The following is a 144,179-nucleotide window of genomic DNA, read 5'->3' as shown; positions in this document are numbered from 1 at the left end:
GGAGTACGGTCGCCACAGTGGCATTACCTTCCTCCTAGGGAGTGTGATGGCATGCTTGGGAGCAACGAAGGATCTCTCTAGCAGTTAAACCAACACACAACACATTTCCCACTCCACGCCAGCAGGGAGACCTCTGAACATGACTGCTGAGGAGCTGCTCTCTGTGGTCGGGAGGAGGTAAGCTAGGCCATTCTGTGCAGGGAAGGGGAAGTGTGTGGACGTGAGAAGGGGAGCTGCAGGATGAGCAGAGTTAAGGCTCACTCCTAGCTGGAGCGCATGGTCCGGATTCCGGTCTCCGAGTTTGTAGGGACACTGACGTTCCTGCAGCAGAATCCGGAGGAAGTAGCAGCTGTAAATGCTCTGTACTCAACTGAGGCTCGGAGGCCCCAGCATCGGCGTGTGTGAGCCAGAAGGAAAAGGCTACGGCTGCCAGCCATACGAGAAAGTTCCAAAAGAGAGTCAACAGGGGGAACTTCATTGAACTCAGCACTGCGAGTACCTCAGATAAGCGCTAGAACGAAGGCCACACTACCTATCTGTAGAGAGAGAGAGAAATCCAAATTGGCTTCCAGGCTGACCAACTCCTTCTCCATCTGTACTCTGGGTCCTGGACAGCACCTACCAAGTACAGGTAAAGGAACTGCACGACTGTCTGTCATCTTTCTCCTGCGCCTGGCGCATGGCTCAGCTACATCCTGCACTGCACACCATCTCCCAACTCTTTCATCTGCCCTGCGACTACGGCCCTACCTGTGCAGGGCTTTTACATCTTAGCTGCACCACAACATCTGTCCCACAGAAGCGACACTGCAGCGCTGGTCAATCTAATCAGAAACCAGAGGTGGCGTCACGTATCATTCACCTATAAACATAATTCACCTCTTTGCATGGACGCCCAGGGCCATGGAACGGGTCACCACCACCGTGACACATCCCTGTGAGACACCGGCCCGGTACCGATTAACCCCACTGCCCTGGCTGGCCAACCACACTCCATGTCAGATTCATCTTGGACTGGGGAATTCACGATTTGACTTGATAACCCAGGCATGGTATGATAGAAAAAGCTACATGGACTAATGTGAAGTGTGGCCTGCTGCCTCATTCAGTTTGGGTGGGGGTGCAGGACACAAGGAAAGGGGTTCTTCCTGACCAGGAGCCAGCACTTGACCACTCAGTGCTTGCATTTTTTGAAACTTCAGAAGAGGCGGGCATATTTGATGGCGTCTGTTTTGGCAATGTAAGCCAAAACCAGTTACTCATGCTCCGCCTTTAAAAGCGGTTAACCTACCGGAGCCAGACCATGACGCAGGCTCAACACCTCCTGCCTTAGCTGCTATTGTGCTTTTGCCACTACCAACAGATGCATCATCACCAGCTGGACCCCCCGCGCCCACGTCCGCAGCCTCTTCCACCAAACTTCAAAATTTTGCACAAAATAGACACAAAATAACATCAGATATATGGCATTGTATCAGAAATGTACAGCTCTATTCAGTCAAAGGATAATTGTCAATCTCCATATATATTCCATCAGTCACACAGACGCTCACAGGCTCAGTATGGATTAGACAAGAATATAAAAAGTAGACAAAGTGTACAGTATCATCAGATAGCAGGTATATATAGCATAGTTGAAACATTATCAATGTACGTCTATATATCAGGAGTAGTGTTGAGCCACCACGTTAGTGTTTTGGTTCGTCACACAGGAGGCAAGTTCGTCGAATGTTCGTCGAACCCCATTGAAAACAATGGCAGGCAATCACATACAAACACATAGAAAACAATTACAAAACACCTTAAAAGGTGTCCCAAAGCAGAGAAAATGCTCAGAAGACAAAAATTAAATATGGAAAAGGGCAACTACGTTTAGAAAAGAGGTGGAGGAGTAAAAGGAGGAGGTGGTGGAGACACAGATATAGGCTTGTCATTCCCTGATGAAGTCAAGAAAGGGTGGAATAAAAATGTAAAATACCAACCAAAAAAAAAATTTCTGAAATCGAACACGATCATATACCGTCAGACTTCCCACCAATAAATTATGCCAACTGGCGGTCGGGCGGCGTTATTACCACGAACCTCCAAACAGCATCCATGAAGGCAAAGTGTTTGCTTTCCGGGGGCAGTATGATTGCAAAGCTGAACCTTAAAGGAATGTACAAAAGGGCACCACCAGGAGTGGAGCCTGCGGCTTAATTGGACTCCACCCGGGAAACCACAACCATGCCACCTCAAGAAAAGATGCACATATTGAAAGCTTTGTCGATTATGTGTGTGGTGTGGTATGTCCGTTTGTAGTTGTGCTAGCAATTTGTCAGCTTTATTCCGTTAACGAACGAGACTCTGGCATGCCCCCGCGGTACGCGTCAAGCTTACTAGAGGGATACAAGAGGCTCTGGAACTATCATGGTCTATCATGGCATTACATGTCCGGGGCTGCATGCGCGCTATACTGAAAGGACCAGCTTTTGTCGCTTACAGGTGCAGATAACCAGCAGAAAACCGTTAGTGATGGGGATCTGTGATTCCAATTATTCCCCGCGAACGATGATTTCCCAGTAAGTGCAGGTCAACCGCAATTCCTGAATTAGGCCTAACCAGCATTCCTGAAAAAATGCAAAAAATTACGTGTCCAAACCACAGTTGCTGTAGCTTGCTTAACAGCTCGGCAGCCATTCTCAGGCCCAGTATGGATTCGACAAGATTCTAGAAAGTTGATAAAGGGTACAGTTTCACCGGGTAACACGTATATATGTAGCATAATTTACACATTAAAAACCTATGTCTATATATCAGGAGGCAGGCTCAGACAGTCTCAGGCCCAGTATGGATTAGACGTGATTGGACAAAGGTGAGAAAGGGTACCTTATCACTGGATAACAGGTATGTATAGCATAGTTTACACAATAAAAACGTAGGTCTATATATCAGGAGGCAGGCTCAGACGGTCTCAGGCCCAGTATGGATTAGACGTGATTGGACAAAGGTGAGAAAGGGTACATTATCACTGGATAGCAGGTATATATAGCATAGTTTAAATATTTAAAATCTCCATGTTCTCAGTATGGATTAGACAACAATCTAAAAAGTAGAAAAAAGGAATTGTATTTGAAGCGTACACCAGTGTACACTTTTGGTGGTATTTTTAAATCTTCATATATATTTCTGTCTCAGTAAGACAGTCCAGACTCTCCGCAATAGGAAATGAGATGCATACAATTACTGACATAAATTCTAGTGATTGCAGAAATCTAGGAATTCCTATTCACGGAATAAACTTCCATCACAATTCTCAGAGGCGATGCAGACCCTCAATTAATTAGTGTGTGGAGACAGAGAAAACCTTTCTTTGTGAAGAAAGTGTTGCTGTATCGCAGGACCGTTGATCCCATCGCCATTACTCATATCCATATAATTTTGATCACAGGGAGAGATGTAAACATGGTGCTCACTGCCTATCATGCTCTGTCACGTAACTTTGAAGTGCAAAAGACAGAAGCCACAGGCCGTAGGCGATTCATTTGGATTGGCATGAGAGGGCACATTTAAAAATGTGCGCTGGAATGTCACACGTCTGTGGGTAGGAAAACTGTGAAAGCTGATGAGAAACCACCACTGCATCTCATTGTGAGTCGACGTCCATAAGAAATGGAAGCCATTGATCATCTGAAGCTAGATCCCGGCCAGCGCGACAGGGCATAGCTACGTCTTAACCATCATCTTCTATCAGTTCACGAAATTTGTAGTGGCAGTCCCAGTGAAGGATTTAACACCCCAGAATACACAGCGGAGGAACAGGGAGAGGTAAACATTGCAAATGCTGGGGCCCTGCCCAAGGGGGGCCCACTCGTGGGCGTCGGTACTGGCACTGGGCCCCTCATAGTATGGCGGTGTGTCTGACGGCGGGTGTGCACCTCCACCGTCAGAGACACTTGATTGCACTATGAGGAACCCTGTGCCTGTGCCTGCGCCCAAGAGTCGGCCCACCCACCTGTCCAGGGCAACGGCACTCGCACGGTTGCGTGCGCTAGGTGGTGACCCCGGCCATGGGGGGAGAAGGCAGCCCAGTTAGGAAGGTTTACAAAATGGCATATGTTGATGTGGGACATTCAACTGCTGCTAAAGGCGAAATTGGTCAAGCCCCAGGAAGAGGCGGACCAAAGAAAGCCATTTTTCTGTCAACCTATGTTTCATCAGGGTAAGGTGTGACAAAATCCTTGGAAACCCATGTATGGTTCATTTTAATGAAGGTTAGATCATCCACATTTTGGGTCGACAGACGGGTCCTTTTTTCTGTCAGGATTGATCCAGCAGCACTGAAGACTCTTTCCGACAGCACACTTGCAGCTAGGCATGCGAGCTCCTGTAAGGCATATTGTGCCAATTCAGGCCAGGTGTCCAGTTTAGCTGCACAATAGTCAAATGGGAATGACCTGTGAGGGAGAACATCGATATGGGAGGAAAAGTAGTTTGTAACCATAGTTGACAAGTGCTGTCTCCTGTCACTTTCAATTGATGCAGTATTACCAGTCGTGTGAGCGGGACTTGAAAAATCAGTCCACAACATGGTCATGAAACCCCTGTCTCCAATGCCACTTCTGATGTGCGCACCACCAACACCTCTTCCAAGTTGCCCCCGGCCCCTACGGTACGTGGGACAACCATCACTGCTGTGTGCTGGGAATGCCTCAAATAACCGGTTTACCAGAGTTGCTTGTTTGTTAGCCAATATTAGGTCAAGGTTCTCCTGTGGCATGATGTTTTGGAATTTGCCGTTATAGCGTGGATCCAGGATGCTGGCCAACCAGTAGTCATCATCGTTCATCATTTTGGCAATGCGGGGGTCCCTTTTTAGGATCTGCAAGGCATAATCTGACATGTGGGCCAATGTTCCCGGTGTCAATGATGCACTGCGAGTGCTGGGTGGAGGAGCACTTTCAGGCAAATCCACATCCCTCCAGTCACGCACAAACCCAGTACCAGACCTTGCCACACCAACATTTTCTCTTGCCCCACAAGAAGCATCCTCCTCCCCTAAATAATCATCCCCATCAACATCTTCCTCCTCCTCCTCTTCTTCCTCCACCTCGTCAACGACAGTTCCCTGAACAGACAATGGCTGACTGTCATCAAGGCTTCCCTCCTCCTCTTCCTCATCATCCTCGGCTGCAGACGCCTGCCCCTTGATGTGCGTCAAAGTTTGCATGAGCAGAAGCATAAGTGGGATGCTCATACTTATGATGGCGTCGTCTGCGCTTACCAGCCATGTGCATTCCTCAAAACATTGAAGGACTTTACAGAGGTCTTTCAGCTTCGACCACTGCACACTTGTCAACTCCATGTCTGCCCTCAAAGTGCCTGCCCGTGTATCCTCCCACAAATGCATTATGGCCTGCCTCTGTTCGCACAGCCGCTCAACCATGTGCAGGGTGGAGTTCCACCTTATTGCAACATCGATAATTAGGCGGTGCTTGGGAAGGTGGAGCAATCGCTGCAGCTTCTCCATACGACTGGAGTGTACCGGCGACCGGCGGATGTGCGAGCACAGTCTTCGAACCTTATGGAGCAGGCCTGATAACTCCGGATAATTAGTGAGGAAGCACTGCACCACCAGGCTCAAGGTGTGAGCCAGGCAAGGTATGTGTGTGAGTTTTGAAAGGGGTATGGCTGCCACAAAATTCCGGCCGTTATCACTAACTACCTTGCCTGCCTCAAGATATAGACTGCCCAGCCATGACTCAGTTTGTCACTGAAAGTAGTCGGCCAGTACCTCCGCCGTGTGTCTGTCGCCCAAACACATCATCTGCAACACAGCCTGCTGACGCTTTCCACTAGCTGATCGATAGTGGGACACATCGTGTGCACCACTGTCAGCTGCGGATGCAGTGCTTGTGCGACTGCGCTCTGTGGACGAGCTTTCGCTTCTGGAGGAGGAGGGTCGAACACCTACAGCCAACTGTTTCCTATACCGTGGGCTAGGCAGCCCTGTGCCATCACAGCTGTCCCCTGTGGACCCTGCATCCACCTCATTAACCCAGTGTGCAGTGATGGACACGTAACGACCCTGGCCATGCCTACTGGACCATGCATCAGTTGTGAGGTGCACCTTTCCACTCACTGATTGCTTGAGTGCATGGACAGTGCGGTCTTTCACATGAAGGTGGAGGGCTGGGATGGCTTTGCGAGAAAAGAAGTGGCGACTGGGTAGGTCATAGCGTGGCACTGCGTAGGCCATGAGTTCGCGGAAAGCTGCGGTTTCAACCAACCGATAGGGCATAATCTCTAACGAGATTAGTTTGGCAATGTGGGCATTCAAACCCAGTGTACGCGGATGAGAAAATGAGTACTTTCTCGTCCTACTCATAGTCTCAGGTAGGGTGAGCTGGACTTGAGAGCTGCATATGGTGGAACAAGCGGTGGACATGGCGGACTGAGAGAGGGTTGATGATGGTGATGGAGTTGGTGTTCTTTCTGATGGCCTAGATTCAGTCTTTTGTTGCAATAACAGTGTGATTCCCTGACTGATTTGCCCTTGCGACGACAACTCAACATTTGCTGCTGGTGGTGTGCTAACCGGTGGACTTACAGTGGGGGAAACAATGTAGCATTGCTGACTACCTTCTTTGGGAGCAGTAGCACATGTGGTACGTGAGTTTTGGTAGTCCGTCCATGCTTGCAAGTGCATGGTGGTTAAATGTCTTAGCATGCAACTGGTATTCAAATTTCTCAGATTTTTCCCTCGGCTAAAGGTCATTGCGCACTTCTTACAGATAACCTTTGCCTGATCATTAGGATTTTGTTCAAAAAAGGGCCACACTGCACTCTTCCTACTATGGAAGACATTTTGAGGCCTTGCACGCTGTGCTATTTTGACCGTCTGGCCAAGCTGTCCTGCAACTCTTTTGGCTTTTGTAACCCGTTTTTGGACTGCTCCGGGCTTGCCAGATAAAAGCTGTTGCGATGTCGATACCTGCTGCGGATGCTTCTCCTCCTCTTCTGAGCTATTGGCAGCGGTACCCTCTACCCCCAATGGATGCCAATCTGGGTCAACAACTGGGTCATCCATCACCTCCTCTTCAATGTCATGTGCACCTTCCTCTGTGTCACCGTGTATGGTGGTATAGTATGCGGGAAGGGGCACCTGAGTTTCATCTGGGTCAGATTCTGGCTCAGTACACTGCGAGGACAATGTAGTGCTCTGAGTGAATGTACCAGCAGAATCATCTATCAGTGGCTGTGCATCAGTACACTCCATGTCAGATTCATCTTTGCCTGGGTAATTCAGGATTTGACTTGATAACCCAGGCATGGTATGTGAAAACAGCTCCATGGAGTAATCTGTAGTGTGGCCTGCCGCATCCTTCAATTTTGGTTGGGGTGAAGGACACAAGGAAAGGTGTAGTTCATGAACATGAGCCTCCAATGATGACTCTTATTTTTTAAAACTTCAGAAGAGGAGGCGATAGAGCTGGAGGCTGAGTCAGCAATGTAAGCCTAAACTTGTTCTTGAAGCACCGGCTTTAAAAGCGGTTTACCTACTTGCGGAAAAGGGAGCCTTCGAGGCCTTGTGGAGCCAGACGATGATGCAGGCTCAACACCTCCTGCATTAGGTGCTATTTTGCTTTTCCACTATCAGCAGAGCTGCCAACCCCCGCCCACTTCCACGGACTCTTCCACCACACTTCCTCATTTTTGGGGAAAATGTACCCAAAAAACCACCAACTATATGGTACTGTAAAGCAAGGTACAAGGTGTATATAGTAGTGGGGAGATTTGGAATCTCTGTAGACTTCAGGACATAGTTGGATTCTGTCAGGCCCTGTTTATTTTACACCGCAATGTGACAGGCAGATTCTGGATGGTGTAATAAAGGTGGATAGAGGACTGTGGAGAATTGGAATCTCTGTAGACTTCAGGACACAGTTGGATTCTGTCAGGCCCTGTTTATTTTACACCGCAATGTGACCGGCAGAAATTGCCTAGTGTATGACAAACTACAAGGTGTATATAGAATTGGGCAGAATTGGAATCTCCCTAGAGTGTAGGTCTGTAAGAACAGACAAACTCCTTGGCTTTTCGTTACAGAGTCACACACTTAGATAGCTTCAATTTGGCCATGATAACAGCCGTTACACGGTACTGAGAGAGGAGCGTGCATGTACACCGCTGTACGGTGTATGTAAAATTGTCAAGCTCCGTGTTTTTGTATACGGACTGACACACGCTGTCTCTCTCTAGTTTTGAATGTAATCAAACAGCAAATATACTAAACTGTTTGAAAAACGGACAAAACTATAAGGTGTAGGTATGTAAGAATGGACAAACTCCTCGACTTTTCCTTACAGAGTCAAACACGTAGATAGCTTCAATTTGGCCGTGATAACAGCCGTTACACGGTACTGAGAGAGGAGCGTGCACGTACACCGCTGTACGGTGTATGTAAAATTGTCAAGCTCCGTGTTTTTGTATACGGACTGACACACGCTCTCTCTCTCTAGTTTTGAATGTAATCAAACAGCAAATATACTAAACTGTTTGAAAAACGGACAAAACTATAAGGTATAGGTCTGTAAGAACGGACAAACTCCTCGAATTTTCCTTACAGAGTCACACATGTAGATAGCTTCAATTTGGCCGTGATAACAGCCGTTACACGGTACTGAGAGAGGAGTGTGCACGTACACCGCTGTACGGTGTATGTAAAATTGTCAAGCTCCGTGTTTTTGTATACGGACTGACACACGCTGTCTCTCACTAGTTTTTGATGTAATCAAACAGCAAATATACTAAACTGTTTGAAAAACGGACAAAACTATAAGGTGTAGGTCTGTAAGAAGGGGCAAACTCCTCGACTTTTCCAATACAGAGTCACACACGTAGATAGCTTCAATTTGGCCATGATAACAGCCGTTACACGGTACTGTGTGAGGAGCGTACACCGCTGTACGGTGTGTGAAAAAATGAACGCTCACTAACTCACCAGGACAAAACAATACAATTTGGATTGCTTTTAAAAAAGCAGTTTGAACACCAGTGTGCACACAGCAATGCAGCTAGCCTTAAAAGGCAGGCTAATCACCACCAGCGCTGCTGCACAAAAGCAAAAATCTTCACCTTTCACTGCACAGTAACTACAGTGAAAAGCACTAGCAGCAGAAACAGTTTTTTTTTCTTTTTGCCTTCCTAACGCTCTCCCTACAGAATCAGCAGCTGCAGCAGCTCTCCCTATTCTGAGATCAGCATGAGTAACATGGCGGTCGGCGTCCCCGCCCTTTTATACCCCCTGTGACACCACACAAAGCATGCCAATCACTTGCATGCCCTTCTCCAAGATGGTGGTGACCGCTGCCTATGTCATCACGTTGCCCACAGTGTGCGTTCTTCCTGATTGGCTGAAAAAAGGCGCTAAAGCATCTTTTGAAATGCGACTTTGGCGCTAAAGTCGCCGACCTCGTGGCCGACCTCACGCTAAGGTCGAGTTTCGTTTCATGAAACCCGACTTTGGAGAAAGTCGGCGACTCTTGAATTTTTTCGACCCGTTTCACTCAACTCTAGAATTGCACTTTTTTTGTAGTTTCACAACACTTGGAAATTTTTTTTCCATTTTTCAGTACATTATATGGTAAAATCAATTTATTATTGAAAAGTACAACTCATCCCGCAGAAAATAAGCCATCACCTGGCCATATTGACAGAAAAATAAAAAAATAAAAAAAATATGGCTCTGGGAAGAAAGTGAGTGAAAACAGAAACCCAAAAACTGAAAATTCTCGGGGGTGAAGGGGTTAAAAATTTGGCCACGTCATGTTGCACTGAACTCCTATAGCTGGTTTGATCAGCCATTCTGTGCTGACAGTCTCTTTCAATGGACTCTGTTAACACAAAATGACTGTTCAAACAGGAGCTTGGTGCACAAAGGTGGGGACAATTGTTTAACTACACCTTCCAACCTGCTTGTTTCCCATCTATCTCCCCTCTTGTGTAGCTCCATGACGCAGAGCTGTCAATCAAAGAAGTGGGTGGCAAGTTGGAGATAGAGGGAAACCAAGCAGGTGTGAAGGTGCACTAAAATGTTTAGCCACACCACGGTGCACCAAGCGCTAGTTTGAACACTCATTTTGTTCCATTCCCTTTAAACAGCAGCCACCTGTGCAAATTCTGGTCACTGTCTTTACAGACAGATGCCAGCTTTATGACACAGTCGGCATCTGCTGAGTATGATGCTGGCACAACTCCTGAGCCTACTACACACATGGGACCTGAGCATGGACATACTGTCGGGAAGAGGTTATAGAGAAATGCCTCTGCTCCTCCCTGATTGTCTCCAATGTTGATGGGTAATTCACTGACCAGGGTTTGTGTGTTTAGATTATTGTTTTTTAGTGGACATTGTTTTGTTCTAGGTGGTTCAGTGGATTCATTCATAGTCCTTCTAGATAAAGCAGCTGGTGCTGGTCCTTGTTATCCTGACATGGTCATTTATAATATGAATTTATTCTGGTTTGCAGAAAACTTAGGACTTTTCTTTGCAGAAATATACACACTATACACAAGAAGAAACAGGACAAAAAGTTTTCTTACTATACATCCTCCCACATATGCTGTACCCCATACTATAACACCCTATCTTATGCATTTTATTTCTCGTCATCTTCCTTTTACAAAAGTCCTCATAATGTTAGCGTGATCAGACCCACATTCAGGCCAGGAGTTGCAGCTTCCTTAATCATTCTATGGGAGAGGCAGCAAAACGTCAAAGACCTGCTGGCTGCAAAATATTAGAGATAAGATTTTTTTTTTCTTTATGAACAGTTCAATGCACTCAAATTCCACATCAACAGTGGAAAATAGTCCCAGGAACTTCCTGAAGCACATAGAGAAGTTTGCCTGTTGTTTACTGCACATGCTGAACTTGTCAGATGGCTTAGCGGTACAGTCAGGGCCAGCTCCGGGCAAAAGAGTCTCAGTGGGCCCTTTAAACAAATACCATGACTTATGATGCACAGATACGGCAGAGAGATGTAGATATAGTACAATGCCAAAGATTTCACTTTTTATTACATTACATGAGTGATATCTTTTGTAAATTCTACATTACCATACATATAGTATAATGCAAACCATAGTGTAATGCATAGCCCACAGTCCTCCATATAGTATAATGCACAGCCCACAGTCCTCCATATAGTATAATGCACAGGCCACAGTCCTCCACATAGTATAATGCACAGCCCACAGTCCTCCATATAGAATAATGCACAGCCAACAGTCCTCCATATAGTATAATGCACAGCCCACAATCCTCCACATAGTATAATGCACAGCCCACAGTCCTCCATATAATATAATGATCCCCTACAGTCCTCGATATTCTTCCATATAGTATAATGCACCTCCATATTTAATGCACAGCCCACAGACCTCCATATTAGTGTACTACATACACAGCCTATATACTTCATATAATAATGCATGGCCCATATTCCTCCATATTGTATAATGCGCCTCCAAATATAATATACAGCCCATAGCTCTCCATGTAGTATAATGCACAGCATAGTACTTCACATAGTATAATTCACAGCATAGTTCTCTATATAGTATAATGCACAGCCCACAGGCATTCATGTATTATAATGCACAGCTCTTAGTCAACCATGTAGTATAAAGCACAGGCCATAGTCCTCCATGAAGTATAATTCACATCCCACAGTTATCCACGTAGTAGGTATGGCCACGTGTACTCAATGATTTAAAAAATAAATGCTTCCCATCCGATTCCCTGCTGCACAGGGTCATCTTCTGAAACCAGAAACTGATTTCAGCATGAAAGTGACGGGAGAGCACATCACTGCCATGCACCCCCAGTCATGTGCATGCCAACGTCAGCTGCTGCACAATCTGTCTCGATGCTGCAATACACTTTCACCTGAATGTGCGTCCAAGGACACACATCCAGCTGAAGTATTTGCTGACGTCAGCGGGCCCCTCAGCCACTGAGCCTGGATGGTCACAGTGGTGACCGCGGTAGTAATGCCCTGCCGACGATGAGTGGGCCCCTCCATTTGTCCAGGGTCCCAGCACTTGGCTGAATGCTGATGCTGGCTCTGGGTAGAGTCAACAGACTGCGGCTTATGATCCCTGCAGGCTGAGGTCATCATCAATTTTGATCCACAGAAGAAAATAACATATTCCATATATTTTTTATCTATAATTCCAGTTTTTTTTATTGTCATTCATTTTGCACATAACAAAGAAAATAAATAGCATGTTAAAACAATCATGAACAAAATCCATCAAATACATGGAACTCTGATGTATAAGTAAGCCCTGATCAATGCAAATCAAAATTGATATCCCATGGAGATGATTTAGCGAATCCTGCTTTGAGCAGGGGGTTGGACCAGATGGCCCAGGAGGTCCCTTCCAACTCTACGATTCTATGATTCTATGAGGTCTGAATTTGGAATGATGCTCAAAATCAAAGTGGAAAATCAAATTACAGGTTGATCCAACTTCAGTGGAAATGTTTCAAGACAAGAAATCATGCTCAGTAGTGTGTGTGGCCTACACATGCCTGTATGACCTCCCTACAATGCCTGGGCATGCTCCTGATGAGGCGGCGGATGTTCTTCTGAGGTATCTCCTCCCAGACCTGTATTAAAGCATCAGTCAACTCCTGAACAGTCGGTGATGCAATGTGGCCGTTGGTGCATGGAAAGAGACATGATGTTCCAGATGTGCTCAATTGGATTCAGGTCTGAGGAACGAACAGGCCAGTCCATAGCATCAATCCTATCATCATGCAGAAACTGCTGGCACACTTCAGCCACGAGGCCTGGCATTGTCATGCATCAAAAGGCACCCGGGGCCCACTGCACCTGCATATGGTCTCACCATGGGTCTGAGGATCTCATCCCAGTACCTAATGGCAATCAGAGTACCTCTTGTTAGCACATGGAGGGTTGTGTAGCCCTCCAAATAAATGCCTCCCCACACCATTACTGATCTACTGCCGAACTGGTCATGCTGGAGGATGTCGCAGGCAGCAGAACATTCTCCACGGTGACTCCAGACTGTCACATCTGTCCCATGTGCTCAGTGTCAACCCGCTCTCATCCGTGAAAATCACAGGACGCCAGTCTCGAATTTGCCAGTCTTGATGTTCTCTCGCAAATGCCAATCGCCCTGCACAGTGTTGGGTTGTAAATATAACACCCACTTGTGGACGTCGGGCCCTCATACCACCCTCAGGAAGTCTGTTTCTGGCAATTTGAGCAGACACATGGCTGTTAGTTGCCTGCTGGAGGTCACTTTGAAGGACTCTGGTCCTCCTGTCATTACTTACACAAAGGAGGTTGCAGTCCTGCTGCTGGGTTTTTGTTCTCCTATGGCCCACCCCCATGTCTCCTGGTGTACTGGCCTGTCTCCTGGTATTTACTCTAAGCTCTAGACACTGTGCTGACAGACACAACTATTCTTCTTGCCACAGCGCGCAATGATGTGCCCTCCTCGATGAGCTTCTGTGAGTTCCAGACACTGCCTCATGCTACTGTACCTCTAGGAGTTAGAGCAATGACAAAATGCAAAAGTTATTCAAAACAGCAAAATAGGATGAAAACAGAGACATCGTCCGTGGCCACCACCAGCAGAACCACTCTTTTATAGGGGTTCTTTTGCTAATTGCCTATAATCTCTACCTGTTTGTTCCATTTGCCCAATAGAATTAGAAATTGATCAGTGTTACTTCATAACTGGACAGGTTGATTTCACAGAAGTGTGATTGATATACACACACAGTCCTGCTTGTAGTTATTCATTTTTTATCATAGATTGTACAATATTTTGAGAAATAAATGGAAATGTAAAGTTATATTCTCAGGATTTTGAAATTAGTGGTTCAAAGTAGTACAACAATAAAACATTGTTTTTCAACTTACATGTTGCAATTTCAAAGAAGAAGCAGAATAAACAGCACGTGCAGCAATAAAGGTACCTTTAATTAGTACTTGGTTGCACACCCTTTGCGATTGATGACAGCCTCCAAATGTTTTTTGCAGCCATCAATAAGCTTCTTGCTCTTCTCAGCTGGTATTTTCTCCCACTCTTCCTTTGCAGTTTGCTCAAGCTCTTAAATGTTTGCAGGGTTCTTTTTCCTAATGGCAGATTTCAGCTCACCCCATAGATATTGAATGGTATTGAGGTCAGGACTCATTGCTGACCATTTTAAAAGTCATTTTTTTTCTTTTTCAACCATTCCTGTGTACTTTTGTAAGAGAGATTTGGGTCATTGTCTTGCTGGAGGACCCTTGATCTTTGACTCAAGCCAAATTTTCTTACACTGCATAGGACATTTTGCTTTAAAATCTAATAATTTTTAATTCTCTGATTTCATGATTTCTGTGGTATGGTCAATGCTCCCACTACCAAATGCAGCAAAGCAACCCCACAGCATTATGGAACCTCCACCATGCTTAACTGTTGATCAGGTGCTCTTTTCCTTACAAGCTTCATTGTGCCACCTGTAAACAAACTGTTGCTTTGCATTGCCAAAAAGCTCTATTTTAGCTTCATCTGTCCACAGAACATTCTCTCACAAGGATTGTGGATTGTCAAGGCACTCTTTAGCAAAGATCAGTCGCTCCTTTTTATGTCTTTTCTTCTCTTGCCATCTCCAATAAAGTTCTACTTGGCTTAGTGTGCGGTGTATGGCACTTGTTGAAACCATGACCACAGACTGTTCCATGTTGGCTTTCAGGTCTTTGGATATTTGATGTGTTTTTTCCACCATTTGCTCCAACCTTATAATACATCGCATGACAATTTTCCTCTTTCCCCCACGTCCAGGGAGGTTTTTGACAGTTCCATGCTTGGCAAACTTCTTAATAACGTTGCGCACTGTTGAAACTGGGATTCCAAGGTCTTTTGAGATGGCCTTAAACCCTTTGAAAGTCTCGTGTTTGCTAAAATAGCAGTTCTGATGTCCTCAGACAGCTACTTTGTCGTCACCATTTTCACATGGGCACCGACAATTAATCACAGGTGTTTCTCATTTGTGATTTACCAAAGGCGAGTCAAAATGTGTTTTTATACTGATTTAATGTAAAGGATGCCAATACCAGTGTCACAGCAAGTTTTAGGTTTTTCTATTTTTTATTCCCATTGTTTTTTGTTTAAAATTATTGTTTCTCAATTGCTTTCATGTATTTAACACAAGTGCTCTATACAAAAAAAAAACAGTTTCACTTCATTCATCTTTTTTTCAGGAGGTATTCCACTTTATGTATTTAAACTTCATGGGTGCTAATAACGATGAGCAGGCAGATAAAGTCAATACGCCCATACCATAGCAAAGGAATGGCTCAGAGACCAAGGTAATAGGACCCTTAATGCATATCCTCCCTTCCCTTGTGATGGCTTAGGTAGCAAACTCTGATGACCACTTCCACTAGAATTGTTATGAGTTCCAGTCAAGAAACCTTTCGAAAAGTAAAACAGAAGAACTGACTTGAGTTTGCCAAAGAACACAGCCAATGGAAAGAGATTGGTCTAAGGTGTTGTGGTTGAATGAATCCAAGTTCAATCTGTTTGGTAGAGATTTCAAGCATATACCACCCAATTGGAAAACATAATGGTGTAAGGTACCAAACACCAACAGTGAAACATGGTGGTGGCAATGTAATGGTTTGGAGCTGCTTTTCTGAATCTGCCATTGGAACTCTAGAGTTAAATATGAATGCTACCATGTACAAGAATATACTGCAGAATTTAATGCTGCCACATGGTAAAACCTAAGAATGCAGGGGTTGGAAATTTCAGCAAGACAATGATTATATGATAACCAAAATCTTTATCAATACATAATTAGAGCACCAGATCCATCAGTAGTACATGATTATGGCACTAGAAACATTGTCAGTAAAGAAACATTACCTGAACCACAATCAGTACATGAACACATCACCAGAACCTCCATCAGTACATGAACACATCACCAGAACCTCCATCAGTACATGAATATGTCATCAGAACCACCATAAGTATTTGAACACATGACCCTATTAAGAGTATTTAAATAGAATAGCCAAGCTTAGAACAACAATCAATTATATCAAGTCAGCTCCATAAACAATTGTATTGCATGAACCTATAACCCTACAACTATGTCCTTAAGAATGGTAAGGAGATACTGGGAGTTATTAACAGCCATCGACTGTGGACCATATAGGAACCACAGTACTGATGAGAATTAGTCAGTATCACAAACATTTACATCCAGGTACCTTATAGATTACATCTTACAGTCGTCTCTTTCTTTTCATCTCCATCTTGTCTAGATGCCATGATGGCTTTTCACATCCAAAACTGTTCCCTGCAGACCACTTTTTCTGGTCTTTTGCAGCACATCCCAACACAGTGCCCTTAAAAATAAGAGTTATTAAAATGCCCTCTGCAAAAAAATATGTCCATATTATGGCCCTAAATAAGTCTCCCATGGTATATGGCTTCCACACTGTCTACCATTATCAGTTATAAATGCCACCCCATCTGCCCTTATGAATATGGCCTATGCTATGGCTGTCCTCTCTCCACTCTGTCCCCCCACCATGCTCACCTCTCCCCATATTGTGCCTCTATTTCATACTGTCCCCTCTCCATATCCATTCTGTGCCCCTTTTCACACTATGCCCTCATACTGCCTTCTTCAAAATGTAAACACTCCTCACACTGTCCCCATACACAGTATGATGGTCACCACAGCCACCCATATGGAATGATATCCATAACAACTCCCCAATATTTAGAATGGTCACCACCACAGCCCCCATATATAGTATGACGTCCATTACAGATCCCCAAAAATACTATGATGTCCAAAACAGCCCTCATGCATACTATGTTGATCACCGTAACAACCTCTCTTTCGATGGCAAATCCCCTCATTTAAAGCCCTTCAGTTTATGCCCCTCTCATTTTATTCTACCCATCAGCACAGCTCACTCATTTTATTTACCCCATCTTCATAGCCCCTCATTTTATGCCCCACTGCAAAGTAAAAAAATAAGAAAAAGGCTGGGGTGCAGGCAGAGAGAGGGGGGTGTCAGTGACTGACATAGCTCACACCTGTGCCTGTGCCCCGGCAGTCACTGTACTGAATGCCTGTGGCCGCAGAAGGATATCAGGCGACCGCACATAATCAGCATTTTTTTTTAAAGTGTCCTCCTCGGGTAGGCAGGAGGCAGCACCCTAGGCCAGTACAGAGAATGTTTTGAGTGTGGTAAATCCACACGGTTCAGTGAACACATGCAGATTTACCTGCATTCAATAGAACGCTTAGTTTTGGACGTAACGAAAATACGTTGCGTCCAAAACGCTGCTACATCTGGAACGTGGGCACATAGCCCCATGAAACGAGAAGGTGGTTCCCCATTCATCATACATGCGCAGTGGGGAGCATAGGATGCCGAGAACAGTGCGGCAACACTCATGATTTTTCCTGATTTTAATTATTGGGCGAGTCGTTCTTCCAAATTACAAATAAACACCTAATTTGAGGCACAAAGCGCTTCATTTATATTTGAATACTTATTGTAATTGATTTTGCTTACATATATACTTACACTGTAACTCTTTTTGAAATAATGCATTGTATATGTATACACTGTGCTTTATGATTTTTTTTAGTGATAATGAACTTAACAAGATGTAATTGCACAAATCAATGTTGTAACTATATGTACCTCATCATTTGCACTTTTACTCTGCTTGAGAAAGGTTCTTTGAACCGAAATGTTGCCAATGGGCTCAATAAAGTCCTTTTTTTTTTTAATTTAATTTTGTTTTGCATGGAGTGATGCCTTCTATATGACTTATATTATGGGACAAATTGGAAAATTGCTTGGAAGTCTGGCACGCATTTGTGAGTAGCTATTAAATGGTGCTGTTCCATAATTGTGTGTGTGTGTGATTTCCTATTCTTTTGCATGTTTGTCACACTTACAGTAAATGTTTCAGATCACCAAACAAATGTAACAAATTTAAATATTAGACAAAGATAATACAAGTAAACGTAAAATGCAGTTTTTAAATGAAGTTCTCTATTATTAAGGGAAAAGAAATCCAAACCTACAAGGCCCTGTGTTAAAAAGGTGATTGCCCCCTAAACCTAATAACTGGTTGGGCCACACTTAGCAGCAACAACTGCAATAAAATGTTAGCGATAACTGGCAGTGAATCTTTTACAAAGCTCTGGATTAATTATGGCCCTTCATCTTTGTGGAATTGTTGTAATTCAGCCTCATTGGAGGGTTCCCGAGCATGAATCGCCTTCTTAAAATCATGCCGCAGCACCTCAATCGGATTAACGTCAGGACTTCAAAGTCTTAATTTTGTTTTGCTTTTTAAGCCATTCAGAAGTGGACTTGCTGGTGTGCTTGGATCATTGTCCTGCTGCATAACCCAAATGCACACCAGCTCGAGGTCATGAACAGATGGATGGACATTCCCCTTCAGGATTTTTTGGTAGACAGCAGAATTCATAGTTTCATTTACTATAGCAAGTCATCCAGGTAAGCAGCAAAACAGCCCCAGACCATCACTCTACCACCACAATAGTTTACTCTTGGTATAATGTTACTTTTCTGAAATGCTGTTTTACTTCTATGCCAGATGTAATGGAACATATACATTCCAAAAAGTTCAACTTTTGTCTCGTCAGTCCACACAGTATTCTCCCAAAAGTCTTGGGCATCATCAAGATGTTTTCTGCTAAAACCGAGACAATCCTTTATGTTCTTATTGCTCAGCAGTGGTTTTCGTCTTGGAGCTCCGCAATGAAGGCCATTTTTGCCCAGTCTTTCTTATGATGGAGTCATGAACACTGACCTTATCTGAGACAAGTGATGCCTGCAGTTCTTTGGATGTTGTTGTGGAGTCTTTTCTGACCTCTTGGATGAGTCTTGGCTGCGTTATTAGGGTAATTTTGGTTGGCCGGTCACTCCTGGGAAGGTTCACCACTGTTTCATGTTTTCGGCATTTGTGGATAATGGTTCTCACTGTGGTGTGCTGGAGTCCCAAAACTTGAAAAATGGCTTTATAACCTTTTCCAGATAGATCTCAATTAATTTGTTTCTCATTTGTTCCAAATTTTATTTGGATTGCGGAAAGATGATTAGCTTTTCAGGATCTTTGCGTCTACATCATTTTGTCAGGTAGGTCTTATTTAAGTGATTTTTTGATTGAGAACAGGTGTGGCAGTAATCAGACCTGCGCATGGCTAATCAATTTCAACTCTGCTTTCCAAAGATGTGATCAACCACAGTTTATCTTTGTCTAATAAGTAAATTTGTTTGGTGATCTGAAACAGGAAAGTTTGACAAAAATGCAAAAGAATAGGAAATCAGGAAGGGGGCAAACACTTTTTTCATACAACAGTATATATACAGTGCTCAGTATAAACGAGTGCATCGCTTTGAAAAGTAACATTTTAATCAATATCTCACTGAACACAATGTTCCAAAATTTTGACAAGACTGATTCACTGATTTTCATAGAACATTTTTTTAACCTATAACATGAAGGTAAGAATAATAATATAATTTTCATTACGAAACCTTCAGTTTTACTCAAAAATGAATTATTTTGTATGACCTCCATGATTTTTATGGACAACACCAAATCTTCTAGACATTGAATGAACCAGTTAGTGACATACTGCAATATCTATTTTTTTCCATTCTTTAAGAATTACCTCTTTTAGAGCTTGGATGCTGGATGGAGCGTGACGCTCAACTTGCCTCTTCAGAACTCTACATAGATGTTCGGCTGGGTCAGATCAGGAGACATACTTGGCCACTGAATCACATTCACCCTGTTCTTCAGAAATTTAAACAATGTGTGTTTTGGTGCATTGTCATGCTGGAAATTTGAACGTCTACCAAAGGCACAGTGTGATAGTAGCATCTTTTCTTTCAATATAGAGTAGTAAATCTGTGAATTCATGACACCTTCAATGAAATGTAGCTCCCTGACAACAGCAGGACTCCTGCAGCTCCATGTAAGGACACTGCCACCACCATGTTTCACTGTAGGCACCATGTATTTTTCAAAATGTATTTTTCTAAATGCATGGTGTCTACAGTAATACATGGTGATGGCAGTGTCCTTATGTGGGGTTGCAGGAGTGCTGCTGATGTCAGTGGGCTACATTTCTTGATGGTACCATGAATTCACAGATGTACTGCTCTATATTGGTTGAGAAGATGCTATGATCACTCTGTGCCTTTGGTACATGTGCACTGTTCCAACAAGACAATGATCCAAAACACAAATCTGCTGCATTTCTGAATAAGAACATAGACAACGTCATTTAGAGGCTAAGTATGTCTCCTGATCTAAACCCAACTGAACACCTATGTGGAATTCTGAAGAGACAAGTAGAGCATCACTCTCCATCCAAGATCCAGGCTCTAAAGAGATCGTTATTGAAAAATGGAAAGATAGATGTTGCTATGTCATCAACTTATTCATTCCATACCTAGAAGACTTGGTGCTGTTCTTAAAAATCATGGAGTTCATCCAAAATACTAGATGTAGTAGCATTTGATGTGAAGTGCATTCATCGTTACATCAACTGATTTGCACAAAACTGAAGATTTTGTAATGAAAGTTATATTACAGTATTACCTTAACTTTCATGTTATAGATAAAATAATGTTCTAAGAAATTCAGTCTGGTCAGAAGTCCTGGATATTCAGTATAAATAAGACACCATTCTCCCATCCATATTTTTTGATCTTCTTGGAAGTTGGAGAAGCTTGTACAGATTATTATGACTGTAATTCTCATCATTTTTCAGTTCAGTGAATGCGCCGCCCACCATCTGTTCATCATGATGCCCCTATGTGTCGCTGCCTCCTCCTGTTTTGAATGCCGGCGCATGCGCTGTGACAAGAGTTCTCGGGCATGCGCAGTGCGCGCTGCCCGAGAACCGACATCAGGCTATTGCGCCTGCGTGTTGTGGAGGCCCCAGATACTGCCCCGCAGTGTGTTATGATGTATTCACACTGTGGGGCTGGAGCCTCCGCAACACGCAGGCGCAATAGCCTGATGTCGGTTCTCGGGCAGCGCGCACTGCGCATGCCCGAGAACTCTTGTCACAGCGCAGGCGCCGGCATTCAAAACAGGAGGAGGCAGCGACATATAGGGGCATCATGATGAACAGATGGTGGGCGGCGCCGAGACACCGGACAGGCATGATGGACAGATGGTAGGCGGCTGATACAGGGGGACACACCATACCTATGGGGCACATTACACTGTGTTCCAAATTATTATGCAAAAAATATTTCCTCATATTTTCTCTAAATTACCTATATGAATTGCAGTCATTGTTATTTTCCAGTCATCTACTATTCTATTATAATTGCAATGTTTTTGAACAAATTGCCTATGAAAACAGTATATTGTTTAAAATAATAAACACTCAAAATGCATGTTCCAAATTATTATGCACAGCAGAGTTTTCAACCTTTTTATTTTTATTTTGAACAAAAAAATGGTCAATTGTGAAATTATAAGCATTATCAGGTTATTACAAAATGAAATCAAAAAGTTTTCAAGTCAAAACTTTATTCTAGGTGATGTTACATTTGCACATAGGACCCCTTGTTCGAAAGAAGCTTCTGAACTCTCTCGTCCATTGAATTTGTCAGTTTTTGGATGGTTTGTGCTTCAGTTGTTTTGCATGTGGACAGAATACCCTCCCAGAGCTGTTGCTTAGATGTGAACTGCCTCCAGCCATCATAGACACTCCTTTTGATGATGCTCCAGAGGTTCTCAATGGGGTTGAGGTCAGGGGAAGATGGTGGCCACACCATAAGTTTGTCCTCCCATAGCAGCCAGAGATGCAGATGTGTTATTTGCAGCATGAGACGGTGCATTATCATGCATGAAAATGATCTTGCTGCGGAAAGCACGGTTCTTCCTCTTGAACCACGGCAGGAAGTGCTGTTTTAGAAACTCCACATAGATTATGGAGTTCATCTTTACCCCTTCAGGGATCCTAAAGGGGCCGACAATCTCTCTCCCCATGATTCCAGCCCAAAACATTACTCCACCTCCTCCTTGTTGGCGCCTTAGCCGTGTTTTCATGGGGTGTCCATGTGGCGCCCCCAGGAGTATGGTCGCCACACTGGCTTTGCCTTCCTCCAGGGGAGGGTAATGCCAGGCTTGGAGGCAATGATGGGTCTCTCTCACAGTCAATCCATACATGCAACACAGTTCCACTCCAGACCAGCAGGGGGAACTCTGAACCAGGATTAAGGGGAGGAGTGCTCTCTGTGGGCCGGGAGGAGGAAATAGTTAGTCGGCGGAGGGTGAAGTGTGCAGACGTGGAGAGAGAAGCTGGAGGTCGAGCTGCAGAAGGCGAGCTCCCTCAGTTTGAGAGTGCAAGAACTGGAGCCTGGTCTCCACGGTGGTACGGATACTAACGGTCCTGCCACAGACACCAGAGGAGTAGGAGGCTGTAAATGCCCTACTCCCATCTAAGACTTGAGGCACAACAGCAAAACGGATAGAGAGCCGGGATCCAGGAGGTCCCTGATCAGGCTACAGCTGTCTGCCATGCAAATAGAGTTATAGGAACATCTGACAGGAGGAACTTCAGAGTATCTAAGTACTGGAGTGCTTCACACCACACAAGCGCTAGGAAGGAGACTGCACAGCCCGTCTGTGAGAGAGAATCCCAGAGTTGCTTCCAGGCTAGCCTTCTCTGTTACCATCTGTAATCAGGACCCTGGACTGCAGTTATCAAGTAAAGGTACAGAAATTGCACCCCGCTGTGTCTTGTCTGCTTCCTACCCTGTCGGCACTGCTACATCCCCGTGCCAACCACCTTTACACTGCCCTGGGGTTACAGCTTCACCTGTGGGGAGTTACACCATCTAAGCTGCAACACACCATCAGTCCCAGAGGACCTGCACGCAGCATTGGCTAACACCTCACTTGCCAAACACCACAGGTGGCGTCACGAACTTTCCATATAAACTACATTACAAACATCATCCGCCACTGACTTGGGCACCCAGGGCCACGGACCGGGTCACCGCTGCTGTGACACATCCCCCTGACACTGGTACCGAGTAGTCCACAGCCCTGGGAGGGCGACCCATCCATCAACCAGCCATTCTCCACTCCATCCATCTGGACCATCGAGCGTTGCACGGCACTCATCGGTGAACAAAACAGTTTGGAAGTCAGTCTTCATGTATCGTTTGGCCCACTGGAGCCGTTTCTGCTTGTGTGCAGTGGATAGAGGTGGTCGACAGGATGGCTTACGCACAGCTGCAAACCTCTGAAGGACCCTGCATCTTGTTTTTCAGGGGACGTTGGAGGCACCAACAGCTTCAAAAACTTGTCTGCTGCTGACAAGGCATTTTTGCAGCTGCTCTTTTAACCTGACGCAATTGCCTGTTGGAAAGAGTCCTCAATTTTTCCTTACCAGCACGCACACGTGTGTGCTGGGAATCAGCTACATACTTCTTGATTGTGCGATGATCCCGATGAAGTGTCTTGGCAATGTTGATTGTAGTCATGCCTTGACCTAAATACTCCACAATTTGCTGCTTCTCAGCAGCCGACACATCCTTTTTCTTTCCCATTTTAGCAAAAAATGTAGGCTGCTTAATAATGTGGAACAGCCTTCTTAAGTAGTCTTGCCATTATTTGGACACACCTGCCAAACTAATTTGTATCTGCAATTGCTTTCAGTGATATAAAGAGCCCTGACACACATCACCATCAATGAGTTTAAATGACAAACAAAAAAATTCTAACCTGATCAGTCCGAAACTCTTTTTGCATAATAATTTGGAACACAGTTTACAGGTATGAGGAGCTATTTATAAAAGTCGATATTTCAGCGCTACTTGGGGTCAGAAACAGAAGAGCCACCTTCACAGAATGCAGCCTTAGGCTAGGCTAGGCTAGGCCCCCTTATCTTCTCTCTCTACACGGCCCCAATTGGACAGACCATCAGCAGATTTGGCTTTCAGTACCATCTTTATGCTGATGACACACAACTGTACACATCATCCCCTGACCTTACCTCCGCTGTACTACAGAACACCAGTGACTGTCCGCAGTCTCCAACATCATGTCTGCTCTCTATCTGAAACTCAACCTCTCCAAAACTGAACAACTTCTGCTCCCACCATCTACCAACCTCCCTAAATCTGACATTTCCCTCTCTGTGGGTGGCACCATAATAACACCCCGACAGCAGGCGCGCTGTCTGGGTGTTATGTTTGACTCCGATCTCTCCTTCACCTCCCATATACAATCTCTTGCCCGCTCGTGCCGCTTACACCTAAAGAACATCTCTAGAATCCGCCCTTTTCTCACCATGGAAACAACAAAAACTCTCACTGTCGCCCTGATCCACTCCCGCCTGGACTACTGTAATGCTCTATTAATTGGCCTCCCTCTCACTCGACTCTCCCCTTTCCAGTCTATCCTTAATGCAGCAGCCAGGGTTGTCCATCTGGCTAATCGTTACTCAGACGCATCCGCTCTTCGCCAGTCGTTACACTGGCTGCCAATTCATTACAGGGTACAATTCAAAGTACTTGTTCTCACCCACAAAGCTCTCCACAGTGCGGCACCCCCTTATATCTCCTCCCTCATTTCTGTCTATCGGCCTAACCGACCGCTGCGCTCTGCAAATGACTTTCGACTAACCTCTGCCCTAATCCGTACCTCCCACTCCCGACTCCAAGACTTCTCCCGTGCTGCGCCAATTCTCTGGAATGCTCTACCCCAAGATATTAGGACCATCCACAATTTGCATAGTTTTAGGCGCTCGCTCAAAACACATTTGTTCAGAGCGGCCTATCACATTCAGTAATCAAAGTCATGTTATATTTGTGTGTGTGTAGCCCATTCACTATCTCCATCTAACCCCCACCCCCTGAAGATGGCTGGACCATCATTGTAAATACATCATTGTAAATACAAACCTGTGCTTTGTATCTCCCCCACCTCATTGTAGATTGTAAGCTCCACAAGCAGGGTCGTCTTATTTCGCTTTAATTATTGTATTAACGTTGTTACTTATGACTGTTGTGTTTGAAACTGTTCAACTGTAAAGCGCTGCGGAATATGTTGGCGCTATATAAAGATTATTATTATTAGGCTCACATAACGTTTTAGCAGCCCGTTCAACGCATAGCGTTGACGGGCTGCTAACGGTATAGCATAACGTGATCGCGTTATGCTATACCTGCTAGTGCTGATGATTCATCTGCGCTAGCGGTGACGGAGCCTCAGACGCTGCAGGCCGCGTCCGAGGCTCCGTCAGCGAATGATGGCACATCGCGAACACGTGCTGCTTTACGGCATGCGTCGCGATGCGCCCGACAATGGGGCTCAATGGCGGCGTTAACGAACTGCCTAAAACGCAGTGTGACCCCAGCCTTGGTGCTACTGAAGGTGGCTCTTTAACTTAAAACCGCCTGGGGGGGTGACAGGTTCCCTTTAACGATTTATTATGGTTTTCCAAAGTGTCTGCAAAAAATAATGACTGAATTTTTATAAATTGCTCAGAAAACATCAAGTTGCGAACCTGCTGGCCCCAAGAGCTGGCAATCTATAAGGTGCCTTCTGTAGCTCATGCTTGTGGTCGCTCCTATGGCTATAAGGAGGACACGAGAAGCCATGCGGCCGCCCCAGGACACTCAATCACTGCCCCACCATGGATGAGGAGAAACTGCTGGGTTCAAGTTTCGATTTCCCACTTCCCCCTGCGATCCCCTCCCCCAGACGGGCGGAGATGGTCGCCCTGCCCTGCAGCTCCTTTACGGCGCCTTTGTGATACCTAGGACTGCGCCCTCCTCCGGGTGACGCCGGGGCAGACTCCTCCCGCTCCAGTATAGCTACCGGCTCCGCGGACCACAGTGAGGACAGCACTGGCACAGGAGCCGCTGCGGAGGACGGGGTGAGTACCTGCCCGGTGCACAGCTGCTGACCGGAGCTCAGCTCACACGTGTGAGGTCACTAGTGGTTCTGTCTGGTGGAAGCTCTCAGCGCCTGCAGCCTCCGCTCGTGGAAGTGTCACCGCCTGATATCCAGGAATGGGGACTTCTGGAGCTGCTCTTGACGGGGCCAAGACTTATTGGACATCATTAGCAAACACCAGAGAATATCTGTATATTATATTATGTGGCAGTATTACATGGGATATAGCTGTATATTACAGTATGAGGCTGTATAGTATGGGCTATATCTGTATATTACTGTATGAGGCTGTACAATATGGGATATAGCTGTATATTACAGTATGAGGCTGTATAGTATGGGCTATATCTGTATATTACTGTATGAGGCTGTACAATATGGGATATATCTGTATATTACTGTATGAGGCTGTATAATATGGGATATAGCTGTATATTACAGTATGAGGCTGTATAGTATGGGCTATATCTGTATATTACTGTATGAGGCTGTACAATATGGGATATAGCTGTATATTACAGTATGAGGCTGTATAATATGGGATATAGCTGTATATTACAGTATGAGGCTGTATTATATGGGGTATATCTGTATATTACGGTATGAGGCTGTATAGTATGGGATATAGCTGTATATTACAGTATGAGGCTGTATAATATGGGATATAGCTGTATATTACTGTATGAGGCTGTACAATATGGGATATAGCTGTATATTACAGTATGAGGCTGTATAATATGGGATATAGCTGTATATTACAGTATGAGGCTGTATAGTATGGGCTATATCTGTATATTACTGTATGAGGCTGTACAATATGGGATATAGCTGTATATTACAGTATGAGGCTGTATAATATGGGATATAGCTGTATATTACAGTATGAGGCTGTATTATATGGGGTATATCTGTATATTACGGTATGAGGCTGTATAGTATGGGATATAGCTGTATATTACAGTATGAGGCTGTATTACATGGGATATAGCTGTATATTACAGTATGAGGCTGTATAGTATGGGATATAGCTGTATATTACAGTATGAGGCTGTATAATATGGGATATAGCTGTATATTACAGTATGAGGCTGTATAGTATGGGCTATATCTGTATATTACTGTATGAGGCTGTACAATATGGGATATATCTGTATATTACAGTATGAGGCTGTATAATATGGGATATAGCTGTATATTACAGTATGAGGCTGTATTATATGGGGTATATCTGTATATTACGGTATGAGGCTGTATAGAATGGGATATAGCTGTATATTACAGTATGAGGCTGTATTACATGGGATATAGCTGTATATTACAGTATGAGGCTGTATAGTATGGGATATAGCTGTATATTACAGTATGAGGCTGTATAATATGGGATATAGCTGTATATTACAGTATGAGGCTGTATAGTATGGGCTATATCTGTATATTACTGTATGAGGCTGTACAATATGGGATATATCTGTATATTACAGTATGAGGCTGTATAATATGGGATATAGCTGTATATTACAGTATGAGGCTGTATTATATGGGGTATATCTGTATATTACGGTATGAGGCTGTATAGAATGGGATATAGCTGTATATTACAGTATGAGGCTGTATTATATGGGATATAGCTGTATATTACAGTATGAGGCTATATAGTATGGGATATAGCTGTATATTACAGTATGAGGCTGTATTATATGGGATATAGCTGTATATTACAGTATGAGGCTATATAATATGGGATATATCTGTATATTACAGTATGAGGCTGGATAATATGGGATATAGCTGTATATTACAGTATGAGGCTGTATAATATGGGATATAGCTGTATATTACAGTATGAGGCTGTATAGTATGGGCTATATCTGTATATTACTGTATGAGGCTGTACAATATGGGATATAGCTGTATATTACAGTATGAGGCTGTATAATATGGGATATAGCTGTATATTACAGTATGAGGCTGTATTATATGGGGTATATCTGTATATTACGGTATGAGGCTGTATAGTATGGGATATAGCTGTATATTACAGTATGAGGCTGTATTATATGGGATATAGCTGTATATTACAGTATGAGGCTATATAATATGGGATATATCTGTATATTACAGTATGAGGCTGGATAATATGGGATATAGCTGTATATTACAGTATGAGGCTGTATAATATGGGATATAGCTGTATATTACAGTATGAGGCTGTATAATATGGGATATAGCTGTATATTACAGTATGAGGCTATATAATATGGGATATAGCTGTATATTACAGTATGAGGCTATATAATATGGGATATAGCTGTATATTACAGTATGAGGCTATATAATATGGGATATATCTGTATATTACAGTATGAGGCTGGATAATATGGGATATATCTGTATATTACAGTATGAGGCTGTATTATATGGGATATAGCTGTATATTACGGTATGAGGCTGTATAGTATGGGATATAGCTGTATATTACGGTATGAGGCTGTATAGTATGGGATATAGCTGTATATTACGGTATGAGGCTGTATAGTATGGGCTATAGCTGTATATTACGGTATGAGGCTGTATAGTATGGGCTATAGCTGTATATTACGGTATGAGGCTGTATAATATGGGATATAGCTGTATATTACGGTATGAGGCTGTATAGTATGGGATATAGCTGTATATTACGGTATGAGGCTGTATAGTATGGGATATAGCTGTATATTACGGTATGAGGCTGTATAGTATGGGATATAGCTGTATATTACGGTATGAGGCTGTATAGTATGGGCTATAGCTGTATATTACGGTATGAGGCTGTATAGTATGGGATATAGCTGTATATTACTGTATGAGGCTGTATAGTATGGGATATAGCTGTATATTACGGTATGAGGCTGTATAGTATGGGATATAGCTGTATATTACGGTATGAGGCTGTATAATATGGGATATATCTGTATATTACGGTATGAGGCTGTATAATATGGGATATATCTGTATATTACGGTATGAGGCTGTATAATATGGGATATAGCTGTATATTACGGTATGAGGCTGTATAATATGGGATATAGCTGTATATTACGGTATGAGGCTGTATAATATGGGATATAGCTGTATATTACAGTATGAGGCTGTATAATATGGGATATATCTGTATATTGCAGTATGAGGCTGTATAATATGGGATATAGCTGTATATTACAGTATGAGGCTGTATAATATGGGATATAGCTGTATATTACAGTATGAGGCTATATAATATGGGATATAGCTGTATATTACAGTATGAGGCTGTATTATATGGGATATAGCTGTATATTACGGTATGAGGCTGTATAGTATGGGATATAGCTGTATATTACGGTATGAGGCTGTATAGTATGGGATATAGCTGTATATTACGGTATGAGGCTGTATAGTATGGGCTATAGCTGTATATTACGGTATGAGGCTGTATAGTATGGGCTATAGCTGTATATTACGGTATGAGGCTGTATAATATGGGATATAGCTGTATATTACGGTATGAGGCTGTATAGTATGGGATATAGCTGTATATTACGGTATGAGGCTGTATAATATGGGATATAGCTGTATATTACGGTATGAGGCTGTATAATATGGGATATAGCTGTATATTACGGTATGAGGCTGTATAATATGGGATATAGCTGTATATTACAGTATGAGGCTATGTAATATGGGATATAGCTGTATATTACAGTATGAGGCTATATAATATGGGATATAGCTGTATATTACAGTATGAGGCTATATAATATGGGATATATCTGTATATTACAGTATGAGGCTGTATTATATGGGATATAGCTGTATATTACGGTATGAGGCTGTATAGTATGGGATATAGCTGTATATTACGGTATGAGGCTGTATAGTATGGGATATAGCTGTATATTACGGTATGAGGCTGTATAGTATGGGCTATAGCTGTATATTACGGTATGAGGCTGTATAGTATGGGCTATAGCTGTATATTACGGTATGAGGCTGTATAATATGGGATATAGCTGTATATTACGGTATGAGGCTGTATAGTATGGGATATAGCTGTATATTACGGTATGAGGCTGTATAGTATGGGATATAGCTGTATATTACGGTATGAGGCTGTATAGTATGGGCTATAGCTGTATATTACGGTATGAGGCTGTATAGTATGGGATATAGCTGTATATTACGGTATGAGGCTGTATAGTATGGGATATAGCTGTATATTACGGTATGAGGCTGTATAGTATGGGATATAGCTGTATATTACGGTATGAGGCTGTATAATATGGGATATATCTGTATATTACGGTATGAGGCTGTATAATATGGGATATATCTGTATATTACGGTATGAGGCTGTATAATATGGGATATAGCTGTATATTACGGTATGAGGCTGTATAATATGGGATATAGCTGTATATTACAGTATGAGGCTGTATAATATGGGATATAGCTGTATATTACAGTATGAGGCTGTATAATATGGGATATATCTGTATATTGCAGTATGAGGCTGTATAATATGGGATATAGCTGTATATTACAGTATGAGGCTGTATAATATGGGATATAGCTGTATATTACAGTATGAGGCTGTATTATATGGGGTATATCTGTATATTACAGCATGAGGCAGTGCTGTGTGCTTGGTACATTGGTGAGATGACGGGTTTGTATATTCAGGTTTTGGTGTGAATTGCGCACATTTCTTCATCATAAACTGGGATTACTGCAAGTGGAGCCATCACCAGTCACAACTTATGTTTTTAACATTAGGTAATAACGCTGCAATTTAACCCTTTTCATTTAATGGTACAATCTCTGCTCCTGCTACAATCCCTGCTTGCTGACATCTAGTGCAACCTTTCATTAATGGTATATAACAGTGCCTACTGAATGTTTGCTAAATTCATTTGTTGCATTGAACTCAATACTTACTGCTGTATAGACATGTTGGGGCCAGTAGAGATGTTATCAGGTGTAAGGTGTTAGGCCTGTTTCACACTTCCGTTTTTGACCATCAGTCAAAATCCGCCGTTTTGCAAAAAAAACGGATCCGCCATTTTTTTTTGGCGGATCCGTTTTTTTTCCCCATTGATTTGCATTACCGGCGGATCTTGACAGATGGCCCTTGGATCTGTTTTTTTGCGGATCCGTCAATTTTTTTGCGTCCGCCGACATGCCTGAAGTTAGCTGGAAATTTAACCCTGAAATCATTTCTGGCGAACAGAAATCTCCCTCTCCCTCTCCGATCCGTCAAAAAAACCGTCCGGTGGCTTCCGTTCACATAAGTTAGCAACAGATTTGCTTTTTGGCGGATTTTAACTGACACTAAAAAACTGAAGTGTGAAACAGCCCTAACTAGCATATGTATATAGCCAGGCCCTGTGCCTTTGATTGTGTAACATTCCCTGGTGTGCTAGGCAATTGGTAATTTATTCCAAATCAGTTCCCACAATCCCTCTCACCTGATCCTCTACTGAGTCCTATATATTCAGATGCTGCCTAGGGGGGCACGTGAATCTCCCTGCAGCATAAGTATTGTGAAGATGCAGTTAGTCTCTGCAGGAGTCAGGACCCCACACTATCTACCTGTCTCTTTTGGGCATTTGTGCTGAGTAAGCCCTTCTTATTACTTGGACCTAGCTTTTCTTAACCTATCTTATTTCTTCACCATGTTTACATATGCCCTCACAGTGTTTACTCCTTTAGTCCTCACTCTCCTTCGCTATCCCCAAACCCCAGCACCCTCTAACCAAATAATCATCTCCCCTTCCCTCTTTCCTCCCCACCTGACCTCCTTTGCTGACCTGCCCCTCAACCTCAAATCTGTCCGAACGAAACATAAAACAAGCTGCCCACTCTCCTTCTCCCATCTGCTCTCCCTTTTTCTGCTTCTCCTCACTGCTGGAGACATATCTCCCAATCCTGGACCCCCACAGCTCATACCTCCCATTACTTCCCCTTCCTACCGCTCCCTATCTAATAAGAACTACCGCAATCTTTCCAACTTAAAACCTGTGCCATTGACACCCAACCCCCTGCTCCCTCTCTCTGGAGCACTTTGGAATGCCCGCTCCATCTGCAATAAGCTCCATGTGATTCATGACCTCTTTCTCTCTCACAATCTTGCCTTCCTCGGCCTCACAGAAACATGGCTGACATCCTCTGACACCGCCTCCCCTGCTGCGCTGTGTTACGGCGGCCTCCACTTCACCCACACTCCTCGCCCTGGCAACAGACACGGTGGAGGAGTGGGTCTTCTCCTTTCTTACAACTGCACCTTCAACCCAATCCCACCTCTTCCCTCCCTAATCCTCCCCTCTTTTGAAGTCCACTCTGTCCGCATCTACTCTACCTCCAACTGGCCGTCATATACCGACCTCCAGGCCCGACCACTGCCTTCATTGACCAATTCTCTACCTGGCTTCTTCATTTTCTTTCTACTGACACCCCCACTATCATCATGGGTGACTTCAACATCCCCACTGATACCCTTCAGTCAGCAGCCTCCATACTCCTGTCCTTTACTTCATCCTTTGGACTTACTCAGTAGTCCTCCTCAGCCACCCACACAGACGGACACACATTAGACCTGGTGTTCACCCGTCTCTGCTCTCTTTCTAACTTCACCACCTCCCCTCTCACTCTATCTGACCACCATCTACTCACTTTCTCATCCCTGTCCTCCTCACCAGGCACCCAGGTCCAGCAACACGTGCACCCCCGCAGAAACCTTGCGCACCTAGACACCCACGCGCTCTCTGACTCTATTCTACCACTGGCATCCATATCCTCACTCCATGACACAGACGGTGCCACTGCTTTCTACAATGTCACTCTCTCATCAGCTATTGACGTGGTTGCCCCTCTCGTTCATGGCAGAATGCGGCGTATCAACAGAAAACCCTGGCACAACACCACCACTAAAAAGCTCCGGCAAGTGTCCAGGATGGCAGAGCGGCGCTGGAAGAAAACAAATTCGCAAGATGACTTCACCACATTCAAACAGGCAACACTCGATTTCAAATCTGCCCTCACCTCTGCTAAACAGGCCTACTTCACAACCCTCGTATCTTCCCTATCTTACAACCCCAAACAGTTATTCAAAACTTTCAACTCCCTCCTCCGCCCACCACTGCCTCCTCCAACCTCCCTCATCTCTGTCAAGGACTTTGCCACACACTTCAAAAACAAGATTGACCAAACAAGGCAAGTCTTCATCACTCAACCACCACAACCCCTTTGTATAACAGACCAATGCCCAAACCCCATAACCTCACTCTCCAACATCACTGAAGGGGAGCTTAATCGTCTCTTCTCCAAATCGCACCTCACAATCTGTGCACTCGACCCCATCCCACCTCCTCTCCAACTTCACCACCACACTTATCCCAACCCTAACCCACCTCTTCAACCTATCACTAACGTCCGGTACCTTCCCTTCTGCTTTCAAACATGCCACAATCATGCCTATCCTTAAAAAGCCAACCCTCGACCCAACCGCTATGTCCAGCTATCGCCCAATATCGTTGCTCCCGTTCGCTTCCAAACTCCTGGAACAGCACGCCCTCGCTGAACTTTCCTCCCACCTATCATCTAACTTGCTCTTTGACAATCAACAATCTGGTTTCCACCCCCATCACTCCACTGAGACAGCCCTGACCAAAATTACTAACGACCTACTTACAGCCAAATCAAATGGACAATATTCTATACTCCTGCTTCTAGACCTGTCCTCTGCATTTGACACAGTTGACCACTGCCTCCTACTACAGATCCTATCCTCCTTTGGCATCAAAGCCCTATCCTGGATCTCCTCATACCTTTCCAACTGCACATTCAGCGTCTCCCACTCCCACACCACCTCCTCATCCCACCCTCTCTCTTTTGGAGTCCCCCAAGGCTCTGTTTTAGGATCCCTACTCTTCTCAATCTATACACTTGGTCTGGGGCAACTCATAAAGTCCCACGGATTCCACTACCACCTTTCTGCTGATGACACTCAGATCTACCTCTCTTGCCCAGATGTCACCTCTCTGCTGCCCAGAATCCCAGAGTGTCTATCAGCCATATCCTCCTTCTCCTCTCTCTTCCTCAAACTCAATGTAGACGAAACTGAACTCATCATCTTTCCTCTATCTCACAGATTTTCCTTACCCGACCTAGCTATAACAATCAATGACATCACACTTTCCCCAGTATCAGAAATCCGCTACCTCGGAGTAACTTTTGACTCTGCCCTGTCCTTCAAACCACACATCCAAGCTCTTTCTACCTCCTGTCGCCTCCAGCTCAAAAATATTTCCAGAATCCGTCCTTTCCTCAACACTCAATCTACTAAAATGCTTGTGCATGCCCTCATCATCTCCCGCCTCAACTACTGCAACTTCCTTTTCTGTGGTCTCCCTGTTAACACCCTCGCACCTCTCCAGTCCATCTTTAACTCTGCCGCCCGACTAATTCATCTCTTTCGTCGCTACTCCTCCGCTTCTCCCTTCTGCAAATCTTTTCACTGGCTCCCATTCCCTCAGCGTATCAAGTTCAAATTACTAATACTGACCTACAAGGCCATCTATAAACTGTCTCCCCCATATGTCTCTGAACTAATCTCCCGATACATTCCCTCACGTAATCTTCGGTCCTCCCAAGACCTCCTCTCCTCCACACTTATTCGCTCCTCACCCAACCGCCTCCAAGACTTCTCCCGAATAGCCCCTATTCTCTGGAATTCTTTGCCCCAACAAGTCCGACTATCAACCACATTTGGATCCTTCAGACGGAACCTGAAAACCCACCTCTTCAAGAAGGCCTACAGCCTGCAATGACCCCGCTACCTCCTTCTCTCTCATCTCTCACCACTACCGGTGATATCACCTCAACCAACATTGGAACTACTGCAACCCTCCAACCTACTGTCTCCTTTCCCACCATCCTGTAGCATGTAAGCCCGAAAGGGCAGGGTCCTCTCTCCCCTCTGTATCAGTTTGTCATTGTTAGTTTGTTTACTGTAAGTGACATCTGTAATTTGTATGTAATCCCTTCTCATGTACAGCACCATGGAATCAATGGTGCTATATAGATAAATAATAATAATAATGAGTAATTCCTTTTCTTTGTGCTAAATTTAATAAATGTCACCTGATGAGTTTCAATGAAGGAAGAATTGAAACGGCAAAACAATGACAAGGTGTGTGCATATAACCAGCGGAGTACAGGAGCAGCCCAAATCGTGCGAGTACTCATACAATGGGGATCTACCGAATACAGGATAGTACCGTACTCATACCATGGGGATCTACCGAATACAGGAAAGTACCATACACATACCATGGGGATCAGCTGAATACAGGAGAGTACCGTACTCCTACCATGGTGATCAGCCGAATACAAAAGAGTACCATACTCATACAATGGGAATCAGCTGAATACAGGAGAGTGCCATACTCATACCATGGGGATCAGCCGAATACAGGAGAGTACCGTACTCCTACCATGGTGATCAGCCGAATACAAAAGAGTACCATACTCATACAATGGGAATCAGCTGAATACAGGAGAGTGCCATACTCATACCATGGGGATCAGCCGAATACAGGAGTGCCATACTCATACAATGGGGATCAGCTGAATACAGGAGAGTGCCATACTCATACCATGGGGATCCGCCGAATACAGGAGAGCACCATACACATACCATGGTGATCAGCCGAATACAAAAGAGTACCATACTCATACAATGGGGATCAGCCGAATACAGGAGAGTGCCATACTCATACAATAGGGATCAGTTGAATACAGGCGAGTACCATACTCGTACAATGGGGAGCTGCTGAATACATGATAGTGACATACACAATAGGGATCAATTGAATAAAGGCCAGTACCATACTCATACCATGGAGGTCAGCCGAATACAGGAGAGTACCATACTCATACCATGGAGGTCAGCCGCATACAGGAGAGTACCATGCTCGTACCATGGGGGTCAGCCGAATAAAGGAGCGTACCATACTCATACCATGGGGGTCAGCCGAATACAGGAGAGTACCATACTCATGCCATGGGGGTCAGCCGAATGCAGGAGAGTACCATACTCATGCCATGGGGGTCAGCCGAATGCAGGAGAGTACCATACTCATGCCATGGGGGTCAGCCGAATGCAGGAGAGTACCATACTCATGCCATGGGGGTCAGCCGAATGCAGGAGAGTACCATACTCATGCCATGGGGGTCAGCCGAATGCAGGAGAGTACCATACTCATGCCATGGGGGTCAGCCGAATGCAGGAGAGTACCATACTCATGCCATGGGGGTCAGCCGAATGCAGGAGAGTACCATACTCATGCCATGGGGGTCAGCCGAATGCAGGAGAGTACCATACTCATGCCATGGGGGTCAGCCGAATGCAGGAGAGTACCATACTCATGCCATGGGGGTCAGCCGAATGCAGGAGAGTACCATACTCATGCCATGGGGGTCAGCCGAATGCAGGAGAGTACCATACTCATGCCATGGGGGTCAGCCGAATGCAGGAGAGTACCATACTCATGCCATGGGGGTCAGCCGAATGCAGGAGAGTACCATACTCATGCCATGGGGGTCAGCCGAATGCAGGAGAGTACCATACTCATGCCATGGGGGTCAGCCGAATGCAGGAGAGTACCATACTCATGCCATGGGGGTCAGCCGAATGCAGGAGAGTACCATACTCATGCCATGGGGGTCAGCCGAATGCAGGAGAGTACCATACTCATACCATGGGGGTCAGCCGAATACACGAGAGTACCATACTCAAACAATGGAGATCAGCCCACAGCAGGCCCTGATGAGCTCAAGCGCTTAATAGGAGAGAGAATGGTCAGACCCTGTATGGGGGCTGGGGCGATGGCTGCAAGACGTGACCTGATAACATAAGGGTATGTGCACACGTTGCGGATTTGTTTGCGGATCCGCAGCAGTTTTCCAAGGGATGTACAGTACCATGTTATCCTATGGAAAACAAAACCCACTGTGCACATGCTGCGGAAAATTCTGTGCAGAAACGCAGTGGTTTATTTTCCGCAGGATGTCAACTCTTTGTGCGGATTCCACAGCGTTTTTACACCTATTCCATTCTAGGAATCCACAGGTGTAAAAACACAGGTGAAATTCTCACTAAATCCGCAGAAAATCCGCAGTAATTCCGCAGGTAAATTGCAGGCATTTTGACCTGCGGATTCTGCAGATTCCGCGCTGAAAAATTCGCTCACGAATCCGAAACGTGTGCACATACCCTAAGACATCTTGCCATCTCCATGGTCAAAGCAACTTCTTGCCCTGGTGTGAGGGATATATTGTTAGTGTCCACTGAAATCTTGGATGTTGCCGTTGCTGCCAAACCCTTGTAGTGGTACCTGTTAGGCCGCTTTCACACGTCAGTGTTTCCGGTACGTACCGGAGACACTGACACACATAGACCCATTCAAATGAATGGGTCTATGCAGATGTCAGCGTGTTTTCATGGACTATGTGTCTGTGTGCAAAACACGGAGACATGTCCGTTTTAACACGGACACACGGCCCGCAACACATGCTGCACACGTAGAACAGTTCACACTGTCTTCCGTGCTCACGGACGGCTGCCGGGGAAGAAGCGCTACTGTAAGCCGCCGGGAACAGCGGCTGGTGCTGACCGCGGCTGACATTCTGCTCTGCCGGCAACAGCGAGCAGGAGATCAGAATGAATGAAAACCTTACGTGGGGTCCCCCTCATTTTGTAAACCAACCAGATGAAACTTACAGCTGGGGGCTGCAGCCTTCAACTGTCAGCTTCATCAAGATAGGTTCTCAAGAATAGAGGGGTCCCCACGCTGTTTTTTTAATTATTTAAATAAATAATTTAAGAAAACGGTGTGGGGTCTCCCCTAATTTTGACAACCAACCTGACTAAAGCTGACAGCTGAGGGCTGCTATTCTCAGGCTGGTAAGGGGCCATTGATCTTGGCCCCCCTCAGCCTAAAAACAGCAGCGCCCAGCTGCCCAGAAAAGGCGCATCTATTAGATGCGCCTATTCTGGAGTTTGCCCGATTCTTCCCACTTGCCCTGTAGTGGTGGCAAGTGGGGTAATAAGGGGTTAATGCCACCTTTCTATTGTAAGGTGACCTTAAGCCTGGATTAGTAATGGAGAGGTGTCAATATGACACCTGTCTATTACTAATCCTAAAGAAACACACACAATAAGAATAAAGCATTTTAATAAAAGACTACACACACTTTTAAATCTTTTACACTAATTCCTTCGTGACGCCATCGATCTCCTGTAAAAAAGGTGAAAATAATAAAGCAACAATATACATTACCTGTCCGGCGCTCAGTCACGTCCCACAGCGTAAATCCATCTCGGGGGTTAATACATTTACAGGCGGAGCGCTGCTAACACAGCTGCTCCCGACTGTAAACAACTGTAGAATGAATAGAAGCAGCCGGCATATGCTCAGTAACTAGCGGTGACGTCACCGCTCATCCCTGAGTCTGCGCTCAGTGTCAGGTCAGCAGTCTTTCCCATGAATGTGGAGCCTACTAAAACAGACTAAGAGACCTTTTTAAATGCTTAGGGTGTGTGCACACGATTTGGCTAAATCCGCAGCTCAAATGATCTGAGTTTTACCTTAGTGCGGATTAGCCTGCGGTTTTCCCCTGCGTTTTGACACCTGGTAATGGAGCAGCTGTCAAACCGCTATGGATTCCGCACAAAGAAGTGACTTGTTTTGGATTTAAAACCACAGCTAATACGCGCAGAAAAATCTGCAGCATGTGCACAGCGTTTTTCATTTTTAATTGGCTATAGTGATACTGTACAATGCAGCAGAAACTGCTGCGGATATCCGCAGGGCCAAATCCGCTGCAGATCCGCAGTAGAATCCGCAACGTGTGCACACACCCTTAGGAAGCCTTTACAGGTGTTTTTGTTAATTATCCTAATTTACTGAGATAAAGACTTTTGGGTTTTCATTGGCTGTAAGTCATAATCATCAACATTAACAGAAATAAACACTTGAAATAGATCACTCTGTGTGTAATGACTCTATAGAATATGAGTTTTACATTTTGTATTGAAGAACTGAAATAAATTACCTTTTTGAGGATATTCTAATTTTGTGAGCAGCACCTGTATATAGCGCCATCATATTCCACAGCGCTTCACAGATATTATCATTGCTGTCCCCATTGGGGCTCACAATCTAAATTACCTATCAGTCTTTGCGGTGTGGAAGGAAATTTTAGTACCTGGAGGAAACCCATGCAAACATGATGAGAACATCTGCAAATTGTAGATCTTGTCCTTGGAGGGATTTCAACCCAAGAACCCATTGCTGCAAAATAACAGTGCTAACCACTGAGCCACCGTGCTGTGGAAAATACACCGCACACACAAAAATACAAAGCATAGCACAGTTTCATTTCTCCCTTTAAGCTAATGTGGCAGGTGTGGTGCCATGCTTCCTCTTCCTACACAGACAATGACCAAAACTGTTTTGACACCCTGGATTTGTGTTACTCTGAGGCTCGGTTCACATAGCGGTTTCCACTATGTTCAGTGGATCCATCGGAGTCGCTGTGCGCTATCGTGCATATTGGAGGAGGGCAGAAATACCTATTTAATAGGACACAGATATACTTATTCTGCATCATTATAGCCAATGGCACCATCGGCGCATAAGCCCAAATCCCGTTTTGCCGGGGTGCAGATATAAGCCCTGATGGAGCCACTGAACATAGTAGTAAATGCTACGTGGACCCAGCCTTAGACTGCTTTCACATGTCCACCACGCAAGGCCCAAATAAGGAATCCAATGTCCAGACCGGCAATGTTCTCCTGACCCAAACTCATCAGGCTCATATATGACGATGGGGTTGTTGATTTTGGACGAGGATCACGCTGCGATCCACGCTCTGACCTTACATACAGAGGGCAGTGATATTCTGACTTTTCTGGCTATGATGTGGCCTCTTAGGTGCCACTATATTATTTTTTTTTACTACAGAAGTACAGCTACAACTAGTGCAGAAATGAATTCTTACAATTGCATATCACATTATCACTTTCCTTTTTTTTTTGCTTCAGAAAATGATACTATATAAAATGTTATTAATGGATGGGAATCATTTGCATCACACGGCCTTCTGAACCTTTTAGTTTATGACCCCTGTTGTTTGGGAAAAAAATTATCTACCGTACATTGCCATCATCTGTTTCCAGTTTTGAACAGGAAACGTGCAGCTGTTAGGCCAAACTAAGAATGAAAGTTCTGCAATAGCTGAAAAAACACAAGTTGAGGCCCGCTGTTCTTCATAATAAGGTCTCCTGCACATGGGAAAATGTCCTAAGGGCCTGTAGGGTGGCAGACATATCACCGTTTGGCCTCATAGGATTCCAGGGATGAATGTCTCTCTAGTATGGCGTGAGCAGGGCTCTATTCCTTGCATGAAGTAGTTGCGTTTTTTTTTTTCTATCGGATTATAGACAGAATTGCTGATTGTATTTGTGTCTGATGAAAATGACAGTTATGGCTTTGGTTTGAATATTCGAGCAGCGGTGGACAAATTGCTATAGACCATCACCCCAGTAAGTTAATGTTTCGCCACACGTGCCAAATATCAAAGGTATTGAGCAATGTGAGCCAAACTTCATGTGCTCCGACGCAGATTTTCGATTTGTGTTTTTTGGCCTCATTGCTTGTATAGGTGAAACATGCAAAACACCTACGGTATTTTTCTCTTGTAGCACTCGTGTGGAAACAAACAAGCTTGGTCTTGCCACCTGGTAATTGGCTGCCAATATAGGGTAATAGAAGTGTTATTTGGCAGTCTTGGACCCCTCAGAGGTGGTCCTCTCTGGTACTGTATCTATGTAGGTTGTTCTTGTATTTGCGTGACCCCTCAAGCCAGTTATTAGAACCATCAGTGACGTGTTGTTCATTTCGGCATGAGCCTTGAGGTTTGTGGTTGGCTGCAGATGTTTACCTGCTAATGGACATGACGCCATTGCTACATCACCTGCTGGGTCCATCAAAGTGATGGCTCTGGTACTATAGCAAGTTGCCTTTTCAGTGAGAAAGAGGGCTAGAACTCTACAGCTACACCTGTGGCGATACAGAGTTCTAGTCCTCTTTCTCCCTGAGGAGGCAATTTTCATATTTAATTTCCCAAAGGAGCATTGCATGGCGAATAAACCTCTTTATATTGGCATGCCAGGACTGGTATGTCACTCTGCACGAGGAGAAACGTTACCCCTTAGACCATAGCTGAGTAATGCGTTTTAATTCCATACCGTTTCCTGCATCTACATCAGACAACATCTTGGTGATAATAATTATAATGGCCCTGATTCTGACCAGTCTGGATTGTGCGGCATCGGCCCACCATAGAGACTAACTGCAAATAGAATCACTACTGCATGGTCAACTTGTTTGCAGTGACTCTTTATTTTTTATAGTAAACTTTATGGAGACGGATACCGGCCAGATAATGGCCAAAAGGGAACTTGTTTGTCCTCTATCTGATGAATGGGGGTGTATGGAAGGGTAAAATTACATGCTAGGAGCCTTTTTCCAGTGTATAGGTACTACTACATGCACATACACGACAGAATTGGGTTTCAAAAACTTATAATTTAGGATATTCCTAAATGTGCCAGATTTTTATAACTTGCAGAAATTGTCTTACTTTCCGCAACTAAGTTATGCCAAATTGAAACATGATTTTAGCTCACGGGATCCTGATTTAGGCCACATCATTTTTCCACATACTTTCAGATTGGTCACATCTGCTGTTACATATGTGAATAAATGTCTGTCTGATGCAGGGCAGATACCGACAAGCCGTGTATTCTCTCATCTGAGAGAATCGAGCCGATTATGCAAACAACACTGATCAGAGTGTAATCATAGTATGATCCGACTCTCAGGGATGAGGAGAAGATAGAGGGGAAAAAATATCTCCATCTTCTCCATTGTGTCAGTCTGTGGAAATCGGACTGTACGTAGAAGCCATCCACGTACAGACCGATGGTTTTCACGCACTCGTTATCTTGTATGGCCAAGTGCAATCTGAATATTGGATCAAAGTCGGGCATGCAATGAAAAAATCGGCCATGTTTCGTCGGATCGCACTTGGACCGTAAATGCGTTCGTCTACACATGCCCTAAAACACAGAAAAATGCAGTGCAAGGCATTGTACACAGGTTGTTGCGGTTTTTGTTTGTTTTTTTAGCACAGATTTAGGGTATGTGCACACATAGTTTTTTGTCTCTGCGGATTTTGTAGAAAAACCGCAGGAAATCCGCAGGACAAAGTGCTGCGGTTTTTCTGCGGTTTATCTGCGTTTTTTCTGCGGTTTTGCCCTGCGGTTTACACCTCATAATGGATGAGGTGTAAAACTGCAGCGTTTCTGCACCAAACAATTGACATGCTGCGTTTTGAAAACCGCAGCAAAACCGCGTGGAAAAAAACGCAGCATGTGCACAGCTTTTTTTTATTTCCATAGGAAATAAAGGTACTGTACAACGCAGCAAAATCTGCTGCGTTTCTGCAGAGCCAAAACCGCTGCGGAAACGCAGCAGAAACCGCAAAGTGTGCACATACCCTTAGATTTCTGCTCCATATGGTTTAGTAAATCCGACCCAGTGTTTCAAAAACTTTCAAATAGCTCGGAGCAGATGCCATTAGAGGAACATAGGAAAAACATTAGTTGGGGAAATACTACTCTTGGAATTACATATATAAAGGGTCACAGTGGTAGTTTTAGAGAACATGGTTGCATCATCTACAGTACCTTGTTGGCAACACTGTATCTGTGGGTCAGTATTAAGTCTGTAAGGCCACATTCACACTATCAGTATTTGGCCAGTATTTTACATCAGTATTTGAAACCAAAAACAAGGAGCGGATGATAAATCCAGAAGTGGTGACATGTTTCTATTACAGTTTTCCTCTGATTGTTCCACTCCTGGTTTTGGCTTACAAATACTGATGTAAAATACTGGCCAGATACCGATGTGTGAACATGACCTTAATCATATAGGAAAAACTCCCCTTTCAATATTAATCTTTTATTTTTTACTACCGCACCATAACTATTAATGTCTTACAACTATAGGAAAATTCAAGTCCCGCGGTTTCCTGTTCCCCCGATTACATCCTTTGGTTCACAGCATTTGTAGTTTGTAAGTCGGCTCCTGACTTCAGTATCTTAGAAAATAGCCGGTTTCTCATTACCATAGGGGCTCTGTGATGGAAATTTGCTTGAAAATGGAAGGTTGAGACAAAGGCACATGTGAACAATGCATATGACCTTTCTAATTATACGGGAAAGTTGTATTGTTCCCACACCATTGATAACTTTAGCAATGTGACTTTTCTTGATTTTTTAAATGACTGGTTTACAAAATGATGAATGACAAGCATGGAACTAAATGAAGGCCCTCTCCATGTTGGGAAAACTCTCTGAAAGCACACTAGACCTTCATGTACTGTATCTCTGCGGTGCATTATGTGTCGGAGCCTGGAAACAGCCCAGAAGCCATGACTAGTAACTGGAGACCATACCATCCAAGAATCGGCCAATCCCATTGGTTTCATCAGGACTGACCAGCCTGATCCTCTCTTTACTGTTACTATTTTAAATTCTCCGAGTCGAGCATTGATGGTTCTCCTCTTTCCATTAAGATCAACATGGACGATCAGCTGAGCTGAGGACGCATGTGCATGGTAAAGTCAAATAACTGTAAGGGTATGTGCACACGCTGCGGATTCCGCTGCGTTTCCGCAGCGTTTTTGGCTCTGCAGAAATGCAGCAGATTTTGCTGCGTTGTACAGTACCTTTATTTCCTATGGAAATAAAAAAAAGCTGTGCACATGCTGCGTTTTTTTCCGCACGGTTTTGCTGCGGTTTCCAATCCGCAGCATGTCAATTGTTTGGTGCAGAAACGCTGCGGTTTTACACCTCATCCATTATGAGGTGTAAAACCGCAGGGCAAAACCGCAGAAAAAACGCAGATAAACCGCAGCACTTTGTCCTGCGGATTTCCTGCGGTTTTCTCTACAAAATCCGCAGAGACTAAAAACTACGTGTGCACATACCCTTATGTAATGGAGAAATAACTGGTTGCACGAGTGATCTTATGGTTGATTTTGGCCTCATGAGAGTTTGATTAGTTTTTCTCAATGGCTTCAATAGGCTTCATTCATTACACATTGACATGATCACCATTTGCAGTATAATAGAGCAATGATATGTTTGGGTATTTTTCACACCTAAGAATCTCATTGCAGACTGTCCCAATGCTTTTCTTGAAAGTGAAGACATTTATAAATTCTGGCCTGTGTGATCAAAGCTTAAGTGACCATAAGTCCATAAAAATGTCCTACCGTTGGGTAAAAACATGGTCTTTAACAAGCACCAATCAGCTTCCTTTGTCATCAGTACCCGCCACAGACAGCTTGTCTATACAAGTAAAATGACTCCAGAATGTGTGCCCATCTGAGAATGACCCAATGTTTAAATTAGGCTTTTGCGTTAAATGTATTTGTTTTCTATTATTCCTTTCACAATGACCTATGCGCACGCTCATGTGATGTCTTAGCACAAAAGATAGGCTCTGAGTCAGTTTATTGTTGATAATGTACATACGGATTTCCCGATGGCACAAGAGGTAGAAATAGTCCCAATGGCCAGTATGAAAATTGCAAGATCTCAACTTTTTATTTTTTTTTTATACAGATCGTGAACTAGAAATAAAAGTGCTCAAAAATGTGTTTTAAAAAATTAAACGCAAATCATAAAATCGCAATTTAAACAGGTCATTTTCTGGTGACACGTTCCCTTTAGGGACTAATATGAAGTACATCAAAAATTAGAGAAGGTAAAGTTCTCTTGTAATAGCATTACTAATGCAGCTTGCCTTTTTTTCTCATATATGAGTGGTATGTGTTGGTCTTGTCCGTGAGCCTCACCTTTATCCTACCTAATGGTAAAGTAATATGCCTGGAAACTGTATGCAAAGGCCTATTTTATGCATAGCAGATGGGAGTATTTTTGTTCCAAAACATCGGATCACACTCGGGCAAATGTTGTTCTATGAGGCCGTCCACATGTCAGATTTTTCCTTGGCCAAGGTCTGTTTGAGGGAAAAAAAAAATCTCTGCATACCCGAGTTTGTTGCGATACTCAGATCGCACTCGGCCATTCAAGTCAATGAGTCGGTCTGTACTCGGGTGACATCAGAGTCCAATTTCCAAGGAGTCCCAAAATGGAGAAGATGGAGAAACATCATAAGGTCAGTGTGCGATTCTCTTGGATGAGAGACTCTACAGCGGTCGTTTGCAGAAATAACAGCTGCTGTGATCAGAGATAGCAATACCTGCAGGGCCGCCCAGCCTCGGACCTCGGGAGATCTTCTTGCACGCTTGAGTTCTAATATGCTTCTATTACATTAATTTCTTTAATAAAGGGCAATAGATAATATGGCAACGATCATGTCAGAAGGAATTAATTTGTTAAAGGACATTTTGATCAAAGATGTTATCTAGCCTTTTTTTAAATAGTGCTAAGTATGAAATTAAACATCACCTTCTGATCCCCCACTTCTACAGTTCCCCCGCCGGTCTCTGATCTCCCTCTTCCAGCAATGTTGGACTTGTAGCTGTTGAATTGAATCATTTATTGCAACAGTTACATGTTGGTCACCGCTGTGGTCGGTGATTGATTGCAATGGTCACCTGTTCGTATTGAGGTACTGTATATCCTATTCAGGTCTTAATTAAGATCATTTTTAGGAGTTGTGGAATGGAAATGAATAGTTATAGGGTCCACGGAACACCATTATTACAAGTCTGCACATAGTTTTGTTTTAAATATCTTTAGTAGCTTCACTGGAATGCTCTGTGCTTTGTGAATTTAGTTATCAGATGCAGTGAACAAAGCAAGGAAATATCACTCCGAGTAGTAGAACAATGTCTAGCATCTTGAACTTTCATATTTCAGCAGAAGAGACTGAGAATCAGCCTGGCTTCTCGTAGCGGTGTTATTCCATTCCATTATTTGTTGATTTGTTAGTTAAGTCCAATCATAAAAAAGAAGAAAGTTCGTTTGGCACACCGGCATAAATGAAAAAACTTTATTAGGCTAATATGCCATATTTAAAATGCAGAAAAACACCTGACGCGTTTCTGGTGCACAAAGGCACCCTTAGTCATAGGTAAACCTATGACTAAAGGCCCCTTTACATTTAGCGATGCACCAGCGATCCCAACAACGATATGACCAGGTCAGGATTGCCGGTGCATCGCTAAATGGTCGCTAGTGAGCTGCTAAACAGGCAGATCTCACAGGAATGCAGCAGCGATACAGCGGTTGTTACTTACCTTTCATACGCGGCGATCCTGACGTCCTCCCGCCCGCGTCCACGCGTTGCTCGTCGGCACCAGCAGGAAGCGCCCGACGAGAAATGGAGCTGCGCGATCAACGACAGACAGCGGGGGAGCCGGTCGGAGGTAAGTATCACACATAGCGATATCGCTGCTGTGTCACCAAATCGGTGATGCTTTAGCGATATTGCTAGCGATATCGCTATGTGTAAAACCCCCTTAAGGGTGTCTTTTAGTCTTCCAACTGGAGCATGACGACTTCATATGTTTCTATGAGGATGTCATGCTCGGATCAGGAGACCCCCAGCCAGTAAATGCATTGTGGTCCCCTATCAGATCTATTTGCAGAGACGTCTGCATGAGCCCTTAGGGTACCGTTACACTTAGCGATGCACCAGCGATCCCGACAACGATATGGATCGCTGGTGCATCGCTAAATGGTCGCTAGTGAGCTGCCACACAGGCAGGTCTCACCAGCGACATAGCAGCGGTCAAGGGTCGCTACTTACCTGTCATACGCGGCGATCCTGACGTCCTCCCGCCTGCGTCCACGCGTCGCTCGTTGGCGCCACAGGAAGCCCAGCAGGAAGCGCCCGGCGAGAAATGGTCCAGGACATTCTCGCGTGATCAGCGATAATCGGCGGGAGAGCCGGTCGGAGGTAAGTATCAAACATAGCGATATCGTTAGCAATATCGCTGCTGCGTCACAAAATCGGTGACGTTACAGCGATATTGCTAGCGATATTGCTATGTGTAACGGGCCCTTTAAGTTGGCATAGCTGATAGTAATAGTCAACTTCACTTCTGTTCATGACACCAAGCTGTTCCCTGTGTTGTCTACCCCCTCAGTCAGGAGTTTCTAGTTTACCTCCCCCCCTCTATACTTTAGGGCAAATTTAGATGTTTGTTTTTTTGGCAAACGAAGAAAAAAAAAATTTCATCAGCATTCTAGATCTAATCTCCAGCCCTTTATGGTCCACGTATCCTTTTTACCATCCATGTGTCATACATTTTTCTTGTATGTAAAAAAAAATAAGTGATGGTTTCCCTTGCTTTTTCTAGCACCCAGTTAGACTAAAAAGTACCGCACATGAATACAACTCAAATTGTATCTGCTGTCCATATATTTATTTGTTCAGTTGATCCTCATATGTCTTTTTTTTTTTTTTATATTTTTTTTTTTGCAGACAAATCGGACATTGATATTAATGGCCTGTCTATAGAATGGGTATTCGACAACAGATTGCTATAGGTTTGACATCTGGCACTCTCACTGGTCTGTATAGAGGCTGTTCTATCATAGCTCAGCAACTATTTACTTCAATGGGAGCTGTGTTCATCCCGTGACTCTAGAACCTGCTAACAGCTATCTGCCATTACTACCTCTTGTGGCCGGCATTCCACTGTCTGACTGCTTTAACTGTAAAGAACCCTTTCCTATTTAGCCTTTTTTCCATCTGTAATTAGTGCCCTCTGGTGCTTAGTATTGTCATTGAAAGGAATGTCATTTGCAAGTCCTCTGTACTGACCACACATGTAACTACAGTGCGTTGCGAAAGTATTCGACTCCCTGGAACTTTTCAACCTTTTCCCACATATCATGCTTCAAACATAAAGATACCAAATGTAAATTTTTGGTGAAGAATCAACAAAAAGTGGAACACAATTGAAGTTGAACGAAATTTGTTTTTTTAACGTTTTGTTGACATTCAAAAACTGAAAGTGGGGCATGCAATATTATTCGGCCCCTTTACTTTCAGTGCAGCAAACTCACTCCAGAAGTTCATTGTGGATCTCTGAATGATCCAATATTGTCCTAAATGACTAATGATGATAAATATAATCCACCTGTGTGTAATCAAGTCTCCGTATAAATGCAACTGCTCAGTGATAGTCTCAGGGTTCTGTTTGAAGCACAGAGAGAGCATCATGAAGACAAAGAAACACAACAGGCAGGTCCGTGATACTGTTGTAGAGACGTTTAAAGCGGGAGTTGGATACAAAATGATTTCCAAAACTTTAAACATCCCAAGGAGCACTGTGCAAGCGATAATATTGAAATGGAAAGAGTGTCATACCACTGCAAATCTACAAAGACCCGGCCGTCCCTCTAAACTTTCATCTCAAACAAGGAGAAGACTGATCAGAGATGCAGCCAAGAGGCCCATGATCACTCTGGAAGAACTGCAGAGATCTAAGCTGAGGTGGGACAGTCTGTCCATAGGACAACAATCAGTCATTGCACAAATCTGGCCTTTATGGAAGAGTGGCAAGAAAGCCATTTCTCAAAGATATCCATAAAAAGTGTTGTTTAAAGTTTGCAACAAGCCACCTGGGAGACATACCAAACATGTGGAAGATAAAATCGAAATCGAACTTTTTGTCAACAATGCCAAACGATAACAACACAGCTCATCAACCTGAACACACCATCCCCACTATCAAACGTGGTGGTGGCAGCATCATGGTGTGGGCCTGCTTTTCTTCAGCAGGGACAGGGAAGATGGTTAAAATTGATGAGAAGATGGATGGAGCCAAATACAGGACCTTTCTTAAAGAAAACCTTTTGGAGTCTGCAAAAGACCTGAGACTGGGACGGAGAATTTGTGTGCCAAGACAATGATCCCAAACATAAAGCAAAATCTACAATGGAATGGTTCACAAATAAATGCATCCAGGTATTAGAATGGCCAAGTCAAAGTCCAGACCTGAATCCAATCGATAATCTGTGGAAAGAGCTGAAAACTGCAGTTCACAAACGATCTCCATCAAACCTCGCTGAGCTCGAGCTGTTTGCCAAGGAAGAAAGGGCAAGAATTTCAGTCTCTCCATGTACAAAACTGATAGAGATATACCCCATGTGACTTGCAGCTGTAATCGTAGCAAAAGGTGGCGCAACAAAGTATTAAGTTAAAGGGGCCGAATAATATTGCACGCCCCACTTCTCAGATTTTGAATTTCCACAAAAATTTAAAATAACCAATAAATTTCGTTCAACTTCACAATTGTGTCCCAATTGTTGTTGATTCTTCACCAAAAATTTACATTTGCTATCTTTATGTTTGAAGCATGATATGTGGGAAAAGTTTGAAAAGTTCCAGGCAGCCGAATACTTTCGCAAGGCACTGTATGTATGTATAGGTGTGTGTGTGTATGTATGTATATGTGTGTGTGTGTGTATATATATATATATATATATATATATATATATATATATCTATCCATGCATATAAATGAGATCGCGTCTGTTTTATAAGCTAAACAAGCCCATCTTTTCCAACCTCTCAGCATATGAAAGGCCTTCCATCCCTTGTAATAATCTAGTTGCCACCTTCTGAATACCCTTTTTAAAATGTGAAGCCTAAAACTGAATCTTATATTCTAGATGTCTCACAAGTGGTTTATAGAGGGGTAACAGTATTTTGGGATCACAGCTTTTTTATATCTCATTATATACATCTTAAAATCTTGTTTGGTTTTGCAACTGCTGCTTGACATTGAGTTCTGCTGCTCACCTTAAGGGGGTTTTACACTAAGCAATATCGCTAGCAATATCGCTAAAACGTCACTGGTTTTGTGACGTTATAGCGATATTGCTAGCGATATCGCTATGTGTGATACTTACCAACGACCGGCTCCCCCGCTGTCCATCGCTGATCGCGTGAGAATGTCCGGCTCCATTTCTCGTCGTCTGCTTCCTGCTGGACTTCCTGCTGTGACGTCCAGCGACGCGTGGAGGCGGGCGGGAGGACGCAGGATCGCTGTGTGTGAATGGTAAGTATCGTGCGCTGCGTCGCTGCTGCATCGCTGTGAGATCTTTCTGTATGAAAGCTCACTAGCGATCATTTAGCGATGCACCAGCGATCCTGACCGGGTCGGATCGCTGGTTGGATCGCTGGTGCATCGCTAAATGTAAAAGGGCCTTTACTTGTAACCAGCATACCCAAGTCCTTTTCATGCTCTTTAGTCCTGAGTATACTCCCATTTAATGTATATGCAGTGATAAGATTACTCCGTCCTAGGTGCATTACTTTACATTTATCTTCATTAAACCTCATCTGCCGAGTGTTTGCACATACAGACATCTTATCCAGATCTTTTACATGAAGTGTTATTTGAATACCACTGTTTGTCATGTAAGGTCCAGCCATCAATAGAACAAAGACTTGTGTGTCCCCTAGTTTCTCATAGACTGTAAAGGCCCCGTCTCACATAGCGAGATAGCTAATGCGTCACCGATTTTGTGACGCAACAGCGATCTTGCCTGCGAACTTGCTACATGTGACACATAGCGGCGACGGCCCCCCCCGCTGGATATCGCTGATCGTGCTCGAATGTCCTGGGTCATTTTTTCATTGTCGGCGTCCCGCTGGCCAGCATGCATCGCTGTGTTTGTCGCCGACGAACGACCTCGTTGGCGACGCAGAACTCGGGGACGTGGGCTGGAATCTTTCAGAATAGCTGGTCGTATCGTTGTCAGGATCGCTGGTGCGTCGTTGAAGAGATCTGCCTGTTTGACATCTTACTAGCGATCATTTAGCGATGCACCAGTGATCCCTAAAAGGTTGTATCGTGGTCGGGATCGCTGGCGCGTCGCTATGTGAAACGGGACCCTAAGCCTGTGAGCAGGGCACTCACTCCTTGGTAGGTGTTGAACTGCATGTTAAGGCCCCGTCTCACATAGCAAGATCGGTAGCGAGATCGCTGAAGCGTTTTGTCACGCGACAGCGACCTCGCCAGTGATCTCGCTATGTGTGACACTAAGCAGCGACCCCCCCCCCCTGCTGCAATGTCGCTGATCGTGCTGGAATGTCCTGGGCCATTTTTTGATCACTGGTGTCCCGCTGGCCAGCGCGCATCGCTGTGTTTGACACCGATGAGCGACCTCGTTAGCGACTCAGAAATCATGGACGCAGGCGGGAATCGCCAGAATCGCTGCTGCGTGACAAGGTCCCAACGACCACCGAGATCGTTATACGGATCGCTGGATAGTTGCTGCATTGTTGGGTAAATCTGCCTGTTTTACAGCCATGTAGCGATGCACCAGCGATCCTTACCAGGTCGTATCGTTGTCGGGATCGCTGGTGCGTCGCGTAGTGTAACGGTACCCTTACTCTGTAATGTCTTATCTTGTTTGTACAAGTCCCCTCTGAATTGTACAGTGGTGCGGAATATGTTGGCGCTATAGAAATAATTATTATACTGAATATATGATACTGCATCACTCAATACTTTTAGGAAAATACACATTTGCATGTTCTTGTGTTTCACAGCCGGAATATTTGGCTTGTAGCCTTCATATCATGCATTGTTCTTCCCAGCTTTACACCTAGTACGGGCAATTTAATAGCAGTTGTCAGCATAGACTTTCCATATATAGGTGTTGTGGAGTAATGAATGGTTTGCTCCTAACCATTAGCTTGTAAAACCAGAATTCCGCTGCAGAGGAGTGACAAACGATTCCAAGCTTAGACTTTCATTTGAGAGGTTTCTTTCTTCCTATCTGTTAACATCGTTACTATAGATTTTGATCCTACCCTTACACGGGACCCCGATTTTGGCGATGTGAGGGTCCAGTAGTCATCCACCACTGACCTGGTTATCAGCTATTAACAGGGATCCCTCCTTAATTATTGAGTAAGGTTCTTACAAGATTGCATTCCCAATTATAAGTTCTTTTTTGCCTAAGCTGGACGCTACTGATTGCACATTTGTGTATTCCTTGCAATGGTCCGGAGTCCATAGTAGAATCAAATCTTTTCTGCGTGCCAGTTTTTTGATCCTGCTCCTGGAGCAATTGGCCGTCAGTAACTGAGGACTTGTACTCAGCTGGTCTCGCTGAGGGAGCTACATACACCGGCAGTAGCTGCATGAATCTCTCAGGCAGTTTGCAACACTGATTCATTCAGCAGTAAAGGGTGTTTAGCCATTTAGGCCATGTTCACGTTGAGTTATAGGGGTTGTCCATGAATTTCTGTAAATATCGATGACCTATCTATGGGTTATCTGTACCCCATTCAAGTGAATGGGAGATTTCAGTAGTCGATGCACAGATGCGATGTTCCTCTCCGTGCATTGCATAAATCTATATGTATGAGCTTGTCGATCAGATAGGTGGAGGTGCCGGGTGTCTGATTGCCACAGATCTCATCTGACGATCTACCCTGAGGATAGGACAACAATATGTACCGTATTTTTTGGATTATAAGACGCACCCCAAATATTGAGGAGAAAAATAGGAAAAAAAACTTTTTTTTTTTTTTTTAATAAAATGCTGGTGCCTCTTATAATCCATGCATATTGCTTACCGGAGGCTGCGCGGAAACGGGGTCCTAGGGTCGCTAATGGAAGAGGCAAGAGTTGAGCGTTGCTGCAGGCCGCAGGCAGGGATGAGGGGGTGTTCCGATGTACGGCACACCGCTGCGGGTGTCCGGTAGCGGTGCTGCGCTATATCCTGGTGGCGGTGCTGCGCTGTGTCCCTGTGGCGGTGCTGCAGGGGGCTCTGCCGACATTTTGTGAAAGGCTAGAGCCCCCGGCAATTCCATGGTTTCCTGTACGATGGACTCCGGGAAAATGGGCACCAGGGAGCGGCGCATGCACAGATTGAGATCTCGGCACCAAGATCTCGGGAGATGATGCAATTTTTCAAAGAAATGTACCCCAGAATTCTGGTGAAGTGAAGAGTCTGTAGGACAGCATTGTTGTATACCCACAGTGGCCAAAGTTACGTCATACAGTCGGTTTTTACAGAGTGTCGACATCTTGTCATGGTGGCTAGTGTTCATAAAAAAAAAAAACTTTTTTGCTAAAATTGTTTTTTACAAAAAATACAAATTGCAGCAAATGTACTGATCCATATAACCTCATTATTGCTGTTTTTCAGCAGCATAGGACTAGAGAAATAGCAACTAAAAGATAACTGCACAATCAGAGCTGGTAAATAAAGTGCCAGACAGAAACAGGCATCTCATGGGCCAGAACTGCACTACACCAAGAGGACAGGATTGTCTAATACCCTATGCTAATATATGCAAGGCAATACTTAATAGTGAAAAGCCATAAATAAAGCAGGAATTACCTTGCGTCATAGTCCTGGTGGTGTGCAGGAATGCCCGTGAGACGCGCTGAAGCCCCGACGCGCGTTTCACCGTCCTCGGTTTCTGTCTGGCACTTTATTTACCAGCTCTGATTGTGCCGTTATCTTTTAGTTGCTATTTCTCTGTCATCTACCTCACTTTATACCTGTGCATTGTCTATTAATTGTTATATGTGCAATAAAAGAATTATGGTTGATATATACCTCTTTTTTTGTGGCTTACTTTAAGCACATTATTAATCTTCAGTATTCCAGTATATTTAATATTGCATTATATTTTATCCTTTCAAGTTTTTGGTGAAAGAGGTTTTAAATGCTGTTTACCTGCATATTAGCCCTGTATCTGTAGATTACCGATATCTGCAAATCTCTAGCATTTCTGAAGGTGACAAGTTCCCTTTTAAATAACTAGCACCACTTCTGCAGGAAACAGTGAGCATAACCTATTTAATGCCTCTTAAGGTACTGTCACACTAAGAGATATCGCTAGCAATATCGCTCTAACTAGTGATGTTATAGCGATATTGCTAGCGATATCTCTGTGTCTGATACTTACCAGCGACCGGCTCCCCCGCTGGTTATCGCTGATCGCGCGAGAACGTTCAGGACTGTTTCTCGTCGTCAGCTTCCTGCGGTGCTTCCTGCTGTGAGGACAAGTGACGCGTGGAGCCGGGCGGGAGGACGCAGGATCGCCTGGTGTGACAGGTAAGTAGCGATCCCCGTCCCCAGCGATGTCGCTGGTGAGATCTGCCTATGTGGCAGCTCACTAGCGACCACTTAGCGATGTACCAGCGATCCTGACTGCGTCATATCGCTGGTCGGGATCGCTGGTACATCGCTAAGTGTGACAGTACCTTAAGAGGCATGCCAAAAGAAAGTTTGTATTTATTCAGTAATTCTTGTGTATGAATGAGAACTGGACATTTGCTTGAGTATCATTATCAACAGTGTCAGACCAGTTGACCTGGGCTGTCAATTTAGCTATCGCAGTTGATGCATATCTACAATTACTACTATCTATATTATGAATGCCGCTCACACTGTTTTTTGTCTCTGCTTACATAGCAAATACATAAGGGAGTCACAGACTGTAACATTAGCACATTGTGCAGTAATGAACTAGTTAAACTGTAGGTGTTTATGACTAATCTTAGGTTAGATGCTGGCAGCTAGTGACAACTGTCCTCTCACTTGTCTTTGTATGTCTGCCATGCAACAGTACCTGTCCCTTGTGGGTGAACCTTGAGAGACAGAAGGAACATAGAAAAAGTCTGCTCCTATTTTGTTTACGGTTCCAAGAAATATCTATATAATATTCTGTATATACAGATAGGTCCAGAAATGTTTGTACAGTGACATAAATTTTGACATTTTAGCCGTTTGCCAAAACATACTCAAGATACAGTTATATAATGTGGGTGGCTTAAAGTGCATACTGTCAACTTTCACTTGAGGATATTCACATCCTAATTGGAGTAAAGGTTTTGCAATTACAGCTCTATATTATGTAGCTTCCTCTTTTTAGAGGGACCAAAAGTAATTGGACAATTATCTCTAAAGCACTTTAATGGGCTGCATGGGCTATTCACTTGTAAATGTATCATCAATTTAGCAGGTAAAAGGTCTGTGGTTGATTCCAGGTGTAGTATTTAAATTTGGAAGCTGTTGTGAACCCACAACATGCGGTTAAAGGAGCTCTCAATAGAGGAGTGGGGCTAAATCAACAGTTTGGTACATTGTGCAAAAAAAAAGAGCACTAGTGAGCTTGGAACCTCAAAAAACACCTAGAAGTCCATGGAAGACAAGTGGTGGATGATTACAGAATCCTTTCTATTGTGAAGAAAACTCCTTCACAACATCCACTAAATTAAATAACACTCTCCAGCAGTTAAAGGGGTTGTCCGGGCTTTTCACATAATCTCAGTGCATATCTGGGCTGCAGAATGCTGACAATAAGTAGTTTACCTTCTGTGGCCAGTTTGCTGGGTTTGCTAGATATCATCTCTTGCTTGTAAGAAAGACGTCCGGGGGGGTGTGTTCTTCTGCTCCCATCAGCCGACACCTGCTACCGCTAATTACAGTGAGAGCAGGAGCGGCGGATGAGAGTATTCATCAGCTGCTGCTGTGCTGTAAATAAATAATTAGCAAAAATACAGGGGAACCCACACCAGTTTTTTTCTAACAAGCCAGGCAAAACACACAGCTGTGGGCTGCAACCCTCAGCTGTCAGCTTCAGCAAGGCTTAAGATAAAAAATAGAGGCGTCCCCACACTGTTTTTTTTTAAATTATTTAAATAGTTTAAAAAAACGGCGTGGGGTGCCACTCCATTATTGACAACCAACCTTGCTAAAGCATACAGCAGTCAGCTGGGGGTTGATATTCTCAGGCTTGTAAGGGGCCATGGATATTGCCCCCCCAGCCTAAAAACAGCAGCCCGCAGCTGCCAGGAAAAGGCACATCTATTAGATGCACCAATTCTGGCGCTTTGCCCATCTCTTCCCACTTGCCCTGTAGCGGTGGCAAGTGGGGTTCATATTTGTTGGGTTGATGTCACCTTTGTATTGTTAGGTGACATGAAGCCGAACCCGAATAGTAACACAGACTTCCTGGTGAAGTCCATGTTCGGTGTCCGTGCCCGAACAGTAGTTGTTCGGTACAGACACCAAACTTTACTGTTCGGGTTCACCCATCTCTACCCACAAACAAGCAAGGACTGAAGTCAGCTGCAGTAAAGACCTGCAAAGGAGAAATCCCAGCGTTTGTGGTCCATGGCTTCCAAATTTCAAGCAGTCATTCCCTGCCAAGGATTCTCTACAAAGTATAAAAAGAGAACATTTTATTTATGTTAAAGGTAGTTTGTCCAATTGCTTTTGAGCCCCTGAAATGAGGAGGCTTTTTATAAAAATGTTTGCAATTGTTAAACATTTCACAGGATATTTTTGTTCAATCCCTTATATTAAACCTGAAAGTTTACACTGCAATTGCACCTCCAGTTATTTCATTTTAAAAAAAAAATAATGACACACAGAGCCTTTAGATTTAATAATTAAGCGTCATCACATTCTGTTCTCATTTCTGTCTCTTCATTTTAGGATCATTAGACGTCTCTAGCTGCTTGCTGCAATCATGGAAATGAAAGGTAGTTTGGATTGTAATTTAATTGTAAACTGAGCTGGACTATATTAACCCCAAAGTATATGAATGTAATATTATTTATTATGCATTGCTGCATTGTATTATTATTAATAATATATATACACACAATTCTTGTATTAATATTTGGCTCATTATTATAGATACAAGTTTTTCCCTTGCGTCCCTCCGGACAGCACCATGGAGGAAGTCCTTTCTTGACCTATAGTGGGACAGGATCACAGGGAGGTTAAAAGGCCCCTCTCACCTCCACCCTCCAGTGTTTTTCCTGCCCCTGCAAGGGACAGTTGATGAGAGGTTGCTCTTAGAGTGAAGATAGCCGGTGGACGTTTATGGCTTTCCATCCCCCCTGGCAGGCGGTCCGTGGCTGATCCCTCTCTGGGAGAGGTCCCTCAGCCGTCATTCGCTGTACCAGGTGGGATTGGAGGTCTCAGCCCTCTCTTCCCCCCCTGTCAAGCGGACCGTGGCTGACACCTCTTGGAGAAGTTCCTCAGCCAGCAGCCAGCCTGCATGATGGGCTCAGGGGGATCATGCGGCGCGTCCAATCCTTCCCCCTGTCAAGGGGCCCAGGGCCGACACTCCCCGGTGGGGAGTGCCTCTGCCCCAAAGACCAGTCGAGCAGACGTGCTCCTGGGTTGAGCCGCTCCTCCCGGTGGGAGGCTCCCGGCTCAGACGCCGGCCGGCAAAACATCGCTACTTCCGGAAAACGCGCAGTGGAGAAGGCCGTCGCGCCTCCGGTAACGTCAGCATAAGGTCGGCGTGCGTTCCACGGCAGAACGAGACAGGCAACAGGCTAGTTTTTTTGGATCTCGTGGGGAACAGGAGAGGAAATCATTGGCAGTAATACAACATTCCTGACCGAACGTCACTTCCTTCCAGGGTAGGCTCTCGGCGTTACCAGCTCCCCCTGTCTTTCTAGCAGGTGTGGAGCCAGCACAGGTGAGTGCACGCTGGAATGTTGTGTTCATGGCCTGGGCCTCTGGGTTGATACTAGCCTCATGCCTTGGTGCCAAAGCTGAACATCATATTGCCGCTGGGCACGATATTGCCGCTGGGCACGATATTGCCGCTGGGCACGATATTGCCGCTGTGCATCATATGGCATCGCTGTGCATCATATGGCATCGCTGTGCATCATATGGCATCGCTGTGCATCATATGGCATCGCTGTGCATCATATGGCATCGCTGTGCATCATATGGCATCGCTGTGCATCATATGGCATCGCTGTGCATCATATGGCATCGCTGTGCATCATATGGCATCGCTGTGCATCATATGGCATCGCTGTGCATCATATGGCATCGCTGTGCATCATATGGCATCATATTGCTTCATAGTACCTTTGTACATCATACTTCATCATATGGCTTCATAGTGCCTTTGTACATCATACTTCATCATATGGCTTCATAGTGCCTTTGTACATCATACTTCATCATATGGCTTCATAGTGCCTTTGTACATCATACTTCATCATATGGCTTCATAGTGCCTTTGTACATCATACTTCATCATATGGCTTCATAGTGCCTTTGTACATCATATGGCTTCATAGTGCCTTTGTACATCATATGGCTTCATAGTGCCTTTGTACATCATATGGCTTCATAGTGCCTTTGTACATCATATGGCTTCATAGTGCCTTTGTACATCATATGGCTTCATAGTGCCTTTGTACATCATATGGCTTCATAGTGCCTTTGTACATCATATGGCTTCATAGTGCCTTTGTACATCATATGGCTTCATAGTGCCTTTGTACATCATATGGCTTCATAGTGCCTTTGTACATCATATGGCTTCATAGTGCCTTTGTACATCATACGGCTTCATAGTGCCTTTGTACATCATATGGCTTCATAGTGCCTTTGTACATCATACGGCTTCATAGTGCCTTTGTACATCATACGGCTTCATAGTGCCTTTGTACATCATACGGCTTCATAGTGCCTTTGTACATCATATGGCTTCATAGTGCCTTTGTGCATCAGACTGCATCATGGGGCTGCATAGTGCCTCTGTACATCATACGGCATCAGGGGGCTTCATAGGGCCTTTGTGCATTGTATTGCATCATAGATCTTTATAGTACCTCCGTACATCATATGGCTTTATAGTGCCTTTGTGCATTGTAGTGCATCATATGGCTTCATAGTGCCTTTGTGCATTATAGTGCATCATATGGCTTCATAGTGCCTTTGTGCATTATTGTGCATCATATGGCTTCATAGTGCCTTTGTGCATTGTAGTGCATCATATGGCTTCATAGTGCCTTTGTGCATTGTGGGCAGCACGGTGGCTCAGTGGTTAGCGCTGCAGCCTTGCAGCGCTGGGGTCCTGGGTTCGAATCCCACCAAGGACAACATCTGCAAGGAGTTTGTATGTTCTCACCGTGTTTGCGTGGGTTTCCTCCGGGCACTCCGGTTTCCTCCCACACTCCAAAGACATACTGATAGGGAATTTAGATTGTGAGCCCCATCGGGGACAGTGATGAAAATGTGTGCAAACTGTAAAGCGCTGCGGAATATGTTAGCGCTATACAAAAATAAAGATTATTATTATTATTATTATTATTGTAGTGCATCATATGGCTTTATAGTGCCTTTGTGCATTATAGTGCATCATATGGCTTCATAGTGCCTTTGTGCATTATAGTGCATCATATGGCTTCATAGTGCCTTTGTGCATTGTAGTGCATCATATGGCTTCATAGTGCCTTTGTGCATTATAGTGCATCATATGGCTTCATAGTGCCTTTGTGCATTATAGTGCATCATATGGCTTCATAGTGCCTTTGTGCATTATAGTGCATCATATGGCTTCATAGTGCCTTTGTGCATTATAGTGCATCATATGGCTTCATAGTGCCTTTGTGCATTGTAGTGCATCATATGGCTTCATAGTGCCTTTGTGCATTATAGTGCATCATATGGCTTCATAGTGCCTTTGTGCATTATAGTGCATCATATGGCTTCATAGTGCCTTTGTGCATTATAGTGCATCATATGGCTTCATAGTGCCTTTGTGCATTATAGTGCATCATATGGCTTCATAGTGCCTTTGTGCATTATAGTGCATCATATGGCTTCATAGTGCCTTGGTACATCGTATTGCATCATAGCGCTTTATAGTGTCTCTGTGCATCATACTGCATCATATAGCTTCATAGTCCCTTGGTGCATCATATTGCATCATAAGTCATCATAGTGGCTCTATGCATCATATTGCGTCATAGCGCCCCATAGTGTCTTGGCACATCATATTGCGTCATAGTGCTTCTGTACAGCATAGGGCTTCTGTGCATCATATTGCGTCATAAGGCTTTGGTACCTCTGCGCCTCAAGGGGTCATTTGTGGTTCTTAATACCTCTGTGCTTCATAGTACCTTGGGCATTGTGGCTTTGTGCCTCTGGCTGTGGGGCTCTGGCTTAGACCTTCTGACTTGTGCCCTTTTGTGGGCCGCACCTTGTATGCTCTGTCTACCACTTCACATTTTGTCTCAGGCCCCAACTCTGGTCTTCGTGTTTCGGGACCCAGACCCAGTTTCTGTTGCTTCATTCTTGGCAACTGGGCTTAGCCAGACCATCAGTTATGCTTGAATTGGCCTAGTAATTTGGCATTTCTTCTATTTGGAACAGAACTCTCAAGTGAATTACTGCCTTGAGTGCTAAAGGCAGGTCTCTCTCATAGTTAGCTTATAAAGGGAGACATACGTCTTTGAGGGTTCATCCTTTAAGTGGACATATTCTGGGTGCAGAAAATTCCATAAGGTGGAAGAAAACAATTCTTCCCGACTCCACATAGAGTAGTTGGACTAGTTTCCTTGATAGACACCCGGTAGACAGATTCTTGTCCCATAAATCCGTTGTATTATGTTTACCAGGGGTGGCATCACTACTTTTTGTACCTGGTGGCGAATCAGCAGCTCTGCATCATGTGGCAGAGGATCCCATACTCGCTGCTCTTACAGGAGTCAGGGCTCCTAAGGTAAAGAAGCTGTATCCAGGACTCTTGCAGTTGAGAACCCATAGTCCCTCTGCCTCGCAGTAGTCAATCCCCTCTGTGATGGGAGGAAACCTACTTCCCTCTAGTTATAGAGTGTGGTTCCTCCCACCATAGCAGTCAGGGGTATAAATATGTCTAAGAACATTGCCTTTTACGATATAACATATAAATAAGTTGACACATTTACAATGTCTGGGCTAATGACTTGTATAGAAGCGCGCGCGCACACACACACACACACACACACACACACACACACACACACTCTTGCTCTCCTCAATTCCAGAGTCAAGACTCCCTGTGTCTAACATCAGTAAAACGGGTGAGGATCCACATTTCCCTTTCAATGCTTCTAATGAGAAGCCCAATATTGGTAGTGGCAGGAGATGTTACCTGCCAGATGGAGTATTTCCTTAGTTTTAAATAATATCCAACCCTTTCTTGGGGTTTAGACATGTAAAGGATTCAGAATACACATGATCTCCTGGATGAGTACGTCTCAATGCTCCGCTATTTTCCATGTACTGTTATTGCTTTCATCTTCCAGCGGTGCTGGGTCTCTGGCCTGCAGGTTTCCTTGTAGTATAGTAAGCTGGTCTCCAGCCAAGGTTTAAGCCGAGCCCAGGAGGACCGACGAAGGAACTATCCTATGTTATAAGCACATACAGTGAATTACTGGTCTGTACAGTCCTCATTGTATTGTGGCTGGGGTTATCACCATACCTTTTGCTGGGCGATAAGGTTTTAAACCTATTCTGTGACTGGTGTTCATAAGTATCTATCACAATAACTGTAATTCACTGCGGTTTATTAGTGATATTGGGGTACAACAGGTTCATTCCACTGCAGATCTTGTTTGCCACATTCATACTGAAATTGGCCATTATAGACATATATCAGACACTCACTACGGTGATCACCTTTGTAGATCCCTTTCGATAGCTATATTTCTTCTCATCTTATAGATAATTTCTATATCTAGCCTGGTTCTTACCTAGGACTTTGATCTTTGGGCTTCTGTACCCACCCTGGGACCTTTGCTTTGGTATTCTCCATGGTGCTGTCCAGAGGGATGTACGGGAAAACGGGAATTAGACCTACAGGTAATTCTGTTTCCTGTAGTCCCTCAGGACAGCACCCTTGCTTTCCTCCCTTATGTTTGTCTTTAGGCTTGCATGGGATCGGTCGTCCGGCAGATTGTTCATCCATCAGGTCATCGTGGCTCGAGATTGGGATGGAGCCGCTAAAGGGTCTTACATACGCGTTTGTAAGGGCGCGTTTAGACCATTTCCATCCATCCTCAGTGGTACTTTGAAAAAACACTGGAGGGTGGAGGTGGGAGGGGCCTTTTAACCTCTCTGTGATCCTGTCCCACTATAGGTCAAGGAAGGACTACCTCAATGTGCTGTCCTGAGGGACTACAGGAGACAGAATTACTGGTAGGTCTAATTCCCTTTTTTTGCTATCTCAGCAAAGGAATGAACAGACTCGTGTTTAGCCAATTAATGAATTTTAATTGGACTCTTAGCCTTAAATGTGTAAATGTAAGACATCATCAGAAAATGACCTATTGTTTTAAATCAGGATTTTGTGTTTAAATTTATTTTTTTGCAGTGTTTTTACCGATCTGGATTAAAACAAAGAAATGTAAAACTTGCTATTTTCACACTTCATTAGTCTGTGGTTATCTACATGTACATGCCACAATGACCATACTGTGATCCTATCTGTTTGTATTGTAGCATCTAATGACATGATGCAATGGGCATTGTGAAGAGATGGGGAGCAAGGTCTAGTGTGACATCGCCTGTTGCTATTAGTGAATTGTGAATTATCAGCTTTTTATAGAAGGTGTTAACTATAATACTGATTCTATAATGCTGTAGATAAGCCACCGGTCTGACCTGAAAGATAAGAAAAATAACTTTTATTATACTCACCCGGGGAGGCGGTCTGGTCCGATAGGTGTCGCAGGTCCGGCGCCTCCCATCTTCTTGTGACGCTGCCCTCCTACTTGCTTCATTGCTCCCTGACATCACGCTCCTGCACAGGAGTACTTATCTGTCCTGTTGAGGGCAGAGCAAAGTACTGCAGTGTGCAGGCGCTGGTCCTCTCTTACCTTTCCCGGCGCCTGCACACTGCAGTACTTTGCTCTGCCCTCAACAGGGCAGAGACACATGCAGGAACACTATGTCGGGGAGCAATGAAGCAAGCGGGAAGGTGGCACCGCAAGAAGATGGGAGGCGCCGGACCTGCGACACACATCGGACTGGACCGCATCGGACCCCCCCATGTAAGTATCATAAAAGTTTTCTTATCTTTCAGGTCGGATCGGGGGCTTATCTACAGCGTTATAGAATGCTGTAGATAAGCCCTGAAAGGAGGTGTCCGTATCTTATAGCGGCCAAAACAGGTGACAGGTTCCCTTTAAAGCTTGTGCTATGGAAAAAAAAAAAAAGATTAAAAAAGGTTTAAAAACGAAATGTAGCAAAAAACCTGATTTAAGAACAGGGCATCTTTACTTCTGGTAGTTCATAAAAATATCCTTCATAAATATAATTGAAAAATCCAAAAGTATGACCCAGAATAATTCAACTGACTAGGGCATACAGAGATAACCACTTGTACAATTGTGTTCGTTAAAAAGTAATATTTTATTAACAAATTTCTTAAAAACAATTTATAATTTATGAACACGATTAATATATAGTGCTGATAAGATACCTCTTGTGTGAGGGAAGAACAGCCAGATAAAGAGCCGATTTCCAGCACAAGTGTCAAAAAGGATTCATATTAACAATAAGATCCATTCACCAATCTTGAATAGATTTAAAAAAAGCCACAATTTATATTTGGTATGCTTAAAATAAACTCATGAAAAAACATCAGTATGAGGGAAAGGAGGGTTCAAGTGCCTCAATTGATCTCACTATTTTGAGTCCAAAGTATGCGTCAAAAAAGGCGCTGCATACAGTTGTCATACACAATTACAGATAGAGAGTCAGTGTACCTACTGCAGTGAGTGTCCAGGCAGGAATCCAACATATTGCTGCGGAGACTGGCAGCGCTTCCCTCCACCCCAACGCACGTTTCGTAATGTCTTCCTCAGGGGGCGTGCGCCTTTTTTGACGCATACTTTGGACTCAAAATAGTGAGATCCATTGAGGCACTTGTACCCCCTTTCCCTCATACTGGTGTTTTTTTCATGAGTGCTTTAATTTTAGGCATACCTATGTAAATTGAGGCTCTATTCAAGACTATTGATTGGTGATTGGGTCTTATTGTTAATATGAATCCTTTTTGACACTTGTCCTGGAAACAAAACAAATGCGGATCTTTATCTGGGTGTTCTTCACTCACACGAGGCATCTTGACAGTACTATATATTAATTGTGTTCCTAAATTATAAATTGTTTTTAAGAAATTTGTTAATAAAATATTAATTAACAAACACAGTTGTACAAGTGGTTATCTCTGTATGCCCTAGTGAGTTGAATTATTCTGGGTCATACTTTTGTATTTTTCTAATGTGTATATGAAACTACAATTTTTTGGGACCTTTTACTTTGATTATCTCATAAATATAATTGAGCATTTGTTATTTAAGGGTTGCTAGAACAGATATTGAAGATATGCACTTATGTATTGACAAAAGGAAGATTAAAGGGGATTAATATTTTAACTATATACCTTATGTTGCTTTAGGCCGAGGTCACATAACGCTGCCACTAACCCCCATTATCGGGCGCATCGCCAACGCATGCCATAATCGGCATGCGCTAGCGATGTGCCGTCATTCAGTGACGGACCCTTGGACGCGGGCTGCAGCGTCCGAGGGTCCGTCACCTGTAGCGCAGATGAAGCATCTGCGCTAGCGGTATAGCATAACGCAGTATGAACCTAACCTTAAATTGACTTTACATTATAGATGGAGACTACAAACCGGACCCAAATTCTGGAAGTGGCTACCCTCCTGCCATGAACCCAGGTCCAGGATACTCTGCTCCAGGATATCCACCAACAAATTACCCTGCTCCTGGATACCCAGCTCCAGGTCCTTATGGATATGCACAACCCCAACCAGGAGCATACCAAGGTAAAAGGACTGTTTGCAATGAGTTGAATTTGAATTGCACTCAAGTTTGAGTAGATTTAATAAATGATCCAGCTTTGTACCATACACATTGCATTTACATAGATGTGACATACAAACCTAAGTCCCCAAAAGTTTAGAGGCTGTGAAAAAGGTAAAGAACACAAAAATTCAATAATTTTGAAATCTTATAGCCATAATTTAGTCACAAGAGAACACAGATAAGAAAGTAAAAGGTAGACAAGCTTCCATTTTATTTTAAAAAAGAACTTTTTTAGAAATGGATGGCAGCAACATATCTCAGAAAAGTTGGTACAAGGTTCATAAAAGGTTGGAAAATTAAGTGGTGCTAATGAAAAACAGTTGGATGGTCAATTGTCAACTAAATCATCTGACTGTGTATAAAAATGGCATTTTTAGAGAGGCAAAGTCTCTCAGAAGCAAAGATGGTCAGACATTCAACCATTCTGTAAACAACTGCATCTGAAATTAAAATTTGTGGAACAATTTTTAAAAAAAATGTTCATCAATGTAAAATTGCAAAGACTTTGAATATCCCCCCCATCTGCAGTACTAATATCATCAAAAGATGCAGCGATCCTAGAGAAATCCGTGTGCACTAGGGACAATATTGGCTGCTTCTGACCTTAAGGCCCTCAGGTAGCACTGGACTAAAATGAAGCATAATACGGTCATACAAACCACTGCATTGGCTAAGGAATGCTTCCTGAAATCATTGTGAATACAGTTTACTGTGTAATCCACAAATGCAAGTTAAAGCTCTGTCATACAAAGAGGCCATATATCAACACAACCCAGAAATTTTGCCGTCGGCTACGGCCAAAGCTCATTTATAATGGACTGAGGCAAATTGGAAAGCTGCTCTGTGGTCAAATAGAATGAAAATGATAAATTCTTTATGGAAACCATGGATGCCATGTCCTGTGAACTCAAGGAGAGAGGGACCATCCAGCTTGTTATCAGCACACTACACTAAATCCTTATTCTCTGATGGTATGGGGGTTGCATAAGTGTCTATAGCATGGGCCGCTCACACATTTTGAAAGTCACTATCAAGGCTAAGCATTTTATAGAGGATTTATAACAACATATGCACTTACGCAGACCATGTCTATTTCAGGGAAGGCCTTGCATATTTCAGCAAGACTATGCTAAACCTCATACTGCAGCCATCTCAACAGCGTGGCTTCACAGAAGAAGAGTTTGGGTGGTGAACAGGCCACTTGTAGCCCAGTCCTTTTACCAGTATAAAACATTTGGCATATTATGAAACAAAAAGAAGACTCCGGACTGTGGAGCTGATAGAATGGGACAATATTCCTCTCCCGAAACTCCAGAAATTGGTCTCCTCACTTCCCAGATATTTACACACTGTTGTAAAGAGAAGAGGCGATTCCGCACACTGGTAGACATGGCCCTGTCCCAACTTTTTTTGAGATGCGTTGCTGCTGTCAATTTGTAAACTACATATTTTTTTTCAAGTGAAATGGAAAAATGTCTAATGTTCCCCTTCTGATCTGTGTTCTATGGTCTGTTGTGGATAAAATGTGGCTGTATAAGATTTCCAAATCATGGCTTTATTGTCTTCTTTACATTTTACAAGCTATGCCAACATGTTTTGGAGTTGTACAATTGTTGGAATGTAGGTACCTTTACGGGTGTCCAAACAAGACGCTATCTCTTCTAGTGGATGATTACTGGACGTGTGAACGTACCCTTACCACCATTTTCTATTGAAAACATTTGCAAACTCGGTCTAGTGTCTTCTGTTAGGAGGAATAACTGTAGTATGTCTGCTAAAGGCTGAATGATGATAATGCAGATGTCGGCAATTGGCTGCGCCCGTCTCATGTTGAGCCAACATGTCATTGCTGTCGTATAAAGAAAAGAGTGGTGGAAAGAGAGAAAGTGTAAAGTGTTTGCAAAAAGGTGGCAAAAGATTGGCAAGTTCCATATTCCATGGTTTGTGATCCTACTGCTCTCTGTCACCCTAGACCATGTGCTGTATTAAGCATTGTCGATGTGTTTTCCTGACACTAGCCCATTCCTTCTTCTTGTTAGTGTTGCTTGATTAGTTTATATGTAATTGCACTCCACACTAGTGACCTGCCGTAATACTGTCAAATGGCAGCACTATCTATTACTGCTGATGATTATACTTTGGATCATGGAAGTAATTACTAATGGCGTAGATCATCTTTGTTAGGATTATTTTTTTTTTTTTAGGAATGACGGAATGCACTCGGTCATTATGAAATCCAATTAGATTTTGTGTTCATTACCAGCAAGTGTATCTTCATTCATTTCCTGTGACTGTTCCCTTGTTAGTTCTCTCACGTTTTTTAAAGCCCCATTCCACAGGAAACCGAAAATAATTGAGAATAAAATGGCTGCAGCATGAAGCCCATCAAATCTAGATAATTTTGTGTTGCATCATAAAATTGCCGATTGGCAAAATCAGATTTTGTGTTCAAATCTATGTTTTAAAACATTTTGGCAATGTATTACCAATATCACAATCTTGATGTAAATTGGAACGTTTGCAATTCAGTGGCCAATGGGCTTTTTTGGAAATTAAGTTTATGAAGATTCAAGAAATTTACATGTACATTAGAAGCAATGGACCTAATCTTTTCGATTGAAGCTTCTAATGAGCGTGTGCAAAGGTCATTGTGAACGGGGATGGAGCGGGGTTCATTATGACATCCCCTAATGTGAATTGTGATCCTGTGTTGTCAGCTGTTTATAGACCTGTTACCTGTTATTGTATCCTCCTGCCTCTGATTATAATGAGTCTGCTGAAAGGACAGGTAGTATGAATCTAAAATATCCCAACTTGCCAGTGTGGAAGCTGCAAGTTTGCTTTTTTTTTTTTTTTTCTTTTTAAAAGACTTTTATGCTATGAAAACAAGTTAATTTAAAAAAATATATAATATTTGTAACACAAAAACCTTATAGTAGGTACTTTCATGACATTACATTGTCTCCAAGCCCATTTTCATGTTGCTGAATTATGGCTGCATTCTGGGAGTCTGTGGCGATCTTGGTTTAGCAGATGTGTGTCCGTGTTTGTGTCATTCCAGTGATGTGCCCTTATTGCATACACAAAGTCTAGGGCTCCAATGCCCTCTCTGTGAAAAATAAATGAAAACCTAATTATTATCTGGAAGGCCATTCCTTTTGATTGGTCTTTAAAAGATATGGACACCTTTGTAGGCAATTTTTGTATGTTTAATGTTTCCTTCCTGTTACTTTCGTTGTAAAAGTTGTACCCTTTTCTAAAGGATCTATGTGCCACTGCCTGCTGCTGGCTGCAGAATGTGTTAACTAAGAATCAGTCTGTGAGCTCATTCTGGCAGAGAGTTTGTAACTCTTTTATGCTTGTGAATGCTGCATTTTCAGGCATGCACAGTGTGACCTCAAGTCTCTGGCATGTAGGTGGAGGTCTACTGCATATGCCCATAGTCACGGAGTTGACTGACAGTCGTGTGATGCAATGTTCTGAGAGAAGAGAATGAGGTCAGATCAGGTATCTCAGAAACACCCCAGTAGGTGTGCTATCAGCAGACGGGGCAGGACTAGTTTACCCATAGTGCACACCTTTTCGACTAGTCAAAAGTCTTTTGGATATGTGACAAAAGAAGTTAGGTACCACAAAAAAATCCCCCACTAGGCCAATTATAGCAAAAGGGACGCCTCCTGAGGAAGCTGCGGCGTAACGCGCGTAGGGGCTGCAGGACTGGGGAGCTTGTCAATGGATTAAGTTAATCTTTCACTGAGCGCTTTATTGATTTGTTTGTTTATGCACTATAGGCACTTTATACACTCTAACAGCACGGTCATGTGCAATTGTCCTCTACTCACTACAGACTAATTTCCCTGTACCTTGTCAATCAGAATAGTGGTTAAAACCTCGCTTTGTGTGCGATATAGTTGTCATGGGTTTGTTTAATTAGTGCCTTCTATAACATTGCACTTTATCAATAATATGCCATGTATGGTATTTTCTTTTGGTTCCCTATGTTTCCTGCATTAGCGGTGATACTCTGTTGTTATTTTATCTATATGTATAATTGTCAATAAAATTTTATTTTTTTTTTTTTTAGCCTAAAATACTCTTGTCCCTTTTGCTATAATTGGCCTAGTGGGGGATTTTTTTGTGTGGTTTCTATATAATGTTTGAATTGTGCCGAATATTTATTTATCCCATTGCGCAGGGAATTTCAATGTCTCTAAAAGAAGTTAGTCAAATTTTCGATCACTATATACTGTAAGAAGACGACAAATAAACAAAAAAGACCAATATTTTGACTGCTGCCAGGTACGACAGGCACACACTTGAGATGGTTGGTGACCAAGTGGAAGTTATAAAGTACTTCAGCCTACTCGGAGACAATGATAACTCAAGATGCAATAGGAAAATGGCTACGGGCAAATCAACAATGAAGTCACTGGACAAAGTCTTCAAATAGAGGAACATTTCACTGGTGGCAAAAACACGTGTCATACATGTTTTTTTTTTTTTTTTCTGTAGTAACATATGGATGCGAAACCTGTACGATAAAGAAAGATGACCGAAGAATAATTGACACCTTCGAAATGTGTTGCTGAAGAAGGATGTTCTCATTACTATGGGTGGCAAATAAATCAGTTTTGGAGCAAATCGAGCCAAACATGTTTCTCATAGCAAGGATCGCCAAGCTCTGACTTGGATACTTTGGATACATCATACACATCATGGTCGGAAGATTAGAAGGAACATGGCGAAGAGGAAAACCAGGAAGCTGTTGATACAACAGCGGAGAAGTCCTTGGTGGACCCATCTAGGCTTGCACAAGTTCAGTCTTCCTACAGAAAAATATTCAGGATTGAGAGTCCTCAGTGGTTGATACCTTTTAATGGCTAACTGAAAAGATGGTAACACATTGCAAGCTTTCAAGACTACTCAGGTCTCTTCATCAGGCTAGACTAATACAAAATCTGAAGTCACATATTTATGCACAATACAGCCTAGAAAAATGCAATAGATAAGACAAGTTACGTGAAGCAGAACTATCAATATGGGAGAGGGAGAAACATAAATATAAACATTGGACCAGTTCATAGATAAGGAGTCCGGATGTTTTATGGTCCTCTGATTGGGGTCTAGTTCTGTGTTGTGATGCCCCCACAAAGTTTTAAAAGGAAATTCCTTAATTGATGTAAAAAGACATAAATCCATGCGACACATTCATTCCAGCACTGAGAGTGTCAAAGTTCGTCATCACAACACAGAACTAGACCCCAATCAGAGGACCATAAAACATCCGGACTCCTTATCTATGAACTGGTCCAATGTTTATATTTATGTTTCTCCCTCTCCCATATTGATAGTTCTGCTTCACGTCACTTGTCTTATCTATTGCATTTTTTCTAGGCTGTATTGTGCATAAATATGTGACTTCAGATTTTGTATTAGTCTAGCCTGATGAAGAGACCTGAGTAGTCTCGAAAGCTTGCAATGTGTTACCATTTTTTCAGTTAGCCATTAAAAGGTATCAACCACTGAGGACTCTCAATCCTGAATATTTTTCTATCTACTGGCTAACACGGTACAAAGATCTACATCTTTCCTGTGTCTTCCTACAGAGCATTCATCTATCAAGTCGCCATGGCTCAAGACCAAGCCAAGGGCCGGTAACCCCTTCATGACCTTGGACGTATAGGTACCAAGGTCATGTCCCTGCCTTTGATGCAGGCTCCAACGCTAAACACATGACTGCTGATCTGATCATCCGTCATGTGCTTCTAACAGCCAAGGGTGAATCACTGACAGCGGTATTTAAAGGAGTATTCCCTTCTCAAAGATCATATCCCAATACATAGTAGGTGTAATAATACTAATAATAGCAAATACTTACAATTATTAATGTAGTATAGTTTTTCTGAGTTGCTATGTCTCTTTCCTCATGTGCAGGCATTGTAGGACGATGGGTATCCATGGTTACGACCACTGATATAGTGACAGTTAGCTAGTTGCTAGTGGTCGTAACCATGGACATCTAGGATACCGCACTGCCTGCACATGGGGAGAGAGACATAGCGAGTCAAAAAATCTATAATGTATTTATAATTGGAGGCATTTGCTAATACTATTATTGTTACACCTACTACATATTGTAATATGATCTTGGAGATAGGAATACCCGTTTAACACTCGTCAGTTTTGAAGCTTATCACAAGACGCCCCTGTCACGTGATCGCGGGTGCCAGTGGGTTGCAGAGGACCCCTGTGCCTGTCATCATGATGCTAATTGTGAACGCCGGCTTGTGAATGACGTTCATATGTCATCATTTATGCTACTGTACAAATAGCGGTGCTGAAGTGATCGCTGTTACGGATGAGAATAAAAAGTAAAAAAAAAAAAATCATCCACTTTTGACCCACTGAAAATAAAACAAAAATTCACATCTTTTTATTGCTGCATTCAAACATGTCCGATCCATCAAAATATAAATTAATCCTATAAGTAAACGGCGTAACGAAAAAAAAATTGAAACTCCAGAATTAAGCTTTTTTGGTTTGCATTAAAATGCAGTAAGAGGCAATCAAAACATTGTATACTACAAAATGGTATCAATAAAACCGTAAGTTTAGCACACACAAAAATAAGCTCTCACCCAGCCCCAGAGCCCGAAAAATGCAGACACTACGGGTCTCAGAAAATGGCGACATAAGCAAATTTGTTTATTCTTTAAAAATCTCTGGATTTTTTTTTTCCACTGCTTAAATAAAAAAAGAACCCATACATGTTTGGTATCTGCAAACTCTTAATGACCTGAAGAATCATAATAACAATTGGAATTGCACTTTTTGTGCAACTTGGAATTTTTTCCCAGTTTTCCAGCACAGTATAAGGTGCAATCAATGGAGTCATTCAAACGCTCAACTCGTTGCTCAAAAAACAAGCCCTCATACTGCTGTATTCTATGAAAAATAAATACGTTATGGCTCTGGGAAGAAGGGGAGCAAAAAACAAAAATGCAAAATCACAAGATGGTGAATGGTATTAAATAATAATGTACTGTAAGCTTTTTCCACACATCGGGGTTTCCTGTAATCAGCCTAAAAAGAAAGACACAGCCATATAATGACTTAGTAGCTGTTGATCCAGCTGGTATTTTTCCTGTAAAAGCTAAATAGTTCCAAAATTTTAATGAAACCCAATTACAAAAAAAACATTTTGGCCCTAAATATATGCATTCAAGTTTTAAAAAAAAAAAAGGGCCCCAAAGCTGTCCATATCATTGACATATGCCCCTAACTTAAATAAGGGAGGTTAATATTTCTAAGCTTCATTTGGGTCAATGGATCATATCTAAAACAATGCAGGCCGTGTACTGATCCTTTGATACAATTGCCTCTGCTCATTAGATCTGTTCTGCCTGAATATAATTGCAAGTTTCTCAGACGGTACAAACTTTCTTTTAAATCACCAGTTTAGACTGAAATGTTTAGCCCTTCTAGTGAAGTAACTGAGTTTTGTCTCATGAACTTTGCTCATACTTGGAAACTTTTCGGTACTAAACCTTGAGAGAAATAAACATGGCTCGAGAATAATCAGACAGGCACTGTAGGACTCTGTTTCCAGAAGAACTGTATTATTTGTTCTGATGATGAAAGGTTCATGGTGTGGGCTCTGAAGCTTTGTCATGTACATTTTAAGTATTTATGCAAAAACTGGGAGACTTTTGAGCCGTTGTAGAGTTTATACTTTTGAACCGTTTGCATCCTGTTTGATTCTGCAGCGTCCAATATACATATTCCCGGATCAGCATTAGAGATTGAAACAAAGGAGGCTATGCATTTCTATTTTATGTACATGGAACCTGTCAACATATTTTACCTTGTTTAACTTGAATTTTTACTTATTAACCTCAGGCCCAGCAGTTCATCCGAACTATGGCCCATACGCGGGAGGACCTCCTGTTCAAAACCAACCAATGGGTCCAGGTGGCCCACAAGGTGCATGGATGCCAGCACCTCCAGCAGATCCCAACTGCCCACCGGGTTTAGAATATCTGTGCCAGGTAAATGGTAAACCATTTTTTTCTTGAAAAGTGATCATACTCAGAAAAGGGTGGGGGGCTACTAAATGGGATGCTACTTTCTTAGATAAAGCTGAGATTTTCATCTCTTATTTGTTATGCCATCTATGCCAACTGTATCTAGTGGGGATAGAAGCTTAGTTGCCCCTCTGAGAGTGGATGCTTGCATTATGAACATGTGTTTAGCTTCTTATAAGGAAATCTTTGTAAGGGCGGGGTCATACTTGCGAGTGTGATGCAGGTATTTCTATGCAGCCGCACACTCCTGTCCCGAGTGCCTGCGGCAGTGACTGGTATTTATGCGCGAGACCTGCGCAAGTTTCTCGCATCACACTCGCAAGTGTGACCCCGGCCTAACTAAACTCCTAAGGAAAAATACATTTTTATTAACTTGTTGATTTATTTAGTATTTGAACAATAAATGTTTGATATGTACATGATTATAATTATTTCTGCCCGGCTTTATAAAACAGTAATGTATCCGATGATTAATCATGTCTGACCATCTTTTAAGGTTAACACCAGGGTGATTACAGTAATGCTGTAATTATTACATCTGACATGGATATTGCTTTATAATATATATTTTATGCACAGTTTTGCTTCTGGTATATTTATGAAAGGAGGGAATAAAAAGGCCCTGAGAGGGTTTTACTTCTTTTTCTAATCGATGCCAGAAGCATTTTTTTTGTATTTGTCTGTGGCCTGTTCTAATCTTTAGAAGCGTAAATTGTCTGGCCTGATAATGTTGTTCCTACGTCTCCTAAACCGCTTCGTACCCATTGGAGAAATTACGGATAACTTTATGCTTTGGATTTTGCAGATAGACCAACTTCTTGTCCATCAACAAGTAGAGCTACTGGAAGGTAGGTGATATTTTACTAATGAACACATGGTTATAAATGATCGTTCAGGATTGTTTTTAGGCTTAATGAAATGATGTTATATTATTATGTTACACAGTCTGCGTTTGTGTAAGCTCCAGAAACATGAGCAGTCTCTCCAAGGCTCCTGTATTTAGTGTTGCAATAGTTGTGAACATTACAGTTAGGCATATGTACTAAATATCGAGTATTAAAAACAGACAGGGCATGTTGTTTAAATTAGATTTAAAGGGAAAATGCTATTAACCTGCAGATATGGTGTCAATCTGTAGGTTAATAGCGCTCTGAACCTTTCCGATGCCCACCATTTGAGCCATGCTAGAGCAAGGAAATAAACTTAGTTCCTTCCGCACGTTCAGGTTTCAGTCATGGAGGTGGTGCCGGAACGGGTTCAGTCACTCCTCTGTGTATGGAGAGGGGTAGCTGTAACCGCACCCCAGCACTGGGGACACGGTTACAGTTGTCCTTGTCCATAGACAGTGCGGTGACGGAAACCGCGCCGGCACCACCTCCATAACTGAAACCAGAAAGCTGTCTGAAGGAATAAAGTTAATTTCCTCCCAGTAAAGGGGGTTAAAAGGGCTGGCGTCCTGCAGGTTCAGAGCGCTATTAACCTGCAAATTAACCTCATGTGCAAGTTAACAGTGTTTTTTCACATGACAGCTTCCCTTTAAATCAGAGGCAGAATTACAAACAATAGTGGCACAGTCTATTCATTGTGGCTGTGTACATGTGTTGTTTCCTGAAACAACAAGAAGTTAGAGTCTAAAAGCATAGCATGAAAATTGCAAGATTTCTATATTTTATCCTTAATACAGAATGTGATGTGGGAAACAAAAACATTGCTCCCCAAGCAATACAATTAAAGCGAAGACCTGATTTAACAAGTCATTTTTAATGTTTGTCTCCCATTAAATAAAACCGCAGCCACTAGCTTCTGTGGATCCTAACAAAATGTTATATATATATTTAAAAGGGTTGTCCACTTTCACTTGCTCCGTGGGCACAGATTGCTATCAAAAAACTTGCTGCGCTCCCAGGTCAGTGATGAGTTTTTGGTGCTGCTCCTGGTGCCTTGTATTGGCTGTGGTGCTGACGTCGTGTCAACAGTGCAGCCGCCTATCATTGAGCTGCTATCTGCGCCATGTATTCAGGACATCTTTAGAGGGTGGAGATGAAGGAAGCAGTGGTATAAGAGTGCAGACTAAGCCTCCTGATGATGCTTACGCGTGTACGAGGGGCGGCCAGAGGATGAAGGGTACAGCAACAATCAGCAGACGACCACAAAGATTACATAATATAATCTAAATATTTACTAACCAGTTGATAAAACAAAGGAGAGGATGGTAGGTAAGCTGTATAAGTAACAAATACAATGACAGAAAATACTGTCAATAACACTGACTTAGAGTATACGCAGATACACTTACACAGAATTAACAGTTATATGTGAGCAAAATACAACACGATTAAGCATTTCTATGCATAAATCAATAAAACAATAGTGTTGTGCCAGCACTTTAGTAATCGCTAACTCGGAGCAGTTTTCAGAGTGTCTCTTACAGAAGAGGCCTTTTCGCCTAACTAACTAGACCTCTATAAGGCTATTTACATATGCGCATATATACTCAGTTTTGAGATGGTAACGTTACATCCTGAGACTGAAGTAGAAGAGTCATTGCTGCGTCGAGAACCAAATAATCAGAAATGTTCTCTTGAGGCTCTTAGGGAATGCCGATCTCTCCAAAGCAGGGCTTCCCTCATGTGGCCTAGCCCAAGATGCTGTGTACTTGGTTGTCCTCACCGAGTCAGCTCACGTCAAGTCGATCAACGCGTCCCAGAGTCATCAACAACAGATCCAGAGTCACACCGCCCTATCGAGACTCTCTCCAGGGATCCACAACTTCACTTTCTCCCGGACTCCCCTTCGACTCCTCCCAGCCACCCACCAATCGCTAAACCCGGTGCGCTTCAACTCTGGTCTCTCACCGCTGCCCTCTGCTGGCCAGATTATATATTACATCACAAATCTCCAGCAATACAGTAAACTGTGATTGGCCTGTACAATTCTTTGAGACTGCCCTCAAATGAAATATCACAGGAAGTGAAGTAACAACACATTTCAGGATTATCTGGGCAGTGAAAATTGTTGGGAATTTTTATAACAAAGCAAATGACAAAAATAGATATGTATAAAGGAACTTTTAGTTTTAATCTGTCATGCTGTAACTTTTAACTGGTTGTTTTTGAGTTCCGTTGGTCAGATGCCTAGCAATTTCATCTGTTATCCATAGGCTGCAATAGCATTTATTGAATGGATACACTATAGATAGCTGTTGATAAACTTATCAGATATCCATTAAATGGATACCTATTATAGTTTTAGGGTGATGCATGCCAAGGTTACGTCTCCATCACAACCTTTGTTTAATTTATATGTATAGAACTTTTCTTGGTGTATACTGCAAACCAAGTCTGGAGATTCCAGATATATCAATGCTGCAAGGGGAAGTTTGCCTTAAAGGGGTTTTCACACCAGCAAAATACATTTTAATTAATAGATCTTGGAATAAAAACATGTTCCACAATTGGAAGTGTTTAAAAAAAAAAAAATGTTCCTGTGCTGAGATAATTCTATAAATGTGCCTCTTCTGTGTACTGTGTAATGGTGGTGTCTGATCGTGCAGGGACATGGCCTGATCGTACTACAAAAGGGTGTATAGAGATTACAGCATGGATCACAGGTGATTCTTTTAGTGAGGTAATACATTTCACTTCATGTTTTAAGCAATGTTTTACTTCAAAGAAAATATCAGCTGTGATCCCATGATGTAATGTCTATATACGCTTTTCCTTCCTCTCCTGCCCAGGAGCTTTGGTATAATCAGGCCATGTCCTTGCTCGGTCAGACACAGCCCTTACACAGTACATAGTAGGGTCATATTTATAAGCTTATCTCAGCGCAGGAACACATCCAATTGTGAAAATTATTATTATTTCAAGATATATTGACTAAAATTAATTTTGTTCATGGGAAAACACCTTCAAATTTTCAGAGAAGCCTCTACTATTTAAGTAGTCATGTGGAGCAGTAAATATTAATTTATCTTTAATAGCGGGCACAGTAGTTGCAGCCGCTGGCTTCCTGCAACTGCTGGGTGATCACATGTGCCCGCTACTTAAAGGAATGAATATTCACTGCTCTCCACTTCCATGGGCGTGGAGAGCAATGAATATTCATTCTCCTTAATAGTGGTCACATATGATTGCCTGACTGCTGCAGGAAGCCGGCAGCTGCAATGAATATTCACTGCTCTCCACGCCCATGGGAGCAGTGAATATTCATTACCTTAAGTAGCGGACACAATTCAGAGCGCAGCCAACGCAGGAAGCCGGTGGTTGCAGCTAACAGCTTGTCCGCTATTAAAGAGAAATGAATATTCACTGCTTTCCACTCCCATGGGCATGGAGAGCAGTGAATGTTCATTTCTCTTTAGCAGCAGGCACAGATATTAGTCTCAGCAGCCAGCTCCTGTTTCCTGTGACCCTCGGTTCCACCGCTGCTGCTCATCCACATCCACAGCATCTACATCCGGACTATAAGAAGCACCACCATTTTCCTCCAAATTTTTGGAGGAAAAAAGTGTGTCTTATAGTCTGAAAAAATATGTAAGGATTTGATGATAGCATCAATACCTGTTCCTGATGTGACAGAATCTTCACCAAAGTCTTATGCAGCTTCGTCACTCGTCAGACGGACTGGCCGCACATGGTGCGCTTTTTTCAAGACTGAAGCTCCTGTACATATGTGGATTGGCAGCTGTACAAAGTATATAGATTTTGATTTATTCATTAGTTAATTCTGCAGCAATTCTGACCCTGTGCGGGAGTTATTACATGTGCTACTGTAACCTCTCCTCGAACATCTTTCTGAGCAACAATCCTAGAAGTTATATTTGTATAAGGATAGTTCCTTTTCATAACTGTTTCTTTCTTTTATCTCCATATTAAGCTTTGATTGGCTTCGAAACCAACAACAAATATGAGATCAAGAATAGCATGGGACAGAGGGTGTACTTTGCTGCCGAAGAAAATGATTGCTGCACTAGGAACTGCTGCGGACCCGCCCGCTCCTTCACTATGACCATCGTTGATAACAGCGGACGTGAAGTAATTCGGCTCATCCGACCTTACAGGTGCAGTTCGTGCTGTTTTCCCTGCTGTCTACAGAAAGTAAGTAATAGAGTATTTCCATGGTTGTTATAACCCCTGGTCCCCAAGAACCGATGCTCTGATTTTTTTGTAATGCTGTCCTGTGCTGGACTGACTGTCTGGTCGGCGCCCACATTGCTGTGTTGATGGCATTGTGGGGGAGAATAAACACGTTTATCTTCTTACATGAGGGAATGCAGAGTTTAAGAAGGGGTTGTCCAAGTAGTAGTTGTCCACCTGTTACCTGAATGTTTAACATAAAATGTAATTGAAATAAAAGGTCATTTTCTGACCGTTTGCCTCTTAAAGACATTTGGCAGTCGATGAAGATGATGTCTTATACAATGCAAATTTCAAGAGATCTCCTGTAAGAAAGATAATTACTGACTTATCATATAATGTTGCCTTTTTTGATTATTATAATTAATAATGGTCATTACTAACACAAATGTTTCTTTTTTCACTTACTATAAGCTTGGAAAACAAGCAGTTTTGAGATTCAAATAAAAAGCTAAAAACTTATGTTAAAGGAATTGTGCCAAGTTTCTAAATGATCCTCTAACCAGGGCTGTGGAGTCAGTGTCCATTTTGGTTCAGTCGGTATAAAATGGACCGACTTCAGACTCCTAAAATATATAATAAATTGGGAGCAGTAGTACAATGCAGGATGTGCTGTAATGTTTTCAGAAGAATTTTGGAGTTCTGAAATGTCTTGTAAATGTCTGTTCTGTTCCTGATCTAAGGATCTGGGCTTTTAGTTGAGATGAATCTGTGCTGCACTTTATGCACATGCTCAGTAGTGACCAGGGCTGTGGAGTCGGACTCAGGGAAACTGAGGGGTCAGAGGTTTGGCTTAGCCCTGTTTCACACTTCCGTTTTTTCAAATCCGTTGGTTTCCGTAAAAAAACGGATCCGCCATTTTTTTGCAGGATCCGTTTTTTTTGTCCCATAGACTTCCATTAGTGGTTACCGCGGATCCGTCAAAAAAAACGGATCCGTTTTTTAAAAAACGGATCCGTTTGCATCAGTTTCCGTCAAAAAAACGGAAACGGATCCGTTTGGCGGACACAAAAACGGAAGTGTGAAACAGGCCTTACCAACTCCACAGTCCTGCCCATAACAATTCCTTGGACTCCTAGCGGTCCCTAGAACGAGGCCTATAGACCCCCATCTTTATGAATTGGAGCTTTGTACTCAGCTATCTCTGTCAGTACTGTAGAGCCTGAAGGAAGAAGAGCACAGAATGTTTTGCCTCTGCTCCATTCAGATGAGGCTATTCAGAGTCCTCTTTTTGAAATCAGTAGGGTCCATGCGGTTGGTCTCCCAATGAAGATTACAGAGAACCTGTCATCAGGATTTTCTCTCCTAAACTAATGGCATATATGTGAAGTTGCTTTAATGCTGAGTAAATCCTTACCTTTGTTTTTAGAAATCCGTTTTGCTGTTTTAGAGAAATCCATATTTGAAATTGTAGTGTATGCCTGATAAGTTGTGAGAGCAGTGGGGTGGGCCTTCAGCTCTTCTTCCTCTCTCCTTATTCTTCGCTCACAGCCTGAGTCCTCTGTCTGACTGATGGGTCACTTATGCTTTAGGAGGCAGTCAGCGGGTCGGGAATTAAAACTACTTTATATATTAGCCATTTGGGCTGATGACAGGTTCTCTTTCCGTTATCCCCTATCCTGCTCGGTGTCTCACCTGTGACAGCGCCCCCACCTGTCCACACCTGTGTCAGGTACTGCAGTTTATTTGCATTGAAGGGAATGAGTCTACGCTGCTTTACCACAAACAACTTCTAGCCAGGTGTGTCGCTTCTTTACAGCTTGCTCCCAGAACCGTATCACAGTGCTATCTGATGTTTTATTGGATAGCACTTGGCCAAAAGTTATACTATGGGGCAGTGCAGGTCTGCAATTTTTTTTCTCATGACGATTCGGATGCCGATGCTGCGGGTGCATCCTATGAGCAGATCATGTGCACCCATACAAGTCTATGGGTGCCTGGGAAACATCGAACAGCACTTGGACGTCATCCGAGTGCAGTCTGATTACCGCAGACATAGAGAATGGAGAAGATGGAGAAATGAATTTCCCCATCTTCTCCGCAACTGTGCAGCGATTCACTCATGCGAGCGAATCGGATCACGTCGACCCACTAGAAGCAGACTCTGACAGAGTTTGATCTGCGTGTCATTAGCATAATGTGCCCGATTCTGTCGCATGAGAGCATATACGGCAGTGTGACCCTGGACTTAGAAAGAAAACTGTACATAATCTAGCAAAACAAGTCTTTAAGACCTTTTTGAGTTTGACACAGGCAGTGGAAAGTGCCCCTTGGGTCTGGGGACAGTAAGCACCAGTCCCGTAATTCTGTCTCCTCTCTTTTCCATATAGTTGTGCAGGATATTGAGGTCTGACTCCTGCTTCTCCACCAGATATTTACAAAACTTTTCTAACTTATTTGAAACTTCCTCCACAATGAGAGTTTTTCTTTATTATCTATAATGATGCACAATCTGTTATGACAGACTTAAGACGGCTCTAAAATTAGAGAGTGACTCTGATGTCTGGCTTTTCTCCTGACAGCTTGAAGTGCAGGCTCCTCCTGGAAACACAGTCGGCTATGTGAAACAGAACTGGCACCCATGTCTACCCAAGTTTACCATACAGAACGAGAGGGAGGAGGATGTTCTTAAAGTGCAAGGACCCTGCATCCCCTGTAGTTGCTGTTCAGATGTGAACTTCGAGGTATTCCATGTCCTATGGAGATATGTTTGTTCTTACATGGCAGTCGAGACGTTGTCAGTTAAAGGCCCCGTCTCACATGGCGAGATCGCTTATGCGTCACCGATTTTGTGACATAACAGCGATCTCGCTACATGTGACACATAGTGGCGACCGGCCCCCCACTGGATATCGCTGATCATGCTCGAATGTCCTGGGCCATTTTTTCATCGTCGGCATCCCACTGGCCAGCATGCATCGCTGTGTTTGACGCCGATGAGCGACCTCGTTGGCGACGCAGAACTCAGGGACGCAGGCTGGAATCGTTCAGAGTAGCTGCTGTGTGATAACCCACAAGCGATCCTTACCAGGTCGTATTGTTGTCGGGATCGCTGGTGCGTCATTGAAGAGATCTGCCTGTCTGACATCTTACTAGCGATCATGTAGCGACGCACCAACGATCCCTACCAGGTCGTATCGTTGTCGGGATCGCTGGTGCGTCGCTATGTGAAATGGGACCCTTAGCCTTTTCTATACTTTTTTTAAGAGAACAAAACAATGCCTTCTGGCACATTTTCATTTTTGGGGCCTGTCAGTGTAAAAATATAAAAAGGTTACCCAAATGGGCAAGTTATTACCTCTTCACTGGGGCAATGATAAGTTGCTGATTGGTGGAGGTACGAGGGGTCAGACCACCAGCTATCTCTAATTATCAGCCATCCAGTTACAATAGCCATTTCCTGGTGTCTCCTAGACAATGAATGGAGCTCCAAATTAACAAAAATTTTCAGAGCCTTATTCTAGGGATAAGTAGGTGAGCTCCCATGAGTCCGACCCCATCGATTAGCACATAATAAGTGAAAATACAACACATTTCAAAACTAATAATACCTTTAGTACAATGAAAAAGGATGAGGGAATGTAACTGTATCAAAACCTATAGGCACCAGCTGAAGAAAATAAATTTCTGCCACTCAGCAACATACTTTGATTAACCCTAATTAGTCCGCTAAAAGTACATTTACGCTGAAAGCTTAATGAGAATGAACGTTCCTAGGAACACTTGTTTTACGATAATCCTGCAGTGTAAATAGGTTGACGATCACACGGTGAACAAGCAAAACTCTTGTTCATCTGGTGAGATGAGCTTTTCTATTTTACAAACAATCAATTGCAACGTTAGGTGTAAACAGGATTTGCACTGTCGAACAACATTTTTCAGCTATCCAGTAAAATGAGCCCTCAATCTTGATGGAAAAATTCACAAGAGTATATATCAATGATTAAACATTATAGCCTGTTAAAGGGAACCTGTCATGTGGACATATACCTCAAACAAATGACATCTAAGGCCTCTTTCACACTTCCGTTTTTTACAATCAGTCACAATCCGCCAGGTTTTGAAAAAAAACGGATCCTCAAATTTTTTTTGAGGATCCGTTTTTTTCCCATTGACTTGCATTAATGGCGGATTGTGACGGATTGCTGTCCGTTGCATCCGTTTTTTGTGAGGATCCGCCAAAAGTTGCTGTCCGTCACCATCCTCAAAAATTTCAAAACGGAGCTTGTAACGTTTTTTTCTCTGGCGGATCCTGCAAACACTGATTTAACCCGAATTTCTTTCTGGGTGCCGGACAAAAAAAAAAAAAAATTCTCTCTCTCTCTCTCTCTCTCTCTCTCTCTCTCTCTCTCTCTCTCTCTCTCTCTCTCTCTCTCTCTCTCTCTCTCTCTCTCTCTCTCTCTCTCTCTCTCTCCCTCCCTCTCTCCCCCTCCCTCTCTCCCCCTCTCTCTCTCTCCCTCTCTCTCCCTCTCTCCCTCCCTCCTTCTCTCTCTCCCCCTCCTTCCCGGCCAGCGATTCCTTTAAATTTCTTCATTTTCAGGATCCGTCTGAAAACGGATCCTGTGCCATCCGTTCACATCAGTTGAGAACGGATCCGCTTGTCCGCCTTTTTGGCGGATTATAACTGATGCAAAAAACTGAAGTGTGAAAGAGGCCTAAGTACAAAGGCTTTCATGTCTCATGCTGTCTCTGAGAAATCCAGATTTGAAATCATATACAGTTGAGCGGCAGCTGCTTTGTGGTGGAACAATGCACTTGCAGCTCTCCTGCCCTCTCAATATTCCCTGCTGCCTGTCTCATGTCTCTGACAGGTCAGGAGAAGCAGGTTACCAAAATAAGAGTGACCTGTCAGTCCGACAAATTAGGCCAGGTCATGTGTGGGGAATAGGGAGGGAGGTAGGAGAGGTGCAAGTGCAATGTGACCTGTCAGACAGGAGGCAGACAGAGGGAGGGGAATAGGGAGAGAGGCAGGAGAGCTGCAAGTGCAATGTGACCTGTCAGACAGGAGGCAGAGAGAGGAATAGGGAGAGAGGCAGGAGAGCTGCAAGTGCAATGTGACCTGGCAGACAGGAGGCAGACAGAGGGAGGGGTGTTATGAATGGGTCGCCGAGGAGGATGGCAGGAACTGGCTAAGCCACCACAAGATCAGAGAGGTTGGTAACTAAGTGGATTTCAGACCCCTGATCCTATCCACACAACTAGCAGTAGCCGTGGAGCGTTCCTACGTTGCCCTAGACGCTTTGTCACAGACAGAGGACTAATTAAGCCTAAAGACAGAAAGATAAAATCTAAACTGCCCCGGAGCAGATCCCCAAAGGAATAGACAGCCCCAAACATACATTGTCGGTGAGACAAGATGAGACACAAACACAGGCAGAGAACAGATTGAGCAAACGGTGGGGCCCAAGCTGTCTAGACAGGACAGGACAGAAAAGATACTGTCTGCAATCATGCACAAAACCCTGAAAAAGTCCAACACTTCTGATATACAAAAAACCTGAGGTCACACGACCTCACCCCCGCTAGATCAGCACTCTAGTATAAACTGGCAGCAAAGCCAAAAGATACTAACATAACAGGGGACTGAACAAGCTGCAACATGTGAAGCAGGGCCCAGCGCTGCCCCCAGCAGGGAGCACGCTGAACCCTAGCAGCAAAACAGAAAGCAAAAAAAATACAACCAGATTAGATGCAAAGGTGTTATGATTGAGTCACCGTAGGAGGCAAAAACAGAAATGCTAGCTAAGTCCAGAAAACCAGAGAAGTTGGCAGCTATCGGATTGCAGACCCCTGAACCTATCAACACAACTAGCAGTAGCTGTAGGGGGTTCCTACGATGCCCTAGACCCCTCGATCACAGCCGGAGAAATAGCTAGGCCTAAAGAAAGAAAGGGGAAAACTAAACTGCCCCAGAGCAGACCCCAAAGCAATAGGCAGCCCCCAACATATAATGACGGTGAAGCAAGATGAAAACACTAACACAGGCAGAAAGATAGACTGAGCAAAGACGGGGCCCATTCTAGCTAGATAGGAAAGGACAGGAAGGCTGCTGTCTGCAATCCATGAAAAATCCTATGAAAATAAGAGCCAACAGACTGACAGTGAAAGAGGCCCTGAAGACGCTAGGCTTCAAAAAAGCTATGTCAGTACTCAGGAATATTCTGAAGACAGAGCTACAGGCAAAAGGAGATTCAGCTCACCCCAGCAGGGAATGGCAGAATCCAGAAAAGCAAGGAAAACAAAAACAAAACACTAATGCAAAGCAGAAAAACTTGGCTTAGAGGAGCAAGAATCAGACTGGTGTCCTAGAAGTCCACAGAGAAATCACCCGCAGGGCAGAAGGGCGTTGGCAGCCTTATATCCAGTCCATGACCCCACTCAGCCAGTCATCCTCATCAGGTTCAGGTGCCTGATAATCAGGCTCATTACCTTCCTTCACCAGAATAGGGAGTTCACCAGACCCCAGTGACGAAGGGGAAAATGAACTCGCAACACAAAGGAATATCAAAAGAGTCACTTAGCTGAACCATGCAGATCAGGCAGGGGACAAAAGAACTCCAAATGCACACACAGGAAATCACCAGCAACCTCCAAGAGCAGCCCGTTCAATTATATGCTCCCAGCCAGTAATCCCAGGTTCCCAATTATTGTCGTCAGGTGGAGAACTTCCATCCACCTGGCCAGCTCCACTACTCTCAGTAACCACCAGAGGGAGCAGTGGGAGCTTCGGCTCAGAACTTTGAGCAAGGGAATTCACAACAGAGGGGAATAGAGAAAGAAGCAGGAGAGCTGCAAGTGCAATGTGACCTGTCAGACTGGAGGGAGAGAGAGGAAGAGGAATAGGGAGAGAGGCAGGAGAGCTGCAAGTTCAATGTGACCTGTCAGACTGGAGGGGGAGAGAGGCAGGAGAGCTGCAAGTGCAATGTAACTTGTCAGACTGGAGGCAGACAGATGGAGGGGAATAGGGAGAGACAGAGAGGCAGGAGAGCTGCAAGTGCAATGAACCATTTGCAGCTCATTTACATGCGATTTCAACACTTTCTCAGAAACTGAAACACTGATTTCTACAATTAAGGTTTAAATTTAATGATCCTGAAACACCTGTACTTCCATGTTAAAAGTTTAAGGTATATAAAATACTCATTACAGGTTTCTAGTAAGTCCAAAGACAATAGGCTGGATGTTCCAATGATATCGCCCAAAAATGCCATGCTCGGCATGATGACTGCCTTCAGCCAGATATTCCATGAGCGAAGATGTTAGTATATGTTTGACTTTAATGGTTAATGTATAATATCGCAAAGTGCTGATGCGTCACCTCTGGGATTTACCTTTGCTCTTCTGTTTTGTTTTGATTTTGTTTGTTTTTTTATACCGCGCAGTATCATGTGATTGTGGGATGTTTTCAAACACCATATCCAAAAAGTTATAATCCAAAAGTTAAACTCCCCTAGAAGGCATGTCTTACTGTGCAGTGTATCTACACATAGATCTTAACATACCTAAACAGCCCCAACTTTTCTACTTAATTTCTCTCTTTAGCTGAAGGCACTTGATGACCAAACTATAGTTGGGCGGATTTCGAAACAATGGTCTGGAATGGTAAAGGAGTATTTCACAGATGCTGACAACTTTGGAGTTCAGTTCCCCATGGACCTTGATGTCAAAATCAAAGCCGTTATTCTTGGTGCCCTCTTCCTTATTGTAAGTACTGTTTATTCCGTGTCTGCGGAGGGGGGTTAGGATAAAATGTATGGGTTGTTTGTTGGAAACAATTTTTTTAAAGTTTGTGTACAGTAGAAAGGACTTGATTAGATTGAATCCAATCTGCTCTTATGTTTGTAAAGCCTGTAAATGTTCTTAGCCTACCAGTTTTAAAAATACAAGCTGTAATTGATGCAGGAAGGTAGGTAAATGGTTAAAGTGGTCAGATGATAGTAAAATATTCTAAAAGAGGGAAAAGGAGGAAAGCAACAGAAGGAGCATGAAAACAAATGCTATTGACAATGCTGATGGAAGTGGATAGGTGGGACTTGTAATCCATGAAGCCTGCAGAGTGGGTGTATCTGATGTTAGGTGAGTCATCACACAAGCTGTAGTCACAGGTGCGGGGACTGCTCGCCGACTGGCGAAAATCATGTGGCCATAATGCAAAATGCTCTTTAAGGTGTAATGGAGGAATGGATACTATGTGACCTGAATCCAGCAATCTAATGGTGCATTTACACCATATGATTACGTGAGCGAGCGTTCCTTGGAATGATCGATTCCGTGTAATCATGCAGTGTAAACAGTCAAGGCAGAACATCAACAGGACCTGCACTGCCAAGATCAATGGCAGCCTATGTGCAAAGAATGATCCACTACTGATGTTTCTGTTGGATGGTAAATGTGGTTTGCCTGTGTAAGGCCGGGTTTACCAGACTGGCGGGGTTTAACGACCGCCAATTCGTACTTGTTTGCCAATCGTCAGTCGTGTAATAGCCTCTTTAACCCTTTCTTGACATATGATGTACTGGTACATCATACGGTATTTTGCGGTGCGTTCCCACAAATGGGTGTGCCGATACATCATGGCGATCATGCCTGGCACTGGAGCTGTGATAATCACTGACTGTGGTGGAAAAAAATAAATTTTTCCAACAAAAAATTTCTGGGAAAATTTAATTTAAGAATTTTTTTTTTTTTTTTTTTATCACCACATTTTTCATTTTTGCAAGGGTAACAGGAGAAAATGGACCATACAATTTGCTGTGCAGTTCCTCCTAAGTATACTGATACCTCATATGTGGGGGGGAAATTATTGTTTTTGTGCAAGTCAGGGCTCAGAAGGGAAGGAGCACCATTTGACTTTTGGAGCACAAAATTGGCTGGAATAGATAGCGGACGCCATGTCATGTTGGCAGAGCCCCTGATGTTCCTAAACTGTGGAAACCCCCATGCACTTGACCCTATTTTGGAAACGTCATCCCTAGAGGGGATAATGTTAACACTGAGTTGTGAAAATTAAAAAAAAAAAAAAATCCCACAAAAATGTTGCTTTAGCCCCAAATTATTCATTTTCACAATGGTAACAGGAGAAAATGGACACTACAATTTGTCATTACACCAATATCCTATATGTGATCGAAAACTACTTTTCAGGCACAGTGGAATGCTCAGAAGACAAGAAGTGCCATATTGGAGTGGATTTTGATATAATGGTTTCAGGGTGTCATGCCACATTGGCAGAGCCCCTGAAGCGCTAGCACAGTAGAAACCCCTATAAGTGAGACCCCATCTTGGCTGGCAGTATGACAGCTAATTGGATAGCCTCCTGATGTACCCTTATACAAGATTGTAGGGCGAAACGCGTTGAGCGACAATACTGAGGTGTGATGGAGTCCAGTATCACGGCTCAGCATCCCTGTTAGGCTGTGAATGGAGCGGTCCCATTGAACATTGGGACATTATGTGCATATGAGGGGTGGCATCTGAGTATTGAGTCAGAATGATTTGATGTCATTCCCCTGCCTTGTGGGGAAAGGAGCCTTTACTTGTAGTCATATAGTGACACTTTATTAGAAACCCCGATGGGGACAATGTGCAATCAAATAAGCACTTCAGTTTACTGAGGGTCCATTTTCTATTGGCTTTCAGTAATTGAGAATAATATATCACTGTATCCTCAGAGTAAGTGCAAGGTGCAATAAATCTTGAGCATCACCATCTGGAAAGGATATTTAGTGATCCCCCATATCATCATAAAAGTATCAAGGTAGAGGACGATTATAGGGAGAGATTTATCTCTGAGTGAAGTTCTGTATCCATAGTATAGTGTCATACTGTATATATTGGTTATTGACATTAGTGTCTTCTATGTATCCCCTTTAATAGGGGTCTGGTGGACAGACTGCACACAAGCACGGTGAATGATTTATATTTATTTAATCTAGTATTAAAAGTTAAGTTTTATTATTTCTCATTTTCACATCTTGGTGGGAAAAATTGAAATGTTCATTTCTTTCCTGACACTTTGCTTTAATTCCTGTGACGTGCCTAGAGGATTAATAAACTTATTGAATTTGAGCACTTTGAGGGTGTGTGCACACTTGTTTTTTCACTTTTTTTTGCGTTTTTACAAAAAAAAAAAAAAAAAAACGCTTAAAAAAACGCTTAAAAGAAGCATCCCATTCATTTTAATGAATTCTGCACTTTTTGTGCATATTGATGCGTTTTTTCCGCAAAAAAACGCAGCATGCTCATTAATTTCGCGAAAAAATCCACATTTATAGCTATTTTATGAGGCTGGGGACACTCCGGAAAAAACGCATAAAAAACGCACGTTATTTGCGCAGAAAACGCACAGGAAAAAAATACGCATGTTTTCTGGAAAGGAGTCCGGTTTTCTGTTAGGAATTTTCTGCATACATGTGCACATAGCCTGAGGGTGCAGTTTTTAAAGTGGTGTCACTTCTGGGTATTTTCTGTCACATAGGCCCCTACATGTCACTTCAAAAGTGATTCGGTCCCTAAAAAAATAGTTGTTAATTTTGTTGTAAAAATGAAAAATTGCTGATAAACTTTTATCCTTTCTAGCTTCTGTAAAATAATGCATATCCTGTAAAATACTCAGGACTAGTTACCAGATAAAAATATAGTGGTTTATTTGGTTTCTTCCATCAAAGAAAGGTTATTACAGAAAAACAGGTGAATAAAAATAGGTGAAAGAGAAATTGTCCATTAGATCATGTTCTGAGATCCCACATGGCAAAAGCAACATGTATTCTTCTTCTCTCCGAGATCCTGAATAGCAAATGGCTGCTGTGTCTCAGTTCGGCTTCTCACATCGCCGTCAAGTAATATACCAGCTGTTATGTCATGTCATCTTGCGTCTGTCTCTCATGATGGTGAGGAAAGAAGACAGCACCCTCTACAGTTAGCCATGAATTATATACGTCTCTTGAAACACGTGATCTCGGTATATATGGAGTTTGACATTTACCTCAAGGCTAAACTTAAATATGTAGTGAGCTGACATTTCTACCATGAGCCAAGCTTAAAAATAGCCTATGTCATGTAAGCTAAAGCATTCTACAGAACTGGGTGTAATAAGAAATTAACGGATTATTAATATTTAACAATTCCCCCTTTTGAGGGAGACAGACTTTAATTGGAACCCTCAAATATAACAAGATCTTCTTTCTTCTTTTCTTCTTTGACAAAATAATTTAATATCAATAATAATAATAATAATATCAGATTACCGTTATAAGTACTCAATGACATAATTGATGTGAATTCATGTTATGGTAAGCCGTGAACAATATTCATATAAAATATGTATAATTATACTTCCCTAAGTCTAAATTGAAGCATCTCAGGTCCAGTCATCATCATCTGATGTCATCTGGTCTTCATTTTGATGTCTTCTGTCTTCTTCTTGGTTCTTTTAAAAATACAGTTTTCTTATAGCATATAGATGTTGTAGGAATTGTGTGGTGTATCAAATCAAAGTCCATAAATTCAAATGTTGATAAGAAACAAAGTCTATAGATGAAATGCAGCTTTAATATCTGTGCAGTGTCATCTTTAAAAACCTGGGCTTACATTGGCTCGCCTTGGATATTCTGGAATCCTCCATCGGTACTGGTCTTTGAACAGGTGTGACGTCTTTGGTCAACAAAGCAAGGGTTAAAATGACTCTTCCTTGCTAAACATAGCACCATAACCAGTCCTTGTCCTAATGCACAGGACATATGTCAGGGTTGTAGCTTCCTGATAATTACCTTCATTGTTCACCAGCTTTCATCGAAGCTTTTCAGGTGATTGAAAACCTCTGGAACTTGATAAGAACGTGATAACACAGTTCTTCTCAGCATCATAGGATCATCGTCCTCTGGTTGTCAGGTTAGACACTTTAATTGTGACTGTCGGTGGTGGATACTGCACTTGTGACTGTCAGTGGTGGATACTGCACTTGTAATTAACACAGTCTATTACTCAGTAATCATAGCTTTGTTACCTTCTGGGATTTCTGGATCGCGGCATTCTTCTTCTTGCAACTGATAAAAATCAATGAAGTTTAGAAATGTGAAAAGTCTTTATTAACATAATTTCAGTATCTTGCTTGAAGTCTTCATTCCCTATTCTATACCAAATCTGGTAATTTCCCTATCCCATAATATCACAGCGTACCATAGCAATCAGTAATATCCATATAATTATTATCAGAATTTGTACTGTATATGGATTTCAATATTTGAAATAATAAACCAATAATAAATGATAATACATTATTATCCATTTTTTTTTATGTGATAGAACATTTTTTTATGTCATAGGTGTAATTACCTTTTTCAACCCATAGGTGTCACTGTGTTTTATGTAACCAGTGTTATCATCTTTATTAATAAGGAATATATTCATTATACTAATAATATGTAGGAATGTAAAGCCATGAACCAAAATAAGAATATATGAGTGAGCGAATGAATGAATAAAAGAATTGTTGCATATAACTCAGAAGTGAAACATTTTCCTTAGTAATAGAACCATATAATTGCTATATTTAATGAAGCAATATTCTCAGCAGATATTACTTTACTAAATATTGGTGAAAGAATTAAAAATAATGAAAAATAAGAATAAAAATAAGAATAAGGCCTTTATGTTGATGCAGTGTAGTTATGTCTTCAGTAACATACACCCTTAATATTTCCATGATCTGGATTATTTCATAATTGTCATAAACTTGTGTTATCAAAATATTCAAATCATGCAACTTTGCATGTAATTCCTCTTAGTGTAAAGAAATGACTCTTTATAATACTTGTTATTATACCCAATACTTATACCATTGTACCTTATTAATATTTTTTCCTATTAAAATGTGTGAAGAAGAGGTATTAATCAAATGTGATTATGTAGTCAGGATAAAAAACATATTTCCCCCTTAATACCAAAAAATATTGTTTCATGAAATAATTAATTTATCAAAACCAAAATTAAAAATAATTAATGTATAAATTATGTGAATTTATACTTGCTTATACCATTATTTGTCTGAAGATGTGTAACCATCAAAATTAATTTGAATATCATAAAATTATCCTTTGGAAAAATTAATTTAAATGTAGTTTAAGATTAACACTCTTGGACAGAGAAGGAAGGTCCACTATTCCCAGATGCAGCTGGTGAATACCAGGCTCTGTGCTGGTGCCTGTTTAAAAGAGCTAAAGCTGATAAGGAAAGAATAGATTTTCTTCCTAAACTATTTTCTATTTTGTTGTGCGATTGCACTTATCCACAATTAACTAAATCAAGAAATAATTACTATAGAAATACAGAAATATATGTTTGTATAGATAATATTTCATTATGTATCTTAATATTCTAATAATTTCCTAAAGATAAAAGCTTTGGGGTTTTTTTTTTTTTTTCTTTCTCTCATGCATTCAGGATCCTGAGGTCTCACAAACGTATCACATTACTCGCTCAGCAGCTGCTCATACACTCAGTCACTGTCACTCAGACTGTGTCACATATTAAGTTTAAACCAAATACCTCACATATGAAAGTGTGATGAATACACGTATTTTAACCCAAATTATCCTAATTATCAATGCATTGTAAACTATTTCAATTTAGTCTCTTAATATTTCTTTGAATATTCCCCAAATACACATGACATAAATATATGTATATGTATAGCTATACTTGACATTTAGGCCTGGAAAAAAATTCCATTGCTTTGCAAAAGTTGAGACCCCCTTTTAAAATTCTTTTCCTAAGGAACAGGGACATAGCATACTGGTATACTTGTATTATTAGAACAAGGTTCAAATTCCCCTGCTATGGTTGTCATTCAAACCATGCAGTAAAAAAGCACACACCCAGAACATTTTAAAAAGCAATTGGTTATTTCCTTTTAAGGGTTAGATATATAAAATCATGCAATTATTGCAACATCCTGTGTAAATAAAGGCATAAATCCTTGGAAGAGAATTTTTCTCGATTAAGTCCTGCTTTGAAATGAAAATTCTAAGGAAACATAAAAAATAAGGTTAATATCATATAATTCTAAATATTATTACTGATGTAGATTTTAATTTTCATTAAAATACAGTTCTACTATTTCTACTTCTACAAACACTCTATATATACTGTATGACTATGTATATATCCACAAACCATAAAACTACAGGATTATACTCTATAAAATAATTACATATAACTCACTAATTGTATAACACTGTTACACAATATATATTACTTTTTCTAGCCAATTCCTACACCCATACTTATTTCTCTGCAAAAAATATCCTGAAAGGTTCTTGCCATTTTAAAGCTGATAGATTCTTGGAGCAGAGTATTCAGTTTACAGGCCATGATGTCACTCACCACCTGTTTCTGTCTGTTAAATTCGGCCATCTTTGTTACAGAAAGAAAATCAGAACTCATCATTTTTCTTAATTCCATTTGTGTCTTTTCGGTGTTCTTTTGCATCATTCCATATGGCTTATAACAAACATGTGATCTCCTTTGTACTTCATATATTTGGGGAAAACTCATTTTAGAAGGTTTTGCTAATACAGGCTTCTGATAAGATTTTACTCTGCCTGTCTTTCCAAAATTAGCACAATTTACTTTCCTTTCACGATTCTCGTGTTTCCTGGCAAAATCAAGAAATTGCGCACATTCAAACAAAGAATCTTTTTGTGACGCAATAACACGAGATGCAGGATTTAGAAACCAAAATTTGCTTACAAAACTCCTTATGAGGGACGGTGTTTTGACATTCTCACTCAGCATTTTGTACAAACGTTCATATATGGACATGAACGTAAAAATACATTCCTTCCGACCAATCCTTAATTTTTGAAGAATATCAATATCTGGATGATTTTCATTTGATGAACAAAAAATGAGAATTTTTAATCTGTCCTTATCAGTTAAATTCTCATGTGTTTCACCAGATAACTTTAAAGACAATCTCCTTGCAAAATTTACAGGGATCCACATTTTGAACAACTGATTCTTCTCCTCGTTAGATAAATCAAATTTTCCAGAACAACTTTCAAAGATCTCAGAGTTTCTATAAACATCTATTTTGTTGTCATAAGCAGGAATTATTTGGCATATCTTTATCAAATCCTTCCTCACGCTACTTCGGATTTGGGCCTGTGAGTCTTCTATTTTTAGTGGTACGTCTTTCCCTTGTACGTCCTCTACGTCAGTTCTGAAGTCTCCTCCTACTTCTCCATCTTGTTCCACGTCTGCAAGGTCACCTTCAATGGCTGCTACAGACACTTGATTACAGTCAATCTCCCTAACTTTACAGCCAATCTCGAGAACATCACAACAATCATTTTTGGATTTCTCTGACACAGATCTATGAAATATATCTACCATCTGTAGAATATTTTTTAATCTCTCTCTTTCTCTATTGAAAAACTTAGAATCTAACCTCTGATTCTCGAGTTCACACTCGGCATATAAACTTAACCATAAAACTTCTGAATTAGAATTGTCTACAGACTTAAATTTCAATTTACTCTGCTTAGCAAGACAATTAATTACATCCATTTCTCTTACCTTGAAATTTCTCAGCTTGTTTCTTTGATAGACAACGCTGGGTTCCTGTCTTCACACGTCTGGCTTAGGTCTGGTACTTTTGGCACTTGTAGTACTTCTCAATCTATCTGGTACTTCTTACTTCTAGGTTCTATGTGATTCTTGTAAGTAGTGGAATTCCCGATAACTTGCACATATGATTTGACGTTAGCAAAGTCCATTCCCCCGTGTGGGCAAGTTGAGGGAAATCCGCAAAAAAGTACAAAAATTCAGATCTGGCTGGCTCTCCAATGTAAAATAATGCATATCCTGTAAAATACTCAGGACTAGTTACCAGATAAAAATATAGTGGTTTATTTGGTTTCTTCCATCAAAGAAAGGTTATTACAGAAAAACAGGTGAATAAAAATAGGTGAAAGAGAAATTGTCCATTAGATCATGTTCTGAGATCCCACATGGCAAAAGCAACATGTATTCTTCTTCTCTCCGAGATCCTGAATAGCAAATGGCTGCTGTGTCTCAGTTCGGCTTCTCACATCGCCGTCAAGTAATATACCAGCTGTTATGTCATGTCATCTTGCGTCTGTCTCTCATGATGGTGAGGGAAGAAGACAGCACCCTCTACAGTTAGCCATGAATTATATACGTCTCTTGAAACACGTGATCTCGGTATATATGGAGTTTGACATTTACCTCAAGGCTAAACTTAAATATGTAGTGAGCTGACATTTCTACCATGAGCCAAGCTTAAAAATAGCCTATGTCATGTAAGCTAAAGCATTCTACAGAACTGGGTGTAATAAGAAATTAACGGATTATTAATATTTAACAGCTTCCTAACAATAAAAAATGTCTCAAACCATCTTTAAATGTGCCCAAAGCAATTTGTATTGGATTGTTCTCTGCACTGTGGACCATCCTTGTTCTTACACAGGTCCTGTTTACACAGGGCGATGTGCTGCCAAAACTTTTTAAGCAAGCCAAGAGATCATTTCACCCAGCGAACAAGCGTTTTGCTCGCTTATCAGGTGATCGGCAGCCTGTTTATCTTGCACAGTTATATAGAAATTAGTATTCCTAGGATCCGTTAAGAGAAGATCAGGCTAGTAAACGTCAACCGATCGGCAAATGTGTGGCTTATCAGCAGTCGCTTAGCTCCACCAGTCTGGTTGTGTAAACCCGGTGTTGGGGAAAAATGACACATTGCTGGGACCCCCAATGATCCTGAGAGGGGAGAGACCGCAGTTCTGGCTTATTTCTCTGTCAGTTCTCGAGCATTGCTGTAATTAACGCCTGCTAATATGATATATTATACGCCAACCCAACTGATCACATTTATGGTGATGAAAACAGGAAACCACAGTTGTGACTTGGCGAGGTGGAGAAAAGAATGTAACATCCTGTAGTAAGACATTGCTCCTCCTGTGGTTTGGGTTATGTCTTTATACAATAAGTTGGTTCTGTTCACACTTTTATCATGGCTTTTATTTCCATGGACACCCAACATGTCTAGCTTCTTTTCTAATTAAGTGGTGGAAAAAAAATCCAAAATTTGTTGTTAAAAAATAAAAAAATAAAAAGCGCCATTTTCCAAGACCTGTAGCGTCTCCATTTTTCATGATCTGGGGCTGGGTGAGAGCTCACTTTTTGCACGCCGAGCTGACGTTTTTATTGATACCATTTTAGTGTAGATATGATCTTTTCATCACCCGTTATTGCTTTTTATTGCAATGTCGCGGCGACCAAAAAAAACATAATTCTGGCGATTTGAATTTTTTTCTCGTTACGCCGTTTAGGGATCGGGTTAATTCTTTTTCTTTTTTTTTATATTGATAGATCAAGCGATTCTGATCTCCATATCAAATATGTGTATGTTTGATTTTTGTTTTTAACTGTTTTATGTTGAATTGTGCGAAAGGGGGTGATATGAACTTTTTATATTTTTTTAATTTTCTTTAATATTTTCATTAAACTTTTTTTTTTTTAACTTTTTGCATATTTCAATAGTCTCCATGGGTGACTAGAAGCTGCAGTACTTTGATCGCTTTTGCTACACACAGGCGATGATCAGATCACCTTTGTAGCAGATATGCTCACTTGCCAGGAGTCCCAACCATGGATGGCACTGGCAACCATAGAGGTCTGCTGCAGACCTCTAGTTGTCATGCCAACCTATCGGTTGTGACTGGGTCACCGATGGGCGGGATTATCAACGCGTTTCCGGTATGCGCGATTTAAATGCCACTGTCAGAAATTGACAGCAGCATTTAACTAGTTAGCAGCCATGGGTGGATCGCGATTCCACCCATGGCTGTTGCGAGCAAAGTCAGCTGTATAGATCAGCTGTCGTGCCCAGAAAGGTGCGAGCTCAGCGCCGAAGGCCGCACAAAACGGGGAGTCCAGCATGGACGTACTCTTACTCCCCAATGTCGGAAAGGGGTTAATATTGAGATATTAAAGAGATTCTGTCAAAAGATTTTTGACACCATATCTGACAGCAGGATAATTTAGAAGCAGAGACCCTGATTCCAACGATGTCTCTTACTGGCCTGTTTTGATAAAATTACTGTTTTATCAGCAGGAGATTATCATTATAGGACTAGTAAACCTGCTACCAGTTATTCCTCCATATTTATGAGCTCCTTATAACCCTGTTCCTACTATTGATTGACAGCTTTCTAGCTTTTTGTGAACTGCTAGATCTGCAGCAGAGAAAACTGATTTTATCAAAATAAAAAAAAGAGAAAACCAGCTCACCTGTTCCATTGCGGCATGTGGTGTGGGAAAGCACGGAACCAGTGCAGTCACACATGGATGAGTTCAAAAAAGGAGAGGTTTGTTCCAGCTTCCAAATGATGCAAAATATTTTATTCAGTCATGGATAAAAACATGAAGCAGTGATAGACAAGTTCACATGAGACTCAGGAGCTTTACGCATTTCGAACGCACTAAGACCTCCTTTCTCAAAAAGATCTAGGGAGATCTGATAACACCCTACCTGCCCTACCATCCCTACATTGGTTCCTCACCAATCGTCGAGCAGGAAACCTAAGCCCTGTATCTCCCTAGAGCTAGGCCCTGGATAGGGAGGGGGAAGGGATGAGCACAGTGTGCAGCGCTGCTGCCGGGGGCTCCATCCCTGCAGGTCCCCGGATCCAAGATGGCAACGGGGACCTTCGGGGGCCTGCAGGGAGCTGGCTACCTCAGTGCCTGCAAAGCGCAGGCAAGGAGGAATACTGCACACTGCCTGTGACAGATTGCTGATGCGACAGATCAGCGATCTGTCACAGGACAGTGATGTCCCCCCTGGGACAACCTAATAAAGTTTAAAAAAAAAAAAAGTGTAAAAATAATTTTTAAAAAAATCGCTAAATAAAAAAAAAAAAAAAAAAAAATATTCCCCAATAAATTCATTTTTTGGAAATAAAAAAAACAATAAAAGTGCACATATTTGGTATCGCCGCATCCGTAACAACCCGCCCTATAAAACTGTCCCATTAGTTAACCCCTTTAGCGAACCCCTTAAAGCGCGCCCCCCCAAAAGAAATTCATGAAAGGCTGGTTTTTGTTCATTCTGCTTCCCAAAAATCGGAATAAAAAGCGATCAAAAAATGTCACGTTCTCGAAAATGGTATCAATAAAAACGTCAACTCGTCCCACAAAAAATAAGACCACACATGACTCAGTGGGTCAAAATAAGGAAAAATTATAGCTCTCAATATGTGGTGATGCAAAAACTATTTTTACAATAAAAAGCGTCTTTTAGCGTGCGACAGCTGCCAAAAATAAAAACCGCCATAAATAGTAAATCAAACCCCCGTTATCACCCCCTTAGTTAGGGAAAAATAATAAAATTAAAACAATGTATTTATTTCCATTTTCCCATTAGGGCTAGGGTTAGGTCTGAGATTAGGGTTAGGGGTGTGTTGGGGTTAGGGTTGGAGTTAAAATTGGAGGGTTTCCACTGTTTGGGCACATCAGGTGCTCTCCAAACGCAACATGGCGTCTGATCTCAATTCCAGCCAATTCTGTGTTGAAAAGGTCAAATTGTGCTCCTTCCCTTCCAAGCTCTGCCATGCGCCCAAACAGTGTTTTACCCCCACATATGGGGTATCTGCCTACTCAGGACAAATTGCAAAACAACTTTTGGGGTCCAATCTCCTGTTGTCCTTAGCAAAATAAAACTTGGGGGCAAAAATATCATTTCTCGTTCGCCTTATTGGGGGACACAGAGACCATGGGGTGTATGCTGCTGCCACTAGGAGGCTGACACTATGCACAAAAAAGGTTAGCTCCTCCTCCGCAGTGTACACCCCACCGACCGGCAGGAAGTTCCTCAGTTTAGCTTAGTGTCAGTAGGAGGTGGACACGGGTCTTTTATTAGACCCCTATCTACCTCGTCGTGCGTCGTTCCTTTACAGGTTTCGGAGGGATACGGAGTGAACAGTCACATCCGTACTCCCACAAAGAGACTGAGTACGGCGTGTACTGCCACCCCGTATCCTCATAGGTCTCCGCGGCAGGACCAGGAGCCTCGCACAGGTGCGTGCCAGCTATACGGACGGTCCTTGCCCCCCCGCCTCCCACCATCTCGCCTACCAGAGCCTGACGGTTGGACGAGGCGTGGATTCCATAAAGACGACAGACAGCGTGGGATTCTCAGGTACCTTTATTGTGGCCCCCGGCCTGGGTGAGTATGCGGTCTAGCGGTCCCCCGGTGTTTTCATCCTAAGGCGGTCGCCAGGGGACCACGGTAGGGCCTGTGCGCCCGCTTCTCCCCACGGTCGCCGCATCCATGAAGGCCCCTGTTCTTTCGGGCCTTGTTCTGCGCCCCCCCCGCTTTTTTCTTCATCCCGGCAGGGGTATACAGGGGTCGGGCTGTGGGAAGCAGGGACGCGGCCCGGGGTTGCGGCACGTCTTCCGCGCCGACCCCCTGCTGACAGGCGGCCAGCGCTATTAATTTAGGCCCCGGCTTCTTCTCGGGCCTACCGCTGCGTCGCGGCCACGCCCCCTGCCCCTTTCTTCTAAGCGGGCTTCTCTCCCGCCTGTCCTAGGCCTTCCCAGCCCCCTTGCCTCACACCAGCCTGCTATTGGACAGTGGGCGGTGCTAAGGGGATCTCTGCGGCGAGCTCCGCCCTTCTTCTCCCTCTGGCAGCGCGCCCTTTCCCTGGTGGTCGCCATCTTCAGCCTGCCAGCCGGACCTCATTTCCTGCCGGTTTTCGGTCGCTGGGCCTTTTTTTTCAGCCGGATTGGCCTGGCCTCATCCTGCAGCCAGATCAGAGAGCGTCGCCCTTGGGGACACCGGACCGTGAGTAGCTCTGCACCTGCAGACTGACACCCTTCTCTGCCTTCTGTCCCCCAACCGGCCGGCACTGCCTCTCTTTTCACTATGTCCAACGCTAAGTCTGATCGTACCCGCTCTGCGTCCAGCCCGACGCCGCTCAGGAGCCATCCATAGCCCCAGGGGCGAGTGAGGCCCCCCATGCCGGGTTGGGCCTCCTCTCAATCACAGTCAGTGGCAGACCTCATCAAGGTGTCTCAGTCCCTAGTAGCCGTTCTGGACAAGTTGCCCTTGGGAGCTTCGGCGGGACCCAGCACGTCTCAGGATGTCCCATCTGAGCCAGCCAGCGGCAGTCGCAAGAGGCCCAGGCAGGACCTCCAGGCGGAGTCCTCCCCTCGTCCTACCTCACCCCATAGTCCCCAGCAGTCTCCCTCTCGGGCCTCCTCCCCCGAGTCAGGCGAAGCGCTTTCGGAATCGGAAGGGGTCTTAGAGCTCGATTCGGACCAGGATGCGAACATGAAGGTTACGGTGCAAAACCTCATTGCCGCGATTCACCATACCTTTGACATCGCTGACGCCCCTGCGAAATCCTCAGATCAGGAGGTTTCGTCCAGACGGGCGGAAACACCATCCAGGGTGTTTCCCTTCCATTCTGAGTTTGGAAAGATTTTTACAAAGGAGAGAGAAGATCCGACCAGACGCTTTCAAAGAGGAAAGCGTCTCGGCGTGCTGTACCCGTTTGCTAAAGAGCTCACGGACAACTGGGCCGCTTCTCCCTCGGTGGACCCTCCCGTGTCCAGACTTTCTAATAATACGGTCCTTCCGCTGTCAGGTGTGGCGTCGCTAAAAGATTCTAATGATAGGATCATAGAATCTCTAGCAAAATCTGCCTTTGAAGCGGCATCAGCAGCGGTATGTCCAGTCTTTGTTTCTTCTTGGGCAGCAAAGGCCATATCCACTTGGGCAGATGACCTTCGGCAGGGCATTCTGGATAAGGCACGACCAGAGCATTTGGCCGATCTCGCCAATCAGATTTCCCATGCGGGGGATTATCTGCTTTCTGCCTCCTTGGATGCCACATCTTGCGCAGTTCAGGCGTCAAGTAACATCGTGGCAATCCGACGTACAATTTGGCTCAAGGCCTGGCAGGCGGACTTGTCCTCTAAAAAGTCTCTGACCAATCTGCCTTTTCAGGGAGTGCGTCTCTTCGGATCACAATTGGATCAGATTATTAAGGACGCTACCGGAGGTACGAGTTCTCTTCTCCCCTCCAAGCCTCGCAGACCTCCTCCAAGGCGTCAGTTTCGTCCCTTTCGGACTTTACGCCGTTTCAATACGGCGGAAAACCCTTCCAACCAGCAAAGGCCACAGGCACGTCAGGAAAGAAAGAAGGTTTCCTTCAGGCCCACTCCGTCCTGGCGGTCCCACTCTTCCCAGGGAAGACCGTCCAGATCTACATCTGGACGGTCTACGTCCGCATGACTACCATCGGTCTCCCGTGGGTCCCTTCCAGTTGGGAGGTCGACTTCTCTTCTTCAGCGACGTCTGGCTCGCCTCAGTAGAGGACGCTTGGGTCAGAGAGGTTGTATCAACAGGATGCAAAATAGAGTTCATTTCTCTTCCACGGGATCGTTTCTTACAATCCCGTCTGCCGAGGGATCCGGCCTTGGTCCCGGGGTTCGGTTCGGCCATCGCCTCTCTTCTCAGTTCCGGGGTGATTGTGCCCGTTCCCGAATCGGAACGCTTCACAGGGTTTTATTCAAACCTGTTTGTGGTGCCGAAAAAGGACGGGACAGTTCGACCCATCTTGGATCTCAAGTTACTCAACAAGAGAGTTCGCCTTCGCCACTTCTGGATGGAGTCAGTTCGCTCGGTAATTGCTTCCATGGAGGAGCAGGAATTCATGGGTTCCATAGACATCCAAGATGCCTATCTACATGTGCCCATATTTCCTGGACATCAGAAGTTCCTGCGGTTTGCGATTCTTCACGAACATTACCAGTTCGTCGCGCTTCCTTTCAGGCTCGCCACCGCTCCCAGAGTCTTCACGAAGATTATGGCGGCGTTGATGGCCTTGTTGAGGATCAGAGGTCTCGTTCTTTTTCCGTACCTCGACGATATCCTGATCAAGGCCCCCTCCTTTCAACAGGCCCGCCTAAGTGTGGCGATCGTTCTAGACACCCTGTCCAGTTTTGGGTGGATCGTCAACCGGGAAAAGTCCTGTCTGGTCCCTACTCAACGCCTTGTGTTTCTGGGCCTTCTGTTCGACACTCGTCGGTCAAGGGTATTTCTCCCACAAGACAAGATTCTTTCCCTGCAGCAGGGCGTGCGATCATTACAGATCACGATTTCCATCCCTCAGGACAGCCATGAGGGTCCTTGGGAAGATGGTGGCGGCGATAGAGGCAGTTCCCTTTGCCCAATTTCACGCCAGGCCACTCCAGCAGGCCATTTTGTCCAGGTGGAACAGGTCGGCTCTGTCTCTGGATCGTCCGGTTCGCCTTTCCTGCCGGATCAGGCGGTCTCTCAACTGGTGGTTGACTTCTCCCCTCATTCTCTTGGGGCGGTCTTTTCTTCCCGTTCACTGGCAGATTGTCACTACGGACGCCAGCCTCATCGGCTGGGGTGCAGTGTTCTGCAATCACACTGTTCAGGGTCGATGGTCGACTCAGGAATCAGCTCTGCAGATCAATGTCCTAGAGATACGGGCAATCCATCTAGCTCTCGTCCACTGGGAAAGGCGCTCAAGGGCCTGCCTGTCAGGATTCAGACAGACAATGCCACAGCGGTGGCGTATATCAACCGCCAAGGGGGGACACTGAGTGTCTCAGCCCTGGCGGAAGTGTCCAGAATTCTTAAATGGGCAGAGACCTTTGTTCCAACGATTTCCGCGGTTCACATTCCCGGCGTGGACAACTGGGCCGCCGATTTCCTCAGCCGCGAGGGTCTCGCGGCAGGGGAATGGTCCCTACATCCGGAGGCGTTTCATCTGCTCTGCCGTCGGTGGGGAACCCCGGATGTAGACCTCATGGCATCTCGCCTCAACAGGAAAGTCCCACAATTCGTGTCCAGGTCTCGGGACCCTCTGGCAGTGGGCATCGACGCTCTTGTCGTCCCTTGGTCACAGTTCGTGCTCCCCTACCTGTTCCCTCCTCTGCCTCTTCTTCCCAAGTTGTTGAAGAAAATTAAAGCAGAGGGGATTCCAGTCATCAACATCGCCCCGAATTGGCCCAGAAGGTCTTGATTCGCAGACATTGTCAACCTTCTCGCGGACGCCCCCTGGAAGCTTCTCGACGGGCAGATCTGTCTCAAGGCCCGATTTGCCACCCCAATTCTCGGTCGCTCAATTTAACGGCGTGGCTGTTGAGACCGAGGTTTTGAGACGGGCAGGATTCTCTGATCGGGTAATTCATACCATGATCCGCGCCAGAAAGCCTTCTTCTTCGAAGATCTATTACCGTACTTGGAAAGCCTATTTCTCCTGGTGTGAGGCCAATGACATCGCGCCCTTGGTTTTTTCGCTCCCTTCTATTCTGGCGTTTCTTCAGGCAGGGCTGGATGCGGGGCTTGCTCTCAGTTCCTTGAAGGGTCAAGTTTCAGCACTGTCCATTTTATTTCAGAAAACGCTGGCCTCCCGGCCCCAGGTCAAAACCTTCCTCCAGGGTGTGGCTCACACGGTTCCTCCGTACCGAGCTCCCGTGGATCCTTGGGATCTTAATTTGGTTCTTCAGGTTCTGCAGGGTCCTCCTTTTGAACCTCTCAGGGACGTTTCCCTTTCCCTCCTTTCTTGGAAAGTGGCCTTTCTGGTGGCCATTACCTCCATCCGGCGCGTGTCGGAATTAGCGGTACTTTCTTGCCGCTCTCCTTTTTTGGTCCTTCATCAGGACAAGGTAGTTCTGCGGCCTCCGCCCTCTTTTCTTCCGAAGGTGGTATCTTTGTTTCACCTCAATGAGGACATTGTTCTGCCATCCTTCTGCCCGAGCCCAGCTCACCCTCGGGAGCGGTCTTTGAACAAGCTGGACCTAGTCAGGGCATTGAGAGTCTATCTAGCCCGGACAACTTCCTTGCGGAAGTCAGACTCTCTGTTCATCACCCAGCCTCAAAGGCCACTATTGCGCGCTGGATCAGATCGGCAATTTTGGAGGCATACCGGGTCAAGCATCGAGTGGCCCCTCCAGGGATCAGAGCGCACTCTACCCGGGCGGTGGGTGCCTCCTGGGCGGTGCGCCACAGAGCTTCCGCGCTGCAGCTTTGCAAGGCTGCAACGTGGTCATCGGTTCACACCTTTGTGAAATTCTACAGGGTCCACACCTACGCTTCGGCGGACGCCAGCCTAGGTAGAAGGATTCTGCAGGCTGCGGTGGCGAGTCCACTGGCCTGATGGAAGTTTGTTTCCCACCCCAGGGACTGCTTTGGGACGTCCCATGGTCTCTGTGTCCCCCAATAAGGCGAGCGAGAAAACTGGATTTTTTGGGTTGCTTACCGTAAAATCTGTTTCTCGGAGCCTTCATTGGGGGACACAGCACCCTCCCATGTTCTACAACTCCTGTTCTTATGTTTGTCGGTTTGTTACAGTTGAGTTGTTTGTTCTGTTTTCAATCTATTCTGTTACTTCTCCTACTGCTTTCTCACTAACTGAGGAACTTCCTGCCGGTCAGTGGGGTGTACACTGCGGAGGAGGAGCTAACCTTTTTTTGTGCATAGTGTCAGCCTCCTAGTGGCAGCAGCATACACCCCATGGTCTCTGTGTCCCCCAATGAAGGCTCCGAGAAACAGATTTTACGGTAAGCAACCCAAAAAATCCTGTTTTTTGTGGGAAAAAAATGATTTTTTTCATTTTCACTCCTGGGCGTTATAAACTTCTGTGAAGCCCTTGGGGGTTCAAAGTGCTCACCACTAGTGTTGAGCGATACCGTTTGATACCCAAAAATATCGTATCGGATGGTATCGCCCGATACGAAAAAAATATCGGGTATCGCCGATTCCGATACCGGAAATCCCATTCAAGTCAATGGGACTTCCGGTATCGGAATTAAAAAAAAGCCCTTTATTTCCTTGTTGGCTAATTCTACATAATTGAAAACAAATAAGAATCATGTAGAATGTATTGTGGGAGGTGGAGGAGACATTAAAAGCATAGTGGTTTATTCAAATCACATGGCATAGCATTAATTCCAATTTTTTTTTTCAGTACGTTCGGAGTTAAAAAGATATTGACTATGTTAACCTTTTTTATATTTTGTCAGATATGTATGTTTCACAACTTCCATGCTCTTCACGTTCTTTTGTACTTCTCCCACACTTTCTCCTTCATGATCCGCAGCAGTAGCATTTTTTCATCAACTTTTTCTTCACCTTATTCATCTTCTTCTTCATCTTCTTCCCATTAATTTTTTTTTCCATTCTTCATATTCTTCTTATTCAGCTATTATCAATTTTAATATGCTATTTCTTCATCTTCTTCCTATTCTTCTTTGTCTTCATTTTCTTATGGTGACAGGCATTCCTGTAGTACTTATCTATAAAAGTTATAAGATTACACCTTACGTTCTGCCTGTCACTAAAGATTTACAACAGGATTTGTCCGTGTTCAGTTTGGCCTGCAGCAGCAGCAGGCATTTTCCAGGGGCACCACGAGGAGGAACGGACTCACCCCCATTTACTGCTTAGTCTTCTTGTGCTTATAATTTTGATTTCTTCTATGCTGATTTTTAGTCTTATGCTTAATGTTCTTCTGCTTTTGCTTCTTCTGCTTCTTGTTCTTCTGTCTTTTGTTCTGTATCTTGGTGGTTGTCTTCATGTTCTTTGTCCTCTTGGTCATATTATTTAGGGTCATATTTCTGGTCTTCTTTGGTGTGGTCTTCAGGGTCGTCGTCATCAGGGTCGTCGTCATGGAGATCAATAAGGATTACCAAAGACAATTTCAAAAAGCTTGATCTTGGAAATGTAGCAGAAGGTACAAGAAGGCTGAGAAACTGGCGAGAACCAGCAGACAGTGCTGGCACCCGGATGGGTAGCAGAAGGAACAAGAGCCAATGGCACTACCGAGGACCAACTGACGGTGCTGGACCACGGTTACTAAGCAGAAGGTACCTGTGCTAAAAAGCACTACCAAGGACCAGCTGACGGTGCTGGACCTCGGATACCGAGATGGAGGCACCTAGGCCAAAGGCTGTGGCGAGAACCAGCAAACAGTGCTGGCACCCGGATGGGTAGCAGAAGGAACAAGAGCCAATGGCACTACCGAGGACCAACTGACGGTGCTGGACCACGGTTACTAAGCAGAAGGTACCTGTGCTAAAAAGCACTACCAAGGACCAGCTGACGGTGCTGGACTTCGGATACCGAGATGGAGGCACCTAGGCCAAAGGCTCTGGCGAGAACCAGCAGACAGTGCTGGAACCCGGGTGGGTAGCAGAAGGTACCCATTCAAAGCAAAGTAGCCAGGCCGCAAGCCGGCCGCAGTTATCGAAACCCACAGTCCTACAGGGGGTCCATGTCCCATTGGCACTACGGATCCAGCCTTCAGTGCCAGTTCCCGCAGCCCACATAGGAGTCACCTAAACTGCAGGCACCGTAGAGTCGGCTAACCCGGCCGCAAGACGACAGGACAACGGATGGGTGGCATAGTGACCTTGACACTACCCGGAAACAGCAGGCATGCTGAAAACAGGCTGGGCAACAGGGAGTACCCGTGCCAAAGACACTGCCGAGAACCAGCTGACGGTGCTGGAACCCAGATGGGTAGCAAAAGCTACAAGAGCCAATGGCACTACCGAGGAACAGCTGACGGTGCTGGACCACGGTTACTAGGCAGAAGGTACCTGTGCTAAAAAGCACTACCAAGGACCAGCTGACTGTGCTGGACTTCGGATACCGAGATGGAGGCACCTAGGCCAAAGGCTCTGGCGAGAACCAGCAGACAGTGCTGGAACCCGGGTGGGTAGCAGAAGGTACCCATTCAAAGCAAAGTAGCCAGGCCGCAAGCCGGCCGCAATTACCGAAACCCACAGTCCTACAGGTGGTCCATGTCCCATTGGCACTACGGATCCAGCCTTCAGTGCCAGTTCCCGCAGCCCACATAGGAGTCACCTAAATTGCAGGCACCGTAGAGTCGGCTAACCCGGCCGCAAGATGACAGAACAACGGATTGGTGGCATAGTGACCTTGACACTACCCGGAAACAGCAGGCGTGCTGAAAACAGGCTGGGCAACAGGGAGTACCCGTGCCAAAGACACTGCCGAGCACCAACTAGCGTTGTTGGAGCCCAGGGACAATCATGGTGTAGGCCGAGGCCTACTTGGTGGCAGTTTTTGATTGTTTGTAGGCTACAACAGACTGTCAACATGCTCCAATTAGGCATCTGTCTCCACTCTGTTTCCAGGATTTCACGTGACCACCAACACCGCCAGTTTATGCGTACAGTAGCCGTCTGCCCAATCCACACGTGTTCCAGTGTTACTGGTGTTCTGTAATGTCAGCAGATCCCCTGATGTTTGTCTGCCAATGTCTCCTGCTCTGTCCACATTCCCACCACTTGCAGTGGGAAGGTGGACAGCGCAGGAGACAGTGCCGGACACACATTGGGGGATCAGCTCACGTTACAGAACACCAGGAACAAGTGTGGAATGCGTGGACGGCAACTGTGAGCAGGAACTGGCGGTGTTGGAGGTCAGGGGAAATACTAGAGACAGAGTGGAGACAGAGGCCAAATCAGAGAATGTTTAAATCTAAAGTAGTTACAATTTGGAGGCAGCAGCAGTTTGCCCTCCACACAGCAGGGGATCAGCTGACGTTACCGAACCCCACTTTCACATGAACGAGTGTGTTTTTCTGTGTGGACAGCACTTCCGAGCACCAACTAGCGTTGTTGGAACCCAGGGACAATCAGGGTGCAGGCCGAGGCCTACTAGGAGCCAGGTGTAAAGCTGAGGTATTTTGACTTTGAAGGGAGCAGGACACTTTGCCCTCCACACAGCAGGGGATCAGCCGATGTTACCGACCACCACTTTCACATGAACGAGTGTGTTTTTCTGTGTGGACAGCACTTCCGAGCACCAACTAGCGTTGTTGGAGCCCAGGGAGAATTATGGTGTATGCCGAGGCCTACTAGGAGCCAGGTGTAAAGCTGTGGTATTTTGAATTTGGAGGCAGCAGGAGTTTGCCCTCCACACAGCAGGGGATCAGCTGACGTTACCGAACCCCACTTACACATGAGCGAGTGTTTTGTCTGTGCGCACCAACTGGCGGTGTCGGAGCCCAGGGAAAATCAGGTAGTAGGCCGAGGCCTACTTGGTGGCAGTTTGCGATTGTTTCTAGACTACTACTAACTGTCAACGTACTCCAATTAGGCCTCTGTCTTCACTCTGTTTCGAGTATTTCCTCTGGCTTCCAACCACGCCAGTTGCTGCTCTGAAATGCCGTCTGCACAACCCACACTTGTTCCTGTGTTACTGGGGTTCTGTAACAGCAGCTTCTCCCTAGAGGTGAGTCAGGCAATGTCTCCTGCTCTGTCCACATTTCCACTACAAGTAGTGGGAATGTAGACAAAGCAGGAGACATTGCCGTGCTCAACTCTGGAGATGAGCAGATGTTACAGGACCCAGGTACCACAGGAACAAGTGTGGATTGTGCAGACGGCACTTGAGAGCAGAAACGGGCGGTGTTGTAGGCCGGAGGAAATACTCAAAACAGAGTGGAGACAGAGGGCAAATCAGAGAACATATTAAATCAGAGGTAGTCAGAAGTTGTAGGCAGCAGGAGAGTTTGCCGTACACACAGCAGGGGATCAGCTGACGTTACCGAACCCCACTTACACATGAGCGAGTGTTTTGTCTGTGTGGACAGCACTTCTGAGCAACAACGGTCGTTGCTGTAGCCCAGGAAATAAAGTTCAGGTCATAGAAACATGAACACAACAGGAGACCTGGATCCTGTTGCCAGCCAATTATTTATTCTGGAAGAGGACTGGCAAATTCAGGTGAGATCCAGGCCTTGCTCATTTTCACAAAAGTAAGCCGGTCAACATTATCGGCGGATAGTCGCGTGCGACGGTCTGTTACCACACCACCTGCAGCACTAAAGACATGTTCCGATAATACACTGGCAGCAGGGCAAGCCAGCACCTCCAATGCATACTGGCTAAGCTCTGGCCATGTATCCAGCTTAGAGACCCAATACTTGAACGGGGAAGAGCCGTCTGGGAGAACACTAACAGGGCACGACAAGTAGTCTGTCACCATCTGACGGAAACGTTGCCTCCTGCTGACTGGAGCCGTCTGTGATGGTGTAGCAGTTTGTGGCGGTCCCACAAAACTTTTCCACATTTGGGCCATACTGGCCTTGCCTTGTCCTGCGGCACTGCCTCTGCTACCTCTTTGTGCAGAGCTTCCTCCACTGCCTCTACCCACATGGCTGCTTTGAAAAGCACTACCAGCAACACTTGTGGGGGGAATGGAGAACATGATGGCCTGCACAAGTGTTTCTTGGTACTCCCACATTTTTCGCTCCCGGTTCAACTGTGGTATGAGGCTTTGTAAGTTGTCCCGGTAGCGAGGATCTAGGAGGGTGTACACCCAATAATCAGCCGTGTGGAGAATGTTGGCGATGCGGCGGTCATTTAACAAGCACTGCAGCATGAAATCAACCATGTGCTGCAGACTGCCAACTGGACCGGAAACGCTGTCTCCAGCTTTAGGCAGCATCTCTGCCTGCTCAGCATCACCCCACCCTCGCTGTACACACTGACTACTAGAGCCTTGTGTACCTGCCTCCTCTGGAGAGATGTGTTCCTCCTCCTCCATTGACTCCTCGTCATCCTCCTCACTAAGTGTCCCCTGCCTGGGCCTTTGTGTGGAAGCACATTGCGCAGACTTGCCAGAAGCAGATGGCATTTCTGACTGCTCATCCTCGACCTCTTCAAAAACCTCCTCACTTAGTGCTTGTAAGGTTTTTTGAAGCAGACAGATGAGGGGGACAGTCATGCTGATTAGTGCATCATCTGCACTGGCCATCCGCGTGGAGTCATCGAAAGCACGCAAAACTTGGCAGATGTCCCTCATAGTGGCCCACTCAGTGGTGGTGAAGTGTGTCCGGCGCACAGTGCGACTTGTTTGCGCCTGATGCAGCTGGTACTCCATTACTGCTGCCTGTTGCTCACACAACCGCTCCAACATATGTAACGTTGAATTCCACCTGGTGGGGAGGTCACATATGATGCGATGTTCTGGCAGGCGGAATCGGCGTTGCAGATATGCAATGCGCGATCTTACCATGCTGGAACGCCGCAAGTGAGCACACTCTAGGCGAACCTTGTGCAGCAGTGCATCAAGATCCGGATAGTCCCTCAGAAAGCTCTGCACGACCAAATTGAGCACGTGTGCCAGAGATGGTATGTGAGTGAGGTTGCCTAGGCCCAGAGCTGCCACTAGATTTCGGCCATTGTCACTCACTACCAAACCTGGCTGGAGATTCGCTGGCACAAACCACACATCGCTTTCCTGCTTGATGGCATTCCAGAGCTCCTGTGCTGTGTGGCTCCGATTCCCCAAAGAAATGAATTTAAGGACGGCCTGTTGACATTTGGCCACACCTGTGCTCATATCTGGCCTAACAGGCTCACGCAGTGCTGATTCCGAGGAACTAGAGTAGGAGGACGACTCAATATGTACAGACTGCATTCCTGCAATCCTTGGAGTTGGCAGAATACGTACAGAGCCACTCTCCAGATCTGTACCCGGCTCCACAACATTGACCCAATGGGCAGTGAGGGAAAGGTATCGTCCCTGTCCATGGCTACTGGTCCACGCATCGGTGGTCAGGTGGACCTTGCTACTGACGGCATTTAGTAGCGCATTTTTAATTTTTCCCTCCACATGCTTTTGCAGGGCAGAGACAGCTTGCCTGCTGAAATAAAAGCGGCTGGGCACATTGTATTGTGGAACTGCCAATGACATAAAGTTCCGGAATGTGTCAGTCTCCACCAGCATGAATGACAGCATCTCAAGGGCCAGTAGTTTGGCAATGCCGGCATTCAGAGCCAGTGCTCGGGAATGGTTTGCCGATTATGGCCGCTTTTTCTCCCATGCCTGTGCTACCGATTGCTGGTGAGTGGCCTGGGAGGGTGCTGATGACTGCGAACGTGGTTCAGTGGGTGGAATTTCACTGGGTCTCTGGACAACAGTGGCAGTGGTTCTTCCATGGCGTTCCAGTGAGGAAGCCGAACCAGCTGTGTGTGAGCTGGAGGAAGAGGCCCCAACACGAGCTGAAGAGGTGGTAGGTGCTGCTGAAGGTTGGCCTACATTTTCAGTGTGTCTGTGTAACTCCACCTCGTGCTTGGTACGCACATGTTTCCACATATTTGTGGTATTGAGGTTGGTCACATTTTTCCCTCGTTTCACTTTCTGATGACACAGCTTGCATTTGACAAAGCAAATGTCATCTGCAACTGTGTCAAAAAAAGACCACGCACTGCAAGTCCTGGGAGCGCCCGTTTTGTGTTTTGGAAGAGGATTGCTCCTCACGGGTGCCAAAGTGGAGGCTACAGGCAACCAAGTCTGCCCCCGCCCTCTCCCTCCTCTTTTGGCCGTTCGGGGAATCTCTTCCTCAGAGCTGCTCCCACCACCTTCCTGTGGCTGACGCCATGATGGGTCAAGGACCTCATCATCTCCAGTCCCCTCTTCAAGCACCGGCTGGTCCTGGGTTGTCTCGCCAGCACCGTACGCACCAGAAATTGGCAACTGAGTCTCATCATCATCAGATGAGCACTGAGGTGTGCTGACAATAGGCACTGGCCCACCCGCCTCTTCAGATTCAGAGGGACAAAGCAGTTGCGCATCACTGCATACTCCCTCTTCTTCACGCTCTAGAATGCTGCTTGGCTGGCCACCTCTTTCCAAGCCAACAGATTCTGAGAACAGAAGTAAAGATTGAGATGGCTCCTGTCCAGGGCTCTCAGACTGCCTGGGCAATTTGGCAGGTGGTGAAGAGACAGATGGTTGCTCTTCAGTGCTCTGGCCTTGGGAGGATGCGGAAGTCATTGAAGTGGATGCGTTAGCTGCCATCCATCCGACAACGGCTTCAATTTGTTCGTCACGCAGCAGTGGGGTACGGCGAGGTCCTACAAAGCTGCGCATGAAGGACTATTGCCTGGTAAAAGTGGGGGATGCCGGGTCACTGGTGGCCGCAGCAGACACCGAATCCCCACGTCCTCTCCCTGCTGAATCCCCCCGTCCTCTCTCTGCTGAAACTCCACGGCCACGACCTTGTGCCTTACTCCCTGCCTTCTTCATCTTGGTAGACTGATAAAGATAGGCAGAAAAGTAAAAAAGGGGTGGCTTAGTGTTCTTATTCCTGAACACCTGCTAACCAGTATAAGAAACACTAATTTGGCTAAGAGAGTGTGTACTACACTTTAATGTGATCTAATGTGGCCTAGACAACTGTAAAGTGGAGTGTTTGGTGAACCTTATTTCTTTTTTTTTTTTTGGGGGGAGGAAAGGATGTGACCAAAGTTTGAAAGCTATAGTATCACAAACTTTTTGGAGCGATTACAATGCAGGAAGCTAACCTACAATGCAATTGATGAGGCTCCAAAAAATAGGGTGATACTAGCCTGGCTGGCCCTGAAGGGCACAAGCCAGCAAAAAGGCTCCTCTATCTAATCCTATATAGTGTTTGCAACCAACCAATGACAATGGATGCGGTTGGAAGCACACTAATATAGGAGCAAAAATCTGGCTAAATTAGCTGCAAAAAAAGGACTATGTATGAGGCAGTGACGCACGCTGAGCGGACTACAGCTAGCGGTGGCTGTAGAACACAATGCAACGTGAGCTGCACTCACACACAGAGAGACCTATCTAGACAGGCAAAAACAGTGCAGAGAAATGGGCTATTGCACTGAAAGGCTCCGCTGTCCACTCCTTTAGTGTTTGCAACCAACGTATATGGATACGTATGGAAGCACACTATACAGGAGGGAAAAAAAGCAGCAATAAAAGAAAAATGTGTATGAGGCAGAGACACACGCTGGACGGCCTACAAGCAGACGTGCCTGCAGGACACACTACACAGCGTGGGTCTGCACTCACACAGCCCTTGCAGACAGCTGTGAAAACAGCGCTGCTGGGGAAAAGCAAGCTACAGTGGTGGTTTATGTAGCCTGGGTTAAGCACTATATGTTTTGTGGAATCGCTATTTCTAACTGTCCCTCACAGTCTTCAACAGCAGCCTGTCCCTAACTGAATTCACAGCAGAGTGACCAGAAATGGCGGCTGCAGCGCTTTTTATAGTGCATCATGACATCATTTCAGCAGCCAATCACAGCCATGCCAGTAGTTAACATGCCTACATGCCTAACAGGATGTGCCCACACTTCTGAGGATCCCATTGGCTGAATCAAATCGAGCGGGCTCCTAGCATTATGGGAACTTCCGATTCCGGTATTCGATATGAAAAAAGTATCGGAACTAAGTATCGGAATTCCGATACAGCTAATATCGGCCGATACTTGCGGTATCGAAATGCTCAACACTACTCACCACACATCTAGATAAGTTCCTTAGGGGGCCTAGTTTCCAAAATGGTGTCATTTGTGGGGGGTTTCCACTGTTTAGGTACATCAGGGGCTCTCCAAAGGCAACATGACACCCGCAGACCATTCCATCAAAGTCTGCATTCCAAAACGTCACTACTTCCCTTCCGAGCCCCGACGTGTGCCCATACAGTAGTTTTCTCCCACATATGGGGTATCAGGGTACTCAGGACAAATTGGACAAAAACTTTTGCAGTCCATTTTCTCCTGGTACCCTTGGGAAAATAAAAAAATGGGGACTAAATGATCATGTTTGTGGAAAAAATACGATTTTTTTATTTTCACGCCCGGGAGTTATAAACTTCTGTGAAGCACTGGGGGAGTTCAAAGTGCTCACCACACATCTAGATAAGTTCCTTAGGGGGTCTAGTTTCCAAAATAGGGTCACTTGTGGGGGGTTTCCACTGTTTTGGTACATCAGGGGCTTTCCAAACGCGACGTGTCCGATCTCAATTCCAGCCAAAAAAAGTCAAATGGCGCTGCTTCCCTTCCGAGCTCTGCCATGAGCCCAAATAGTGGTTTACCCCCACATATGGTGTATCAGCGTACTCTGGACAAATTGCACAATAACTTTTAGGGTCTTGTTACCCTTGGGAAAGTAAGAGTTGAGGGTGAAAAGATCATTTTTGTGGAAAAGATATGATTTTATAATTGTATGGCTGTACGTTATAAACTTCTGTGAAGCCCTTGTGGGTTCAAAGTTCTCACCACATATCTAGATAAGTTCCTTGGGGGGTCTAGTTTCCAAAATGGGGTCACTTGTGTGGGGGGTTTCCACTGTTTAGGTACATCAGGGGCTCTCCAAATGTGACATGGTGTCCGATCTGAATTCCAGCCAATTTTGCATTGAAAAAGTCAAACGGCGCTCCTTCCCTTCTGAGCTCTGCCATGCGCCGAAACAGTGGTCCCCCCCCCCCACATATCAGGTATCAGTGTACTCAGGACAAATTGCACAATAACTTTTGCAGTCCAATTTCTCCTGTAACCCTTGGTAAAATAAATAAAATTGAACCTGAAGTATTTTTTTATGAAAAAAAGTTAAATGGTCATTTTTTTTTTTAAATATTCAAAAAATTCCTGTGACGCACCTGAAGGGTTAATAAACTTCTTGACTGTGGTTTTGAGCACCTTAAGGGGTGCAGTTTTTAGAATGGTGTCACTTTTGGGTATTTTCTATCATGTAGACCCCTCAAAGTGGCTTCAAATGTGATGTGGTCCGTAAAAATAAAATGGTGTTGCAAAAATGAGAAATCGCCGGTCAACTTTTAACCCTTATAACTTCCTAACAAAAAAAAATTTTGGTTCCAAAATTGTGCTAATGTAAAGTAAACATGTGGGAAATGTTACTTATTAAGTTTTTTGTGTGCCGAAGGGCATACAAATTCAAAGTTGGAAAATTGCGAAATGTTAAAAATTTTCGCCAAATTTCTGTTTTGTTCACAAATATACACAAGTTATTTGAATGAAATTTTACCACTAACATGAAGTACAATATGTCACGAGAAAACATTGTCAGAATCATCAGAATCCATGGAAGCGTTTCAGAGTTATTACCTCATAAAGGGACAGTGGTCAGAATTGTAAAAATTGGCCTAGTCATGAACGTGCAAACCACCCTTGGGGTTTAAGGGGTTAAAATTCATTGTGGTAATGTCTAGAACCAAAATTAGAAAAATGTTGTCTCTGTCAAAATATATATGGACCTAACTGTATAGTAATTTTTCATTCTGTGCACAGCATTACATGTTCCATGTCTCTTATTAAGTTTGGACAACAAAACTCCTCACATGTGTGAACTAGAGGATAGATCTCTATTATATATGTATTGATTGGTTGCTTCTTCCATTGCATGTTCTCTGCTCCTGCACACCTTCTAATTACAAGTGATGTTCAGCCTCTTTGCGATTGGCTGCTCTTGCTTTAAAACAAGACCATTGTCGTTTCATTACTATGCTATGATTAGGGGCATTTGGGACGCCACAAGCGCGTCGGGTTTTACAGTTTAAAGAAATAAAATAGTGCTTTTATTTCACCTGTGGAAGTGCCGCTCTCTTCACTTTTCCTACTTCTCTCATCAGCGGTGCCTGTTATCAGTGACAGCAGGCGTCGTCTCATCAGCCAACGCCTTCTGACTTGCTGTAAGATTTTCACCGCAGGCCACTTTCACAGCTGCGGAGTCACTCTGACAGCAATACTCCGCAGCGCTCTGAGGCGGTAGCAGTCTCACCGGCGGTAACGTTACCGGCGATCAGAACCCGCGTTGTTTCTCGTGCTGTCACACAGATGACAGCGTGGTAAACACCATAGGAAGTCCGTAAAAATGCAAGCTAAAAATCAGCAAATCCACAAACATTTTTCTACCTGTGTTTTTGATGCGAATTTTATGCAAAAACATGTAAATCAATCAGCCGCGGAGACACCATCACATGTTTCTCAAAGCAAGCAATGACTAGCCAGGTCTTTCACCGGGAAGGAACAACCACGGGAAGGGCAGTCTCCAATGAAGGAAACCACCTATGCGGATTTGATTTACTCAAATGAAGTCAATGGGTTAAAACCACTAAAAATACGCACAAAGAATTTGCATGCTGCAGAAAAAATGCACTGCAAATACTAAAAGGAAAATTGCTGATCATGTGCACAACACTTTAAAATTGTCATTGAATTAGTGGCATAAGGATTCCCTAGTGTTTCTTGGCCCATTTCCACTCAGAAAAACCGCCGCGAAAACGCACCAAAAATGCACCATGTGCACACAGCCTTACTCACTGTACCATTTTATGAACAATTTTTTGTATATTTTCAATAAAGACTTACATTGATTTATTTATCTTTAGCTATATTTTCTTGTAGGTTGACTTATCATTGTAACTTTTAAAAGTCAATTTCCCGGGTTTCTAGAGGACTCTAATTCTTCTCTCTCTTTTCTGCAGGATTTCATGTTTTTTGAACAGACTGGAAATAAACATTAGAATGTGAAGATGGATGTAACAGAAGAAATCCCTTTGGAAGAATTTTCCCTGTTTTATTTTTTTATGTAGATTTTATTTTTCTTAAGTTTTTAAATATGTTGTTAAAATGTTATTTTTCTGTATTTTCTATATACCTTAGTCACACTGCTCTGACTTTTTAGCTTTTATCTAGAAGTAAAATAGACGGGCAGAATGTTACGAGTGTGTATCGTTGCTGGTCGAACCAGTGTGATGTCAGAATGATAGATTTTACTGTGAACTGTCAAACCAGACTGAACCAAATATCACACTCCTGTAACCTGGGGGGTCGCACTTACATTTCCAGCAATGTTCATTGCTATTCTGCTTAGCGAACTTCTCTCTGACCAGGCACTTAGGTCCTGATTCATTAGGACTGGAGTTTGAGATGTTTGTCTCCTAATGAACCAGCCACATCTTAAAACTGATGTGCACCGCCGCCAGAAATGTTCCTCCAGCCAGTCATGTAATTTACGCCACTTTATGGTACAAATAATAGTGAATTTGATGCACGGGCTTTATCACGCCCCTGTCCCACCCAGTTCCATCCACTTTGATAGGAACAAGCATAATATTGTTGACAGTCAGAACGTCAAATTGTGCAAAAATTTTTAGTAACATTTGAAGGTGTTTTACATCATAATTGTGGCGAAAACACCTTTATGTAGGGTCTTTTGCTAATGATTCCTTATGAGGATATTGTTTATATGTAAAATTTACAAAACTGCATGTTTTATTAAAAACTATTACACTTTTATGCAATTTAGTGTTTGTTGACATTTCAATGATCTTTCTTTCTATTAAAACCTTTGCCTTTAAGTGAAAAGTCTACCTCTTGTTAGCCAATGTAACATGAATGTACTGTTTATGATCTGGGCATTAAATAAAAAAATAGTTTTTCAATTTCTTGACATCCATGTGCCAAAAATATCAATGTAACGTATAATATCTATATACTGCACATTAGACTTTTACCAGCTCCGAGAAGTCAGATGCAAGAATATAGTCACTAGTCTGGGTGGGTTCAAACACAATTTTGAATGGAATCTATCAGTGGGTTTTTACTATGTTCTCTAACAGTAGCATGATGTAGAGACAGATACCCTGATTCCAATGATGTTGGTTACAACAGTTTTCTATGCTGCAGATCTAGCAGAGCTCGGAATGCTGAGCCCTGTATAACCCCGCCGACACCACTTATCAGAAGCTTTTTGTGTACATTGTATAGGGACAGAAAGCTGCTAATCAGTGCTGGGGGCATAGTTGGACTAGTAGGCACCAGAGCTGCTTGTGATAGTCTCCTACTGATAAAACACTGATTGTATAGAAACAACAAAACGCAGCCCAGTAAGTGACCCCTCCCTGAAATTGGGCTATCTGCCCCTACATCTTGATTCCCTTCGGTTTTTGCGCCTCTTTTTGGAATCAGTAATGATATTGACTGCCAATAGAGGCTTCAAAACTAGCTAAAAAATGCCGTAATAACAGTGAACCGTCTGCCCAATACCACCCACATTTTTTGTGCTAGCTTTTATATTTGTGTGGAAAGCACATTATAAATAATATTTCTCGTTCGCCTTATTGGGGGACACAGAGACCATGGGTGTATGCGGCTGCCACTAGGAGGCTGACACTATGCACAAAAAAAGGTTAGCTCCTCCGCAGTGTACACCCCACCGACCGGCAGGAAGTTCCTCAGTTTAGCTTAGTGTCAGTAGGAGGTGGACACGGGTCTTTCATTAGACCCATATCTACCTCGATGTGCGTTGTTCCTTTTCAGGTTCCAGGAGGGATACAGTGTGAAGAGTCACAACTGTACTCCCACAAAGAGGCTATGAGTACGGCGTGTACTGCCACCCCGTATCCTCTTAGTTCTCCGGGCGGACCACAGGCTGAGCACAGGTGTCGTGCCAGCGAAAACAGATGGTGCTTGCCCCCCGCCTCCCACCCACTCGCCCACCAGAGCCTGTCGGTTGGACGAGGCGCGAATATGTAGAAGATGAGCAGACAGCGTGGGATACAGAAGGTACCTTTATTGGAGCACCGGAACATAAAGCCACAAGATGACCCGGGAGCGGCGCCAAAGTAGCGCCGCAGATTCTCGCACTGCTCGCGCCGTCCGACGGTCGTCGCATCCCTTTTTGGCCCCGGCGGCGGTGCGGGCCTTCTTCACCCCACTGCCGGTATTCTTGTGAGGGTTGCGTCTGGGAGCAGGGCTATGGCGGCGTCTCCTTTAGGGGCGGACGCGGCTGCGTCGCAATTCTTCCGCGCCGCCCTGTGCTGACAGGCGGCCGCCGTTTCAAATTTAGTCCCCGGCTTCAGTTTGGGCCTTTGCACCCGTCGCGGCCACGCCCCCCGTTCAATATCATAGGCCGGCTGCGCTCCCGCCCGTTCCTAAGCCCTCCCACCGCCTCTCTAGTCTTGTGGCTGGGAAGGGGGAGGAGGCGGTTCTTCCCTCTGGTGCAGGCGGCTAGCTCCACCTTTCTTACACAAAGACCGCGCTTTTTGATTCCTCACATCAGGCTGCCGCCATCTTTGCAGCCTGACAGCCGGAGACTACAGCAGATGCCATCTTTCGGGGACACCGGACCGTGAGTAGTTCTGCAACTGCAGACTGACACCCTACCCTGCCTTGCTGTCCCCCAACCCTCCAGCACTTCCGCAGATTTTTTTCGCATGCTCCTCTTGCAATCGCAAATTCCCCTCTGCCGGGACTGCAGCAATCCCGTTCAGCAGGATGCCGTCCAGGAGCCATCTACTGCGCCACGTGAAATCGAACCCCCCATTCCTGGCTGGGCCTCGTCCCTTTCAAAATCTGTGGCAGACCTCACCAGGGTGTCTCAGTCCCTAGTTGGCCGTTCTTGATAAGTTGCCCCTGGACACTTCTGCAGGGTCCAGCAGGTCGCAAGACGTTCCATCTGAGCCAGCTAGCAGATGCTGCGAAAGGCCCAGGCAGGATCCACGGCTGGAATCCTCTCCTGGTCTCATCGGCACCTAGTCCTTCCCAGCAGTCGCCCTCCCGTGCCTCCTCACCCGAGTCAGGTGAAGCGTTCTCGGATATGTCCTCTGAAGGGATTTTAGAGCTGGATTCTGACCAGGACGCGGACATGAAGGTTACGGTACAGAACCTCATTGCTGCGATTAACCACACCTTCGAAATATCTGACTCCCCTGCGAAATCCTCAGATCAGGAGGTTTCATTCAGACGGGCACAAACACCATCCAGGGTATTCGCCTTCCACTCTGAGTTTGGCAAGATCCTTGCCAGGGAAAGAGAAAAACCGTCCAGGCGATTTCAAAGAGGGAAGCGTCTCGGCGTGCTGTATCCGTTGGCTAAAGAGCTCTCTGACAACTGGTCTGCTTCCCTGTCGGTGGACGCACCCGTGTCCAGACTTTCTAATAACACGGTTCTCCCGCTTCCAGGTGTAGCGTCACTAAAGGATTCTAATGATAGAATTATAGAATCCTTGGCAAAGTCAGCATTCGCGGCGGCTGCAGCGGCGCTATGTCCAGTCTTTGCCTCATCTTGGGTGGCAAAGGCCATAGCCACTTGGGCAGAGGATCTCCGTAAGGGCATCCTAGATAAGGCCCAACCAGAGCAATTGACCGATCTGGCCAACCAGATTTCCCATGCAGGGGATAATCTGCTTTCTGCTTCCTTGGATGCCGCGTCTCGCGCTGTTCAGGCGTCAAGCAACGTTGTGGCAATCCGACGTACAATTTTGCTCAAGGCTTGGCAGGCGGACTTGTCTTCTAAAAAGTCTCTTACCAATCTGCCTATTCATGGAGCGCGTCTCTTTGGGTCCCAGCTGGACCAGATTATTAAGGACGCCACTGGAGGCACGAGTTCTCTCCTCCCTCAGTCCAAACCTCGCAGACCCCCGCCAAGGCGTCAGTTTCGGCCCTTTCGGGCTTACCGCCGCTTCAATACGGCAGAGAACTTCTCTAACCAACAAAGACCACAGGTACGCCAGGATAGAAAGACGGTGTCCTTCAGACCCACTCCCTCCTGGCGATCTCACTCCTCCCAGGGCAGACCCTCCAGGTCCAGATCTGGACGGTCCACGCCAGCATGACTGTCAACGAACTCCCGAGGGTCCCTCCCAATTGGGAGGTCGACTCCGTTTCTTCAGGGATACCTGGCTGGCCTCAGTAGAGGACGCTTGGGTCAGGGAGCTTGTATCTTCAGGGTACAAGATAGAGTTCATTTCTCGTCCACGGGATCGCTTCTTCGAGTCCCGTCCTCCAAAAGATCCAGCCTTAGTTCCGGGGTTCTTGCATCCATCGCCTCTCTCCTCAGTTCCGGGATGATTGTGCCCGTTCCCGAATCAGAACGTTTCACAGGGTTTTCTTCAAACCTGTTCGTGGTGCCGAACAAAGGCGGGACAGTTCGCCCCATCTTCGACCTCAAATTACTCAACAGGAGAGCCCGACTGCGTCATTTCCGAATGGAGTTTCTTCGGTTAATCGCTTCCATGGAGACGCAGGAGTTCATGTGTTCAATAGACATTCAAGATGCCTATCTACATGTTCCCATATTCTCCGGGCATCAGAAATTCCTGCGATTCGCCAGGAACATTATCAATTTTGTGCACTGCCGTTCGGTCTTGCCACCGCACCCAGAGCATTTACAGAGATCATGGCGGCGTTGATGGCCTGGTGGAGAATCAGAGGTCTCGTTCTTTTTCCGTACCTCGACGACATTCTGATCAATGCTCCATCCTTTCGTCAAGCTCGCCAAAGTCTTACCTGACCAATTTCGGGTGGCTCATCAACGAAAAGAAGTCTTGTCTTGTCCCGACACAACGTCTTGTGTTTCTGGGTCTATTGTTCGACACTCGTCGATCGAGGGTTTTTCTCCCTCAAGAGAAAATTGGCTCCCTGCAACGGGATGTACGATCGCGGCCGCTCATGAGACTTCCATCTCTCCGGACGACCATCAAAGTCCTGGGAAAGATGGTGGCGGCAACAGAGGCGGTCCCCTTTGCCCAATTTCACTCCAGACCTCTCCAACTCGCCATCCTATCCCGGTGGAACAGGTCTGTCCTTTCCCTGGATCGCCCATTTCGTCTTTCAAACCATGTCAAGCAGTCCCTCAATTGGTGGCTGACGTCTCCTCTCATCTCCCTAGGACGGTCATTCCTCCCCTTTCACTGGCAGATTGTGACAACGGATGCCACCCTCCTCGGCTGGGGGGGCAGTGTTCCGCAATCACACTGTTCAGGGTTGTTGGTCAACTCAGGAGTCAGCCCTGCCATTCAACGTCCTCGAGATACAAGCGATTTATCTGTCTCTCGTTCACTGGGAGAGACTTCTCAGGGGACTGCCTATCCGGATTCAGACAGACAATGCCATGGTGGTGGCATATGTCACACGCCAGGGAGGGACGCGGAGTGTCTCAGCCCTGGCAAAAATGTCCAAGATTCTTCATTGGGCGGAGGCTTCAGTCCCGGCAATATCCGCGGTACACATTCCCGGCGAGGACAATTGGGCCGCCGATTTCTCAGCCGCGAGGATCTCGCAGCGGGAGAGTGGTCCCTACATCCGGAAGTATTTCTTCAACTTGCCGTCGTGGGGAACCCCGGACGTAGATCTGCTAGCTTCTCGCCTCAACAGAAAAGTTCCACAGTTTGTATCCAGGGCTCGAGATCCTCTCGTGGTGGGCGCCAATGCTCTGGCCATTCCTTGGTCACAGTTCGAGCTCCCCTACCGGTTTCTTCCCCTGCCTCTTCTTCCCAGGCGGCTGAAGAAAATCAAGGCGGAAGGAATTTCAGTCCTCTTCGTCCCGAATTGGCCCAGTAGGGATTGGTTCGCGGACATCGCCAACCTTCTCGCGGACGCCCTCTGGAAGCTTCCAGACTGAGCAGATCTGCTGTCTCAAGGTCCGATTTGCCACCCCAATTCTCGGCCGCTCAATTTAACGGCGTGGCTGTTGAGGCCGAGGTTTTGCAACGATCAGGATTTTCCGATCGAGTTATTCATACCATGATCTGAGCCAGGAAGCCATCGTCTTCCAAGATTTATTGCCGTTCTTGGAAGAACTATTTCACTTGGTGCGAGATCAATGACATTCCGCCCATGTGTTTTTTCGCTCCCTTCTGTCCTGGCGTTCCTTCAAGCGGGGCTGGATGCGGGTCTTGCCCTCAGCTCTTTAAAGGGTCAAGTGTCGGCGCTGTCCATTTTATTTCGGAAGACGGCTCCCGTCCTCAGGTTAAAACCTTCCGTCAAGGTGTGGCTCACATGGTTCCTCCGTACCGAGCGCCCGTAGATCCATGGGATCTTAATCTGGTTCTCGAGGTTCTGCAAGGTCCTTCCTTTAAACCTCTCTGTGATGTTTCCCTTTCTCTCCTTTCGTGGAAAGTAGCCTTTCTGGCAGCCATCACCTCCATCCGGCGCGCGTCGGAATTGGCGGCCCTCTCTTGCCGCTCTCTTGGTATTCTACCAGGACAAGGTAGTTCTGCGGCCTCCGCCCTCTTTCCTTCCTAAGATTGTGTCCACTTTCCACCTGAATGAGGACATTGTTCTCCCGTCCTTTTGTCCGGGTCCAGCTCACCCTCTGGAGCGGTCCTTGAACAAGCTGGACTTGGTCAGGGCGATGAATGTCTACCTAACTAGGATGACTTCTTGCGGAAGACAGATTCTTTCTTCATCATTCCAGATGGGGCGCGGAAAGGTCACCCGGCCTCCAAAGCTACTATTGCTCGCTGGATCAGATCGGCAATTTTGGAGGCCTACCGGGTCAAACAACGAGTGGTTCTTCGGGGAATTAGAGCGCACTCTACCCGGGCAGTGGGTGCCTCCTAGGTGGTACGTCACAGAGCTTCCGCGCTGCAGCTTTACGAAGCTGCAACCTGGTCATCGGTTCACACGTTTGTAAAATTCTACAAGGTCCATACCTACGCTTCGGCAGATGCCAGCCTAGGTAGAAGGATCCTGCAGGCTGTGGTAGTGAGTCCGCTGGCCTGATGGAAGTTTGTTTTTCCCACCCCAGGGACTGCTTTGGGACGTCCCATGGTCTCTGTGTCCCCCAATAAGGCGAACGAGAAAACTGGATTTTTGGGTTGCTTACCGTAAAATCTGTTTCTCGGAGCCTTCATTGGGGGACACAGCACCCTCCCATGTTCTACAACTCTTGTTATGTTGGTTGGTTTGAGTTGTCTGTTCTGTTTTCAATCTATTCTGTTACTTCTCCTACTGCTTTCTCACTAACTGAGGAACTTCCTGCCGGTCGGTGGGGTGTACACTGCGGAGGAGGAGCTAACCTTTTTTTGTGCATAGTGTCAGCCTCCTAGTGGCAGCAGCATACACCCATGGTCTCTGTGTCCCCCAATGAAGGCTCCGAGAAACAGATTTTACGGTAAGCAACCCAAAAATCCTGTTTTACTTTCTAATTAGCTAATATTAACCATGTAAATTATAATATTTAGTGACAGTCTGTATAATCCACAGGTCTCCAACCTGTGCCTTGAGCGCCACATTTGGTTTGCAGCTCTTCTTTGTGGCTGGTCATATTCGTCCTGACCATATAAACTATGTACCTGCTACAACATGGCATCCACATGCACAATATTTACAATCTACCCTATGCCCAAATCAGTGCTAATTTATGTAGTGTAATGCCATTGTGTTCAATTTTAAGATTCACAGCGTTCTTTCATGATTTCCTGTTTCTCCATGTTGAAACAGGTTTTCTCATAATCATAAAAGGGTTAATTTGCAGATTGCTTGTAAAAACAAGGAACTTTGCTATTTACTTAGGCCTCTTTCACACTTCAGTTTTTTTCATCAGTTCAAATCCGCCAAAAAGTCAGACAAGCGGATCCGTTCCCAACTGATGTGAACGGATGGCACAGGATCCGTTTTCAGACGGATCCTGAAAATGAGGAAATTTATAGGAACCGCTGGCCGGGAAGGGGGGAGAGAGAGAGAGACACATTTTTTTTTTTGGTCCGGCACCCAGAAAGAATTTCGGGTTAAATGAGTGTCTGGAGGATCCGCCAGAGAAAAAAAACGTTGCAAGCTCCGTTTTGAAATCTTTGAGGATGGTGACGGACAGCAACTTCTGGCGGATCCTCAAAAAAAACGGATGCAACGGACAGCAATCCGTCACAATCCGCCATTAATGGAAGTCAATGGGGAAAAAAACTGATCCTCAAAAGAAAATTTGAGGATCCGTTTTTTTTCAAAACCTGGCGGATTGTGACTGATTGTAAAAAACTGAAGTGTGAAAGAGGCCTTATCAATAAAAAATCATCTCCTTTCTCAAGGGATTTCTATCTTCTTTAGTTTACGGCTCATTGCCTAGTTACCGGCCACCTTTGCAGTCTATCAGTGGTGGTGAGTCTTCTAGGCAAGGAGCGCACATTTGCAAGCTATTTTCTTTTGAGCTTGTAAGCACTGCTTTGAAGCTGGCCAGGTTGCCGGATCTGGCCACCCTACATGCCCCTGTGATTCTCTGGTGCTGGAGAGTGCACAGTATGGGCCAGTGGTGGAACCATGCTATTGGCCCAATCTGTCAGCCTTCAGAGTTGCATCACCTTCCCTGGCAATCAGAAGTCCAGGAGGCAGGGGAGCTGTTTGCTATTGAAGATGAGAAGAACCCTTTTATTTGTGACTTGAATGTGACTACTTACAGCTCAATTTGGCTCACAAAGTTGGGGACTTCTGCCTTGTACTGTGCCTGTAAAAATGTATAAGGGTATGTTTCCATGGTCAGGATTTGCTCAGGATTTGATGCAGGTAAAATCTGAACCAAATCTGCACCTGAGGTCACTGGCAGATCACCTGCGTTTTTTATGCATTTTTACATGCGTTTTTGATGGGTTTTTGATGTTTTTTTTTTGTAAGTTAAATAAAGATATAATATTTAACAAAAAAAAAGATTTGTTATGTAATTTCTGGTCCAACCTCCTCTTTAACATTTGTACAACCCACACTCCATAACACACAAAGATAGATAGATGGAATGAGATAGATAGACAGACCGATAGATCTAGAGATAGATAGATAACAGATCTATAGATAGATATGGGATAGATAGATGATAGGTATGGGATTGATAGATGCATATGTCTATATCTATAGATCGATCTATAGATAGATATATCTATCTATATCTATAAGATATATCCATGTTTCTATAGATATATCTATCTGGCTATTAAAATAGGGTGGCCCTCCAAAAAATTATGTGGGCTCCCGCACAATTTTCTGCAACAGAGGGGAAGCCAACAGCCGGGGACCAATATTTGTAACCTGGGAAGGGGGTAATGCCCATGGATCTTCCCAGGCAGCTGTCTGCATAGCCTTTACTAGCTATTAAAATAGGGGGACCCAAAAAAAATGATGTGGGGTCCCCCTATATTTTATAGCCAGAAAGGCTATGCAGACCTCTGCGGGCTTATATTCATAGCCTAGAGAGGGTCTCTGGATATTGGACCTCCCCTGGCTACAAACACCAGCCCGCAGCCACCCCAGAAATGGCGCATCTGTAAGATGCGCCAATTCCGGCGCATAGTCACTCTTCCCACTGCAGTGTATCTGTGGCATATGGGGTAATAAGGGGTTAATGTCACCTTTGTAAGGTGACATTAAGCCTGGTTAATAATGGAGAGGTGTCTATAAGACAGAGAAAAGTATTTTAATGAAATAAAACAATACACGGTTTTCCATATTTTTGTTATACGCCCAAATCCAAGCGAAGCCATCGATCACCTGGGAAAAAAAAAATCAACACAAATACTCCCTGTACAACGTAGTCCTTAATCACAAAGTCCTTAATCATGTAGTCCTTAATCCCACGACGAGTTCAGCTCTGCTACATCTGGATGCATGACATCCAGACATAGCAAAGCTTGTAGATGACCACCGGAGATCTCCGGCGATCATCTACACTGTCAGCTGACCGTGAGAACTAGCCTAGTGACCAGAGATAACCCCCAGTCACGTGCACGGCAGTTCTCGCGATAACTTAGCTTATCACGAGAATTGCCGCGTTATTGCAGTAACTGCAGTGGACGTGGACTTCCGGCAGCGGGACAGGTAAGAACTTATGTTAATTAGTAGACATGCGTAGTAAGCTGCTCTTAAGCAGCTACTACGCATTTGACCAATGATTAGATGCGGTTTTACCGCATATAAAGATTGTCTAAGGGAAATTTAGTCGCCACATTGTAAACAGACATGCTGCATTTTGAAAAGACGCACCACATGTCCGTTTACGCAGGTCTGCTGTCTGCGTCTTTTAACACATAGTGGAGAAGGGATTTCATGAAATCCCCTCCACTATGCTGTAACATCTGGACGCTGCATTTCCTGACCATGGAAACGTACCCTATCACGTGTTCAAATGTAGTTTTAAGTGGTTTTTTTTCTTAAGTCAAACTTAACTCTTAAAAATATGTACCAAAGTAAGCATGTCTCTGTGGAACATATGGCTTTTCCAAACTTTGTATCTGGAATATTATTAATGCTGTGCTCGTTAATGGAAGGTCAATCTTCTATTCTTATTCTGGGATCAACAGCCTTTTTTTTTTTTTCAGACCTTATATTGATGGGGTTGTCTTAAATATTTGATGATTAATCTCAACTTTTTTCATAATCATTTGGAAAATTCACTTTATTATATTTTTTTTAAATAATTTTTCTTGTGTTTCGTACTTTTATCTGTATTTTATTGAATGACTAAACCCACTTGGGCGCCCGACACCTAAGGCATCGCTATGAATAATTCACATGCACGTGACAGCCATTTAATTAGCCATCATGTGCCTTTGACAGCCGCTGGCAGAGCTCCGCTCCGCCTGCAGCTCTTTACCTGTTTAATTCTGTTAGTCTCTAAAATGTTAGGGGTCTTGGAAAATGGCAACAAAAGCAAAAATAAAATTTTGTAATGGATTTCAGAATTTTTTTTCACCACTTGAATAAAAAACGCAAAACTGTAAATGTTTGGTATCTGCCTACTTGTACCTTCATACCACTATTTGAACAGAGGGAGGAAAAAACGGAAAAAGGTGAAGGGGATAAAGGATATTTATTCAATATCATTCCTAACTGTCATTACCTTTTCTTCCAATATTGTGACGATTAAAGTTATCGCAAATTTATTTGCATGTCCTATCCCAGCGGCCACAACACGAGAGTGGGAGAATACCGCGCCTCACCTCTCGCTCTGTGCAGCAGTCACAGATCAGTGTCGTGGTTGATGGGATGGATTGATCTGTACCACTTCTAGTGTTGATATCTGCTCATTTTCTATATAATTGGGCGTAATTTACATTTGCTAAGCTACATTTCCCATTGACGGTAAGCTTATCAATTTGGCATAATTCTTTTGGGGAGAATAGATCAACGTGTTATCCACCACCCTCGGGTCCTTCAAACGGAACCTGAAAACCCATCTTTTCAGGAAAGCTTATGTGGCGCCCCTGAGGCTCAGTCGCCACAGAGGTACTGCACCTTCTCCTAAGGTGTAGTGCCCCGCCATCCAGGTAAGGTGGGAACTCCTTGCCACACTCCCAACACCTGCATCCCACACACAGGATAGTTCAGCAGGGTCACATTGCAGCTTCAGGCTCAGGGTAGCAGAGCACCCTTCGTGGAACCCTGCTTTGTAACACGAGATGTGCTGGGAGGTGGGTAGAGTTAGTATAAAAGAAGGAAAGATAGGATTTACAGATCAGTCTGAGGTCAGTCTGACAGGAGGTCAGTCGGGAAGGAAGTCACTCAGACAGGAGTGAGGGTCCCTGGAAGAAGAGATGGAGGAAGGAGTGCTGCAGCTGCCTCCGTGACCTGAGTCAGCTGGCACGGGAAAGGAGAGAGGAGAAAGATGTAGAACTGTAACTTAAGTTTCCATAGAAAGAGAAAGACAAGTACGGAACGAAGGAGTGAGAACAGAGAGGAGTTGGTTGAGAGAGTACCCTGCCTATAGGTTCTCAGCGCAAGGCTGGGGCCCGGTCCCCGAGGTTGTATGGACACTTATGGTTCTGCAGCAGACATCGGTAGAGTAGTTGGCTGTAAATGCACTACTCCCATCCAAGACTTGGGACACAACCGCAACTGAATAGAGAGCTGGGTTCCAGGAGGTCCCCAAGCAGGCTACAGCTGTCTGTCATACAAGTGAGAGTTCTAGGAACATCTAGAAGAGAGGCATTCCAGGGTAACTAAGTACTGGAGTGCTTCACACTTAAAGGCGCATTGGAGGAGTCGTTCAGAAAGGCACATGTTGGCGGAGTGTTGGCAGGGAGAATCCTATCTGGCCAGGAGGTTGACCGAGTCTCTGCCCCGGAGGACATGGTATGGAGGCGGGCACCTGTGTACGCTACAGAGTAAAGCCTTGGAACCACAACCGCAGGTGTCCTCCATTCATTCTGCGCCGACACACTCAGCCCTGCTACATCTGGGCACCAGCGTCTACACGGCCCTGGGACTACAGCTTCACCTGTGGAGAAATTTACCATCTATCCTGCGCACACCATCAGTCCCAGAGGATCTGCACGCAGCATCGGCCTAACATCATGCTTGCTGAACACCACAGGTGGCGTCACGAACTATCCATATAAACTACATCGCAAAACCACGATTTTATAGGGCGCCCAGTGCCACAGACCGGGTCACCGCTGCTGTGACACATCCCATCCCACTGACACCGGCCCAGTACCGAGTACCCCACAGCCCTGGGACGAGGGGGCGACCCAATTTTGGCGTCACGAACAGGATGACGAGACCCGATACCATCGGGTTCTGTGCGCCTACGATTTGCTGGACTTTGAACTTTTGAGAATGTAGAAGACCAAATTTAATAGACTGTGACATGAATCTTAAAATGGCCGCTGGCGCGGAGAAGAAGGGCGTGAAGAGATGGGAGGTCCTAAGAAAAGACTGCGAAGAGTGTTGGGCCTGCCCTGCCTGAATTACTATGTGACAGATACATGGCCCACCCCCCCGAGGGGTTCATATTCTGGCTTGGTATGAAGGCGCTGGAAGAAGATGCCGCCCCCGGAAGGAGGGGCAGAAGAAGCCAGTGGCGGGAAAGGGGCCGAGACAGGGAGAAGAATGCCATTTTGGGAAGAGAGGGAAGGAGGCCTGCGGAGCTCAGGGAAGCGGATCTCCCTGGCGCCGTGGCTGAAGGCTCCAACCTGATCTCCGGAATGAACCGTCAGCGGCTGGAAGACGAGATTATCCAGCTAGCGCACCTGCTGAGGCAGGAGGCGCTATGGACACTGAACTGGCAGTGCGCCCAGGAGGGGCCTACACCGCGGTACCTGTTACACCGGTACTCGCCACTGCTGCACCGGATTCTATCCCAGCCGACTGTGGAGCCTGCCGCCGCCATCACCCCACCGGAGGCCCCCGCAGATCCGGATCCACCATTAGCTCCACCGCCGTCCCAGGTGTCCCACCGGACTGCGCCCAACATCACTATGCCTGCACCGGAGCAGAGGCCGTACCGCCGGGAAGTACCAGGTATATATACCGGCCCTCCTAATGGGTTAACCTTTGAATTCACGTTGTCAGGGGCGGGCCTGTTGCAACTTGAGATGGGGCAGTTGGAAGAGGCGGCTGGGGGCCCAGATCAGACAGAGATGGGGAGGTGAAAAAGGTCCCTATTGAGAAGGGTATGGCTGGACCAGGCCCGCAGGGTCAGACATCTCTATGGCTTGGAAGAATCTAGGTCGATTTGGCATAGTAACATCGACATCCCTTTGCCAGAAAGTCCCCGCTTAGCTGCTTATCAGCGCCAACAAGCTGAGGTATCCCTCGGTGCTAGGCCTTGTACCAGAACAGCGGAACCACCTATTGGAGAGGAACAGTTGGTGGGCATTGACATGCATCATGGGTTCCCTCTGCCACAGTTTCAGGGCCCTCTAGCAAGTAACCAGAGTCAAGATGAAGACACTGAATTTGGTAACGGTTCCAGTTCCAGAACCCCAGGAAGGGATCATCACCAGTAAAAGAAAAATTTCCACAGTCTCGTTACCCAGGAGGGTTTGTTAGCACCAGTTGTGCCTTTTTCATTTTTGTTCATCATGTTTTGCACTTAGTTGCCTAGTTGCATTGGCAGTGTTTTCCTTCTATTGAACTGAAGAGATCCTAGACGCTGATTGATCCAGAACTGCATTGTAAATAGTTTGCACCTCTTTAGGTGCTCTCTCTTGGTTTTACATATATAGACACTTTGCGAAGATGATGTTTTTGAATGGACACCTTTCAAAGAATGATGTCTACCTTGAAGGACACTGCAAGAAATCCCGGCTGGGAGCAGTGTCCAGCACTTACAAGAATCTTTGAAATGTTTTACTGAAAAGTATTTGATAATATGTTTTACAAGAATGTTGATAACTGAGAAATAGCTTTTATAGAGAATTAGGAATGTCTGATATAGAGATGAGCAATGTGAATAAAGAATTGAAAGAGACAGGTGACGGACCAGGTATATGCGGTCAGCGTCTTGCGTCTAGTAGAATGAGAGAACAATGTGAAGTAAATTGACAGAATAAGAGAAAAGGTGATACAGAGAATAGCTAACTTAGAATCCTTAGAATCCTTTAGATAGGATTGTTTGTAACGTTCAAGATGAGTACCTCCTATACTAGGAAGCTTAGCATAAGTAAAGTTTGTTAATGCATTACAAAATTTTTGCATGTTCCTGTTTGTCACTTTGTTTACCTTGCAGCCTGCGGATGTGCTGTGTTTAATGGGGGGTATGTGGCGCCCCTGAGGCTCAGTCACCACAGAGGTACTGCACCTTCTCCTAAGGTGTAGTGCCCCGCCATCCAGGTAAGGTGGGAACTCCTTGCCACACTCCAACACCTGCATCCCACACACAGGATAGTTCAGCAGGGCCACATTGCAGCTTCAGGCTCAGGGTAGCAGAGCACCCTTTGTGGAACCCTGCTTCGTAACACGAGATGTGCTGGGAGGTGGGTGGAGTTAGTATAAAAGAAGGGGGAAAGATAAGATTTACAGATCAGTCTGAGGTCAGTCTGACAGGTCAGTCGGGAAGGAAGTCACTCAGACAGGAGTGAGGGTCCCTGGAAGAAGAGATGGAGGAAGGAGTGCTGCAGCTGCCTCCGTGACCTGAGCCAGCTGGCACGGGAAAGGAGAGAGAAGGAGAAAGATGTAGAACTGTAACCTAAGTTTCCATAGAAAGAGAAAGACAAGTACAGAACGAAGGAGTGAGAACAGAGAGTAGTTGTGGGTTGAGAGAGTACCCTGCCTATAGGTTCTCTGCGCAAGGCCGGGGCCCGGTCCCCAAGGTTGTATGGACACTTATGGTTCTGCAGCAGACATCGGTAGAGTAGTTGGCTGTAAATGCACTACTCCCATCCAAGACTTGGGACACAACCGCAACTGAATAGAGAGCTGGGTTCCAGGAGGTCCCCGAGCAAGCTACAGCTGTCTGTCATACAAGTGAGAGTTCTAGGAACATCTAGAAGAGAGGCATTCCAGGGTAACTAAGTACTGGAGAGCTTCGCACTTAAAGGCGCATTGGAGGAGTCGTTCAGAAAGGCACATATTGGCGGAGTGTTGCCAGGGAGAATCCTTTCTGGCCTGGAGGTTGACAGAGTCTCTGCCCCGGAGGACACGGTACGGAGGCGGGCACCTGTGTACGCTACAAACTGAGAGTAAAGCCTTGGAACTACAATCGCAGGTGTCCTCCATTCATTCTGCACCGACACACTAAGCCCTGCTACATCTGGGCACAAGCATCTACACTGCCCTGGGACTACAGCTCCACCTGTGGGGAGCTTTACCATCTATGCTGCGCACACCATCAGTCCCAGAGGATCTGCATGCAGCGTCGGCCTAACATCATACTTGCCGAACACCACAGGTGGCGTCACGAACTATCCTTATAAACTACATCACAAAACCATGATTTTATTGGGCGCCCAGCGCCACGGACCGGGTCACCGCTGCTGTGCACATCCCATCCCACTGACACCGGCCCGGTACCGAGTACCCCACAGCCCTGCGACGAGGGGGTGACCCACTTACAGACTGCAATAACCATTCTGCCGCCTCACCACCACCCGAGCTGCCGCCTCATCACCACCAGAACTGCTGCACCCCCGACCTGTCTCTTCCCCACTATCCCGTAGAATGTAAGTCCGCAAGGACAGGGTCCCCTCCCCTCTGTACCAGTCTGTCATTGTAAATTTGTTTACTGTTAACGATATCTATAACTTTGTATGTAACGATATCTATAACTTTGTATGTAACGATATCTATAACTTTGTATGTAATCCCACTTCCCATGTACAGCACCATGGAATTAATGGCGCTATATAAATAAATAATAATATGTTATCTGTTATTTTCATAAAGTAACTGGTAAATCTCTTTAATTTATTTTTCTTTAAACGAGTGAGATGTTATGATGTAAAGAGAAACCACTCAATGACAAATTTCGCTCTGCCAACTTTGCACTGATACTGAAGCCTTTTCTGATTACTGAAGTTTTTGAACCACTTAAAGGAAATCTGTCATCAGGTTTTTGCTATTCCATCCGATGTAGGGGCAGAGATGTCAATTCCAGCGATGTGTCACTTACTGAGCTGCTTGATAAAATCACATTTTTCTCTGATGCAGATGTAGCAGTTCTCTGAATTCTGAGCTCTGTAGGACCTCCACCACTGATTGGCAGCATCCTGCCAGAGTACAGTGTACTCAGAACTGCCAATCAGGTTTGGGGGCCACATTATAGGGTTATACAAAGCTCATGAATACAGACTACATGATAGCAGATTTACTACTAAGCAGCCCAATAAGTGATACATCATTGAAATCAAGGTCTCTATCTCTTCATTATGCTGCTCTCAAATTAGGTGGCAAAAAAACATGACAGATTTCCTTTAAAGGGAGTCTGTATGGGCAAAATCACATTATGAATTAAGCACATATTTGAGAAGAAGCATAACACCATAGTTCCAAAATCCGTGGGATACTACAGTATTTAAGAAAATAATCGATGATGTATTCTGAGAGTTAAGCGCTCAGTGTACCGTGGCTGGTTCAGAGCACCACTCCTCTATCAACCTAGCCACACAGCTCTTCATTGATTGACAGCTCTAGCCTGAATGACGCCAGCGCTGTCAATCAGTGCTGCCCTGTGTGGAGATGCGCTTAATTCACAACATGATTTTCACTTTAAGTACAATCCCTTCACTATTTTTATCTTGTGTCATGGACAAGTGAAATGAACATTGATTTTCATCTTTTTATTCAACAGCTACAAATGATTTTGCAGTATATTGACGCATCGTATGGCTATAATTGCTATAGTGCATCTGTAGAACTATTACACGAATTCATTACACTATGTATAAAGTAGAATGTTTAAATAAAAGTTAATATATTAATCCAAGTTGTGTAGACTGTTTTTTGTTGCATCCATGACATGGCATATGTCACACCCTTGACGCCCCCCGAAGCTGGCAGCGAAACGCGCGTCGGGTTGAGGGGATGTCAGGAGCACAATTCCTTCATGTTATTAGCTTGGTTTGATATGAATAAACCTATTCCCTTGAAACAATAGGGACTTTGGATCAACTTATTATTTGAGAAAAAAACAAAAACAGTGGTTTTCAACTTATTATTGCCTTTGGTCTGCTCCTGTTTTACCATATTCAGGTGCTAAGAGTATACATGCCTTCTTGACTTGTGTTTTTTTTATCTTTATCTGGATTACCATATAAACCTGGTGTTCATATTTACCATTTTATGCATCGTGTGGTATTATTATTTTATTTGGGAGTTGTTTGTTAGCAGTTTTTTTTGTACTGATATGAATTGATTAAACATCATAAGTATGTACCTATTATAGATTAGTACTGGAGTAGTGATATCCCTGATATATCCTTCATTGTATTGCTCTTACTATTTTTCATCCCTACTCTTTTGATTTTGTGCTTGGCATCCCTTATAACGGCATTTTGCTTTTTTGTGCATTTTTAATCTTGACTGATAAAAATATTGGTTTTATAGATATTTTGTGGCATCTCTTCCTTGTCCTATATGTATGATATATGGGATTGGTTGTTGCATTACCTTTGAAGTGCCCCTGCAATATTGGACACATGTTGCTCTAAGGCCTCTTTCACACATCAGGTTTTCGCCGTCAGGCGCGATCCGGCGCTTTTGACAGAAACCGGATCCGGCGAAATGCAATGCCGGATCCGGTTTCCCCCCCATTGACTTGCATTTGCGCCGGATCGCGCCGGATGGCCATGCGTTTCATCCGGTTTTCGCCGGATCCGGCAATGTGTCGCGATCCGGCGTCTGGAAAAAACGTCTACTGTAACGTTTTTTGTCTCCGGCGAAAAAGCCGGACACGACGGATCCGGCGCGTCCGGCTTTTTCACACAATGAAAGCCTATGAGCGCCGCAATGCGCCGGATCCGGCGAAAGCCGGATCCGGTGGCCGGATCCGGTTTTTTTGGTCTGAGCATGCTCAGTAGCTCTGCCCACAAGACATATATAAAAGCAAGACAGTGGGACCCACAGCCACACCCAACATGCCACCCAAGCCAAGAACCAGGAGAAGGCAGCAGACATCTGCAGCACCATCAGCACCACCACCACCCCAAATGGAGCAGCAAATGGAACATGCAGAGGAGGGGAGTCCAGAAGCAGATGAGAGACGGTAATTATCAAATCCCCCATTCCTCCAAACTAGGGCCATGGAATATCAAGATATTCATTGGCCCTTTGTTTCTCTTTATTCAACAGCCGCCAAAGAGATGCAGCAGCAGCAGCAGCAGAAATGGCATCACTGGCAGCAGCAACAGCAGCAGCAATACCCACAGCCATGGAGTCTGGCCATCAACAGGACAGCACATCTTCTTCTGGGAGCCCTCCCTCGCATCGTCAGCGTTTGACGGTAAGTTTTTATTTCCAAAATCCATCATCTCTGTAATATATGTCTATTCATTGACTTTTAATTCAAAACAGGAATCACAAGATGAAGAGGAGCTCCCAGAAGAAGAAGGAAGGGGTGGACAGACACCTGGAGTGGGCTCACAATTGGTAAGTTTTTTGCATCAAACGCAGAAACACAACATCACACTACACACAACACATAGAAAACAATGTTCTGCAGACCACACACAGCAAACAAATGCCTACATCCAAAGACATAACATTTTTTGTTTTCTTCTCTAGTATTCCCAATCTGGTGCTCGGCCAAGAGGTCCTCGCAGTGCCTCCCAGGGTCGTCGGCGACAGGAACGCGGCGGTCACCAGCGTGTAAGTATAAATATTTTTGCTTTGTTTTTTTGCACTTTTTATTTCATTTCTTTTGTGGAGGCTAATTATGTTATTTTTGTCTTTTTCTTTAACAGCCTTCACAGCGTGCTCCCGACTCTGACGGTGAGGATGGAGGGATTGATGTGGACCGCCTCATCGATCTCGTCAGAGAAAGGGAGCCGCTCTGGAATATGGCTGACCGCCGCCACGCTGACCTGATAGTTACCCGACGACTCTGGGAGGAAATCTGTTCTCTCCTTGTGGGCCGCTGGGAGGACCTCGAAGCTCGGGCCCAGATTAAAGAGCGTAAGTATATACAGTACCGGTTGCTTGATGTAAAAACCAGTGTTTCCCGAACTCCAGTCCTTGTGGTCCCCACGGATCATGTGTTCAGGATTTCTATTTACTATGGAAATCCTGAAAACATGACCCCTGGGGACCATGAGGACTGGAGTCTGTGAAACACTGATGTTGTATACTAACCACTCCTTTCTCGTTTCAGGGAACAGAATTGTGAATCGGTGGCGGTCTGTGAGGGATCGTTTCAAGAAGGAGTTCAATAAAGAGATGCGGGCCCCGAGTGGATCTGGAGGACGCAGGAGCAAGTACAAGTACGCACAAGCCCTGTCGTTCCTCCGGGAAACAATGCTCACCAGAAGGTAAATATTACACACCACATGTGAAAAGAATGTTAGATGTAACTTTTTTTTTTCAGCCAGGGCCATACCATGTCAGTATTTTAATTGTTTTTTTTTCTCTTTATTCCACAGCATGGTGAGCAGCACTCGGGAGCCTGCACGATTGGACCCTTCTGAGGCGATCCCTGAGGAGACCGGCACCGAGGGACACTTCGACCGCCCCGGTACATCTGCACCTTCCCAGCCTTCCCACACATTTGACCCATCTGTCCCATCCACCAGCACAGGAGCATCGTGGCCGCCTACATTACATGAAGCTGCTGGTGAGGAGATCGCTTTCCCTTTACCCCACCCTTCTGCCCCTGCCACCTCTAGTACACCTGCGGGTACTGGGCGGCAGCGGCAGAGGGGTCAGGAAAAGAGTTATGCGCAAGAGTTCTTGCATCTGAATGCATCTTTCCAGAACTGTCTCAAAGTCTTGTCAGAGCAAATCTCCGCAGGCTTTCAGCAGATCAACTCCAGCATTCTGGAGGTGAAGACACTTCTGCAAACCATGCATTCAGAAGCAAGATCTTCGCCAAACCACACCTTTTTCAGGTCTGTTGTGGAGCGCATGGAAACGCTATCTCCTACCCAGCAGATGCATGTAATGCATTCGTGCCACGGTGCTCTACAGCAGGTTACCTCCCAACCTCCACCTCCCACCACTGTAGTTCCTCCACCTGCACCACCTCCAGCCACTTTCCATCCTCCCCCTCCTATTACATCTGCACCCCCTCCAGCCACTTTCCATCCTCCCCCTCCTATTACATACCAGCAACCTCACCAGTACCAGCAACCTCCCCAGTACCAGACATCTCCCCACTTCCAGCAACCTGCCCCGTACCAAACTCCTTCCCCGTACCAAACTCCTTCCCCGTACCAAACTCCTTCCCCATACAACTTTCCATCAACATCATCTGCTCCTACAGTCCCTGCCCAACCCTCCACTCCACCGCCCACCACCTCTTCTGCCTCCCACATGTCCACCCATTCTGTAGCTTTTTCCACACCATCACCTCTAACTGTTCCTTCCCCACCACGATCCCAGTCCTCTCTCCACACACCCAGTGTCGAAGTGTCCCGCAGCCCCTCCAGCAGTATTTCCACCCCACAGTACACAGATTTGTAATGTGTGTTTTTTGTAATAAAAATGCCCATTGGGTTTAAAACCTTTATTAAAAAAGTTTTTTGCACTTTAAAAACATTTTACAAAAAAAAAAAAATTTAAATAAAAGTTAAATTATCGTTTCACAATGGTTGTCTGTCATTTCTTTCTGCGGCGAACTATGTTTTAAAAAAAGGTTAAATACAGGGTATTTCAAAGGTAAAAAGGTATTCAAAACCAGGTATATAACTGTGGGTAAATTTTAGCTTTTTGCCACAGTTGTGTTCCTGGTTGTGTTTGAAGCAAAGTATTTCACCTAAAAAGTTGTGTTTATTGTTGGTGATTTCCTACCAATGTACACAACTTTTGTTAAAAGGTGAAATACTTTGCATAAAACACAACCAGGTACACACCTGTGGCCTAAAGGTAAAAATAGTAAGACCATGACAAGAAAGCCAACTTTGGTTGGCAAAGGTATATACTGTTGGTCCAGAAGGTACACAAGTTTGGTTAGGGCACAAATCTTTCACACTCTGTCATCCTGCCAGTGTACTCTGCCTTGAGGTGACATAAAGTATAGTGCAAAATTGTCCCTCATTACTGAAACCGTCACAGAACTTCTAGTGGTAATATTTCCAATGACAACATCCATCTTCGCCAGTAACTTGCTCTTCTCTCCAACCTGCACTTTCTTCTCTACAACCTGTCAAAGAAGGGCTGTAGGAACATGCTATATCTAGTTTTCCAGTAGCCAATCCCGTTCGGAAGGCCACAAGGGTAAATTTTAAAAACCGGATCCGGCGTAATCCGTCGAAAAACGGATATAAAAACGGATAGAAAAACGGATGAACCGGATGAGACGGATCCGGTTTTGTCTGTCAAGAACAAGACGGATCCGGCAGAAAACCGGATCCGGCAGAAAACCGGATCCAGCACTTCAGGTTTTACAAAACATTTGCTGGATCCGGCATTCCGGCACGACGCCGGATCGCGCCTGACGCCGAAAACCTGATGTGTGAAAGTAGCCTTATATGTCACACCCTGTATTGGTCATTTTCTGAAGCTAAAAGGGGTTGTCCAGTCTTAGACTACAAGTCTGCAGTCACTCTAAATGACTGCAGACTTGTTAATCCTCACATTACGCACATTGTGCACTGTGAGGATATTCCAGTTTTGGGAGCATGCGGGAATGTGACCCTATTCCAACGAGTACTGCAGGAACTAAGTACCATGATGGACAGATTAATATTTCTAATATTCAAGGATAATAACAGATGATGCTGTGCCAGTCCTGACTAATCAGAAGCTGCGTCTGGGGAAATGGAACGTGGGAGATTCGATGATCACCCATCTAATGGTTCCATTAACCTGGATGTTGGATGTTGGAATCAATCCACTCATCTGTACTGAATTGTGAACCCAAGACAGCTTATGAAACTTAAAGCATAACTGTGGTTTTTATTTTATAATAGTATAAAACAAGAGACTTCAATTACGATCTGTGGAGTGAAGTCCCTGTCGCACCCATCCAAGCTCTACCCATTTTGGCAATGCTGGACGAAATGAGTGAAAACGCCAAAAGTCTCAATTTTAGCACAACTCTGCGTAATTGCTTTGATGTATCAGGGCCTTCGTCCTTTATGAGACTTGCAAGTGTCCTTGTCTCTTGACTGTCCTTTCTGGATATATGCACTCAAATTCGATCTTAAATTCCCGTGGTAGCGCAGTCTCACTTGTGCAGTGTCAATCAGGGAGCCGTGCATGTAACACGACAAGTGACTCTGATCGTACTGTCAGTGAAGCTGGGTACTACACACAGCTTCAGTACGCACGCACGGGTAGCTGCTCATCACGGCGCATGCGTGACTCCCCTATTGACACTGTGCTAGTGCAAGATTTTCCAATCGTATTTTAGTGACCTCAGGAACATCATTCAAACTGCTTGTACAGTGACAACTGTGACTGAACCCAGTTAAGCACACCACTATGACTAAATGAGCAGGTATGATATAACTATATAAAGTGCTTTTTCCACAAGATTAGACCCCTATTTTTAATTTAAAAAAACTTAGTGATGGACATTGCATCACTAACAACGCACTGGGGACAGTTTACACTCTACATAGCACATGACAGGTTCCCTTTATTAAAGCAGACCAATTTGTGCAATTCTTGTAGATGCTGCATGCATTGACCTTCTTCGGAACCTACGTGCTGCTTCATGCAGGGCCGGCATTACGGTCAGGCAGACCAAGGGCCCCCTCCCCTCCAGGGACCCCCAGCCAGTGGCATGCTGCTAATAGCAGCACGCCACACGGCCACTATGGGGCCCCTGAGTAAGAGGGGTCCGGTGCCGCAACCCACCCGCATCGTGCATTCTACCTAGGCCTGTTTCACACTTCCGTTTTTGACCATCAGTAAAAATCCGCCGTTTTGCAAAAAAAACAGATCCGCTTTTGGCGGATCCGTTTTTTCCCCCATTGATTTGCATTACCGGCGGATCTTGACGGATGGCCATCCGTTAGATCCGTTTTTTTGCGGATCCATCAATTTTTTTTTTTGCGTTCGCCGACATGCCTGGATGGACTATGCAACGTTTTTTTTTGTTGCAGGATCCGCATTTTATAGTGCGCATGCCTGGAGGAATGAAGTCAGCCAGAAATTTAACCCTGAAATCATTTCTGGCGGACAGAAAAAATTCTCTCTCTCTCTCTCCTGCGGTTCCTTTAAAATTATTCATTCATCGGATCCGTCAAAAAAACGGTCCAGTGGTATCCGTTCACATCAGTTAGCAACGGATCCGCTTTCTGCCATTTTGGCGGATTTTAACTGACACAAAAAAACTGAAGTGTGAAACAGGCCTTATCGGCATCATAGATACCGATACAGTTGAAAGCTGTAGTGGAGGCGAGAGTGTCATGTGACACTCTCCGATCACTCCCCCTTTGCCAGTGACTCAGCGTTTGCCAGCAGTGGAGCTGATGAGATGCTGAGACGCTCTGCAGAAGCCAGAGTAGTGGGGTAATGAGGAGAAGTAAGTTTTGTGTGTTTGTTGCACTATACTGTGTCTGGAGGGACTGCACTATACTGTGTGTGTGTGGGAGCTGCATTATATTGTGTGGTGACTGCATTTACTGCGTGTGGGGGGCTGCACTATACTGTGTATGTGGGGGGATGCATTATACTGTGTGTGTGGGCTGCACTATACTGTGTATATGGGGGATGCATTCAACTGTTCGACTATACTATACTGTGTGTGGTAGGGCTGCATTATACTGTGTGTGGGGGGGCTACACTATACTGTGTGTTTGTTGGGGATCTGAATTAAACTGTGGTTTTCTGCATTATACTCTGAGGGGGCTGTATTATACTTGGTACGGGGCTGTATTATACTCGGTAGGGGGGCTGCATATACTCTGAGGGGGGTATACTATACTGAAGGGATTGCATTATACTCTGAGGGGGCTGCATTATACTCTGAGGGGGCTGCATTATTCTCTGAGAGGGCTGCATTATACTCTTAGAGGGCTGCATTATACTCTGAGGGGGTTGAATTATACTCAGAGCTGCAGTATACTCTGAGGGGGATTGCAGTATACTCTATGAGGGGGGCTGCAATATACTCTGAGGGGGCTGCAATATATTCTTTGGGGGGGCTGCATTATACTCTAAGGGGGGAGGTATCATACTCTCAGTGGGCTGCATAATATGAGAGTGACTACGTAATGCTCTATGAAGGGACTACATTATACTCTATGAGGAGGGCTGCAGTATACTCTGAGGGGGGGCTGCAGTATACTCTGAGGGAGGCTGCAATATACTCTATCAAGGACCATGGGAAGAGCATTATACCATATGATCCATATGGGACCAGCATTATCCTATATCGAGGACTATCTGTATCCATCATTCTTCCTCTGTCGGAGTAAGGGTAGGTGCACATGGTCAATAAACGATGCGGGTTTAACGCTGCATACTTGTGCAGTGTCCAGATGTTACAGCATAGTGGATGGGATCTCACGAAATCCCATGCCCACTATACATGCACAGACATCCGTGGAGACGTACATGCATCTCTGCAGACCACAGCATGTCAATTTATCATGCGGAGACATGAGTCTCCACAAGATAAATGTCACTTGTACCATGTATTAGACACGGTGAATCCACATGGTTTAGTGAACACATGCGGAATCACCTGCGTTCAATAGAAGGCAACGAATATGTGCTGCGTCCAAAGCGCTGCCAATTACTGAATGTGTGCACCTACCATAAAGAGGCCGGGAAATAATCGTTGAATGACTTCGATATTGTCAATCGTGCTCATTTAGCGGCCTGAACTCAGCTCTTGTAAATACAAATGAAATATTTCTGTGTGATGGGGCAATATGTGAGCATTTGGGGCCTCACTTTAAACTTTTGTCCAGGGCCCCACTTTGTCTAAAACCGGCCCTGTGTATCTCTAACGTTGAACAATGCAAAGTCCAGGTGGAGCCCTGCTATTAGCAGAAAAGTGCAAATACTATCTGTGTGCACTGACACTTAAGGTACTGTCACACTTAGCGATGCACCAGCAATCCCGACAACGATATGGATCGCTGGTGCATCACTAAGTGGTCGCTAGTGAGCTGCCACACAGGCAGATCTCACCAGCGACATAGCAGCGGTCGGCGGTCGCTACTTACCTGTCAGACGAAACGATCCTGACGTCCTCCTGCCCGCGTCCACGCGTCGCTCATCGGCGCCACAGGAAGCCTACGAGGAAGCGCCCGATGTGAAACGGCTCAGGGCGTTCTCGCGCGATCAGCGATAACCAGCGTGGGAGCCGGTCGGAGGCAAGTATCACACATAGCAATATCGCTAGCAATATTGCTGCTACGTCACAAAACCAGTGACGTTACAGCGAAATTGCTAGCGATATCGCTTAGTTGGACAGGCCCTATATGTAATACTACCTGATGGTGTGCACAATTAGCTGCTCTAATAAGTTGATTGAATAATTGGTTTATCACTATTTTTAATTTAGTTTTTTCTTTATCAAGCAGCACATTGGGATATGGATTCAGATCCTACTGGACAGAGAAGCCAACATTAGTGATAAATAAACCAATTATTCAATCAGAGTGGCTGGAATAAAAAAAAAAAAAAAAAAAAAAAGGTGTTGCATGAGGTGTGAGGTCCCCAGATTAGAAGGCTTACACTGCTCCTTTAACCACCAGGTCCTCATTAAAACTTCAGTTCCATCCTGTAAATGCTGGACCAGACCATGATACCTCGTGCATGGCTGACTTCTCCTGTGGCATTTCCAAATTTATACTGTGGGTCAATTAATGCCACTTTTCCTTGTGTCTGCCTTTAATATGTACTGTTTGGATAGCTTTTTGTCACCCCTTAAGGTGTTGTCTATGCATTTGGTTTTGTCTCCCATTGAATATAATGGGGTTCAGATACGTTTGTCGAAACGTTTGGCAAACAGAGGTCTGTTTGGTGAACCCGAACCAAACCAAACCTTGAAAGGTTTGCTCATCTCTAGTCATATGCACAACTGTGAAGTCTCATAACAATAGGGCACAAGCTAGGACCAAATGCAGGGTATTGTGACACAACAGTGGATATGTCATGAATGTGCAAGATCGAGTTTGAGCAATGGGCACGTTGGTATAGAATGATATCTTTTGTGGGTTTTCACATGCAAAATTCGATCACTTGGAATGTGATTGACAGGTTGGTCACACTCGACAAACATAGTGTTTGATGAGTGTGACCAACTTTTTACTATTGAGGCTGCCTATGCAGCTTCAGTAGTAAAAGATATAATGTTAAAAATAATTAAAAAAATAAAAAATCGGGTTATATTCACCTTCCGGCGTCCCGTGCAGCCTTCCCGGGCCTCAGCGATGCTTCCATTCCCAGTAATCGCAATGTGTGCACACAGCCTTAAAGAAGCACACCCTTGAAGTTTTTTTAAATCACTAAGGCTAGTTTCACACTAGCGTTCAGGAGGGCTGAGGATGGCAGTCACTTCCTCCTTTCCTTCCTCTGTGAAGCTCCGCCCACGTTCCGCCTACCGCTGCATGCATCCAGCGTTTCCCTGCATACCTATCTTTAACATTAGGTACGCAGGGACATGCTTTGTTTGTGGATGCGTCCGCATACGGTGATTTGACGTGTACGGCAACGCAAAATTTTGTGTTTACGTGCGGTCGCTGCATACATCAAATCGCCGCATGCGGATGCATCCGCATACAAAGCATGTCTCTGCGTACCTAATGTTAAAGATAGGTATGCAGGGAAACGCTGGATGCATGCAGCGGTAGGTGGAGCATAGGCGGAGCTTCACGGAGGAAGGAAAGGAGGAAATGGCTGCCATCCTCAGCCCTCCTGAACGCTAGTGTGAAACTAACCTAAATTTATGTATATGTGCAGGTAATGCAGTGTTGGTGTATTAATATACTCACATACCGTTGCATTCCCCAGTATTCAGCGCCGTTGTGCTCCTGTTCTTGGTGACATCATCGGTCTTCAGACTCTCCGGATCATTCTATATTCTATGCGTGAGTCGGAAGTCTCTTTTAGAGCAGGTTCACAAGAGAGTATTAAAATCTTTCAGGATTTCATCCGGAAAAGTAGGATGATATTTTTTCTCACTTGTCATCCATGTACAGCAGCCACTGTTAATCATTTACAGTTTCCAATGCTACAAAATTGTAATGTATCGGTAAAAATCGGATGTTATACTGACGGTCCATGCGGCATCCGATTTTTATTTGTTCACCCATAGACTTGAATCTCATCTGTTTCATGGAAGAAACTACTGCATGTTGTGTTTTTTTTCACAAGCAGATTTGGTCAGTGAAAAAAAAAAATCACTTATCTGCATTAACCCATTGAGTAACATTCATCTGAGAGGTGTCCGTTTTTTTCACTGATAGCAATTGGACCAAAAATACAGTTGGGTGAACGAGCCTTTACAATGTAAATTGATGGAGCCTCATTCTGATACTCATGTAACATTGTAAAAGCCACTTCTGGGTCATGGAGAGCGCAGTGTGACCCAGAGAGTCTGAAGAATGGTGACGTCACAGAGAAGAGGACCAGAAGCGTTAGGTGAATATGAATATATTAATACAGTCTACACTACATGCACATATACCCATATTTAGTAAAAAAAATAATAATAATAGAAGGGCTTCTTTAAATGTTACTCTATGAAACTTGAAACTTCTTTTTAGGTTATTTTTATGTTGTTTATAGAATGACTATAATTAATTGTTTTTGGCTTCATCGTTGCTGCAGAAATTCGCAGATTTGTTGTTGTAATAAGGTTTTGAAAATTCCCCCCCAAAAAATGCTAAACCATAATAAAATTCAAACAGGCCTCTTTGTAGATGGGTAATGCAAAGAAAACAAGTTCATAATCATTTATAAAGTGCTCTCAGTGAGAGAAACAAAATAAGAATCTTGTGGGTATGATACCTTTTAATGGCTAACAAATAATAGTGAATGTTATTACAAAGCAAGCTTTCCGGACTGCTTACGTCCCTTCATCAGGCTGATATGACAAAATATTTAAAGAAACCTTATTTATATACAGTTTAAAGCACAACATTTCAATAAACAAACAATGTGCTTGGAGAGAGAATCCTTAATTAGGTAAGATTAGATAGGT

General features: G+C 44.4%; 1 protein-coding gene across 1 annotated transcript; it reads left to right on the top strand.

The window, feature by feature from the left end:
- Nucleotides 1-25,708: 25,708 nt before the first annotated feature.
- On the top strand, nt 25,709-116,380 carry LOC141092722 (phospholipid scramblase 2-like). The gene is made up of 9 exons (XM_073579117.1): nt 25,709-25,996; nt 56,630-56,676; nt 64,627-64,794; nt 72,734-72,882; nt 73,724-73,766; nt 77,797-78,017; nt 80,579-80,740; nt 85,599-85,760; nt 115,421-116,380. The coding sequence occupies exons 2-9, from the start codon at nt 56,664-56,666 to the stop codon at nt 115,457-115,459; spliced, it is 957 nt and encodes a 318-aa protein (XP_073435218.1). The 5' UTR covers nt 25,709-25,996; nt 56,630-56,663; the 3' UTR covers nt 115,460-116,380.
- Nucleotides 116,381-144,179: the final 27,799 nt, after the last annotated feature.

Source organism: Dendrobates tinctorius, unplaced genomic scaffold (assembly GCF_039654945.1).
Source record: "Dendrobates tinctorius isolate UK_male_01 unplaced genomic scaffold, ASM3965494v1 ptg000060l, whole genome shotgun sequence".
In the NCBI taxonomy this organism is placed as follows: Eukaryota; Metazoa; Chordata; class Amphibia; order Anura; family Dendrobatidae; genus Dendrobates; species Dendrobates tinctorius.
This window is presented reverse-complemented; position numbering and strand designations above follow the sequence as displayed.

What these genes read in the sequence shown, in the direction of transcription:
- LOC141092722 (XM_073579117.1), top strand. An exon ending in ACAAGTAGAGCTACTGGAAG is followed by an intron (nt 73,767 to 77,796) that starts GTAGGTGATATT and finishes CTCCATATTAAG; the next exon opens with CTTTGATTGGCTTCGAAACC. An exon ending in TTGGTGCCCTCTTCCTTATT is followed by an intron (nt 85,761 to 115,420) that starts GTAAGTACTGTT and finishes TCTTTTCTGCAG; the next exon opens with GATTTCATGTTTTTTGAACA.